The following is a 144,179-nucleotide window of genomic DNA, read 5'->3' as shown; positions in this document are numbered from 1 at the left end:
TTCGTTGCTTTTTGTACGTTCTCATATACTGCCTTCAGTCAACCAATTTAGCTAGACAACCTGAAATGTCAATTGTATTGAATGTAACAAAAGTAGATTCAAACGGAATGGTACCATACCATTTCTTTATAGAAATGTTCCGCTTCCTCGTTGGTTCTTCTCAAAACTCATCCAACAAAATAAACATGCTTAACTAAGAAAATGGGTTTCAATCTATAACACAAATAATGGATTTTATTCAGGCTCCCAATAGCTTTTAGGCATAGATTTTAAATCTTCAAGCAACCAACATTAATCAGGGTGCGGTCAAAAGTTTGAAGCCGGCACCGGTTTAGTAGTCGTTCTTGTATACCCTGTCATTGACGCTGTTGCTCAGTTCGAGAAAGGACATTTCCCTAATGTCACTTACTAAAGACACAAAGGCACATTTTCTTTACATTTAAACATAAAACATAAAATATTAAAAATATTTAGTTCGTATATATTTAAAACTTTCATTTCTATAAGAAGTGGTGTTTACCTTGAAAAACGATTTGCAAAATTAATTATGCGAGCAGCGTGTTTCTGATGCCGATAGAGAGATTTAAGTTTGGTTTTGTAAGCGCTTCCCCATATAATATTAGCATAGTTTATAAGGCAATGAATAAATGAATAATATAGTTGAGTTAGTAGGTGTTTATTTAGTATATATCTAACTTTATATAGAATCCCAATGATTTTAGCAACTTTCATGGAAATATTATCAATTTCTTGATTCCAAGATAAGTTTTCGTCTATCATGACTCCTATGTACTTTGTAACTTTTTCTCTTTTTATGATTGTATTACCAATTAATAAGTCAGGCAAGATATTTTGGATTCTCTTTTTTTTAGAGGTGAAAAAGTAAAAATTTTCTTTTATCCGCATTTAAAGACAATTTTTTTTTACTAAACCAATATGATATTCTTTTTAGTTCATTATTCATATTATTAAAAAGTAAATCTATGTCATCGTGCGACTGAAATAAATTCGTATCATCCGCAAAATTTACGGTCGTTAAGTTAGAAGCTTTGTAAAGATCATTTATGTATAATAAAAATAACAGTGGCTTAAGTATGGACCCTTGGGGGACACCATATATTAAATTCGTTATTATTTGCGATGAAGATTCTTTATTATAAACAAATTGTTTGCAATTACTTAGGTAGCTTTTGAACCAATTCAGGGTTTTATTATTTACACTATAGCTCTCCAGCTTTTTAATTAAAATATGATGATTAACAGTATCAAAAGCCTTTGACAAGTCAATGAATATGCCTAGTGTGAATTGAGAATTCTTAAATGAATCGGCAATACTGCGCGTTACTTGGAGAATAGCGTGTTCAGTAGAATTTTTTTTTGAAAACCAAATTGATTTTTATAGAGGAGTTTATTATCAATAAGATAAGTGTATATTCTGTTATACTTTATTCTTTCTAATATTTTATCTAATATAAGACTGGTAGAACTGAGACAGGACGATAGTTTGTTATATTGGTATGATCACCTGTTTTAAAGATTGGAGTTATTTTTGCTATTTTCGAACTATCTGGAAAAGATCCTTGAGTAATAGATGCTTCAAAGACTTTGTAGAGGGTATCTTTGATCACATTAAAAGAGTCAATTATAATATTTCCATTTATATCATCAGGCCCAATTGCTTTATTCCTTTTTAATGATTTAAATGCTATTTCAAATTCATAATAACTTAGATTTGAAAAACTTATAGTTGAATTTGGTGACGATATAAATTCATCAACAGAGTTGTTGTCTACATAAGGAATCTTATTTGATAGGTTATGTCCTATTGTTGAAAAAAACTTATTGAATTCGGCAGCGATTTCATTTGAATCGGTAACTAATTTATTTTCTACTTTTACAGCATTCGGCATCGAACTTGTGCTTGTTTATGTTTGCCAGTAATTTCTTTCATTATTTGCCAAACCCGCCTTGAATTATGTTTGTGTTTTATAAGCAAGTCAAAGTAGTAAATTTGTTTGGCTTTTTTGCGGAGTTTTTCAAATAGATTTTTATAAGCTGTGTAGTTACTTTTATGTTTGTCTGATTTATTTTTAAGATATTTAACATTGCGTTTTTGTTTTATTTTTGAGGATTTTTTTATTCCTTTAGTTATCCAAGGACAAGAAATGTCTTTGGCGTTAAGATTAATTTCTCGTTACGGAAAATTTGCTTCATAGATTTTATAAAATATATTAAAAAAAGATTTATAGATGATGTATAGATTTATATCCTCATTAAAGTTTATATAGCTCCAGTCTTAATGTAAAAGTTGCTGTTTAAATAAATTTAGGTTATTGTTGTTATAAATACGTTTTTTTATTGTTACTTTTCCGTGCGTCTTTGTTGTGAGGTCAGCGCCTAAGCAGAGAAAAATTGGAATATGATCCGAAACATCCGTTTTTACAATACCTTTTTTGAGCGTTATATTGAAAAAGTCATTGGTAAGAACGTTGTCAATTAAGGAGGATGAGAACTTTGTAATTCTGGTGGGTTTATTTATAATTGGTACTGTTCCCGGTTCAAATAAATGGTTATAAAACTTTGCAATGTTTTGTTTTTCATTTTACTCGAAACAGTCTTGGTTGAAATCCCCTAGTATATAATTTTTTTTCTTTTCTTTACAAGCTTTTTCTATTATATTATGAACAAGATAATTGCTTAGGTACTCAATTCTTCCAGTTGGTGGCCGATAGCAACAGCTTAGTAGAATATTTTTAAATTTTTTGCCTAATATTTCAACCGTTAAAATCTCAATATTTTCATCAGAAACACTTATTTCGCTTCTAATATTATATCCAATGTTTTCTTTTATGTGAAAAAGAACTCCTCCTCCACGCTTATTAATATTACACTCTAAAAACACTGTTTTAAAATCTGTAAGATGGAGATCAGAGTTTGATTTAAAATCTTCTTCCGTACACAAAGTTTCAGTTAAACAAATAGCGTTAAAAAAATATTCCGTTTGACAAATCATACTTAAAAAGTTATCAAAATTATTTTTTAAACTTCTGATATTAAGGTGGATTATATTAAAATAATCATGATTATCATTTTTTAATATGCTTTTAACTTTATCGGGATAAAAGTAAGAGAATTCGAATTTTGATCCATTAATCTCATTAAAATGATTAATACCTGGATCAGATTCATAGTCTAAATTAAAATTATTGGTTTGAAATAAATTCGATATTTTTTCAAAATCATTCTGATAAGTTGAATCCTTTTTGTATGTTTTTGTTATTTCAAAAATATTCAAAAGTTTTTATATGCATCAGTATATATATATGTATGCACACATAAATGTGTACATATTACATACATATATACTCATATACAAAAAAACGTCTAATTTTAATTTTTTTTTTTTTGATAATCAGGGGCCGTATTCTCACCTCTCCGTTAAGCTTAACGGAGCTTTTGTCTGAAATTTCATTACAATATATCTAAGTAAAGAAATTACGAAAATTTATATAAATTCTTTAAAATAAAACTTATACCAAAATAAAACATTTATGCTAAAAAATTTATTATTTTAAATAAATTTTTTATTAATAAAATTTAAAAGAAATTTTTGACTAACGCTCCGTTAAGCTTAACGGAGAGATGAGAATACGGCCCCGGATAGCCTTTTCGAAAGACTTGGTGATTAATTTAATATATACCACATTGGCAAAATTACCTGACGAACGTATTTCTTTGGCTTTAATAAATAATTGCTTACGAATGATGGTTGTTCGTTCACTAAAATTTTCATTGATGTATATCTTTTCGTTCCAAAGTTTTAGTTTTTTATAATTTTCTAGTATATTTTCACGATCTTTATAATCTAGAAATTTAACAACAACAGTTCTTCTCATTATTATTTTGCCGTCATCGTTTTCTTTCTTCCCCGTTCTGTGTGCGCGTTCTATTAGTATTTCTTCGTTCATATTTAGCTTTTCTTTTATTAGTTTTCTCACTTTCTCCTCGCTGTTTTTCCCCGTTTCCCCTTCAGTTTCCTGTTACCGAAGGTTGTTACAAAGATATTCGTTTTCCAGATTTGTTGCTTTTTGTTTAAAATTATCTTGAGATGATATTTTATTTTTATTGTTGTTTAATGTTTCTTTCATTGTTTCATATTTATCGCTACGGAGTTGAATAGTAGAATTAGTTTGATCTAGTTCTTTTTTTAACTGTTTGTTCTCATCTTTTATAATTAAAAAGTCATTTTCGACCTTTTGAAAGCGTTCATTGAATATTTTAAGTAAAGTGTTTTCGTGCATATCCAATAATTTTTTTACTTTAGATGGAGTAATATTTTTTATTTTAGTATATAATAATAATAATTGACTTAACAATAGTAGGTTTGAAAAAATAAATGTATTCAGACAATGTGCTGAATTTGGCCGCCCTCTTTTCTCGCCGTATAAACCGTTCTACAATCAGGGTTAGTCAGGGTTATACTTATATATGGTTATACTTATCTCAAATAAAGATGCTTTGCAAAAAATTGTGATGATTAGAGCTTGGGAACAAAAAAGTCCCAAAATTTTGTCCCCCTTTATTTAGAAACATTTATTCGTCATCTATAAACATTTTACAACGTTCTTGTTTTACAATTTTTATTAATAAAATTTAAATAATAAAAATTAATAACGACAGGAGGAAGTAGAAGACAGAAGTTTTGTCATCAAGCCTCTATATTGCAAAAATTAAATAAATACATACAGTAAGAAATGTTACAAGATTTTTTTTTTACTTAAAAATACAAAAATATGTTTGTGTCTGTTAATTCAAGTAAATACTGTTTAACTATATTCTTAAAACAATTTGTTGAAGTTATACTTTTCATATTTTTATTAAGAACTATGTTCTACAGATGAAGCCCTCTATATGAAATTGAGTAATCAGATGTTTTAAGAGTTGACGTTGATGGATAGAGCACCTCGTTAATTATTTATGATTTATTTATTTATTTATTTATTTATTTATTTCGTCATTAAAAAGAAATAAGCTTTTACAATGTTTTTACAACATAAAAATATAACATTAAAGTTTCGACCGGAGCCGGCAGAAGACATGGTCTTATCATCCAGCCCCGTTAATATAACTAAAAAATTCAGCCGATAAAAATGAAAAAGGAAAGTAGAAACTAAAGAGAAAACTGATTTAACAATCAATTTACTATTTGCAGAAAAAAAAGAAGAAGAAAAAAAAAAAAAAATTTTTTAATTATTTTTTAAAATTATTATTATTTTTAATTCTCTATTTTATTCTACTTTTATTTTTATTATACACGCACACACACACACACACACATACATGCAAATATAAGTCCGTTCATATATACATACAAAACCAAATAAATTCTGTTTTATATTCCATCTACAAATGGCGTAAGTTATAATAAATATTGCATTTACAAATTGCGTTATTATTATAATATAGAATAATATCAAACATGTTTTAAGTACCATACAATATAATTAACATGTTGCGTCAATTTATTAGATATTAATTAAATAACATTATCAAAATTTTTAATAAAAAGATAGTAATTGCTTTGTATCAAAATCAAATAAGTGTTGTTTTGTTGCACGTTTAAATTGTTGAGTTGAGGTTAAAGTTTTTATATTACTCGTTAAAACCAAGTTCCATAACCGCGGCCCTCGGCAAGATATCGAAAAATCAGCTTGTTTTAATAATGTTTTAGGTATAAAAAAGTTATTTATTGAGTATTTAGTTTCGTATTTGTGGTTTAAAGAAAAAAAGTAAGTTTGGAAAATGCTTGGTAGCATACCATTTTTAAACTTGAACATAAAAATAAGTATATTAAGAATATTTATTTCATAGACATTAGGCACTCCAATTTCTCTTAGTAGTGGTCTGGCACTAGCGTATTTATTTGCATTTAATATCAAGCGACTTGCTCGTTTTTGTATTTTGTAGATTGTATTTAACTTTGAAGGATAAGTACTTGCCCAGATAACGTTGCAGTAGCTGATGTAGCTATGAATAAATGCAAAATAAATATTTTTTAAACAATTTGCGTTCAGGAGATGTTTTGTTTTATACATAATACCAATAATTTTAGATATTTTATTTTCTATTACTTTGATATGATTACTCCAGCTAATATGTTCATTAAGAATTACGCCTAAAAACTTGATTGAGTATTCTCGTTTAAGTTTTGTTTTATCAATTAGTAAATCAGGTAGTTTTAAGGGGAGGGTTTCAGATTTTGATAATTTTGTAAAAAGAATATATTTACTTTTTTCGACATTTAAAGAGAGTTTGTTAGCCTTAAACCATTCGTTCAGGTTCTCAAGTTCTTGATTAACAGTGTTAAATAATAGGCTAATGTTTGTGTGGCTAAAGAATACTTGCGTATCATCAGCAAAAAGGACAAAGTTAAGTATGTTAGAAGATAAGTAGATATCGTTAATGTAAACGAGGAATAACAATGGACCAAGAATTGATCCTTGTGGGACCCCACAAGTAATGTTTTTAAGTCGTGTTACAGTGTTGTCATATGATAAAGCTTGTTTCCGATTATTAAGGTAAGAGCGAAACCATTTTAAATTGTTATTTCTTATTCCATAATTATACAGTTTATAAAGAAGAATCTCATGGTCAACTGTGTCAAACGCTTTTGAAAGATCGAGAAAAACCCCAAGAGTGTATTTATTGTTGTCAAACCCATTTAAAATTTCGTTGACAAGTTTGGCTATAGCGTGTTCTGTTGAATGGTGTTTTTGAAAACCATATTGGTTATTATTAAGCAGGTGGTGGTTTAACAGGTAGTTGTAAAGCCTATTGTGCATTATGCGCTCTAATATTTTTGAAATGCATGATAAAATAGAAATAGGCCTGTAGTTAGAAGCTATAGAATCATCTCCGCTTTTAAATATAGGAACAACTTTTGCTAGCTTTAGCTGATCAGGGAATACCCCATTTTTTAAAGACAGATTACAGATATGCAGAAGGGGATATTCAATAATATCGTAGACATTTTTTACAACGTTCACGCTAATGTCATCTAGACCTGGACTTTTGTTTTGTTGTAAGGTATTAAATGCTTTTTTAAGCTCATCCGGAATTATATCAAGCTCGTTCATAACTGACGTTTTTTTTTCTAAATACGATTTATAACATTTTTTTCCAGGAGTTATTTTATTAGCTAGTTTTTCCCCAATTTTTATGAAATAATTATTAAATTTCTCTGCAATATCTATTGCCTTATTGGCTACTGTATCATTCTCATCTGTTTTTAAGTATTGCGGGAATACTTTTGTGGCATCTTTTTTTTTCCCTGTTACCTCTTTAATTACGCCCCATGTTTTTTTTGTGTTACCGCTATAGTTTTCTAATAAATTACAATAATAGTTTTTTTTTGAATGCTTTTTTAATTTTTCAAATAGATTTTTGTATTGTTTATATATTTTTTCGTTTTTATAAGTCTTTTTTTTCAAAAACTTTTCATAAAGCTTTTGTTTTTTTTTTGAAGATTTGATAAGACCTTTTGTCATCCAAGGACTTTTAAGGTTTTTGAGTTTAGTTAACTGTTCAAGCTTCGGAAACGCTTTTTCGTACAAACTTGCAAAAGTGAGTTTAAAAATATTGTAAGCTGTGTTAGTATCTTTGCAATTAACAACCTGATCCCAGTTTTCCATTGCTAAGTTGCTTCGGAACTTTGTTAAATTTGTTTGATTTATTTGCCTTTTTGTTACAATCATTGTTTTGTTTTCTTTTTTGTTGTTGAAATTGTTAAGTAGAAAAAATATTGGAAAATGGTCACTTATGTCAGATTTTATTATTCCGCTTTGAATGTTAAATTTTATAGTATTATTTGTAAATATGTTATCGATGAGGGTAGCGGTTTGGAGAGTTACTCGAGTCGGCTTATTTATTAAGGGTACTACGCCGTGCTGTAAGAGATTATTTAAAAAGCATTTGACATTGCTATTAGTTTTTATTTTTAAAAGATCCAAATTAGTATCTCCCATTATATATAAGCGCTTATTTTTAGCCAGTTTTAGGTACAGATTTATATGTTTTTTAAAAGATTTTATATTGCCATCTGGCGGCCTATATAAGCCACTTATATACGCATTTGCTTTATTTTGGTTTGTTAATTCAACCGTGAAAAGTTCACAGTTTGCGTTCAGTATGCTGAGACTTTCTACTTTTTTAAAGTGTATTGTATTATGTATGTAGAAACATATTCCTCCGCCAGTACCTCTACTACGAGTTTGATGGAGAGCTTTATATCCTTGTAATTGAAAATTTGAGTTTATGGTATTTTCGTCTTTGCACCATGTTTCTAAAAGGCATATTACCGTAAATTCGTGACTTATGTATTTTAGCATATCTTTAAAGTTTTCAAAGTTTTTACTCATGCTGCGTATATTTAATGTCAGCGCTGAAAATGTATTTTGTGACGCATTTATAAAACAAGATAATTCTTCGATGCTGTAGTAATTAGACTTAAATGAGTTGTTTTCAAAAAAATTTTTGTCCGGGTCGTTGTTATTGTTCAGAAGAAGAGTGTTTTCTTTATCAAAAATTTCAAAATATTTTGTTTCCGTCATTGCCATAATTAAAAATTTAAGAGTTTAAAAACCTACACGCATACATATACATACACACACATATATACATATATATACACACATACACATATACACACACATATACATATATATATATACATATATATATATATATATACATATACATATATACACATACATATATACATATATACACACACACACACATACCCATACACATATACATATATATATATATATACGCTAAGATATAAATATCAGAAATAAGTGTTATTTTTTTTGGATATTATTTAATTTAATAATTTTGTCATACCTTAAACCAACATTTTCACCATTATTGCGTCTTTCTTTTACTTCAGCCAGGAGTCTTTTCCTAATATTGACAGTCTCATGGGAAAAATCTTCGTTTATATAAGTCTTTGTACCTTTTAGTCTATATGACTCTTTTAGAATTTTCGTTTTATCATTGTATCTTAACAACTTCATTATAACTGTTCTAGAGGATCCTTCTTTTCTGACTCCGTTTCGATGAGCTCGTTCGATTTCTATTTCATTTAGTCCCAATTTATTTACTAAAAATAATTTAACTTTCTCCTCAGTTTCATTCCATGTTTCTTTCACACTTTCTGGTAATCCGTCTATTCTTAAATTATTTCTTCTCGATCTATCTTCAAACTTTCTTAGCTTTTCATTTATATTTTGCGTTGTAATGTTTTCCTTTTCTACTCGTTCGTTGTTTTGCTTGTGGATAGTTGCGAGTTTTTTGTCAAAAACTTCATCATGAAAGTTTAAGCTCAATTTTATGTCTTCGATATCTTTTACCATTATCTTTATTTTGTTTGCATTTTCTTTAGAGTTTTCTTCTACTTTGTCAAGTCTCTCGTTAATTATTTTTGTATTTGCGCTTAAGATATCTATAAATATTTGTTGTTGTTGTTTGAGCATCGTTTCCATTTCTTTTCTATATTCTAAAAACATTTCCTTTAGCATTTTTTTAACTTCTACAAGCGTAACTGACATTTTAGATTTATCTTTTATTTTGATATTTGGTTGATAGATATTTGAAGAGCTGTTTAAAAGCGTCTGTTCACTGTAACTTTCGATTAAAAAATCTAAAAAAAATTAATTTTTATGATTAATTTTTTATGATTAATTTTTAGAAATCGGTTATTAAAGGATTTTGGAAGCATGTCATTTTGATATTTAAACATGAATAACAAGTTTTGGAACACGTTTAACTCATAGACATTTAGAGCTTTAATTTCCTGGAGTAACGGCTTGGAGTGGGCGTATTTATGCACATTACATATAATTCTACTAGCTTGATTTTGCTCAATATATATAATTTTAAATGCTGAAGGGCAAGTACTTGCCTAATCAATATTACAATAGCTTATGTAGCTATGGATAAAAGAGTAATATAAATCTATTAAACATTTTTTAATTATTAGTTGTTTTGTTTTATGCATAGTTTAAATATTTTGTTTTTAACTAGCGTAATATGATTTTTCCAATTAAAATGTTAATCAAATATTATTCCTATGATTTTAATTGATGAAACTCTGTTTACTACATTGTTATTTATTATTAGCTGAGGAAGCTGCAGAGGCAAGTCATCGGAGATTGGTGATGAAATAAAATGTATATAGTTTTACTGATATTCAAAGAGAGTTTGTTTGATTTAAACCAGTCATTAAGGTTTTCCAGCTCACAATTTACTGCAAAGAAAATTGTTTTTATATTAGAATAGGTATAAAAATTAATTAGTGTCATCAGCAAAAATAACAAAATTAAGTACGTGTGAAGATGGGTAGATATCATTTATAGAAATAGTAAGGGTCCAAGGATAGAGGCTTGAGGAACTCCGTAACTTATTATTTCTTACTTTGTATAAGTTAAATCATGAGATACTCCTTGTTTTCTATTTTAAGGAAACTTTGCAGCCATTTTAAGTTGCTGTTAATTACTCCATATGTTTCTAGTTTGTACAAGAAAATTTTATGACCAACAGTGTCAAAAGCTTTTGACAAGTCGATGAACAAGCCGAGAGTATAACTTTTTTTAGCAAACCCATCCAGAATTTGACTGGCTAAATCAGTTACTGCATGATGTGTTGAATGCCCTTTTCAGAAACCAAACTGCTTGCTGTATAAGAAACTTTAAAAAACAAGAAAGGATAGATATAGGTCCGTAGTTAGATGGTATAGAACTGTCGCCATCTTTCTGCCCCAAAAGTGAGAGTTTCATGTTGATGAAATATTTCTTGTACTTTTTTCAACTAGATTTTATATTCATCGATAAATTTGAAGTTTCATAGTATTATCTCTCAGCGTTCAAAAATTATGACAATATAAAATTTGCAACCCCCTCATATTGAGGAGGGTTTAAACTTTATATGGTTATAATTTTTGAACGCTAAAATATTTTACTATGAAATTTAAATTTTATTGATGAATATGTCTAATTGAATATAGTACAAAAAATATTTTATCAACTTGTTGCTTTCACGTTTGGGGCTAAAGCGGGACAAAATTATGGGGCTTTTTTGTTCCCAAGCTCCAATCATCGCAATTTTTTGCTAAGCGTGCTTATTTGACATAAGTATAGACATATAAATGTTTGGAGTTTGCTCCATCTCGAATAACAAAAATGCTGGTGGCGCCCCTGATAAGGAAGATTGTCTAAACATTAAAAAATTCAAATAATAGAAAAAATACTTCTCAGGAAGTTGGGAATTATTATAATTAATTATGTAATAATTCAAGTTATTTTGAATAATTGAAGCTTTATTAAAATTTCTTAAAACATTGAAAAGCTTTGAAAATTTCTAAAAACAAGATTACACCGTTAAAAATTTGTTGATCATGTCATGATAGAGATTCTCATGTTGTTAATGTGCTTAGTAATTAGTTAAGTTTACGCATTAAAGGGGCAACTTTCTTTCTTATGGAAAAAGATTTTACATGCAAACTTGATTTTTCTTTAAATATAACAGGGCAAGAGCCGCAGATCTGAAAAAAAAATTAATAGAAACTTATTAAAAATAAAAAAAACACAGTCCCCGTTTTTTTTAATTTTTTTATAGAAAATAGACGAAGTTATGAAGGATTGAACATTTATTAACTCGAAACAAAGATTTTAATTAACTCAAAACAAAGATTTTAATATTTATCACTTTTTTTAAAATTATTGAAATAAAGAGAAGTTTTTAAAATGGTCGGTGTGGAATAGACTTACCATGGCCTGTATTATACGAATCATGGTAAGTCCCATGTTCCACATATTTAAGTCATCTCATGTTTTTTGAAACTTTTTATACTGATGTTAATTAATTATCTCATTTCAAGCAGGAGTTCCAAATATTATTTAGACTGCTACTAATATTCAATCCTTTGAAAAAAGGCAAAACGGTTAAAGTTTTTTAAAATTATTTATAATAAAAATATTTTTTAATGTTTTAAAATGTAAACAAGTGTATTTCTATACAAGAGTTTTTCTTTTTTTTATTTAGTTATTTTTCTACCACTTACTCAAAAATATTGATCTAAGGATTAAGTATAGAAAAGGGCGGTTTGGAATTTTTAAAAGTTAACATCTTAGATAAGCTTTTATAAAATTTAATTAAGCTGAAACATCTGGTATAGTATGTAAACTTATCCTTATAAATTTCTTATAATTATAATATTAACCCCTAGAAATATTATAATTTATTATAAGAAATTTATAAGGATTAGTTTATATACTATACCAGATGTTTCAACTTAATTAAATTTTATAAAAGCTTATCTAAGATGTTAACTTTTAAAAATTCCCAAGACCCGTATTTTACGGGTCATGACAGCTAGTTATGTAATAGTTGCAGTTACTTTGCAACCAGGAAGTTGCATCAACTACATTAAAAAATAATCATAAAAAGATTTCTTTAGAATTATTTAGTTCTGGTTATTTGTTTTTATAATTTTTTAAAACTTGTTTTTATGTCGGCATTTAGAAATTGATTTAAGTTTTTTGTTTAGTAAATTTTCTTGTTCCATATGAGTAAAAATTTAACATTTTCTTGTAAACATAATATACATTTTTCAGAAATGTTATTGGAAGGTGCAGTTTTTAGAATAGACAAGCATAGTCTCTTCCGAGTATTTGCTATGTTTAAACAATTGTTTGTGGTTGGCATAACGTTTTTGCCATTCGCTCTTGGTTTAGCCAATATATTGTTTATCAGGGTTTTTTTGTGAAAAAACAATCTATTTGTAAATAATATTTTTTGATAAGCATTTTCCATTCATAAGGCAGTCATTTTTTTGCTTGCAATTTCAATTTTCAGTATATTTTTCTTTAAGAAATTCATTTTTATTAATCAATGCAAAATTGTGTGGAAGTTGGTTGATCGAAATTCCGCAGGACAATAATATTCCATTGGTGGGGTCCACGAAAAGCAATGCAAAATTGAATAAATTTTGTGTGACAAAACGGCTCATTTAAAAAAATTATGTTCCTCATATCGTATTTGTTGTTAGGTTTGAGTTTGAAAATATTATTAAAAGCGGTAGGGGATTATTTTGTCCATAAATATGCAAAATTTAAAACTTTAAAAACATTGAGTTCAAATAAATTTAATAATCTCATTTCAGTAAAAATAGGTTTTGTATGTGTCGAAAGCTTTTCATAGGTCAATGAAGATACTTAACAAGTACTGTGATTTTTCAAAAGATTTCGAGATTTCACGCACAAACTGGATTATTGCATATTCTGTTGAGTTACCTTTTTTAAAGCCGAGTTGTTTGTTATATAGTAAGTTATTTTGTTGAAATGTTTGTAAATTCTATTAGACATTATTCTTTCTAAAATTTTTAAAAATACCGAAAGAACAAAGATGGGACGATATTTGCTAATATTTGATCTGTCACTCTTTTTAAAGATAGGAGTAACTTTAACAACTTTAAATTGGTCTGGGAATATTCCTTGATTAATAGATGCTTTAAAAACTTTAAAAAGAACATGTTTTAATATACCGAGACTATAATTACATTTCCATTAATTTCATCTGCTCCTGTTGCTTTGTTTCTTTTCAAAGAATTCAGAGCTGCAACAAATTCCTCAAAAGATAATTTTGAGGTTAACTCATCAGAACAAATGCAATTATCTATCGGTACGAGGAAATCATTAAAGGAAGCCGTCGTATTTGGAAACTTATTTAATAAATAAAAATAAAAATTTTAAATCATATATTAAATAGAAATAAAAATTTAAATCATATATTAAAGAAGAGGACTGTGTGATGGATGAGCTTGAAGTATCTCTTGATGAGTTTCGGTTTGCTTTTAATATGTTAAAATCAAACAAAAGCTCAGGTCTTGATGACATAAGCCCAAGGGTTGTTAAAGAAGTTTTTGATAATATTAAAAAACCCTTACTAATTAATTTTTATCTTTTATTTAATAATAAAATTTTTCCTGACCTTTTCAAACTAGCAAGAGTATTTCCAATTTTTAAAGACGGTAATATTTCTAAATTATCTAACTATAGACCTATCTCAATACTTCCATATTTTTCTAAAATTCTAGAGAGAATAATGCATAATAGGCTATACAATTTAATAATAATCAGTACGGATTTAGAAAAGGGCACTCGACAGAACATGCATTAGTTAAATTAGTTAAAGAAATTTTAAACGGATTTGAAAACAACCACTATACTCTTGGGGTTTTTATTGACCTCTCAAAGGCCTTCAATTCTGTGGACCATAATATTCTTCTTTACAAACTTAGAAATTATGGAGTCAAAAATAATAACTATAAATGTTTTTTTTTCCTATCTTAATAATCGCAAACAATGTATATCTTATGTCAAAACCTGTACTAAACTAGAAAACATTTCTTGCGGTGTTCCACAGGGATCTATTCTAGGGCCTTTATTATTTATTATCTATATAAAAGGTATTTATTTATCTTCTAGTGTATTAAATTTCAATCTTTTTGCTGACAACACTCAGGTTTTTTATACCCACTCAAACATAAAGTCAATCTTTATCACTATGAATCGTGAGCTTAACAACCTCAATGAATGGTTAAAACCAACAAACTATCTCTAAATAAAACTAAAAGCAAATATCTCCTTTTTTCTAAATTCTCCAAATCTGAAACTTTGCCCCTTAAAGTCCTAAATATTTCAATAGAAAAAACTAATTTACAACGGACATTCAGCATTAAATTTTTAGGCGTTTTACTTGACGAACAAATAAGTTGGAAAGACCACATTAATTTATTAGAAAATAAAATTTCAAAGAGTATTGGAATTATGTACAAGACAAGACATATGTTGGATAAAAACTGCTTAAAACTTATCTACTTTTCATTTATCCATGGCTATATCAGTTATTGTAATTTTGCGTGGGCCGGTACTTATCCATCAAAATTAAAGCGTATCTTAAATAAACAAAAACAAGCAAGCCGCCTTATATTAAATTCTAATAAATACACCAGTGCCAATCCACTGCTTAGAAAGGTTGGAGTGCTTAATGTTTATAAGTTAAATATTTACAGTATTCTTTTATTCAAGTTTAGATTTAAATATCGTATGCTGCCAAATATTTTTGACAACCTTTTTGTTATTATAAATCATAAATATCAAACAAAGAATTCAGTGCATAACTATCAGGTACCAAAAACCTTATTAAAACAGTCTAATTTTTCAATAACATACCGAGGGCTACATTTGTGGAACTCGTTCCTTCCAATTGAAAGTAAAACTATAATTTCACTTCAAACTTTAGGAGTTATTTTAAAAAAACAGTTACTTGATTATGACATATCTCAAATTCTATTTTATTTTTAATATCTTCTTTTTTTTAATTCTTAACTTTCCTTTCGTTTGCTAAAAAGCAAAAATTTTTTTTTTTTGCTTATTTATCTAAATTTGTATTTATTTCCTTTTTTTTTTATACAGATATATTTATGTATGTAAAAATATTTCTTTTTTATGTATAAAAAAATATAAAATGTTTATTTAAAAGTATTCATATTATTTTATTGATATTGTAAAATTTTATGATAGATTTATGATAGTGTAAACGATACAACAGGGCTAGATGATAAGACTTTTGTCTTCTGCCTGCTCCGGTCATATCTTCACTCAAAATATTTTGCAAATAACTTATTATGAAAATGACGAAATAAATAAATTAAAAAAAAAAAAAATTGACTGGGAAGGACCTATCCCAATAAAAAATTTATTAAATTCATGGGATATGGCCCTTGGGTCATAAAAACTTATGATATCAACTTGAATCATCTGCGGCAGAAAACCTAAGCATGATTTTTGTTTTCCAGTAATTTCTTTCATAATTTGTCATGGGCGTTTAAAAAATTTTTTTTTTTTTTTTTTTTTTTTTTTTTTTAAATTTTTCGTTTTTGTTACAATTAATTTCCGTAATATAATACAAGATACTCTTATTCTTTCAAAAATAATCCAGTTATAAATATTAAAAAAAAATCAAAGACAAAATAATAAGAGATAGTTATACAAAAATATATAAAAACGCGGGAAACTTGCAGAAGACCATTAAGTCTTATCATCAAGAACCGTTGTACTAGTTATGTTTTTACAATATTAAATTCCTATAATATTGTTAAAAGCAAAACTTAATTAACTAAGGTAAATAGTGTTAACACCAAAAACATTCAATGTAAAAAGACAAGAACAAATAAAACAAACAGTCAAAGAAACAAAAACAAAACAAAGCAGTTTAAAAGAAATCATTAATAAGATTTTTATACTTTGAAATACTCTTTTTTATTAGTTTTTGAAAGCAATTTATATTGTTTACATCTTGTAAATTACTATATTTTGCTAAGATTTTATTCCAGATATGCGGAGCACGATGCGTAATTTTAAATTGTTCTTGTTTAGTTTTGCACAATGGCTCAATTAAGCCTGTTGTGCGTAAAGTATACTTAATGTTAGGTTTTATTTCATAAAGATCATTAAAAATTGAGGGGCATTGTTGAAATTTACTTTTGTACATGAGACATAAAATTTTATAAACGTTTATCTCGTATAACGTAAAGATGTTCATAATTTCGAACAGCGGTTTTGCATGTTCGTTTTTATTTTTAAAATTTATTATTCTTAAGGCATGTTTTTGTTTTCGATAGAGTGCTTCAAGCTTGCTTTTAGATGTACTACACCACGCAATATTCGCGTAATTCAAGTAACTTTGTATAAGACTGAAATAGATTTGTTTTAGATGATGCTTATTAAGTAAATCCCGTGACTGATATAGAACGCCAATACTTTTTGATATTTTGCTTCCAATATAGGCAATATGTTTATTCCAGGTAATATTTTCGTCAATGAGAACACCAAGAAATTTTGTGACTCGTTCGCGACTAACTTCTGTGTTTTCAATAACTAGTTTTGGAAAAGAAATAGGAATTTTTTTTTTTTTTTTTAAAGGGTGAAATAATGAGAACTTTGATTTACTTGAATTAATAGAAAGTTTATTTGCATTGAACCATAGTGAAATTTTATCTAACTCGTTGTTCATTTGTACAAAGAGTTGAGGTATATCTTTTCCTGAAATAAAAAAGTTACTGTCGTAATTACGTTTTTACGTTTTTACGTTACGTAAAATCGTTTTTACGTTTAATAATTAGTTTTGAATAGTAAGACTTTTTGAGCTTTTGTTTATTTTTATTATTTTTTCAACAATTGGAAAATTAGTGTCGAAAACAGAAAACAATGTTTTATAAAATGTTTCGTAGATGTTTTTTGCATTGTCATTAAAATCAATATGATTCCAATGGAGTAAAGATAGCTGATCTTTAAATAGTTCAAGATTTTTTTGTTTGAAAATATGTTTTTTTACAACTATTGGGGTGCTAATATTTTTTCTAAATTTGAGTTTAAAATAACTATTAAAGGAAAATGATCGGATATATCAATTTTTATGATACCTTTTTGAATATCTTTATTAAAAATGTCAGTCGTAATGATATTATCTATTAGGGTAGCCGAGTCGATAAGTCGATAACAACCGTCAGGTGGTCGATAACAACAGCTTAGAATAATATTTTTTATTTTTTCAAGTCAAAGTTCGGTTGTTAAAACTTCTTTATCGCCATCGGAGACGCTTAAATCATTTCTCATATTATAAAAGATATTTTCATGAACATAAATTAGAATTCCTCCACCCCGTTTATTCGTTTTTCTTTCTTGCGAGATAATTTTAAGTTGAGGAATATTAAAATCATTGTCGAAATCGTTTAATGTAACCCATGTTTCAGTTAAACAAATGATATTAAAAAGATTTTTTGTTTCTTCTAAAAAATCTAAAAGTTTTTCAAAATTCCGATTTAAACTTCTTATATTGAGGTGGAGAATTCTAATTCGATTTGAACTTTTTTTATTTGCATTCTGAAAAAGAAAACCTTTTAATTCTTTAGGATAAAAATAAGCACAATCCGTAAATGTATCGCAAAAAAAAAATTATTAGCCGGATCTATGTTTTCATCAGAGGAAAAGCGGTTTCCTTTGAAAAAATTAAAAGTAATAGACTCAAAATCATTCCATAAAGCCATGGTTGTTAAAATTAGGTTACGTAAGGTTTCTTTTTAAGAATGCGTAATTCGATTATTTGTTTAAAGCCTTTTTAAAAATATTATTTTTAAAAGAATAATTTTATCGTATGAAACCGAAACATTCTGACTGTTTACACTTTCTTTCACTTCCGCAAACAATTTTCTTCTGATTGCAACCGTTTAGCGAGACAAATCTTCATTTACATAAATGTTTGTTCCTCTGAGACGAGTTGATTCTTTTAAAATTTTAGCTTTGTCTTTGTATTGTTGAAGTTTTAAAACTATTACCCTCGGACGTCCAACTTTTTTTGGCCCGGTACGATGTGCACGTTCAATTTCAGCCCTTTAAACCCAGTTTCTGTAGAAAAAATGAATGAACCTTTTCTTCGGTTGCCTCCCAAGATTCGACTTTGCCTTCACATACTCCATCAATTCTTAAATTACCTCTTCGCGATCAACCTTCGAGGTTACGGATTTTTTCGTTTAAAAATTCATTATTAATTCTTTCTTATTCTAATTGTTTGTTATCGATTTTGTTAAATAAATGTTTGTTGTTATTTTCAATCTTTTTATCAATTACGTGTTCGTTGAAGTTTAAACTTTCTTTTATCTCTTCATACTCTTTTTCAATTTTTTTTAATCTTATTTGCATTTGCACAGATATTTGTCTCAAGTTTATCCAATCTTTATCCAATCAAATTTATCCAATCAAATTTATCCAATCTTTCGTTGGGTATTTTTGCGTTTGCACTAACGATAGCAATTACAGTTTTTTCTTGGTTTTTTAATATAACTTCAGTTTCCTTTTTAAAATCATCCAGCATTTCTTTCATCATTTTTTTTATTTCTTGGAGTGTAACCGCCATACTTAATATTGATAAGATCTTTTTAGTTAGTGGATTCGAAGGTTTTTTAAATGCTTCAACATTATCTTTAAAATTATTTGACTTTATTTATTCACTTTTTCTTTTCAAAAACTTTTATTTATTACAGAAGAACTTTTAATATTTTTGCGCAAATAAGCTCTCTCAAAAGTTCTCTTCAAAAGCTTGCGTCAAAAAAAAAAAAAAAAAAAAAAGTTGTGAAAGTCATTTAATTATATAAGATTTTTTTATAGGTAAAATAAAAAATGTATAAATTATAAAAAAAAATTAAATTTTATAAACGAAGACTTTAAACAGCAATGGTCTCTTTAACAAATTTTATATTAGAATCATCAAAGTTAATTATATGTTTTATACCTAATTACAAACTTATTTATATTTTTAGAGCTCTTGGATACCAAAAACTAGGAAGAAGTTTTCTTTTTGTGTATTTCAAATCGGGAGTCCTGTTTGGAACTCTGCATCCCTGAAATAAAGCAGCAAATTACTGCTAATGATTTTTTATAAAAATAATATAAACAAAATATATTTTTATATTTATATAAGTAAGCACAGGGCCGGCGCGTGTAGATGTAACTGGGGGAGGGGGTAATATTATAACTTTTGCCGACTAAGCGAAACAAAAACAAAAAAAGGTCCTCCTTTCTTATAATTTACCGACTGCCTAGTCGACATTTGCCAACTGAATGTCTAAATTTACCGACTAATTTGTCTAAAGGGTTTACGTTTGCCGACTCACTTGCCTAAAAGGGTCAAATTTGCCGACAAAATGAACGAAATATTCATTGATATGGGGGTGTTACACACAACAACGACTGATAAGTCAAACTTAACACATAATAAAGAGGCAATATTTGACTGCATTGAACTAGTATGTAAAAGAATGACAAAACTTGCACCACACTCGTATTTAATTAAGAGTCAAGCATCATACCTGAGATCAAGAAAGGAAGGTATAAACAAGGTAACAGCATTATTTCTGGATGACTTTCAAGAAAACTAAAAATTTGTAGTTCAGGACGAAGTACAAAGCTTTCATTATAAAAATTTACAATATACACTTTATCCTGTGATTATTTATTTCAAAAAAGAAGGTTTTCTTAAGTACATATCTTATTAAATTGTTTCAGATGAAATGTTCATGATGTGGACATGGTGTATAAAATTATTAATGTTGTTAGCAGTATTATTAAAACAAATCTACCTCAAACAAAAAATATTGAATAATGTTCAGATGTGTGTGCAGGTCAATAAGAATGGCAAAAAAATAAGAATTATAAAAAAATTTGAGTATTGCTTCCATCTTGAATATTTTGATCTTTCTGCTAAATGAAACTTTTTTGCAACTAGTCACTGTAAGCAACCTTGTGATGAAATAAGGTCCCGGCCCCTGCTAAAAATGAGACTTTTTGCAAACCCGGCCCCGTCCTTTAACAGGGATAATAGCCGGGGCTAGAAAAAAATTTATAATACTTAAAATATTATAATTTTATGCTCAAATTTACTATTTATCAAATACTGGCATACTTTTGTATATTTTTAAACACTAATTTACTTCCAACAAGTTATGAGTTACTTTAAAATAGAGAATAAGTTAAAATACTAGGAAAAGTATAACTGAAGGCTTAAAAAGCTGCGTGTTGTATAAAAAAGGAAAACATGAAGATGGGTAAGAGTTATAAGGTTTTTTTGATATTCAAGGTAAAAACAGGAATAATAAAAGTTTTTATAGCACGAAGGGACAGGTACAGTAAAAGGATGCAACTTGTTGAATAAAAAGTCTAGCTAAGATGAGTTTTGGTTTATTATTGAAGAGATGATTGCTCGTTTAAGCATTGACCATGACTGCTTTTGTAAAAAGAATAAAATTCGACCTTACAACAAAGGGAGAGTGCTCGAGCTTGGCAGATAAAGCAGGTCTAATTACATTTACAATGTGCTTTTAGACTTTGTCTGAGAGTAAGAGGTTTGTTATTCGTCAATATAGGAATGCCAATAATATTCCAATATTTTTTTGCAGTAAATAAATGAGTTTTGTAGTCTAACAAAAATTGTCAATTCTAAGTCCAGAATTTAAATCCATATGCAACTGCTAGCCATAGGTAGTTACAGAAGAGAGATCAGATTTAAAGTAGGCTACTTGTTCTAAGCAATTAAAAAATGAAGATTTTTTGTCAAGAAAAAAGTATAAAGTTGAGCTGTCAGCAAATACAGTCACTTTAGATTTCATGAAGATTATTATTTTTATATGCCATTTCGTTTTTATAAGTTTTTTTTTTTCAACTACTCATCATGTAACTTTTGTTTACTTTTTGAAGATTTTAGTAACCCGTTATACATCCATGGAGTTAAAACAATATTGGTTTTTACAGTAATTTTATTTTCAGGAAATGCTTGATTGTATGGCTTGCAGAATTGATTTAAAAATAGATCATATGCTTTTGAAGGATCAAGTTTCAGCAATCTGTTTTTGACTATTTCAAAAGTGATAAAATTAACTCCTTTATCGTAAGTGGCTAAAGATCGGTTGAAAAATTAGGTATTGGTCAAATTCAAATACAGTATATTTATTAGGGTTTCAAGCTATTTTTGCCGCCAGCGTTGGTAATTTAAAAAAATAGACAATTTTGTGTTTGAGGTAAAGTGTCACAAAGATAAAAGTACATAAAAACGGAGGAGAGCGTTTAATATTTATAAAGCGTCTTGATTTAGCTAACTTTTATTGTAAATAAAAAAAAACAAATATGCTAATTTTCAATGAGTTCAAATAATAACTGTGTTAAGCCCTCTCAGAGGTAAGACCAGAAAGGCAGTTTTACGACAGCTTTCATTACGTTTGTATGCCCAAAACCTTGAAGTGCAATAGTGTTAGAGAATAAAGTTAAAGACTATTTTATAATTTTAAGAAACAACTACTATTTATGTTACTAAAAAAATTTTTCAGGGTTAGGGTTAGGGTTACCCTCTTGAACCATAAAACACGAATTATTTTATTATTTTAAAAACTTAATAAAATTAAAATAAGCAAAATAAGAAATAAAATAATAATTGAAAAAGAAAAAAAAAAGCCAAACAAAGCAACTATTGCCGATTATTTTTTGCGACGGCCAGATTTACGAATTTGGCCACAATCTGGTAACCCTGAATACAATTTTAGAGCAGAATGTCTGTATTGATAGAAACTACTTGCAGAAAACTTTTGATACTGGTTGGTCTATTAAAATGTTATAGTTATTTTTACATGGTTTCCACTTCCTATGGCAGTGAATTTAAAAACACGCGCAAACTGGCAATTGGAAGCTTTTTGGACATAATTTTAACGCCGTGTGACCCTTTCGTTCTGTCAAAAAGAGTTGATTTTGCCACATTATAACATTTAGAAACTTGTGCATATGACAATTTTTGTTTTCGATATTAGCTTTTCTTTTTGTTTAAGTTTATCCATAATCTTTTTTTTTCTCTTTTTTTTTTTTTTTTTTTAGGTGCCCCAAGAAGTCCTTACGGTCTTGTCACAGAACACCGCGGAAGTGCATTTAACCGGAAGTTCACGCCTCCTTCCTTACCGTGACGCGAAAATTTGTCCAGAGCTCGTTTCGAACCTGGATCTCCTGCTTATAAGGCAAGCGCTCTAACCACTGCGCCACGGCCGCACTTATTCTATACGGCCTTATTCTATACGCACTTATTCTACACGGCCGCACTATTCTATAATGCAATAATACAATTAAAACGTGTGCATTAACTTTATGCGCATAAAATACCTGCATCAGGGTTTAAGTTTTTATTCTTTTTTTTTAACTGGTAGCTTATTTATTTTTAATTTTTTTTTTAATGAATATAAATTAATAAAAACCTATATCAGGATTTAAGCGTCTATTTTTTTTATTTTTTTATTTTGCTCGTGGCAAATTTACTTTTTATTTTATCCAAATAAAATAATAGTTACATCTATCCGGATTAAAGAGTTTTAATTTTGCTGGCGGATATATATATATATATTTTTTCAATCAATACGAATATTAATAATTGTATTGATATTGATATATTTGGTATACGTAATAATTAAAATAATCAACATCAAATTCTGCACAAATTAGTGTTTTTACTTTTTAATTTTTTCGTTGCAAATCGAAGTTATTTTTTTCCACTTTTTTTTTTTGTTAATGAAATCTTTTATGATTATTCAATTTATCTCGTTATGAAACAAGATAAATTAAACAATCATAAAAGATTTCAACTTGAAATCTATCATAGCTTTTATATATAACGTTTATAAACATCTAAACAAGACAAATTGGACAATCATATAAAATTATATAAAATATTGCAATCATAAAAGATTTCAATTTGAAATCTATCATAACCAAACTAACAAAAAAAAGAGGAAAAAAATAATTCAACAATTAATTACTAAAAAAAGTATTTAATAAATTTGATAATATAAGCGAGTTGTGAAACTTTTTATTTAAATCGTCCGGAATTTGGTAGTTTTACGGTATAAAAATTTTTCCAAATTAACGCTTTTTTATTTAATAAAAAAATAGAGGGAGACGGGGCATACTTCAAAAGAGTACGTACTTTTTAGCAAGGTGGGGGATTAAAAATAAGCATTACAACAAGAGGAGGGGGTCGAACTTCTGAATTTTACTTTGACTAGCCAATGGCTTATCCCAGTGTTTAACGGAGACCAATCAATGCAACTGCAGCGTTTTTGAATACATGTAATTTATATAACAAATTGTTATATAAATAGCGAATGTAGGACGGCAATTACTTCGTGTAAAAGGCCCAAAAAGATAAATAGTTAAACCAAACGGTGGCAGAACCTTTTTAGCAAGTATAGAAAAATTTAATAGTCGTTTTTTTTTAAGAAAAAAAAATTAGATAAAAATATAAGTGAATGTCAACAAAAAAAAACTTTTATTTTTTCTTATTTAATTAAGAAATCTTCGTTGTAAAAAATTTTATATCTTTAATTATAGAGAGTTCCCAAAATTTTATTTCACAGCACCGAATATTGTGCAATTGCTGTAAGTATATTGATAGGTTCCGTCTGGATCGGGAATGACAAATGGTATACGAATAGTTTCGTAAAGTTCTAATTCTGGTGACAGAATTTCTTTTAATCCATCAAGTGTAAAATAGTTCTCACCATTTTTTTTAATTCCTCCTATCCATTTGTTAATTGGTGTGTGTTCTTTCAACCATGTATATGGAGAAGAGATAACTAAAATCCCTTTTTTTTTTAACATTTTCTAAAAGTAAAAAACACAGAACAAATTTAAAAAATAATTAGAAAATAACAAAAAACAAGTTAAAAAATTACAATTTGTGAAAAAACGCAAACTGCAACACGCCAACCAGAAAAACTTTCTAGAACAGAAATCAAACAAACAACTTTTAATATTTATTGAGTGTAAAAAAGTAGATTTTGTTAGTTTTTATTTAACTGGTATTTTTTAAAAGATAATTCCTCCTTGTAGAAAATCAACTACTAAACATATATATATATATTTTTTTGATTTTGTGTAATGAAGATTTTAGTAATTATGAATAAGTAGAGATTAATTTTTTTTATTTTTTAAAGAATTTGATAAAATAAAACTAAATATGCATGTGTTTCTTAATAATTGTTAATGTGGATATTAATTAACTGTGTTTCCGCAAATGGCGGACATATTTTTTAACGAAAAGAAAAATAAACTTCTTATAAAAGAAGATGATAATATAAATGAATCAAATATTTTTTTCCTTAAAACATTTAAAAAATAGCTCTCTACAATGATTTAACAAAAATGCAAATCAAACTTTAATTTAAACCCTGGATACCATCTGGTATTCTTAACAAAAAACAAATCAAACTTTAATCTAAACCCTGGATAACTTCTGGTACTCTTAACAAAAAAAACTATCTGAAAATATTATTCCTTTTAAATATATTTTTAGCAACTTCCTTAAAATACCTAATACTAATTCTTTTTTCATTGATCCTGTCACTAAAGATGAGGTGTCGAATATCATAAAATGTACTCTTAAAAATGATAAAACTTCTTCTAAAACTTGTATCTCGCATTATCTCTCAACCTCTATATTCGATCCTGAATAATTTTTTCAAAAATTGTGTTCTTCTCTAGACTACTCCAACTATCAACCTATTTCTCTTCTTTCCAACCTAAGTAAGCTGTTTGAAAAAGCAATGCTCCAAAGACTCGAGCGTTTTATGGAGAAGTATAAATGTCTTTACAAACACCATTAAGGTTTTTGCAATTAACACTCAACAACTAACTATTAATAGAAATAACAGAGAAAGTAAAACAAGCCGTCGATAATAAACACTTTGTATGTGTAGTGTTTGCTGATATAAAAAAACCATTTGATACAGTTGAGCACACAATCCTCCTAGAAAAACTGCAACACAAATATAAATCACGATCTAGCTAATATTATTCAATTGCTCCGTTCAAATAAGTTTTCCATTAACTCTAAAAAATAGAAGTTATTGAATTAAAATTTGTTCAAGCAAAAATAAATAAGCAATTAAATTTCAGATTAAGTGGGAAGAAAATAAAATCGAGTTAACTCTATTAAATATCTGGAAATCAAAATAGACTCTAGTTTATCTTTTGCTTTGCATCTTCCAGACTTAGCATTAAAAGTAAGCAGATCGAACTGCACGTTAGCTAAAATCCGTCATTACGTTAATCATGAAACTTTGCTTAATATATATCATGCTATTTCTAACTCTCATCTCAGATATGCTTTTCAAGTTTGAGGACAATTGAAGCAGCTTGCAAGACCAACTCAACTTCAAAATAAGACTCTAAAGTTAATTTATTTCCAACATACTAGTTCAAACTGTATTTTTTATATAAAGTCCTTAAATTAATCTTATCTAGATACCAAATTGCCTATTTGTATAGAACCAAAATCATTAAAAGCTACCTCTTACAATTATCAATATTTTTTATTATAAAGAAAATTATTACTATATCCTACGAACTACTTGAAACTTAAAGTTTTTTGTACCTAAATATCGAACTGTTCATTACAGCTATTAATCAATACAACATAAAAGCATACAAACATGAAACAACCTCTTTTCCCAACTAAAACCTTTAAATCGTTCTCAGAAATTTGAACTGCTTTCTTCAGAGGCGTAGAAAGAATTTTTTGGTGTTCGAGATAGGTAACTTCCAGACATGGAGCAAACTCCAAACATTTATATGTTTATACTTATGTCAAATAATGAGTGTTTGCAAAAAATTGCGATGATTGGAGGCTGGGAACAAAAAAGCCCCAAAATTTTTGCCCCCCCTGCCCCAAACAAGAGAGCGACAAGTTGATGAAGTATTTTTTGTACTATTCTTAACTAGACTTATATTCATCGATAAATTTTAAGTTTCATAGTATTATCTATTAGCGTTTAAAAATTATTACTATATAAAATTTGCAACCCCCTCAAATTGAGGGGGGTTTAAACTTTATATGGTCATAATTTTTGAACGCTAAAATATTTTTAAATGAAATCTAAAATTTATCGATGAATATAAGTCTAGTTAAGAATAGTACAAAAAATACTTCATCAACTTGTTGCTCTCACGTTTGGGGCAGGGGGGGCAAAAATTTTGGGGCATTTTTGTTCCCAGCCTCCAATCATCGCAATTTTTTGCAAACACTCATTATTTGACATAAGTATAAACATATAAATGTTTGGAGTTTGCTCCATGTCTGGAAGTTACCTATCTCGAACACCAAAAAATTCTTTCTACGCCTCTGGCTTTCTTTAACTAATTTTTAGAAAAATATTGTTTATAAAGTTCATATCTTTCTACAATTTATTATTTATAACCCTAACTCTGAGCTTTTATCTATATAATGTTTTTTCTTTTTGTCTGTTGTGTTATGGGTTAATACTATTTTTATTATTTTGGGATAATACTATTTTTATTATTTTTTTAAATTTTGTGTATGCTTTTATAATCTTTACTATTGCTTTTAATCTTTGTTTTCATTACTATCATTTTTATTAACCCCTACACGCATTATAAATATTATTATCATTTTATTACTATTGAATTTGACAGGTGTTGATTTCATAATAGTACTTATTACTGTTTGTAAATAACCTTGGTGTAACAACCTTGGGCCGTATTCTCATCTCTCCGTTAAGCTTAACGATGCGTTAGTCAAAAATTTCTTTTAAATTACATTAATAAAAAATTTATTTAAAATTATAATTTTTTAAACATAAATGTTTTATTTTGGTATAAGTTTTATTTTAACGAATTTATATAAATTTTTGTCATTTCTTTACTAAGAAATATTGTAATGAAATTTCAGACAAAAGCTCCGTTAAGCTTAACGGAGAGATAAGAATACGGTCCCTTGTTGTTAAAACTTTATTCAAAATACAGATTTGATTTAATTTTATTTGTTTATTTGTCTTTTCACTCTAAAAAAGGTCGAAGTTTCTACTTTAAGGTAGGATATTTGATATACTCTTAGTAGTGTATAATTTTATACCTTCTGAGGTAGAAATTGTAATTGATAATATTTTTAAAAACCATAAAAGAGAAAATTTACTCTTTTCAATAATATAATACAACCAATTAATCTCTTGTTAATGTTGCCAAAATTTTCAATCAACAAAAATGAAATAACGCGCAAACATATTTTTGTATTTTGAAGTAAAAAAAAAAAATCTTGTAATATTTCTTACTGTATCTATTTATTTAAATTTTGCGGCTTATCATAATCTTGTTGTAATTATGTATTAACTTGTTTTATATAAAGAGTATTTGTAAACTTATATAATGAGAAACTTGTAAAAAATGCTTTACGCTTACTATAGGGGCTCGATGACAAGACTTCTGTCTTCTACTAGCTCCTGCCGTCATTAACTTTTATTTAAATTCTATTGATAAAAATTGTAAAACAAGATCGTTATAAAATGTTTAAAAATTTTATAATTTTACGTTGTAAAATCTTTATAAATTATTGTGGTGATACCAGTCATCCGTATCTTTCAGTGACGGTTTCAGGAATGTTTGGTGAGGAAGATGAGGTATGTTGAATTTTTTTTTTTTCGTACCACAATTGCGTCTCCTTAAAAAAAGTGGTCCTCCATTTCAATGATATTTTAGGAGTTTCAGATTCTGGGAGGGGGGAGATGCATACCTCACTCTTGGATCCGTCACTGGTATTTTTTTTGAGACCTTGTTTGTTATTATAAACCCTTTCTTATGTAACGTTAACAGTTTTTTTGTAATTTATTTTGTATTTTATTATAAGTACGACAAAATTTATTATGAAAAATGTGTAATGAAAAAAGGAGAGTTGGCTAAATTTGAATTTCAAATAAATAAATAAAAATTAATTAGTATTTAGTTGTTATCATATATTAGATAAATTATCAAGTACAACAAGAAGCCTCATTAAAACAATTAATCCTTTTATAAGTTTTTGAATGAATTGTTTAAACTGACATTATTGTTATAATAATAAAAATAATAATAATAATAATAATAACAATAATAATTATTATTATTATTATTATTATTATTATTATTATTATTATTATTTAATTACTATTATTTTATTAACCACCCTCAGTAAAATATATTTACAAGGTAAAAATACAAACTAAGTAAAAATCAGAGATAAAAAAGTATTATTTAGGAATGTTTTCTTCAAGTGTATTTTTTAAAAATTGTTCGCTTAAATTGTTTTTTAATTAAATAGTAAAAGTTGTAGAGTAAAACCATCTTTGGTTAAGGTATATTTATTCCTTTGGTGTTCAGGGTTCGGGCTAGGGTTAGGGTTCTCTTGTAAATTACTCTCTCCTAAGTAAAATGTGTAATAAATTTGGAGTAAGTACTCTTATTTGCACCTTTCTGAATATAAGTTTTAAACAGTTTAATTCCAAAATCAGCAAAGTGTGATAAAAAAATCTTATTGAATTTTTAGCTATTCTATTTACCATTTGGTTAATTTGTTTGATCAGAGTTAGCGGTCAGCGGTCAGAGTTAGTTTTAGGGAGAGTCTCTTTTCTCAATTATTCTAGCGGTCAGAGTTAGGGTTAAATTTTAGAGATAGAGAGTCTCTTTTCTCAATTGTAACTTTTTTTTAATTTCAGAAAAATTGCTGACAATGGTTTTTAATTTCTTTTTAATTTGGTCAGTTTATTAGTGAGTTTGTAAACACCTGATTTAAAGTCTGGCAAAATACATATAGCTTCATATGCTTTAATGTCAATTAAAAAATCTTTGCAACTTGCAAAGATTTTTTTTAACTTAACAATTGTTTATAATACAATTCCAAGGAATGTGTTACGCTAACCTCCTAAATATTAAAATGAGACAATTGAATTTAGCTGACTTAATAAGTGAAGAGGTGGTAAGCGAACTTAAGAATAAGACATGTACCAGAAACAATCTGCGCGTGTTCTGATGTGGTCTTTACGGAAACCGTGCATCATTTTAAATAGCTAATTGTTTTAAAATGTCATTGTATTAGAGTTATTCAAAATTTAAACAATTCTATTATCAAAACAGTTAGTTTTAATTGAAATGCCATCAAATCAAGATAAGAAGCGAGAAAATACTTTGCATTTTCTCGTTGAAAATTCTGGTGTATCAAACAAAACAATTTCTAAAGAGTTGCAGATTGCTTTGAGAACAGTGCAGAGCGTTGTGAAACGATTTTGGGACACTGGTGCAATCAAAAGGAAATCTGGAAGTGGAAGAAAAAAATGTTGTGTTAGACGAGATCATGTAAAAAAGTGAATGATGCCTAAGACAGAAAACAAGAGATTTCTATTTGAACTTTAGCGAATAAATTTAAGACAAGTGCTTCCACTATACAAAGAGTAAAGAGAAATTGTGGCTGTAAATTTTATAAAAAGAAAAAAGTTCCTCGTTGTGAAGAAAAGCAAGAAAATGTTGCAATTCGTTGTTCAAAGCATCTCTATAAAGAATTATGCACTAAAAAATCTTGTTTGATTATTGACGATGAAGCTTATTGTGTTTTATATTTCCGATCTCTTTCAGGACACCAATATTATTCAGCATTTCCAGGACACCAATATTTTATTTAGCAATTAATTGCAAGAAACTGAATTTCAATTATAAATGCATTAGAGTGCAAAAACTTGCTAAAAAATTCTTAGTTTGGCAAGCAATTTGTGAATGTGATGAAAGGAGCTCTTGTTTTGTGACTACGGGAAAATTAACACCAAAATATACATAAAATAATGCCTCAAGAAACGCTTTTTGCCGTTTTTAAGAACACACACGGGTAACCTGTTATTTTGGCCTAATTTATCATCATGTCACTACTCTATGGCAACTTTAAACTGGCTTAGAGAACTTAAAGTAGATTTCATTGAAAAACACTGCAATCCACCAAATTGTCCCGACTTACGTCCAATCGAAAGATATTGGGCTCTTGTCAAAAGAAAACTAAGGTTCAATGTAGAAGAAGCCAAAAATATTAAAGACTTCAAAAATAAATGGATTAGAGCTACCAAGAAAGTCCAGCCAAAGACTATGCAAAAGGTGAAGTCGAGTGTACAACGCAAAATGCGTTCTCACGTACAAAACTTCACAAACTTTCTTAAGTGAAATTCAAGTATATTAATATATGCACTTTCAAAAAAAATATATCATTCAATATCGAAATACAATAGTTAAATAAATATCTTTTAAAATGTCCGCGCAGATTTCTGGTACATGTCTTAACTAGTACACAATTTTGTGCGACAGCATGTGAGACACTGTTGACATTGAAATGACTCAACTATATATTGTAATTTGGATGCAAAGCTAATATTTTTGAGCATTTTATTGCACCATTTTTCAATATTTTCTTGCAACATTTTTCAATATTTTCTTGCAGTGTTTTAAATGTACTCGGCGGCCTACGATAGCAGCTTAATATACTGGTGCATCGCTAATGCAAATTTTTGACTTCAGCTGGAAAGGACATTTGGTAACAGCAAGCACTTTGCATTAATCAACCGCAGATATCATAAAATACTGTGAAGGCATTCAGGAAGAAGACAACAGGGAAGTTGAAACAATTTTTTTTGGGCCTTTGCGTCAAATGAAAAATAGACAATTCAAATTTCTAAAAAAAGTTTTGCATTGTTAAGATTTTCCATAGAAGATGCTACGAAGCAAGAAAGCGTTTTCTCAAGTTGTAGCAATCTTTGTATTGTAGCAACTTTAGTGTAAGGGTTAAAGGCTTGGCTTCAGAATTAAAGGTCTGTCTTTCGAAGCCAGCTCTAGTTATATATACAGCATTGTCATGAAAGGAGGCTGGTTAAATGATATACAGCGGTGCTCTGTGATAAGATCGTAAGAATATTTTGGAGCACCTAAATAACTTAAATAGAAAAAAAAAGTTGCATTGGGCATAACAAACAAAATAAAAATTGCAATTCAAGAGATGAACACAGTGGTATCATTTGATAAATTTGGAATAAAACTAACGCGGTTGCTGTGAGTGACTATCAGCAGTCACAAAAAAAGCGACCTCGTACTTTTAATAATCTTCTCATTGAATATGATATCTCTAAATTTGGTTTCACCAGAAATATTGCCCATACTAATGTTACTGAAAGCAAAGTCCTTAACAATGAGCAGTCAAAAGCTCTGAAAACTTATCAGCACCTGTTCACTACAATAGTTTCCAAACACAAAAGAAACATAAACCTTTTTAATGTGGCATAAGAAGTCACCTATCCTTCAACTTAAAACTTCATGGATAATCCAATTTTATAACCTTTAAAAGATTTTACTAATGATCTGCAACTTTTCAAAAAGTTTTAAGCTGTCGGAAAATGCTAATGACACAGCATTTTTTTAAAGGTCATCAGCAAGTGAGGCCATGCCGATATATATATACATATATATATATATATATATATATATATATATATATATATATATATATATATATATATATATATATATATATATATATATATATATATTATCGTCATAATAATAGTATCAAGGTATAGCAACTGGTGTAAACAGTTGTGAAGTGCAATAACAGTAGATATTGCCCTGTAAAAGCTAAGGGTTGCTTTTATTTTTTTTTTAACAAATAGTTTCTGCACAATTCAGATTTGTCTAGTTTATTTTTGAAGTTATTTATTGAAGCAGCTTCTATTATTTCAGATGGAAAGTTTTTTCATGCATTTACAATATTTTGTAAATACATGAAAAATTTATGTAATTTCTGCATGTTATTTTTCCAAAAAGGTTTTTTCAGCTTGAACTTTTGTTGCCATAAATACCTTATTTGATTATTTTGATAATTGTTTGTTACCCAATTCATTTACCATGTTAAATTTTAAAATGTTGAATAAGTACACCATGTAGTCTACGTTCTTCTAGTATCTTTAAATGCATAATATTTAACCTAGCTTTAAAAAATCATTTTTTAAATGTAGGTGCTAGTTTGGTTGCTCTATTTTTGATCAACTCAATTCTTTCTATGTCTTGTTATAGGAATAGAGACCATGTCTGGACCGCAAACTCAAGATGTGAGCGTTTGAATGTTGTATAGAGCTTTTTTACTATGCTTACGTCTAAATATTTAATGTTCTCTTTAAGATACCAAACATTCTGATCCCTGTGCCTAAAACTGATTGCTGTGGTACACCACTAATAACTGATAGCCAATCTGAGATAGTGTCGTCGAAGACCACTCTCTGTTTTCTGTAAGTCAAAAGTTTTCTATCCATCTTTCTCATGATATCATATGATTGAAGTTTAGTAATCAAACGAGAGCGTGGTATTTTATCAAAAGCCTTTCCAAAGTCTAGATAAAACATATCAACTGTGTAGTCATTTTCTAGTGCATCTGTTAAGATATCAAGAATTTCAAATTTATTGTGTATTTGTATTATTAAGGCTTATTGTGCATCATTTATTTTTTCTAAACCCATGCTGACTTTAATAAGCTGTTTTTTGTTAGATAATCCATAATTGTAATTAGATGCTTTGTTTGTATTACCTTTTTTAAAAATTGGGGTTATATTTGCTGATTTCCAGATTTCAGGTAATTATAAATAATATTTTATTTAATAATCAATATAATAATCAAAAATAAATATATCAATATTGTTTCAAAACAAATAACTTTACCGAAAATGCAATGCTTCAGTTTACACGTAGTATTAACGAGTCGTTTAATAAACCTAAATATACATTAGGAATTTTTATTGATTTATCAAAGGCTTTTGATACTATTGATCATCAAATTCTTATTAAAAAGCTCGAATTATATGGATTCACAGGAATCGTTTTAAAATGGGTAAAGAGTTATTTAAATAATCGTGCTCAATATGTACACATTGACAATAAATCACCAAAAACGTTACTAAACATTACTTGCGGCGTGCCACAAGGTTTTATACTCGAATCTCTTCTTTATCTTATATATGTCAATGATCTCCATAAAGCATCCAACCTGATGACAATAATGTTTGCCGACGACAGAAATTTATCTTTATCTCACAGCAACATTACTTTATTATTTGAAATTATGAACTTAGAACTTAAAAAAATTTCCGATCGGTTCAAAGTAAATAAACTTTCAGTAAATATTGAAAAAACTAACTGGACACTATTTCACCCACTTTCCAAAAAAAACTAATACCATACGAAACGCCATTTATACTCATTGATAATACTCAAGTAAAAAGAGTAAAAACTGCTCAGTTTTAGGAATATATATTGATAAAAATCTTACATGGAGACAGCATATTGAAAATTTAAGCAACAAAATTTCAAAAAAGTATCGGAATATTATACAAATCAAAAAGCTAATTAAACATGTGCACTTTAATGCAACTGTATTATTCACTTATTCACTGCCATATGTTAATATGGCAGTGAATAAGTGAATAATACAGTTGCAGATATTGTGTGGGACAGTACTAACAAAAGTAAACAAGAGCCTCTTTACTGTCATCAGATAGATATAGCACATTTAGTTAATTCTTGTGATCGACAAACTCGTTTAAAACCTTTCTTAAGAAAAGTGAATGTTTTAAACATACATCAACTTAACGTATATTATATTCTTTGATTTGTTACAAATGTAAAACGAAATTCCGTCTCCTTTTCATAATTTATTTATAACAAAACAAAAAAATAAATACGATCTAAGAAATGATGATTTTTTTGATGCAACTATTTTTGAAAACTAATCATTGTAAATTTTGCATATCATTTCGTGGACCGTATTTTTCTCGGTGTAGTTAAGGCGATTTACAAATTATTAGAATTCTTTTATTTGGAATTATCATGGTTTTATTGGCGTACTATGTCCAAACAAGAGCTTTAAATAATATAATTTTTTTTTTCTTCAGGTTTTTAAAGAAACTTTTCTTTTTTGTATACAATTTTCAAAACAATTTCACTACCCGTAATAATGAATCTAAAGAACACCATTTTGGAGTCTTTAGATCATTTCCGCTCATCGGTGTTCCTTAATTCACTATTGATCCTAGTTCTTATCGGCTCTGACGTATATTACGTATATATAGTTGTCAAAACACAATATTTCTATCAATTTTTACAAAAAATACTAGAGTCCCGACCAAGGAAAAGTTTATAATTAAGAAAAATTGCCAATAAATGATCAGAACAGATAGTATTGTTAAACTATAATGTTCATTTCACCTAAAAAACGTATTTATGTAAAATCTTATTCAAATTTGGACCAGCGATTGTGATTTTAAGAAAAGTTTTTTTTTAAAAAAATGAACCTTCGGTCTGGACTTTTTTGCTACAAACATTTTTATTATATGATACCGCAAAATTTATGATTTTAATTTTTTTCATCTTTTCGCAATTCACAGACCGAATCATTTAACGGAAATATGCCGTAGTCAACAAAATATCATACAGACGCTTTAATATTTTAAAATTGTTTTAACTACACTGAGTTGGAACAAAATTTTCTTAAACAACTTTGATTTTTTTTTTGAATGGAATGACAATTTTTTAAAAAAAAGTTGAAAGAAGTAGTTTTTGAAATTGACAATATGCATATGTACTTTTAAAACCTTTTAAAATTCTTTTCATCTGTTATTTGCATTGGTTTATATGATTTGTAATGTATGATTTTAATTGTATGATTTGTATTTCAATTATTTACGTCAGCAAGTCTGTATTGCTATTATATTGTCAGTCAATAATATCTACAAGAAATTTTTTCTAAATTTTTTTTAACTTTTTTTATTTTTATTTAAATCTCTTTTTTCTAGTTATGATTTGCAATTCAATAATTTACGATCTGCAAGCCTATGTTGCTGTTATATCATCTGTCAATTTATCTTAAGAAATTTTTGTGAACTTTTTAAGTTTTTGTAAATTTTTTTATTTAAGCCTTGTTATTCTTTTATTATTGCAAAACTTTTTTATTTACAACGTATTATATTTAACATGTAAAAATACAACAACGTCTTTTTATAGCGGTACTCGACGACAAGACCATACGGTCTTCTACGAGTTTCCGCGTTCTTTATATATATATATATATATATATATATATATATATATATATATATATATATATATATATATATATATATATATATATATATATATATATATATATATATATATATATATATAATATATATATATATATATATATATATATATATATACATATATATATATATATATATATATATATATATATATATATATATATATATATATATATATATATATATATATATATTTATATATACATATACACTAGCGGCAATTAATTTGAGACCAGCGGTTAAAAACGGTATTTACATTTCAAAAATAAATATATCTGATTATCAAATTTGCACTTCTTTATTTTTGGATCAAAGATAAATAGAGCACAATAAATAAGTGGATAGAATAGGATATGGGCATTTTTGTACTCAAAAATTTGCTTATGTACAAAAGTATACAAAAATGTATGTGCTGAGTTCTTCCAGCATAAAAGACAATACAAGTATTATTTTTAACTGTTACTTAATTTTGATTAATGACTTGTAATTGATATTGAAAATATAATTTTTCTCATTGGTAGCTTCTTGAAGATACTTTATGTAGATCCAATATAATATATAATGACTTGTAAATGAATATACAAATATTTTATTATTTGAACTGTTTATTTTTTTTTAGTTTCTATTTTGTCGTGCTAAAGTGGCTCCAGTTCGAGAATTAAGCTTTGAACAGAGAGTTCGCATTGTTTTACTTGATGAAGAAGTTGTTTCAGAAAGAAAAATTGCCGATAAAATGAAAATATCAAAGACTTCACAATACAACCAAGCGTTTCAAGGAAACTGGTCAATATCGTGACTTACCACGATCTGGACAGCCTAGAAAGATAGATGAATATGGTGATCGTCGTATTACGAGATTATCAATGTCAAACAGAAAATTAACAGCTCCACAAATAATGAGAGAATACAATGAAACTGCTGAAAAACTTGTTTGTGTCTGGACAATAAGAAACCGTTTGATGAAAGCTGGACTTAGAGGGCGTGTAGCTGCCAAAAAACCGTTGCTACGGAAAGCAAACAAGGTGAAACGAGTACAATGGGGCTCGCAAACATGCCAACTGGACAATAAGTTAATGGAAAACAGTAGCATGAAGCGATGAGTCTAACTTTGAATTATTTGGCAACAAGAGAAGAATATTTGTACGCCGGCACCAGGATGAACGTTACATTCCGCAGTGCATTGTGCCTACTGTTAAGCATGGAGGAGGTTCAATAATGGTATGGAGTTGTTTTTTAGGTCACAAAATAGGAGATTTAGTCAGAGTTCGTGGAATTATGAAAAAGGAGCAATACAGAGAAATTTTGGAGAATCATGCCGTTCCATCGGCTCATCGATTGGTGGTTCGACGCCAGCCTGTTTTTATGCAAGATAATGACCCAAAGCACAAATCTAAACTTTGTAAAAGTTATCTGAATCAACTAGTACAAGAAAAAGCCCTAACCTTAATGGACTGGCCTGCGCAGTCACCAGACCTCAATCCCATTGAGTTTTTATGGGATGAAATAGACCGGTATGTGAAGAAATTCCAAGTAAAATCTGAGGAACATTTATGGGAGTTACTGCAAAAGGCTTGAAAAGCTGTAACCATGGGAACTTTTAACAAATTAATCTTTCGTATGCCAAGAATATGTGAAGCAGTAATGAAGAAACGTGGTGGTTATTTTGATGAACGCAGAGTTTGAAACTTGTGCAAAATAATGTTTGTTAAGTTTTCTATTTGTTTAGAAATATTTGTGAAGAAAACTAAATAAAGTATATTTCATGAACTAAATTGTAGTTTCTTTATTCACTGAGATCGAAAAAAACATAAACGAATATATAACTGATAGATTTAGTTGATTTTTAATAGAATTATTGTTTTCTCATCACTGGTCTCAAATTAATTGCCGGTAGTGTATATATATATATTAAATATCTTCACTTGTAATTGTTTATATTATTTTACTTTGGCTAGTAAATTTTATAAAATATTAGCGTAATGTTTTAAAATGGTATAAAGAACAATAAAATATATATATATATATATATATATATATATATATATATATATATATATATATATATATATATATATATATATATATATATATAATATATATATATATATATATATATATATATATATATATATATATATATATATATATATAAATATATATATATATATATATATATATATATATATATATATATATATATATATATATATATATATATATATATAAACAATTTTAAAATGTATTCAATAAAATAGAGTGCTCAATGTTCTTAAAAGAACAAAGTAATAATAAATTGGCAAAAAACCACTTAACAAAAATTTTTCGTTTAACACTGTGTTTCATCAATAAAGACTCATTAGACAATCAGATTTTCCGATGAGTCTTTATTGATGAAACACAGTGTTGTTAAGTGATTTTCTACCAATTTATGTACATACACACATACATATATATATATATATATATATATATATATATATATATATATATATATATATATATATATATATATATATATATATATAAATTTATTATTGCTCTGTTCTTTAAGAACATTGAGCACTCTATTTGTAAAATGCACTAACATAATTTACATATATATATATATATATATATATATATATATATATATATATATATATATATATATATATATATATATATATATTTAAATATATTGAGCGTTCACAATAAGTTTGCACTGTACTGGTTTGCAGTTCATAGTTTTCGTTCAACATAGTACCGCAAAATTTACCTTAGATTGATTCAACCATTCCTGTGGGGAATGCAAACGATCAATGAGATTACAACCAAGAATTAAATCAAACATTTTATCGTTGCATATCTCTTTTTGGTTATGACTGTCACCTTGAAAAGTTACAAGATTCAAAATATTTTTCTCTTTTTTTTTTGCGTTCATAAGCTCAACAAACCCATTTGAATAGTCATATGCCATAACCTGAAATTAATACGTTAGAAAAATTAAAAAATAAAAAAAAAGGTTCCAATAAATAACCAAGACCAAAACACGTTTTCAAATTCTCATGTGTCGGGTATTTAGCATCAGTACTAAGTCTTTATTTATAAAAGAGGGTAGAAAACTTAAAAAAATTGATTTAAAATTGAAGATTGCTAGCCCAAACCAAAACCTTTTAGTAGTTGTATGTAAACTCACTGCATCTATCTTAAGTCAATGCATTTATAACTGCGAAAATTATTTATTTTGTGAAAAAAAAAAAAAAAAACTTTAATATAGACAATTCGGATAAACACTGAAAAATGTAAGTCATATTTTATAGAAACTTATGTGCAATAAATATATTGTTTACATATCTTGCAAATTTTTTAATGTAATAGAATTTTGTTCAACCTAAAACTTGAAAAACATTTATTAGATTAAGTTATATCATCTATTGTACAATTAAACATGTAACAAAATTTATTAAAACATTTAATATAAGAATTTTTCTCATTTTAACCTGTTTAAAAGTATCACTAAGTTCAATTGCAGTTCTCCCCGGTCCACAACCAGCGTCTAAGGCTGTATCTAAACCAGTCTTATATTTGAGTGCAGCTGTTATACACACTTCGGCAATATGCAACGGAAAGTTTTTAACAGACAAAAGCCCTAAAAAAACAAAAACAAAAAATTTTTATTCTTGACCGGTATTTCTAAAAATATAATAGTTATTACAATTTTGTTTATCTAAAAATAATATATTAAAATGCGTACAAAAAACATTAAATAACGAAGCGAAGGTTAATTGATCAACCAATCAAATTAAGTTTGAGTAAAGAAACTCTTGATTAATTGGGTTTTTGAGTAAATTAAACATTGAATAATTAAGGTGTTTAAGTAAATGATAATCTACAAATTAGTAAGGTATATAAGGGGTATACTCTGCATTTTTAAATACAGACATTATATAAAATCTTTTGACATAAAATGATTAACCATTAAGTTTTCTTTTTTTATCATAAAATGTATCATTTTTAAAAAAAAAATAGAAAATTAACAAACTTTTTTTGGCCAGTAGTTGCTGCAGTAAGGGAAATCCCAGTGAAAAATAAAACCGCGTCCCACATGGGTTCCGCGTGGGTTCCGTGTGGGATTGATGGGATTTACGTGGGACGGATTTTCCCATGTGGTATTCGTATGGAAATGTGTCACCTTAAACCCATGAGGGTAATCCCACATGGGTTACATGTGGGAACCATATGGTATTTACACACATGGGAAATCCCACGTGGGTTTACTGTGGGATTTGCATGGGAATTAATTTGAAAGCTGGAAACTCAAAAAAAAACTGTTTAAAAAAAACAAAAAAAAAATTTTAAATCGACATTGCATTGCGTTACGTTTATATTGTGTGAAAATATTTTATATTATATAGAGAATGGCAAGCAAGTATGTAAGTACCACGAATAATGTTTATCTTTCTTTATAGAAATAAGATTAAGATTTGTGCAAATAGACGTATTATTAGGATGATATAATAGTTATTTGAATATAGATCTTGAGTAAATTATTTGCAAACAATTAACTGATGCAAGTTGAAATGTTGTCAAAAACCAATCTTGCATCGTGGGACACTGCAGTGTCCCACAAAGAAATGCAGGTTTGAAAGTCAAAGAATTCCCAATTTTCTTTATTAAAAAAAGAAAAAAATAGGATGGAGATGGGTTTCTGTAACTTTTTTTATGCTCCAAAACTTTTAACTTTAGATATAATAAGGTCCTTAAGACTTAAGGGACTTACGAAGTACATTGAGGAACAAAAACAGGATATTTACCGAAACTTTTCAATTTTTAATCTGGAGTACCACAGTGTTATTGAGAATAAAGCCTCTGGGTCCAGTTATCAAAGTAATTTGATCTAAAGTAATGTTTAAATAAAATAATATGCTTTAAAATGCATATAGTTATACATATAACTCCTGATAGTTAACTATATGTATAACTAGTTATACATATAATTTGTTATAAAAACTTATTTTTTAAGGTTATTCTTGAACAAATTAGTACCAATTAATTCAAATTCAAGATTTAGTTCAAGTTCAAGTTAAAGTTCTTATTTATTCATTGTTTTTGTTAATTTTATATTTATTTGTTCAAATTTATCAGTTAGTACTATTTTATACTACAGTAAGAATGTTTATCATTGTTGAATGTGATTTTATTAGTAACTTAATTTTATTTTCAACATATTTTGACACACCCTTTATATTTTAAATGATGACAGCTTTACTTTTCTATTGATGTTAAATTTATTACGTTTCAATAACTCAGATTGAATTTTAACTGAATTATTGTAAGCTTTGTAGGGGTTTGTTGTATATCAAATCGTGTTGTAAATAAAGTAAAAATTATATAAATATATATATATATATATATATATATATATATATATATATATATACATATATATATATATATATATATATATATATATATATATTAGGGATATGACTTTTTTGCAACCTACTAGGCCTGTATCGTAATTCAATGAACTTTTATGTAAAAAGAACGAATAGATGTTTCATTTTGACATATTTTGAAAAAAGGTCACCCCAAAACCAAAAAATCGAATTTTCAATAGGTACACTTTTGTACAGTAAATGAATATTAAAGGCTGAAGATGTTGTAAGAGTCATACTCCTGTTGTTATTTTATTTATTTATGCAACATGTACTGTGATATAACAAAAAACATTATGTGATATATAATTATACAAGTATTACAAAATTAACAGTATCAAAGCGTCTAGTACAACAATATACATAACTGTCTGTGTCTATAGGCCTACTGTGTTTAGTACATGGGTCACATGATGCTCACGTCTCATAAAGAGTCTAGCGCTTATTACTTAGAATGAATCGAAGTTGCAGTTTGTCTTTCTTTCTGCAGGAAGCATACAGGTCTTGCATCACCTTGATTGCACGTTCAGCTATCTGATTACTTCGTGGTATGTCGATGACGGATGGCTCTTTCTTCCAGTGATTTTTGAATGACTGCAATGCCTTTTTGTAAGGCTTCAATACATCAGATAAATTCTTGAAGTCATTGTCATTGTACTTTTGACTACTAAACCAATGTTCTGCCCACTCATATGAAATGAACCTGCAAACCTTCTCCAAATTCTTTCTCGCTTCAGGCATAAGAATGAACGCCAGAATGGCGAGAATGGCTCTTGAGTTCCATCTGGCATTGCTCATATTAGGAATGTTCTGAAAGTGAATCAGAGGGAAGTTTCTTTGTTCTTCATAGAACCTAAACACTCTTGTTAAATGGTACAAAAACTTCATATCGTCTCTCAACCCTGATTTATCAAGAATTTCTACAGTTCCATTCACAAACTTATCCTTCAGTTCATCATACTTATTCAACAGATCAGACACAAATGGGTATTCAATGTTTGGAGATTTGGTATCACCCCCAAGTTCTTCGTCCATCACCAGACGGAGAATCCTGTCTAGTACGTGATGCTGACAACCGATAAATTGTGGTATTGTGACACCCTTTAATTTAAACATACGTTGCAACTTCACAACAACTCCATTTCTCTTCCCAGTATTGACGTTTGTTGTATCAGTAATGATCATCTTAATTGAATTCCACAAATTGTATTCATCAATAAGTTTGGCAATTTTTTCAGCAACAGTTTCAGCTTTGCCATCTTTTAAACGCAGTGCATCAAGTTTCACGTCAGTTCTTTCATTCTGAAGTACAACTACCTGATATTCCTTATCATCTATTCGTTTGCCGTCAAAGTGTAAGGACCACTGTTCCATTTTAAGTTGTTGTATCATTTCTTTTTTTAATTTACCTGCCTCTTTGAATATGGACTTGTAAATTGCTGATTGACTTGGAGTTGGAATATCAATACCTTGTTGTGATAAAACATTGCATATTTTAGCAGCTTTCTTTGTGGAAACTCCACTTGATGTAACCATACTTACAGCAAATTTACTTTTGTAGTGCTTTCTAGTTTTTTTCTGAGTGTCCTCATCATCGTCTTTATCACCGTCGTCGTCTTCATCATCTTCACTCTTACTTTTGCAGTTTTCAGATTCAGTACCACTGTCTGTGGTAGACAGGACTTGTGATGTGGAAGGTATTGCTGTTCCAGACTGGACTTTCCTTCTCTTGGAAGGGTGAATGGTTTCTTTACTTGCCACTTGTCCTGTTGAGTACCCCACCTGTCCTTTACTTTCTTTTTGTAGGTGGTATAGACGTTTATCTTCCGAGGATAACCACTGGCCATTCACTTTCGTGATGTCAAATAATGCATTGAGAACATCATATTTTCCACGCTTGACACATTCATCATAGACCTTCAGCACCATCATAAGCTTTGCTCTTATCACTTGATCAGACACACGTGGAAAATTCAGTTTATTGTCCCACAATTTTGTAATTTCCTTAGAAATTTGGTCTATTCGTTCTTTTCTTCCTTTAACATATGCTCCGAGAAACTGGTATCTTCCTACGATCTGCAATTGAAGTGGTATTCTGGATTTTTCATCGAGTGAATGTTCTTCTACAGCCACGCTTCCTCTTCTTCTATGTGACTCTTGAAATCTCACCAAATTTTTAGTCCAAGTCTTCTTGTTCTTTGTTACTGTGGTATGACTTGTGAGACATCATATAATATTGTTACGACTTTACGGATAGCTAAGCGTAAATATCCGTTTAATAAAGTCGTTCAATTAATAAAATACTTTAACTGTATAGTAATCCAATTATAGTTCGATAATCCAGTCAATGTTGATAACAGTTCGATAATCCAGTCCGTATCCTAACGATAATGCTACAACTACTTATACTTTGTACACTTACAGCGTCTTTAGTTCGCTACAGTAGTTCCTTATTAGCTCAGTTACACGCAGAGTACTTCATAGAACTATTCACATTATCAACACTGAGCTCTGACAGCAGCTCGCTTATATAATTATTTAGAGCTTCCAGAATGTTCTACTAAGTTCTATAATCTTCTACAGTCTGTTACAGTCGTCTATATCACCGTGGTAACACAATGACGTCATCACATAACAATTCCAAGTATTTGCCGGCACACGGCCGTTTCGTTGCCATGGTAACATGTGGCGTTATATTTATAAATTCATAACAAAATAATGAAATAAATAGAATTAAGCTGAGAATTAAGCTTAAGATTAAAACATCGGTCAAAAATGAATGTATAAAAATGGTAAATCAAATTTTTATTTTGGGGGTGACCTTTTTTTGTTGCAGAAAGCTATTTGGGCCTTTTTTCATGATTTTAGGTAAAAGTTCATCGATTTATGATACAGGTAACATTTTATTTGAAAAAAAATTAAAAAGTCATATCCCTAATATATATATATATATATATACATATATATATATATATATATATATATATATATATATATATATATATATATATATATACACACATATATATATATATATATATATATATATATATATATATATATATATATATATATATATATATACATATATATATATATATATATATATATATATATATATATATATATATATATATATATATATATATATATATATATATATATATATATATATATATATATATATATATAATATTAAAACAATAAAATTGATACAAAATTTCACTTTAAAATGAATACCATTAACATTGTGATGATAATAGCATTAGGAAACTAGTATTTATGTATTATTATTATACTATAAATAAATAGTTTTTTAATTCATTTTATAAAATAGAGACTGATAACTGATAATTAATGGAAATAAATACAAATTATAAAAATCATGTAAACTTCATTTATTATTTCTAAATACTATATTAATGTTAGTCTACAAAGTTAAAATCAATTTAGAGCATTGTTATTATTTCTTTTGCGATTCGCACTTCCACTTCTGTCTCTCAAATTTATAAAATAGGTGGTCAAAGCTTGCTCAATAGGTAGGTTCTCAGCATAACAATGCTTTTTTCCTACACTTTATAAAGAGAAATATGGCAAATTGATTACTTATTTTACCTAAATCATAGGGTCATCTATGCATAATGATGTTAGATGATGACCCGGTTTATTGAACACCTTCACCCTTTATCAAACTCAGTCAATTTTTTGCCATCTCCCATCGAAAATGATGTCAGTTTTTGTTATCATATTATGATGGTATATCTGAATTGTTAATATAATATAAAAAATGCATATACCATCAATTTTTTTCTGGTTCAATTATACATTTATTCTCAACAGTACTAAAAGTAAAAAAAACAAACATAAATTGTTCTTTCAGATAAGTAAGCTAATTTCTGAATTTAAATTGTTTTTCCTATGATCCTCTACAGTTTTAAGCAACAAAACCAAGAAGTTTTTAGACCACATTGTTGGTGTAAATACCTCTAAAACCTGCTCATAGCTAGCATAAATTGTTTTACTTTTTTTTTAAATAAAATATTTTACTTTTTTTTTTAATTCAATTTTTTAATTGACATTATTTTGGTTTCAACATCCCCTCCCCATTGTCAATTATTGTTAAACTCGCACTGCCCCTCTATCTACTGGCATCATTTATGGATGATCTCATAGCCTAAATACTATATATATATATATATATATATATATATATATATATATATATATATATATATATATATATATATATATATATATATATTCTTTTTACTTTATTTACAACACCATTTGATATACAACAAACCCTTACAAAGCTTGCAATAATTCAGTTAAAATTCAATCTGAGTTATTGAAACGTAATAAATTTAACATCAATAGATAAGTAAAGCTGTCATCATTTAAAATGTAAAAGGGTGTTGTCAAAATATGTTGAAAGTAAAATTAAGTTACTAATAAAATCACGTTTAACAATGATAAATATTCTTACTGTAGTAAGAATTAGTACTATTTAACAAATTTGAACAAATAAATATAAAATAGTGAAAAAACAATGAACAAATAAGAACTTGAACTTGAACTAAATCTTGAATTTGAATTAATTGGTACTAATTTGTTCAAGCATAACCTTAAAAAATAAGTTTATATAATAAATTTTATGTATAACTAGTTATACATATAGTTAACTATCAGGAGTTATATGTATAACTGCATGCATTTTAAAGCATTTTATTTAATTTATATATTACTTTAGATCATATTACTTTGAATACTGGACCCAGAGACTTTATTCCCAATTACACTGTGGTACTCCAGATTAAAAATTGAAAAGTTTCTGTAAATATCCTGTTTTTGTTCCTCAATGTACTTCGTAAGTCCCTTAAGTTTTATGAACCTTATTATATATAAAGTTAAAAGTTTTGAAGCCTAAAAAAAGTTACAAACCCCCCTATCTCCCCCCTATTTTAATATTTTTTTTTAATAAAGAAAATTTGACTTTCAAACCAGCATTTCTTTGTGGGACACTGCAGTGTCCCATGCATGCATGCTTAGTTTTTGACAACATTTGAACTTGCAATCCTGACTCCATAAATGTAAAATTTGAAATCTAACTATTTCGTCCAAGAAAATAATTTTGATTTTTAGTTTTTAGTACTTTGCACAATAGGGCAAAATGACAGCTTTTCAAATTTTGCATTTTTACAGCATTCAAAAACTCTCCAAAATTAGCATTTATTACTCTAAAACATAACAGTCTATATAGCAAGTATAATTTGTATTTATTTTAACTCAGAAGATAAAATTTTACCTACAATTTCATGGTTGAACAATATTATAAACATTTTGTTGCATCAAAATTGTAAATAAGCTAAAAATTCCGGGAATAGGCAGTGAATATGTTTGCATCAAAATTGTAAACAAGCCGAAAATTCCGGGAATAGGCAGTGAACATGTTTGTTTTAAGTTTTGCATCAAAATTGTAAACAAGCTAAAAATTCCAGGAATTGGCAGTGAATATGTTTATTTAAAGTGTTTCACTTATCAGTTGTGTGAGAAAAATTTCAAAATGCCAAATTTTTCAAAAAATCATGAAGATTGTCGGAAATCTGTCTGTGTCTTGTGTCTGAAGAAGTGCTCTCGAGAGTTGACACAGTTCCTTGTTGAAAAGATCCTCAAGCATTACCATACAAGTCTTGATTTGACTGATACCAGAGTGCCAAGAGGCATTTGTGACTCATGTCGAACAATTCTTCGGAGAAAAGATGAAGGAAAAGATGTTAACCTGCCACCTTTGTTTCCTTTCTCATCTATAAAAGTTAGACCACCAACAAGAGATCAAGGTTGCAACTGTCTTATTTGTCAAGTTGGACATTTGAAGTTGAATGAGAAGAGCCCAGTGGACTATTCTAAACCTGTGGAAGATTGTACCCCTCAAAGATGTGGTGATTGTTTGAGTCTAGTTGGAAGAGGTCTGCCACATCAGTGCACTCCATTCACTTTTAGAGAGAATCTCAAGCAGCTAGCTACAGCTGATCCACTCGCTGCAGAGCAAATAGCTACTCAAGTCATCTCTACTAAACCTTCCACACCTGGTGGTACTGTCAAAATATCGCATCCTAAAGGCGGCCCACCACTTAGAGTTAAAACAGGTGATACTTTTATATATACATATAAAGATGGCAGGTTCAGAGGGAATACCTTTAATTTTAAAACTTAAAATTACAAAAAGTGTTAATATAATTTCATTTTTAGGAAGCTCAAGTGCAAGAGCTCTTTTTCCTGAACCCAGCATCAAAACTGAAGATCTTGTACAAGTTCAGCTAAACACAGGACTGTCCAACCTTGGCATGAAGAAATTTACATCAACCATCAACAGAGTCAGTGACACCAAGATTGTGGAGACTAGTTTTCTTGCTAAGTTTGAAGCCATTGGCAAACAGTTGTCTGAGTTTTTTACTCAAACCAGCATCCAAGTTTTATCAGAGAGTAACTCCACTGACTTTGTGGTTGTGCATTGCAAGGATCTTGCCGAGCTTTTGAATGAAGTCCTGCTTTCTCGAAGAGTTTTCCAGAATCATATTGTCAAGTTGGGAATTGATGGAGGTGGAGGATTTCTGAAAGTTTCTCTTGGCATCATGGAGTTGGATTCTCACTGTGATTCAAGGTCACCACCACGGAAAAAACTTTTAACTCAGAGGACTGCCAAAGACAGTAGTGTAAAGCGTCAAATGCTTGTGGCTTTATCAGAAGGACTACCAGAAAACTTTGAAAATGTGAGGCAGATCTTGTCTTTAAGTTAGACAAAGTCAACTTTGTTGTCTCATGCGACATGAAACTTGCCAACATCCTTTGCCTTCAGAGCCATGCAAGTACTCACCCTTGCTCTTGGTGCAACACAGAATCAAAGCATCTTTCTCAATCAGGATCTTTGAGGACACTAGGCTCACTTGTTGCCTGTTATCAAGAGTTTGCTAAGTCTGGTGGTGATATCAAAAAGGCAAGATCTTTTGGCAATGTAGTGCATGAGCCTTTGCTATCTGGTTCTGAAAACAAACTCATCTTGGAGCTCATACCACCAATGGAACTCCATCTTCTCCTTGGTGTGGTCAATCACATGTACAAAGCCATGACAGAAGTTTGGCCTAATGTTGTCAAGTGGCCCTCAGTTCTCCACATTCAACAAGAACCATACCATGGTGGGCAGTTTGCAGGGAATGCCTGTCACAAGCTTCTCAGCAATCTTGACCTCCTTCAAAGAATTGCAGAGACTGAGTCTGCTTTTCAAGTCTTTGGAATCATTGATGCCCTTCGAAAGTTTAAGTCTGTGGTGACAGCATGTTTTGGTATGGTTCTGGAGGATGACTTTTCTGAAAAAATTGATCGCTTCAGAGACTCATATTTGGCAATCATGAACATCAGTGTGACTCCAAAAGTTCATGCTGTTTTCTTCCATGTGAAGCAATTCATTGAGATCAAAAGGGCTCCCTTGGGGATCTTTAGTGAGCAGGCAACAGAATCAATGCATCATAATTTCAGCTCACATTGGCAGAGATACAAAAGAGACCGCAATCATCCTGAGTATGCAAAGAGGCTTCTTTCATGTGTTGTGGACTACAACAGCAAGCATTTGTGAAGAATCAAATATTGAGAAGAATTTATTTTATGTACCATTTGCTCTTTATGTGTTTAGAATCAAGAGGTTGTTTTTGTGTTTTGGCTTAGAATAACTAAACGAATTATTTAAGAAAGTGTTTATTATTTCCATCTTGTTAATGAAAAACTATATCAGTTGTGTCAGAATAAACTATTATTCAAGTGAATTTTAGACAGTTATGTTTTGGAGTAATAAATGCTTATTTTGAAGAGTTTTTGAATGCTGTAAAAATGCAAAATTTGAAAAGCTGTCATTTCGCCCTATTGTGCAAAGTACTAAAAACTAAAAATCAAAATTATTTTCTCGGACGAAATAGTTAGATTTCAAATTTTACATTTTTGGAGTCAGGAAACATTGTAGTTTCACCCTGTCAAAGCGGTTTTCTCGGGTCAGCTCAAAGTAGTTTTTGGTCATTTTTTACAACAGTGTCATTATTGACTTCAACCTGTCTAATAATTAAAATTGTCTATAATAATTAAAAAAAAGTCTCTCTCTGTGTGTGTCTCTCTCTCTCTCTCTCTCTCTCTCTCTCTCTCTCTCTCTCTCTCTCTCTCTCTCTTATATATATATATATATATATATATATATATATATATATATATATATATATATATATATATATATATATATATATATATATATATATATATATATATATATATATTTATATTTATATTTATATTTATATTTATATATATTTGTATTTATATTTTTTTTTTAAAAAATGTTGGAAGAAAGTTAGAAGATACTAAAAACCTTGGTATTATGCAAGCCGAAGCGATTTAATTAATTCAATCGACAAAAAACGGCGTGTAAATTGCAAAAGAAAAAATAATATTTTTAATATTCATTTTGGATGTATTGATTAATAGCATTTATTTTAAAATAAATTCATTTTGCAACACGTTTTTAATTTTATAAAATTTCGTCATAATAGTTTAAGGTAAATCCCACATAAGTTATAGGTGGAAAACATCATATGTAAAAGATCAAAAATGCTGCACATTTTGAATACCAAATGGGATAAAGTAGCAAATACCAGATTAAGTTAAGCCTCTCTGAAAGCTTCGATGATTAATTTTAAATTACTATTAAAGTAATTTTTAAATTAAAAGATTTTTAAAAATTATCATAGAAGCATTCGGACTTTCATTTGTCTAGTATTGACTACTTTTATACCATTTGGATTAAAATATGTGGCATTTAAGATCTATAACATGTAGTATTTTCCACCTATATCTCATGTAGGATTTACCACATAAAACCCATGTGGGATTTACCATATGAAACCCACATGGGACAAAATAATAATCCCCATATAGGTAACATATGGTAAAAACCCACGCGTATCCCATATGGGATTTACCATATGGAATCCATGTGGGATTTACCATATGAAACCCACATGGGGCAAAATAATAATCCCCACATTGGTTACACATGGAAAAAATCCACGCGTATCCCATGTGCGCTTTTTTACTGGGAAGGCCCCTATGATGGCATACTTAACTTTGAAGCTTCATTGTTCAGTATCCTGAAGACTAATAATCAAAGTTTTGATATGGATACATTCCATGTTACATGTAGAACAATAATAACCCTCGGAATTTTCATCAGTTTTGTTTTTTTTATAAGTTATTTCTATTTTAAAAAAAAGCTCAAGTATACCATCTTAGGCAACCACTGCTCCTGCGATGGCATTGGGGAGGCTGGGGCTGGTTATGATCAAGGGTAACTTGCTGATTTCATTTAACCTTAGAGTTTTCTCTCAGAAAAGCCAGAAATTATCCGGAACCATCCTAGTTTACCATTTCATGCTACGCAACAGCATTGTAAAGATTCGCGCATGTGCATAGGATGTGTTGCGTTTTATGTATTTTTTGGACCAAAAAACATTTGGAGCATCGCTTTCTTTTTACTTTACTTTAAAATAAGTTTTTCTTTTAAAAAAAAAAGGTTTTTCCCAACTCGCCAATATTGCAATTCACCCAACTTGTCTGTATACCATCATAAGAAGAAGTCATTAAAACAAGCTTTGTCTCCCTAGTTGTGTCTCTCTAGTTAAAAAGATAAAGTTAAACTAAATGTACAAAACTTGGATACAAAATGAATGAAAATTCCTTTTCTGCACAATTAATAATAAATCACAAACTTAAATATATGAAGGTAATAAAACTACAACAGCACATCCCAAAATCGATTTTTGTTGATTATAAAAACAATATTTGTGCACAAGAAACGTATTTTCACTAAAACTAATGTAAAGTCAGTATAGTCATGTAGGTCTAATAACTTTTTCACCAAAACCAATTTTTATGGAAATATGACGGGTATGCCATCAATGGCCCCTAAAATAAGATTTGCGTTTACCAAATTTTAGCAAAAACTAATAAAAAAAGTATTTAAATTTTTGGAAGCACATTTGGAATAGTCTTATAGTTGTTTTAAATGGAACAGATTTTTTTTAATAGTTTTGGGTTTGAAGACTTGTGCGCTAAAGTTGATAATAGAGAAAAGTGCGATTTTTAAAATTAAATAGGCCGCACTTTTTTTACTTAAATATTTCAAAATTCTGTTCCACGTAAAAATCATTATTTAATAAAAGAAAAATTTGTCAGAAGTTTCAGAAAAAGCGTTTAAGCGGTTGTCATTGAATTTTGGTTGACATATATTGAAAAATCTCAAACTGAGAAAACGCTTAAAAACTGAAACTAAATGCTAAACTATCAACAAATTTATGTAACATTTTATATTCGACTACATTTAAAATAAAGAAACCTGTTGCTTCATTTGCAACATTTTTTTAGAGATTTTTTAAAAGATTCTTAAAAGGTTTTTGAACAGTTTCTTATCCTTTCTGTAATATCAGTAATTTTTAAAATAAGTTTGTTATAGTTTTTGCGTCATTGGCATTGGCATGGTCATTAGAATTATTAACTTTTCAATTTAAGAATATCCTTATCCAAGAGTCTATCCTAATCTAAGAGTTCTCATCGAGTATACAGTTAAAGTAATTATTCCTAGAAAAAGTTTTATAGAATTTCTGTAAGTTTTTGAAACATATAGACTATAGAAATTCTATATAATGTCTATTATTTTCTATAGAAATCGCTATAAACCCAGGAAAGAAAGTGTTATAGAATTTCTATAAACTTTTGGAACATATAGTCTATAGAAATTCTATAGAATTCTATAGAATTTCTATCGAATGTCTATTAATTTCTATAGAAATTGTTATAAAACTTTTTCTTTATATAGAAAAAAAATTAGAAAAAAAATTCTATCGGAATTTTTATAGAAATTAACAGAGATTCTATAGAAATTTTATAGAATTTCCATAGACCATATGTTCCAAATGTTTATAGAAATTATATAAAATTTTTTTCCTGGGAAACTTTTTTTTCTATAAAAAAAAAGTTCTATAGAAATTTATATAGAAATTAACAGATTCTATAGAATTCTATAGAATTTTTATAGGCCGTATGCTTCAAAAGTTTATAGAAATTCCATAGGATTTTTTTTCCGGGAACTTCCTTTTTGTTAATTTAAAACTTGTTAACAGGTATTAAAGTAATTTCGATATTTACTTTTTAAACAAACAAACAAAAAAATGTACATGCATGCCCTTGCTTTTTGCTTTTCCTTTCAATAATTGCGTAAGTCGTTCAGAGAGAAGTTAAACAATTTCATTTGATCAACTTGTACATTTGAGGAGAACGAAATTGTTCTCCCCAAATATAAAATAACGAAAACGAAATGGGAGAACGAATTGGGGAGAACGAAATTTGTTCTCCCCAAATATAAAAGGTTGATAAAAAGTATTCTTTTTTTTCTTATAATAAAATTTTTCAAAAAATGTTTGATTATATTTACATTTAAATGTTAAAATGTTAAAATTCTCTCAACTTGAAATAAAAATTTATTAAATTTACTCTAAAAGGAAAAAAATTACTAAAACTAACTATTTGAGCGCATTTTAAATTACCTTTTATTGAACAACGGTAAATTATTGAAGTGTTTAAACAAGTACTGAAATAAAAAATTCTACCGTTCTAGTAATGGTTAGGGTTAGGGTCAGGGTTATGGTCAGGGTTAGGGTCAGGGTTAGGGTCAGAGTTAGGGTCAGGGTTAGGATTAGTGTCATGTCTAGGGTTATTAAAGGTTTATTAAAAAACTTTCCAATTATTAATATTATGATAAAGCTAACCTAAAATTTAAAAAAATATTTTCTCTAAATAATTTATACCCTTCTATATTATTGTAGAAAATAATTTTGAAAAAAAAAACTTACACAATAATTAAGTCTTGTACAACATTTATAAAGTTCTTGCCCATCTCCAAAATAAAATCCTCATATGATTTTAAAATACTTTCATCTTCGTAGTATTGTGCAGTCGTCAATATATCTTCTTTGTCAACTGAAGAAACATGAGTACTCTTTAAAAAATCAATGTTTTTTCCAAATAGATAAGTAAGATATGGCATACTTATGCTTGTTTCTAGTTTCTCTGTACATGTGTGGATGCTCGCTAATATTTCCCAGACATTCAAAATTGTTTTTTAAAACGCTTAATGAGTGATTGGCATCAAATAATTCAGTACTCACGTCATCAATGCTACCTAATATCAACGATCCATTTATCTTTAATCTTTGGGTAATTTCGAGCAGTTCTTTATATGCATTTTTGTATCTAAAATCAACAACGATTAGATCATAACCTTTTAAGGTAGGTCTCATGTTTTTGTAATCAGCTTGAAAAAACGAAATTGTGTTGTTTTTTTCCTCTAAAAGTTTTTTTCCACATTCATTAGGTTCCAGGTGGTAAGATTTTGACTCTGTGATCTCTCCTTCTAGTTTCTGAAACCAGCTAATTGATGAGTCACGTAGAAGACTTTCTAAAAGTTGCAAGTTGTTTGCAGTTTTATCTGTAAAATCAATTTCAAGGTTGCTACAATTTCTCAAAATTTCTAATGTGGCTCGTCCAGCTCCTCCATAAGCTACTAATATTTTAAGTTTATTTTCTTGATGATATTTGCGAATATTCTGGTTAATAATCTCAGCAGTTTTACTTCCAAGGATATAAGGCCAATTTAAAACAGGTTTCTTTTCAACCAAACTTTCTCCATTAAAATCAGTATAGTGCTCAGTCAATTTTTCTCCAATTACCAAGTTATCAAACATTTTATTGACTCTAAATTATGTGTGAATATATATATATATATATATATATATATATATATATATATATATATATATATATATATATATATATTCATATACATTAATTTAAATACATAGTAATATAAACAACAACACTAACAAAATATTATAGATTATTTAGTAACTATGTTGCAAAATAAAAGTTTGAAAATATTTTTTATTATATTAGTTTCTTGAATCATTAAATTTTATTTTCTAAACAGATTTTAAAAAATCCTTCTGAATTCGAATTTATTGGAATTAAATTTAAACAACTTTATCGCATTTAAAATTTAAACGACTTTAACAAATATTGATTTTATCTTGACAATTGCATAATGTACTTCAATATTTGATTTATTCCTATATTTAATGTATTTCTATATTTATTTTCTCAAGTTAAAAAACGTTTATCGTGTATAACGTGATTCTAAATAGAAGTAAATAACTTCTAATCAATGGATTAACCATGAAATAGAATGGAAAAGAACGGAAGAAAGCAAAAAAAAAAAGTATTTTTATTATATAAAAACTTGATTTTCTGATATCATTTTACAATAGTCTTTTTATCATAACTGCGATTATACCGACGATAGGATCAAAATGTTATAAAAATATATGAAAATGCAACGCCGTTCGGGAGGTTTTTTGCCCCAGTTGACCTGTGAGATTAGCTTGTCATTCTGTGGTAGAAGTACTATTAGAGGTATACGATTAACATAGTTTTGTTTACACGATTTTTAATAATAAAAAAAAATTGATAAAAGTTTTGCTTTACTACTACATCTGAACTTGAAATCTTTTTATAGATAACATATATTTATAACATATATAGGTAACATATATATAAAACAGGCCCGTAGGAACAAAAATTATATTAGGGGGGGGGGGGGATAAATCTACCTGGTAGGTCAAATAGTAGTAGGTCAAAAATATATGTCAAACGAACTTAAGCCGAAAATAGAGATAACAAATTAGGTCTTTTCTATTCTTTTTTTTCTTTTATATCTTATATGTAATTGTTTGCTTTTTTCTAAAGCTGACTTCAAAATTATTTATTTGAAAAACTATTGGGGGGCAATGCCCCTGCTCCCCACCCCCGGTTGCTACGAGCCTGCAACATATATAGGTAACATATATAGTTAACATATATATATATATATATATATATATATATATATATAGATTAGTAAAAAACACTTATCTAACTTTTATCTTCGACTTGAAGTTTCACCATTGCTGGATCATCAGGAATATATATATATGTATATATATATATATATATATATATATATATATATATATATATATATATATATATATATATATATATATATATATATATACTTATAGCATATATAGGTAACTTATATATAACATAACTAGGTAACATGTATATATATAGCATATATAGGTAACATACATTAGTAACATATATATATATATAACATATATAGGCAACATATACATATAAAATGTATATCGAACATATAAATAACATACTTTTATGATCATTAAAATGTTAAAGAAAATGACTTCATTATTTATAATTTCAGAAATTTTATTAAAATGGAGCATACTACATTTCATTTTTACCAATATATATTTATTTAATTGTACCGGATTTTGCACTTAATTTAGCGGTTTTTTGCATTTAACCTAGCGGTTTTTTGCATTTAATCTAGCGGTTTTTTGCATTTAATCTAGAGGTTTTTTTTTATAATAACAAATAGTTTTGCTTTTATTGCTTTGCTTAATTTAACTTCTTTATATACAAAATTAAGCACGTATTTTCATTAGTTTTTAAAAACTCTAAAATGAATAACACACGAAGACAATGCACATAAATTAATATTGAAGTAAGAAATTTGATTAAGGCAAGAAGTATCGGAATATGTGCATATAAATAATACTTCGATAAGACTCCTGGCCCATCAATATTTGTTAAAAGGTAAAGTCAATCCTGGTGTTTGAGGTGATTTTTGACAGTCAGTTTGTACTGTGGAAATAAGAGATAAACTGTATGAGTTAATTAGAGATAACAGAAACTGTAATCTACAGGAGATAAAGGTATAATTGGGAATCGATGTCAATACAATTTGCAATGTATATTAAAATACAAAAACCGTATTTTAAGAACTAACAATAAATTAAATTTTGAGGCTGATATATTTTTGATATAAGTTTGTGTGTGAACAATTACATCGTTAGCCGATCCGTAGCGTCTTTGAATCATTGAGTCTAGTTCAGGTGCCGACATTGGACCGTCATAATTTTTGTACCTGTAAAGATGCGACAGACGGTTAGTTATCAACGTTTTAAACAATCAATTAGTCAATGTCGATTCAACTCAATTCCGAAGTAATAAACACGTTTGCATTCCGAAGTCGATACCTGAGTTAGGCACCATAATTCTAAAATGCTACGAACCTATAAAGGCTAGCTGACATAATACTATAGCATTTTGCTTTAATAAAAACGCCAAATTAAAAGAGAATGATATCTAAAACTTTAAAAATTTCCTAAATAAATTACCTGCTGTGAAAACTGTTTTCACTATCTACGTATCTAATTCCAGCATATTGGTAGAAATGCCTTCTAAAACCATATCGTGCATTAACATTTGCTAAATTGCCTAGTGAATCCAAGACCCACCTAAAATGTGATTGTGAAACCCATCAATTGTTGGCAGACTAAAGTCATCGTAAAGTGATGCGTTTAAATCCGTTCATTATAGTGAGAACGGAAACGCTATGACGCCATACATTCCCTGAGACGTCGTAAACCATTTTACCTGCTATGAGACCTCCATAAAGATTTACAGGAGTAGGCGAACCAAATTTATTCAGGTTCGTGTTTGACGTTTCGTTTTGTACCAATAATCTCATATGAAAAGATTCTTCGTGAGATATGAGTCGCACCTTAACTCCACTACTTTCACTTTTCCAATTACAGAACGCTTCTGCTTCTAAATTATTTACTTCAACAGGAAAATCCCATGGCATCGGAATCTCTTCTAAAAGCGATCTATAAGTAAACTTGTTTACCCAAAAGCGTGGCATTGTAACATTTAAGTCAGTGACATATCGCCAACCTTCTGTAACCACCATTTTTTACCAAATTCTGTATACCCACCAGCTTCAACAAACTCTAAGTATTCCGCATTAGAAACAAGCATCTGACTAGCTCTGAAAGGTTTCAAAATCTTTTCTTCTGACCCAAACTCATTATCCCATCCGAAAAAGTCACTTTCTAAGTTATCTTTACCCATTAAAACCTTTCCTCCAGGAATGTCAACTAAAACATTTTTACAAGAAGTATATAAATTTTCATAAGTTTTATTTGTTTTCAAGTTTCTTTTTTCTGATTTGTACACTGGAAAATTAAAATTGTGTTTCTTCTTTATTAGGCGGAGGGGTACTTGCGAAATTATAACAGCACTTGTTTCAAGGTGAATTTTTTCGTGCTCTATTCCCATTAATATTACCCAATGCAAACTACTAGGATTGATTGGTAAGATTACTGGGTGATTATCAAGTAGCTGCAATATTAATTTTTTAACCTGTTGTCGATAAATTTTAATTTTGTTAAGATACTCTGCCAGTTGCTCATCCGAATATTTAGACCAAACGTAGTTATCTTCAAGTAAATCGTCCCAAGACATTTCGTCTACACCTACAGACATTATTGATTCAACGAATGTATCGATTCTCATTTTCGAATCTAAATAACCGCTAACTACAAGTTTGTTTATATAAAGCACCGCAGTGTGTGCATAGTAAAAAATGAGATGATGGCGTAGTCGCTCGGCTCTTATAAAGAATGCTTTTGTTTTTAAAACAGAAAAGAGGTTTTCATAAAGATCATAGATGTGCAAAAATTGTCGGCGTAATCCTGCATCAGTTGTCTTTGACAAATAAAGATTGTTGTTGCATATGTTTGCAAAAAACTCAAAATCTTCGATAGTGTTGTAAGACCAACAAGATATTCGTAGATATTTATTGAAAGATCTTGTACATACAGGATTTTTGGTTTCTTGCTCTTCCTTAACAATATAACTGTTAATTTCGTTGCGAACATCGTTTTTAAGGTTCATTCGTTTCTCTTCTTTAGTCTCTTTAGTTGTCTCGTTAATATCTTTACTTACGACTTTGTTATTGAAACAGTCTTGGTCAGTTGATTTAACAGAAACAAACAATCCATATTCTTGAAATGCCTTTTGTATATCGTTTAAGTTTTTTATTGATGAAAACTGACAACTTTTTAACTCAAAAATGTTTATTACCCTTCTTTCATTTGTTTCAGGCAGTAACGGTTTAACTCCTAAACTGTTCAGTAACCCACGGTTTAATAAGCTTGCAGCGTATTGTAACTGAGCTCTGCCATACTTTTTGAATATTTTAATAGCTTTTGACAAAGTTATGTATGAAATATAAGTGTCTAACATACCCAGCCACATGTAGCCTGCTTTTATTTGAGAATATGATTTTCCTTCGAAACTATCCCAACCAAATGATATTGCAGGAGGTCTCGGACATGCTTCAATATTTTTAAAACGAATAATACCGCATGATTTAGTATTGCCAATCCATTTGTGCGTGCTCATCACAAAATAATCAACACGTTCAAGTACCTGGATGTTATCTTCTAACAGTAGCTCACAACATTGTGTTCCGTCAACAACAAAGGTTATGTTGTGCAAAGCACAAAAATTGCTAATCTCTTTTAGAGGCAATATTCTGCCACTTTGGCTTGCGATTGCATCGCAAAATAAAATTTCGAAATTGCATTCGTTGTATGCCTTCGTGAGAGAAGTTAAAATAACGCTAGGATTTTCCTCCAGCAATGCATACCAGGAGAAATATAAACAATTTCAGATAAAAAACCATCATACTCTAGAGTTTCTAGTTGTTTTCTTGTTGCACCGTATATTGGGTTCAAAATTGCTGCCGTTGAACATTTTTTTTCTTTTATCAAATAATCTTGAACAGCAATCATACCAAAGGTGCAATTTGAACGAGGAGAACATTTTCGATTTTGAAAAATTCATGCAAAACTTTATAGGTATAGTCTGTAAGTGGCAAACAAAGTTGGTCGTAAAACACATCAGGATTTTCATCAGCAAAACTTTTTAGAAGCAAGCTCAAACTAACCACATCGCGCGATATGCTCGCCCAAATGCAGCGTGGTTTAAGTAAGCATTTTCTTTGTTTACTTGAACAAGCTCACTCAGTTTCAAATCATCTTTTATTTCGTCAAATATCTGATTATAAATGTTACTAGGCAGATACTTTTTGGTGTCTTCTTCGCATCGAAAAGAACCAATTGGAATAAAAACTTGTTCTTTGTCTTTGGTAATCCGCATAACAAAATATTTTCTTAAAGCCAAATGTCTAAAAAATGAGAAAACGATTAATGGTATTGTGTTGCTGTTCTGAATTTAAGCAAAATTTTTAAAGATTTAAAAAAAAACATGGTTTGAAGTTTGTTTGTGTCAGTGTTAACACTGATGGAGTTAACGACAAAGAGTTATAGTGTTATAAACATAATATAGTGAATATTATGCAGAATTAAGGTTAAATTTTAAAAAAAGTGAAATAATTGACGTGGTTTTGAAGTTGTGAATTATTTTTTTAATATAAAATTGTTTATTGGCCTAAAGTATCCTGTCAATTTTGCAAACATTTTATTTAACGATACCGACATGAATGAGAGTTGGAGGTATATAGGTTGTAGAACATTTCTGCTGTTCTTAGCTTTTGCTCGTTTATTTTTGCCTAGTTTACCTCTGAAGTTGAAAATTAATTAACTATAATTCTGCCTTTCATTGTTTAAATGCTTTGTTATAAGGTTTACTGGTAATTGTCATCAATAATAATATCTTTTAAATGCAGGGTTCCCACATGCCCTGATTTTACGTATAAGACATCATAAAATCACGATATTAGGGAACCCTGTGAACTAATTCAAATAAATTTTTAATCAGTTGAACTATATAGTTCACAAACCTTTTATAGTGAAATTATACGTGTTAAGTGTTTAATTAATTTTGTAAGAGTTATTTAAGTTATATTATGTACAGAAGATATTGGAATCAGTATGTTTAACTGTACCATTCGGAGCACATTGATCGTTGACTACGCGGAACTAATTGGTTGGAAGATTAACGTAAGACCTAATGTCAGACTTTTTATACAGTTTTTTTAATACAGTTAAATAAATAGCATGTGTTTATGATGGATAAAAAATTTATATATGACAAACAATTTCTTTTAACATTTTATTTTATATTGACGGCATTTAGTCCAATAGTTTTAAGGACGTCAACATTTTTGATGACGGTCAAACTAAAATTAAAAAGAAGCCATATCGGCTTAGAAATTCGTAACAACAAGAATTTAATTCTTAATAAAACGGACGTTGTCAAAAATATCATAAATTTATTTTTTAGCAAAAATTTGTTTTTCAGTAAAGCACAAAAAAAAATATCTGCATTCCATATTTAAAATTGATGATGCGTAGTTGATGACTATCTCATTTGAAACAAATTAAATCTATTAACTAGGCAACTAAATAATTCGACTTATATATTCCTAAATATACCACTTTATTAAAGACGTATAATCAAAATAACACTTTAGACTATTAGTATAAATTAATGGTTTTGTACACTCTGTGTTTTTAAAAACAATAAGTAAAAAATTAGATTTAAATACTAAAACATCTTTTTATAACTATAACCCAACGGTGAACTCTAAAAAAACTCTTGACTTGAAGTAAAGTTAGTTTTGTTTGTTTAGAATGGCTAAAAAATAAATATAAATCTTCTAAAGTATACAATATATTACAGATATTACTACGATAAAAAAAAACATCGTTGGAAAGTACTTGTTCCGTAAAGTGATTTTTAGAGAGAACAGCATTGGACGTTGTAACACACCAAGTTTAGCATAGATGACATGAAAAAATGATTTAAAAAGATATCCTTAAAAAAAATGCTCAACCTTATCGAATCGTCTGACCACATCAATGAAAAGTCTGATTACAGCAATAAAAGTTTTTAACAAAAATAAACAAGTTTTAACAACATAAACAAGTTTTAACAGCATAAACAAGTTTTAACAACCATAAACAAGTTTTTAACAACAATAAACAAGTTTTTAACAACAATAAACAAGTTTTTTAACAACAATAAACAAGTTTTTAGTGAAAAAGATAAAACAGTCAAGTTCTTTACAACTTGCATTAGAATTTCAACACAATTATTGGCATACAAAAAAAATAAGCTCTGCCCACCATCAAAAATCAAAAATAAGTAGGGATCTATTGGTTGCAAGGTTTAACGAAAATACAACTAGAGTTGATCAAAAGAACTATTTTCAACCAACACACAGTAAGAGAATTCTTTTAAAGTTTCAAAATAGTAAGAACGTAATATAAATTTTATCTTACCATACCTTACTATCGTTGATCCTTACCCTGTTAATGAAACTGTTTTAATAAGCCTTCTGGAGCCTGAGGCTAGCAGGTAAAGGAAGTAAATAAATAAAAATAATTATCAGCCGAACAGAGAAATATTAGTAAACAGTGGTAAGCATGTTGTGCTTGCAATGTAATTGAAAAATTAAAAGCTTTTTCCATATCAAATATACAGACAGAGTTTTAAGTAGCGAATATTTAGTAATCCAGAAATTTTTAGAGATGATGAATATTTACCATCATCAGTTATAGGTTGTTCTGACCATATATATATAGTTAACACATTTTTATCAGCAACCTAAAACTTAAAATAAGTGTAGCACATGCTGATGACAAGGAACATGAAATGACTAATGCCCATGTTGAAACACGAACTTTAAATAAAGTGTAAGCTTGCGTCATTAATCTCACTTCTTAAATTCTGGTATTTCTCACCTCAGTAATCTTACAATTTGAAGTTTTAAAATCATACAAGAAATCATCTGCCAGAAAAAGCAATGTTAAAAGTAGGAATCTAAAAACAAGAATCCTTAGTAGGTACTCCAATCAAAATCTAAATTTTTTTGATAAAAAAAAACACTTTAACCAAATACATTTTTTAAACTGCTTTTAAATTTTTTTAAATATTTAAATATCTATAAATAAATCACATGATTTTCTTGTTGGTGTAAGGTAGAGCGGAGAATCCAAAATGATTTTAAATCAACATCTCCCTCTACTAACTTGCTGCAGCCAAAACAACTTTACTGTAAACATTTTTAAAATAATTTAATAAAGTTCAGATTAAACTTTGACGAATAAAATAATTATTTTAGTTTATAATTATTAAATAGTAACTAAGTTTGCATTAAACTCAATTTGATTAATTTTTTTTAGCGAAATCTACTAAATTTTTTGGATTTTGTCATCAATGTTACATAAACACTTTGCATTTATTCACATCAGAATAGTAAAAAAGAAGTTAGAAAATCAGTTATCAAAAGCAAATTATAAAGTAAATGTTGCTGGTAAATTTGCGCAATGCACATCAACTTTTATAATCAAGTCTTGACGTAACTCTTTTTTGATTATTTTTTGACATTGCTTGTTACAGTTCCCAGACAATGTCGCAACGAGGCCTTACCTGGTGATTATATTTATTTCTTAATAAGAAAATTAAAAAATTAATATTCATATTAGGAATATAAATTCTATAATATTATATTTATAATATTACTAATGTATGATCTACCATAAACAATTATTTATGTTTATTTTACGCTGTGAACTTTATGTTACGCAGTGAAGTTTATGTTACGCAGTGAACTTTATGTTAGATGCGAACTTTATGTTACGCAGTGAAGTTTATGTTACGCATGGTGAACTGTGAAACGGATTTGTGACTAGCTATTTTATTTTGCAAATTATCAAATAAACTATTAGCTAAAATTTAATCTTAATAGTTTCAGACAGAGCTCTGCTCAAAAGAATTGCCTTTATCTGACAGACAAAAGCAATATTTATATGAAAAAATTTGTCATTGATAAAAAAAAACTATGAAAGTTTTATTTATTTTCAAGATTTTCCAAGAGCAGAAAACTTTATTAACATCTTAGTTTTTAGCACACGGTGCGTGAACATGCATAAATTTTTGTTTGTTTGTTTGTTTATTATCAGATGACTCTTCCTTATTCCAAAAATGTAAAAAGCAACTTTTTTTACCGGGTTCTGGGGAGAAATTCAGTTTAGAAATTTAGGCGAGTGCCCAGTAATTTTATACAATTGTGCAGGTCTCCAAGAGCCATGTTGCATACTCAAATTTCTAGTCATATGATATTGGTTTTAAATGAGGATGACTTGCAAAAGTTAGAGTCGTGAACTTCAACCCAACCACGTCTTGACCCCTATTTGCCCCACCCTGTCTCCTAAGATTACCAATAAATAAAACATCGCAAATGGAGGAAGTGTTTGTTTAACGGTGAAAAGTAAAAAAAATATAAAGTTTTATGAAGAAAAAATAAATCAAAAAACATTTTGGTAATAAAATTTTAAAAGATAAGTATATAAACAAAAATAAAGGATTTAAATAAATAAATAAAAAAAACCGAAACAAATAAAAACAAAGTTAAAGAAAAAAGTCTTCGAAAATGGAAAATAATTAGAAAACGAGACAAAATTTTTTCTACCACCAATATTTTATGGAAAGAAAAGAAAACGAACAATTATAAATAATTTTGTTTCTTGTGAACTTATGTATATAAAACATGTTGAATTTATTTATTTTTTTATTTTTCTGTTTCAATTTAGTTGTTGTTGCTTTTTCTATATCTTGATATTTACTTTTGTTTAACTCATCTATGTAATGCGTAATATAGTCTTTAATATTGTATGTAGCAGTGTATGTATGTATTTTATTTTTTTAAGTTTGTTTTTATTTTGCTTTTTTATTTTTTTCTGCGAAAATTTTTTTCTCTCACTCTATCCTTCTGAACTTATGTGATTAAAATTTTTGTTTTCTCTTTTTTCTCACTCATCTTATCTCATCCGTTCTTTCTTTCTTTTTTTTCATTTTTCTCAGCCTTACTCATTTAAATTTTTGTACTGAATCCCACTTTTTTAATATTAATGCTCCTATTACTTCTTTTTTATTACTTGTAGTTAATGCAGTTTACTTTATTATTTCCTTGTTTTAATATTTTTTAAATTTTATTTGTTTATTTTATTAAGGTGTCATTCCATTGACTAACTTTTTAACTATATGAGTGATACCGAACCTAACTTTGTACAGGTAATTAAATTTGTAATGTTTGATTTTAAGGTTAAGTAAATAAACTTATGTTCTATCATGAATTAAATCAAAATTTATTGACAGATTTTAAAGTTCATCAAAAAATCTCGTTTCGTTTAAGATTTTCTGACTAGTAGTTTAAAATTCCGCCTATTTACCCTGAAATAGCTTTGAATGTTGGTGACTTTTTAAACGCGAATTTTTTTTTTTGATAAATTTAATATCTGTCAATGAATTCAAATATGAGTTTAATAAAACACAAAAAAAAATTTTGAAAAGCTTTCATGTTGATAAATTCGAAATATATTGCTTTACTGTCTATACTCAATCGTAGCCCTTAGATTTCTATAGCTCGCATAAAAAGAAAACTGCAATATTTTTTGTCATAAATAAAGCTTGAATGATTTTCAAAACAGCGATGGACTATTTTTTAAAAATCTCTAAGTACCTTAACGTACTTGGCAGCGAGATTTTTAAGACTGGACTTCTGAAAAAACATCTCAAAGCTCTCTATGTTTTTAAGCAACTTATTGCAAGCATTGCCTTTCAAACAATGCTGCCTTCTAAGATACTATTGCCATTTTTATTGTAGACAGACACACTCCTTGTTTTCAAAAAAAAAATTTTCGACCTCTTTTCAAGTTTTGTCTACAACACCTAACAGTATAGGTAGACCAGGAATATTTACTTTTTTATTTTTGTCCCCTGTTAATAAAAAGCGTTCGACTGACAAAAATTTGTCTACATTTTCAGTCTTTAATTTTGCACCATTAGATATCCATTTTTTATGTAATCTGCTGATTTTAAGAGATGAAGTTATTCAAAACGGACAAGGGTGCTTTGATGTTGCAGTTTGTTTTCCAACCATTTGAAGCAAAATCTGTAGATTTTCAGATACTGCGTAATCTAAGAAAGAAATGTTTAATAAATCCAAAATTATCCGCAGATTGTCGTATTTTTTGTTTATTGAAGGTATTATGGACAGTATAATAGTTTTGTGAACACTTGAATCTTTAAAATCTTTAAACGCGTATCCGTCACTTTTTCAATTTATTTTATTATTTTCTAACTTTGGTTTTTGGGTGATTGATAGAATAACTTTAAGGAATCCTTGCCCTACATCTACACCTAAATTGATTTCAATTTCATTTGTTTCCTGATGTCTGTGATGAAACGCAATTGCAACAAGCTCTTTAACGTCATGGAAATACACCATAGGAGTATCTTTTTCTACCAACTATACATGCATAAAAAATCAAAATAAATGATACCTCTTTGTTTTTATTTACTTCTAATAGCAATGGGAATTTATAATCATTGAATAATTTTCCAATCAGCTTGTTGACATCAGTCAGTTTAATATGGGAACCAGATTTTACACTTTCCCGTCCTCCAACACGTTCTCCTTCAAACTCTTCATCCTTCACCTTCACTCCACAGAAAGTGTGCAACTTTAATCATATTGCGATTACTTTGAAGTCATTACTAAATTATTTCAAAAATTAGCATTAAACTCTAAGTAAATTATATTTAAAAAATTTTTAAGCATCAAAACCTTAACTGGTATGTAATTTCAATTAAAATGTGTTTAACTTATCCAAAGAAAAAAGAAGATTTCTTAACTTCAGTCTTTACGACTAGAGCGACAAGTTGCTTTAAATCAAAGATTTTAAAGGCTAGTGTGTTCCCTGATGAAATTTGTGCTCAAACTTTTAAAAAAACTGGACAAAACTTTTCCTTACACTGCACAGTGAAGCGAAATTGTCAAAAAGCGGCCAAAACTCAAAATTTTGTAATAAACGTTTTTATTAAATTATTGTTCCAATTTAAAAACAAACTTAAAAAGTGGGTTATTAAAAACATTTCAAGTTGTAGACCCCTCCCCTTACCCCCTCTTCCCTCCCCCTCCTCCCTTAAATTTTCAATGCAATTTTTTTTAATTTTTAGATTCTAGAAATTATTCTAAAAATATTTTCTAAGTGAAAAAAATATTTACCTTATTTATTAAGCATTAATATGTAATCCCTGATTATATATACTGATAAGTGAATTTTTACATGAAAAAGTTTAAATTTGAAAAGATAACATTTATTAAGAAAAAAAATAGCTATTCATCTCCTCTGAGGAGGTCTTGTACGTCAGGATCAAGGTTAGGATCAGAAAATATCTTGGGGTTCCTGAAAGCAATCAAAGAGATGGCAGGGTCGCTTCTTATTAGTAAATAATGGAATTGGTTCTGCAACACATTAATTCTAGATATTTTGCATATGTGATTGAGCCTTGCATTTCGTATGGCCTTGTTTCGTGCTTCCTGTGCCTCCTCCAAATACGCTCCAATGGGAAGATCCAAATGCTCAGCAATTAAAAATCCATGTTCCAAGACTTATGAAGTGTAGGTGGCATAATGTACCAAGGATAGGTTTCCACTATCAGCTCTGAAGTTTTATAACAGTATGCTTTAAAAGCATCCAAGTTCAGGTGGAATTCACTGCCAACGGCATTCAAAATGTTTCTTAGTCTTAAAATGATGTCCAAACTAACTCCTGTATTTCAGAGAAAGGTATCTGTAATTAAGAAATGCCCTCCTTACTGTGTTTCCTGTATTAGTATTTCTAAATCCATGCTTAGATATAGGATACTAGTTTAACACCTCTCTAAACTTTCTTTTGATTTCTCTTTTTCGAGATTTTATTGATAATTTATCTTCTGAAGATGGGGCTAGTATATTTTAATATCCATTTTATATCCCAAGTGTAGAAGATCAAAAATTCGTATCCAACAGTGCAGTATGGATAATCCTAAAGCTATAGCTTGCTTATTGCAAAATTTTTCTCTAATTATATCCAGCTTGTTCATTTCACTAGGCTTGGCAGAACAAATATTGGGCAAAATTGGTTTAGTTTGTATCTGTTATAGCATTCACTGCCTTGCCGTCCAACATGGTCATCTCAATTTTTATTTTTATTGTTGCTTTCTGGTTAGAGAATGGGATTTCAAGTTCAAAGTATTGAAGACTTTCTATTTGCTTCCTAACATCTAATTCTTCAGTTCTTGTTGACTCTTTTGTTTCTTTTTGGTATTGCAGGTGAAGAGGCCTGCAAAAGAGGTGGCTTGAAGGCAGTGAGCTTGACCATACAGTGATGGCCCCTATTTCCAGTTTTAACGGAACAATTGCAGTTTGGAGCAAGGATTTTTCATTTTCAACTCCTGTTTAAAGATCTGTCATCAAACCTTTGATTGAATACACTTTGAGACGAGGCTCCATCCATTCCAGCTTTCATATAGAATTTTCCAGTTGTTTCCGATCCATCTAAACACTTCTGTCTCAGATAGGTTTATAATTCTTGATAAAGTGTAGTTCACCATTGACTGAACATAACATTTGGTAGATGTTTCTAAAATTTCCAAATTTTCTGGACAACATTTGGATTTTGCATCAAATATTAATTTGACTGAAGGGTATATCTCTGCATTCTGTTTCAGTAAAGAGTTTCTAATAACTAGATATTTTGAATAACTGAGATTTCAAATTATCTTTAATGCAAGGGCCTCTTCTGCTTTCATCATTATTGGATTCGTTTTATTCTCAATAATTTTCCTGGCTAAAGCTGGATTTTTAACAAAATGATTAATAACTTTTGAAAAGTCGGTCTTTCCTGGGCTTGATTCAGCACTCAACGCAATAGCACAGACAAGTTCTTTGGTACAATGGTCACCAATCAAACTAAAAAAATATTTTATATTTTTAGAAAAATGTACTCATTTAAATAAATTTTAGCAACCAAAAACGTAGCATATAGATTTTAATATACCTGAATACCTTTCTCCTTTTAGCAACATCTATATTCGAGATTCAAGAAATACGGATGAAACACTTTTCCAGGTATGATGTGAACTCCCAAATTTTTTATTTTAATACAATTGTCAAATGAGGATGTGTTACAAAATATTACGGTTATTAGAGCTTGGGAACATGAAGAACCCAAATCACGGTCCCATCCAAACCTTTGAGAGGGGCGGATGTTAAACATAATTGTTTTCAAAACTCGAAATAAATTTTAATTTTATCAATAGAATTCAAAGTTCAGAGAAAAATCTTTTGGCGTTCAGAAGTAATGACCACGTAGAGTTTACAACCCCCTCATTTAGGGGGGGGGGGAAATATTTTACACAGATTTTTTTATACTTCTGCCCATAAATCCATTTCGGGCAATTTTGGGGCAGCTGATTTTTTTCTGGTTATCCATCATAACATCCCCTAGGATAAAAAAGTCATTTTAGGGTGGAACTCTGCGGAACTTTTGAGATATATTATTTTCAAAAACAATATTTATCGGAAAACTTATATTTTCACCTAATATTTTAATTACTCATTTGGCCAAAGCTATATTCAATAAATTAAGCTTTTTACTTTTGAACAAATCTAAAAGAATGCCTAAATAAAGCTTTATGATAAAAAAAGAATAAAAAAATCATCTAAATGAGTAAAAAAAATAAAAATTAGAAAAGTATGAAGAGTTCGCGAATTTTAGCGAACTTTTTACCTTCTACTAGGTAGGAAAAAATGCTTCTATCTGACTCGGATCGTCGACATGAGAGAACCAAAATTCTTATCATTTGATATTTTTTTTAATAAGTTGTAAAAAAAAATTAATGAAAATGGAGTATTAAAAAAATTCCATTTATGGCCATTTTTTGAGCTTTTCGCTTCATAGTGCACTGAAGAGGGTGTTGACTTTACGATCGCCGTCAAATTCTTTCATCTTTTTTACTTCGTAAAGCGATGTGGAATTTGCTAATTAACAATTAGCAAAGGCTAGACGTTGATAATTGTTAAATTTTGAAATAGTAATTGTAGTAACTGAATTCTAAAAATAGTAACAACTGAAATAGCAATAGTCGTAAGCATTTAATAAAGTTAATACTTCCGTTTGTAATTTCGCTTTGAAACTTGAAATACATGCTCTCGGACATGATTTTTATAATGCAATTTGGTGGTGTTAGAGAAGATCGTCCAGGGGATAAATGATAGGAACTTTAAACTTCTTATGATCATAAATTTTAAACAAAAGGATATTTTTAAAACTATAAACAATTTTGATTTAATCATGATAGAACTTAAAAAAAAATTTAATGAGACGTAGTTCTAAAAATAGGGGAAAATAGGGGTTGGGACGGGGTTAAGTTAGCTCTAGTTACCTTAACTTTTTGCAAGTTATCCTTATTTGAAGCCAGTATTAAATTATTTGAAGCCAAATCAAACTCTCATTTTCGGTGCCATCCCAGTGAAAAATAAAACCGCGTCCCACATGGGTTACGCGTGGGTTCCGTGTGGGATTGATGGGATTTATGTGGGACGGATTTTTCCATGTGGTATCCGTATGGAAATTTGTCACCTTAAACCCATGTGGGTAATCCCACATGGGTTACATGTGGGAACCATATGGTATTTACACACATGGGAAATCCCACGTGGGTTTCCTGTGGGATTTGCATGGAAATTAATTTGAAAGCTGGAAACTAAAAAAAAAAACTAAAAAAAAATTTTTTTAATCGACATTGCATTGCGTTACGTTTATATTGTGTGAAAATATTTTATATTAATAAAGAGAATGGCAAGCAAGTATGTAAGTACCACGAATAATTTTTATCTTTCCTTATAGAAATAAGATTAAAATTTGTGCAAATAGACGTATTATTAGGATAATATAATAGTTATTTGAATATAGATCTTGAGTAAATTATTTGCAAACAATTAACTGGATGCAAGTTGAAATGTTGTCAAAAACCAATCTTGCATGCATGGGACACTGCAGTGTCCCACAAAGAAATGCAGGTTTGAAAGTCAAAGAATTCCCAATTTTCTTTATTAAAAAAAGAAAAAAATAGGATGGGTTTCTGTAACTTTTTTTATGCCCAAAACTTTTAACTTTAGATGTAATAAGGTCCTTAAGACTTAAGGGACTTACGAACTACATGGAGGAACAAAAACAGGATATTTACAGAAACTTTTCAATTTTTAATCTGGAGTACCACAGTGTTATTGATAATAAAGCCTCTGGGACCAGTTTTCAAAGTAATATGATCTAAGTAATGTTTAAATAAAATAATATGCTTTAGAATGCATATAGTTATACATATAACTCCTGATAGTTAACTATATGTATAACTAGTTATACATATAATTTGTTATAAAAACTTATTTTTTAAGGTTATGCTTCAATAAATTAGTACCAATTAATTCAAATTCAAGATTTAGTTAAAGTTCAAGTTAATGTTCTTATTTATTCATTATTTTTGTTAATATTATATTTATTTGTTCAAATTTATCAGTTAGTACTATATTTTACTACAGTAAGAATGTTTATCATTGTTGAACGTGATTTTATGTTGTTATTGATGTTAAATTTATTACGTTTCAATAACTCAGATTGAATCTTAACTGAATTATTGTAAGCTTTGTGGGTTTGTTGTATATCAAATGGTGTTGTAAATAAAGTAAAAATAATATATATATATATATATATATATATATATATATATATATATATATATATATATATATATATATATATATATATATATATATATATATATGTATATATACATACATATACATATATATACATATATATGCATATATATACATATATATACATAGATATATATATATATATATATATATATATATATATATATATATATATATATATATATATATATATAAATATAACATTAAAACAATAAAATTGATACAAAATTTTACTTTAAAACGAATACCATTAACATTGTGATGATAATAGCATTAGGAAACAGTATTTATGTATTATTATTATACTATAAATAAATAGTTTTTTAATTCATTTTATAAAATGGAGACTGACAACTGATAATTAATGGAAATAAATACAAATTATAAAAATCATGTATTATTACTAAATACTATATTAATGCTAGTCTACAAAGTTAAAATCAATTTAGAGCATTGTTTTTAGTTCTTTTGTGATTCACACTTCCACTTCTGTCTCTCAAATTTATAAAATAGGTGGTCAAAGCTTGCTCAATAGGTAGGTTCTCAGCATAACTATGCTTTTTTCTTACATTTTCAAGAGAAATATGGCAAATTGATTACTTATTTTACTTAAATCGTAGGGTCATATTGCATAATGATGTCAGATGATGACACGGTTAGTTGAACAACTTCACCCTTTATCAAACTCAGTCAATTTTTTGTCATCTCCCATTGAAAATGGTGTCAGTTTTTGTTATCGTATTATGATGGTATATCTGAATTGTTAATATAATATAAAAAATGCATATACCATCAAATTTTTTCTGGTTCAATTATACATTTATTCTCAACAGTAATAAAAGTAAAAAAAACAAAAACATAAATTGTTCTTTCAGATAAGCAAGCTAATTTCTGAATTTAAATTGTTTTTCCTATGATCCTTTACAGTTTTAAGCAACAAAAGCAAGAAGTTTTTAGACCACATTGTTGGTGTAAATACCTCAAAAACCTGCTCATAGCTAGCATAAATTGTTTTACTTTTTTTTAAAATAAAATATTTTACTTTTTTTTTTAATTCAATTTTTTAATTGACATTATTTTGGTCTCAACATCCCCTCCCCATTGTCAATTATTGTTAAACTCACACTGCCCCTCTATCTACTGGCATCATTTATGGATGATCCCATAGCCTAAATACTATATATATATATATATATATATATATATATATATATATATATATATATATATATATATATATATATATATATATATATATATATATATATATATATATATATATATATATATATATATTTATATATATATATTTTTTTTACTCTATTTACAACACCATTTGAGATACAACAAACCCTTACAAAAGCTAAATAATTCAGTTAAAATTCAATCTGAGTTATTGAAACGTAATAAATTTAACATCAATAGAAAAGTAAAGCTGTCATCATTTAAAATGTAAAGGGTGTTGTCAAAATATGTTTGATAGTAAAATTAAGTTACTAATAAAATCACGTTCAACAATGATAAATATTCTTACTGTAGTAAGAATTAATACTAGTTAACAAATTTGAACAAATAAATATAAAATAGTGAAAAAACAATAAAAAACAAAAATAACTTGAACTTGAACTAAATCTTGAATTTGAATTAATTGGTTCTAATTTGTTCAAGCATAACATTAAAAAATAAGTTTATATAATAAATTTTATGTATAACTAGTTATACATATAGTTAACTATCAGGAGTTATATGTATAACTGCATGCATTTTAAAGCATTTTATTTGATTCATATATTACTTTAGATCATATTACTTTGAATACTGGACCCCAGAGACTTTATTCCCAATTACACTTGGTACTCCAGATTAAAAATTTTAAAGTTTCTGTAAATATCCTGTTTTTGTTCCTCAATGTACTTTGTTAATCCCTTAAGTTTTATGAACCTTATTATATATAAAGTTAAAAGTTTTGGAGCCCTAAAAAAGTTACAGAAACATCCTTATCTCCCCCTATTTTTTTTTTTTTTTATAAAAAATAAAATTTGACTTACAAACCTGCATTACTTTGTGGGACACTGCAGTGACCCACAACATTATATTTGAACATCACAAATTTAATAAAATTGTTGTGATATGTGATATAAATAATTCCATAATAGATTATGATATGAAAATAAGATAGGATATGAAGGCAATGATCAAAGAATAAATTTACTTATAGAAATTTAGATGTTTGTTTATTAGTTTCAGAATATTATACTATGTGTGACCGCGGCCTTCTATAATAACAGGCTTTGACATCGCGCAACAAAGTTGTTAAACTGAAGGCCAATTCCTAATACTGTGTTTACATTTTCATCTTTTAACATTAGACGAAAGTTTGTGTCGCGCTTTTTTAATAAATCTTTTAAATGTGATGTGGTTTATAAATTAGATATCTTTAAAATGTGATGTGGTTTATAAATTAGATATCTTTAAAATGTGATTTGTTTTATAAATTAGATATACCAACATCAAGACGATAACGTTGTTATCGTCTTGATGTTGATGTAAGGTTCAAGGCGTTAACTTTGTAAGGTAATAATATTGTCAAACTAACGATAAGTTTTTTTAATAATTAAAATGCCTTAAAAATGCCTTTAAAATGCTGTGTACGGCATTTTGCGCGATGTCAAGGCCTGTTATTATTGAAGTCTACATCATTGAAAAAGTAGATTTTTACATTTTTGTTTTTGTTTTTTTTGTTTAACTACTTATCCTTATTGATCACTTTTTTTCAGGATTCTCCTCATGGGTTCAAGCTCATTACGCATAAACGTTAGTCATTGTAAGTAATAAATTAGGAAATAATTATTTGTGAAATATTGTAGTCATTAATGACTTCAAACTGGCTAATAATTAAAATTGCTCGACTAATAAGGTTCCTTATTAAAATTGCTCTCTTTCTCTGTCTCCCTCCCTCTCTCTCTCTCTCTCTTCCTCTCTCTCTCTCTCTCTCTCTCTCTCTCTTTCTTTTTTTCTCTCTCTCTCTGTCTCTCTGTCTCTCTCTCTATATATATATTTATATTTATATATATTTGTATTTATATTTTTTTTTTTTTTTAGAAAATGTTTGAAGAAAGTTAGAATACTAAAAACCTTGGTATTATACAAGCCGAAGCGATTTAATTAATTCAATTGACAAAAAACGGCGTGTTAACTCGCAAAAGAAAAAATAATATTTTTAATATTCGTTTTGGATGTATTGATTAATAGCATTTATTTTTAAATAAATTCATTTTGCACACGTTTTTTAATTTTATAAAATTTCGTCATAATAGTTTAAGGTAAATCCCACATAGGTTATAGGTGGAAAACATCACATGTAAAAGATCAAAAATGCTACACGTTTTGAATACCGAATGGGATAAAGTAACAAATACCAGATTAAGTTAAGCCTCTCTGAAAGCTTCGATGATTAATTTTAAATTACTATTTAAGTAATTTTTAAATTAAAAGAATTTTAAAAATTATGATGCAAAGCATTCGGACTTTCATTTGTCTAGTATTGACTACTTTTATACCATTTGGATTAAAATATGTGGCATTTAAGATCTATAACATGTCGTATTTTCCACCTATATCCCATGTAGGATTTTGCCCACATAAAACCCATGTGGGATTTACCAGATGAAACCCACATGGGACAAAATAATAATCTCCATATGGGTTACATATGGTAAAAACCCACGCGTATCCCATATGGGATTTACCATATGGAATCCATGTGGGATTTACCATATGAAACCCACATGGGACAAAATAATAATCCCCACATGGGTTACATGTGGAAAAAATCCACGCGTATCCCATGTGCGCTTTTTCACTGGGATAACACAGTAAATTTTCCATGCTTTTAGCTTTTTTGTCAAAAAATCATCTTTTTTTCCACCACAAAAAGATTTATACCTTTTAATCCGCTTAACTTCAAAAGTTAAGTTATCCTGCTACATGTCTGGTTATCCAGGTTAGGTTATCCTGCTATTGGTAACATGTAACCCAGTACAATCTTTTTCATGTCCGGCTGCCTTGTGGATAGCTTTTAGGCAAAGGCTAGGAGATGTCACCTCCAACTTAAAACACCCACTGCCTTGGGGTCTCTGGTTGAGTAAAGGCTAGAGATGGTGTCTCGATAAAAATACTCATCTTAGGCAGATGCTAAATGCATCCGGCTACTGTCTTGTTGAAGGCCTCCTAGGCAAAGACTTAAGGGGTAAGCGGATTCTATCGGTTGACCAGCCCCTCTCCCTCCCTTTCTTTTTCATCTATTAGGCTGGCACAGATGTATTTTTGATACGTTGTTTCCATTTTAGGATATTAAATGCTGGATCTTATTGACTCAATGCATAGGTTTTGCTTATATTATTTTTATGACTACGCAACTCCTTCTATAATCTCCTAACGAGGGTACAGCTCTAAAACTCAGTTTCATGGTTCTGAGGCCGGCTGGTGTTAGGATTCCCAAACTCTGTGGTAGCTCTTAGAGAGGCTGATTCCATCAACAGCTGAAAAATATCAAAGTATTACCAGTGCCAAGTTGCGCAAGGATGGTGTCCCTGTTTTTCTTTTGGTGTGCATTGCGGAGAGTCGATTGAAGCCCTTTGTTACGGCTTTGGGTTTATTAGTAGTAATGAGACAATTGCTTAGGCTATTAAACAGTGTTCTGGTTGCTATATTATGCTTTGATTCAAGTTCTTCAATCAAATTTAAAAAGGAATAAAGCACTAAAAACTATAAAACATAAAAACCATCATCATCACCAAGTTCTCTAAACCTATCATTCACTAAAATTCGTATATAATAAATATTAGGCCAAGCATGTGACAATAGTCACATGCTTAGCCTGGGCATTTACATTCGTAAGAATTCACCCATTTGTTGTGAAACTAGATTTGAATCTACAGACTATTCTTTTATGTCCTTTCGCTTAGCACCATTTCACTCTATCGCCTTTCACTTTGTTCTATATCGCTCTCCTTCATCTCAAGACTGCACTCTTTTTGATGTTATTTCTGATCATATCGACCAAGCCCTCTCTCTTTATCCATCAGCTAATATCGTTGTTGTCGGTAAATTTAATGCTCTGAATGGCTTGGCTCTAGTTTCAGTAACTCTGCAGGCATTAAAGCCCACCCACTTTTGCCTTTCTCAATTCCTAACTCAAATAGTCAACTCTCCAACTCGCTTTCCAGACAACCCTTATCATTTACCTTCTCTGCTCGACTTATGTCTTCTTTCTGATCCTAGTCAGTGCTCAGTTTCTTCACATTCACCCTTAGGTTCTTCTGATCACAGTTTGATTTCTCTAAAACTAATATCTCATTCTTCTTCATCACCTGAATCCCCCTATTATTGTACCTCTTACTACTACAGTAAAGCTGACTGGGATTCTTTCCATGATTTTCTTCGTGATGGCCCTTGGGTAGAAATATTTTGTCTTCCTGTCAACAAATGTGCTTCTTACATAACTTCATGGATTCAAGCTGGCATGGAATCTTTTGTTTCCTCTCGACAATTCCAGTTCAAGCCTCACTCTCCTCTATGGTTTTTCTCACACTGTGCTGCTGCGATTGCCAATCGTGGCCCTGACAACATACCTGTTATTGTCTTGCAGAAGTGTTCTCCGGAGTTGTCGTCTATACTCTCAAAACTATTCAACAAGTACTTTTTATCAGAGTCTTGTTTTTTAGCATGATGGAAAGCGGCATCTGCTATCCCTATCTTCAAAAATTCTGGAGAGCAATCTGTTTTGTCTAATTACCATCCCATTAGTCTTCTTACTATCATAAGCTAGGTTTTTGAATCTTTAACTAACAAACACTTAATTTCTCATCTTGAATCTAATAACTTACTTTCTGACCATCAATATGGATTTCGATCTTCTTGTTCTGCAGCTGATGTGCTAACAGTAACAACTGATAGGTTTTATCGTGCATTAGATTAAGGTAGAGAGGTTAAGGCCATCGCTCTTGACATTGCTAAAGCTTTTGATAAAGTTTGGCATGCTGGTCTTCTCCATAAGCTTTCTTCTTATGGTGTATCTAGCAACACCTTAAAGATTATTGAATCCTTCCTTTCCAATCTTAGCATAAAAGTTGTCCTCGATGGACAGCACTCTTCTTCTTATTCTGTAACTTCAAGGGTTCCTCAAGGTTCTATCCTTGGCCCTATACTCTTTTAATTTACATCAACGATCTTCCAGATATTCTCACATCTAAGGTGGCATTGTTTGCTGATGATACTACCATTTACTCTTGTCGTGATAAGAAAACAAAATTCTCTGATTGCTTAGAGGGGGCATTTGAGCTTGAAAAGGATCTCACTTCTGCTACAGCTTGGGGCTCATAGTGGCTGGTGAACTTTAATTTAGATAAAACTCAATTTTTTTCAGCCAATTGTTATTGCAATAATTTAGATCTTCCTATATTTATGAACGGTGATGTACTCAACGAGTCATCTATTTTCATCTTCTAGGATTAACTTTTACTTCCAATCTTTCTTGGAAACCATATATCAAATCAGTTGCAAAATAAGCATCTGCTAAGGTTGAACCTGCTCTTGCAGCCAACCTCAAACCATTGTCACATCGTCGTAATGTTGAATCTCTTTCTTTTTTCTACAAAATACTATAAAGGGCACTGCTCTAAAGAGTTAGCATCTCTTGTGCCATCTACTAAAATTCATTCTAGTGTGTTACTCGTCATTCAATTAAGTCTCCTCCTTTTTCTGTGACCGTTCCTCGGTGCTCCAAAAACGCTTATTTTTTTAGTTTTTTTCCTCGAACTTCAGCTCATTGGAATTCGCTTCCTTTATCTTGCTTTCCTGATTCATATAATTTGCAATCCTTTAAGTCGTCCGTCAATCGTTATCTTGCTCTACAATCTTCATCTTTTCTCTTCCAGTAACTTCCAACTTTAATTCATGAGAGCTCTTGCAGCCTTGTTGGAAGCAAAGATGTTTAAAAAAAAAAAAAAAAAAAATTACCAGAAATTTGAGTTTGTCCCATGGCACTTAGATACTTATCGCAAACAACAGGTTAGCATGGGCACTCGCCTAAAATGCATGGTTTCTCCCCAGGCCACAGCTAAAAAAGTTGTTTTTTTCATTTTTGGAATAAAGAAGAGTCTTTAAAGAAATAACACAAGTTTAAGAAATATTTTTACAAAAAGATATTATTATCATTCATTGCTAGATGAAACAGTGGTTTTTCAAAAACAAGACTTGTTTAGTAAATGACTTGACAGAAAAAATTGTTGTTCAAAATTTTTTATTCAAGAAAATACATTTTGGCATTATTTATCCTAATATTATTGAAAATATAACATCATCAACTAACATTGAAAGCATAAAGAAAACTTGATTCGTCTTCCCTAATGGTTTTGTCAAAACAATAAGTTTACACTGAGAAGTATAAGTATAAAAATTAGGGTTAAAAAAATGGAAAAAAAATATTCTATCATCACAGACAATTCAACCAATAAACATTTAAAGATTCATTAAAAAGTACAATTAAAGAGAGAATTTTTTTATTATTATAAGATTTAAATAAAAAATTTATCCATTATTTGATAGTGTACATATTTTAAAAAACATCAAAAAATATTTATTAAATTCAAAGAGGTTTCTTTTTTTTTTCCAACATTTAATTTTAATAAATTTGAGGATACAGTTAATGTTAAAGCTGGAGATATTCATTGACAGTTACTTTACCAAATTAATGAAAAAGATGAAACTTACTTCCGGCTAATTTAAAGTAAGCTTAAATACTTACTCAAACTGGCTTACATCCTGGTGAAAATGAACAAAGTATTAGGCTCAAAATTTTGTATAAGTCCACATATTCTGCCATTAAAAGTTATTTTCGAAAAGAAATAAGTGCTGCTAATTTTTTATATATGATAAGTACTTAATGGACAATTTTAAATTAATAAAATACATATAATACCAATAGTATCATAGAAAATGCTGTCCTTTCAAATCATAAAAAGCCTAAATTTTTAAATACTTTTACTTAATGCGTAATTGAATAATATAATACAACTTTATAAGGATGTCACAAGTTGTCACTTTCAGCTTAGACATCAAATACACTAATTGTCGCATAAAAAAGGAACTGCATTTATAATAAAACGTTTGCTTTCAGAAAAATATGATTACTTTTAACCAGCAGATTTTAAACTGACCTTCTTGAAAAACATTTGGGGAAACTTATGCACATGAGTGGTAGAAGGTTTGTAGTTAGTTTGCGTGAAGTCAACTTGTTTCTCCCCGCAGCAGCCTTGTTCGTGAAGGTTCATGTTGGAGTTGAGAGAGGGTTATAACCACAATTAAGTAGCCTCCTCATCTGTAGTGGCCTTCTTGGCTTTGGGGAGGTGAATTAACATTAACAAAAAGAAGTTAAAAATTCGGAAAAAAATGATCAGCATAAAATCTTTAAAAAATCTCTGGCTTTAAATACATGGTTTATTAATGAAATACCAGTAAATAATGAAGTAAATGAAGTACCAGTAAATAATAAAGTGAATGAAGTATCAGTAAATAATGAAGTGAATGAAGTACCAGTAAATAATGATGCAAGAAAAACTAGAAACAGCTTTAATTTTATTACAAAATGAAATATAAGAATATGATTTATGTGAAAGTTCAAAGGAAGTTGCTGTTCATATTGTTGGGTATATAACAAAAAAAATGAAATATAAACATCAAATCCTTTTTGTGTCAAGATCTTTATCAAACTAACAAAATATCTTCACATTATATGAAAATACTCTCAAGTGGAGGTTTAACGAAACCTAGTGAAAACATGGAAGAACATACTTGATCCTTATTTTGGATATTAGACATAGAAAAAGAGTTACTATTAATTACTATTAAGAAACTGAAAATGACAACTCTAAAACTTCAACTTTTCAAGAACAACACTTGTTTTGTGTGATCATTTTAAATGGGCATATTGCCTTTTTCTAAATAATTTAGAAACAGGAAACTAGTATAATCACACAACTGCTATTAGTATATTTTGTTACAACTCACAATCAATTTAAATTGGAAAGATTTGAAAAGATGAAGTAGAAGCCTTTAAAAATCAACAAAAAATAAACTTATTTTATTATATTATTTCTCTAGATGGAATATTGTTTGGATTCTGAGTATGTTATTTTTATTTGATTTTGCTTATCCATATCTGTCATCTTTTTCTAAAGCTATTTTAATTTTTTAATAAGTTATCTTATTTTATAACTAAATTTTTTTTGCTTATATATATTATATTCTTCTCAATTTATATATTTTTTTGAAATATATTTGTTGCTATAATATTTGAACAATTTGAAACAATTTGAACAACAAGTTTTCATCGTTACCATTATGAAATTAAATCGGACTTTATATATTATTACTATTTTTTTTATTATTATGATTATTTTTTTTGCCTTTTCTTTAAATGTTTTACAATATTAGTCGTTTTACAATTATAATAATTTCAATAATATAATAAGTATGATTACAAGATTAGATTAGTTAAGAGAAAGAACGCGGGATCTTGTAGAAGACCTAAAGGTTTTATCGTCAAGAACTGCTTTGTTTTTCAACTACATTGTTAAATTTATTATGTTAAATAGGTATATTCTCGTCGAAAGTAAAAATAAATAAATGCAAAAGATATATAACATTCATGTATGTTATTACTAAGAGTAAGTTGGCACTAGTAGAACGGATTCAAAGTTTATAAGACGTGCAATATGCTTTTGTTAACGATAAAGAAGTTCTAGTGTACTTTTGTTTACACCACCACATGCAGTATTAGCATAATTAATATGGCAATGAATAAATGAGTAATATAATTGAATCAAAGTATTTTTATTTGAAAGATTTCTTAATTTGTATAACATTACAATACTTCTAGCAATTTTATTGTTTAGATTATTAACATGATTTTTCCATGTAAGGTTTTCATCAATGTAAACACCCAAGAAATTAGTAACTTTAGCTCTTTATTTCAGTATTATCAATATACAAGGAAGGTATATTCGAAAGAAGATTTTTTTTTTTGAAGCTGGGTAAAAGAGAATCCATTTAGTTTTTTAGATATTTATTGATAGTTTGTTTGATTTAAACCAGTTAGAAATCTTAATGAGTTTAACTCCGATTTTGTTGAAAAGGTATATTATGCATATTTTGGTATAAAGTTAGGCAATCAAGATAAGTCTTTAGTGACGACTGTTATTTTTGTTCTTGCAAAGTACAAGGTTTCAATTTAAAAAACAAAAAGGATATTTCTACCCAAACATTCAATAAGCCATTCTCCCTATTCCTCATGGACCTGGAGTACCAAAACCCACTCCTCCAGATTCTTTGGATGATATTTTAGATGATCACAAGATATTGGCTCAGCAAGGTGATAGTGAAGAAGACAGTAATTGCTACGATCCTGGCACAACCGATCCTATTACATTCCTACAATCTGAACTGAACGATTTATTTGGAGACCTAGGTCTTCCGAAAAAGTCAGCAGAAGTTTTAGAATCTAGATTGAAAGATAAAAATATGTTGACTCTGGGAACACCCTTTTCTTGTAATCGATCACGGGAAAAGGAATTTGTATCTTTCTTCTCTTAAGAAGATGACCTGGTATTTATAGTGATGTTCCTGGACTTATGGCATGTTTTAAATTCTAATATGCTCTTGATGAGTGGAGACTTTTTATCGATTCATCAAGAAGGAGCCTTAAATCGATTCATCAAAAAGGAGCCTTAAAGCAGTACTTCTGCACAACGGCAATCAGTATGCTTCTATGTCAGTTGGAAACTCGGTGCACTTAAAAGAATGTTACAAAAACCTTGAATTGGTTTTAAACAAACTCAGCTACTCAGATCACAAATGGAAACTGTGTGGGATTTAAAAGTTATTTCAATGCTGCTTGGTCAACAAATCGGCTATACAAAGTTCCCTTGCTTTCTCTTTGAATGGGACAGTCGAGACAGAAAGCAGCACTACATAAAAAAAGTTTGGCCCATGAAAAAAACCTTAGAAATAGAGTTTAAAAACATTGAGAGAAAAAGCCTTGTGGATCCCAAAAAGGTGTTATTTCCACCACTTCACATTAAGTTGGGGCTGATGAAACAGTTTGTTATGGTTGTGCCAAAAGAAGGGGAGACTTACAAAATTTTTGTGGGCAGTTTCCTGGTTTATCCGAGGTAAAGCTAAAGGAAGGAATCTTTATCGGACCAGACATTAGAAAACTTATGAGAGATCCTAAATTTGTGGACAAAATGGAAACAAAAGAAAAGGCAGCATGGATATCCTTTAAATTAGTTGTTACCGGTTTCCTAGGAAACAACAAAGATTTCTCATCAAAAAAGATTGTATTTTTGAGCAAATGTTTTTGCTATATTTTATTTCATAAAAACTTCTTTCTTTAAAAATGCACGTCCGTACTCTGCGTTGCGCTTCGTCTTAAATTAAATATATAAACAGACTTTTTTTTGATTTTATATATATACAAGACCAACGATGCTCTCACAGCTTTTTTTTCTAATGGAGCTTTTTTTCTATTTTTTTAGAAATTTCTAGATAAGTCGACGATTATGCCCCTCCACTTTCAAACTCGTGTTGTTGGCCCGGATATAAATTTGTAGTTGTTAGTTTTTTCAGTTTTACTGTTGAATAAATTTTAATATTTATATTTTTTAACTGTACAAAAACCTTTATAATAATCTTTGAGATCTTTTACTGATGCAAAAAACTTCGTTTTTATGTTTATAGCATCGTCTTCTGAACTTAAAAATAATGATTTAAGTTGCAATTTATAAATTATATATTTAGCGCAACCATTTTTTGCAGTAAAAATAGGCCTTTTAATATCTCCCTCAAAAATGTATGATTACTGCCGTAAATATAGTAGGCCATGATATATACCAAAAAATGAAAGATAGACCTTGTAATACGTTTTCCAAAAACATATTTGCATCTTTTTAAAACTCCAAATAATGCAAAGAATAGAGATTACAAACTTGTTTAATCTCGTGTTCGATAAATTGTATTTATATCAAATCCAGAATAGAAAATTCGATGATGGTGATAAAGATGAGAAAATTAGTTCAGCAAAAATAAAGTACTATAGATCTCAGCAATACAATCGTAATTAAACTTGATTTAAAAAGAGGAAAAGGAAGTTATATTTTTTATACAGATGCTGGAGTTGACAATAAAGCAGCCTTAACCTTTACATGTGCAGGTTCTTATTTAGTCTATAGAGCTTTAAAGGAAAAATAATAAATTTAGACTTAATAAAGCAAATCTTTCACGTGTATATTGTAAAAAATGAAATACGAGTTTTTGTATAAAATTTTTTTTTTATTTTTTAAAATTAAAAAAATAATGGGAGGGGGGGGGACAGTATTTATATATATATATATATATATATATATATATATATATATATATATATATATATATATATAATTTTTGTTTTTCCTTTTTGAGATGTTTATTGATGGTAGCAAGTAAAAATTAGTAAACAGGGCGAAAAGGGTCTTAATAAGCTTGGAGTAGGTGGGAAAAAAGAAAAACGTAGGGAAAACGTCCCCTTAAGAAGTAAACAATTGTTTTGTTTTTTGTTTTAACATAAGATTTTAAAGAAATAATCTTTGATTTCATTATGTATGACTTTGAATAAATATCTAAACTATGTGATTAAGAGTTTTGAAAGAAATAAAAAATACAGTAAATTCCATATTTGTTTTTTTGTATTTGTTATTCTATTTGTAAAAGTGTCTTAAGGGTAAAGCGGGGCTAATTGAGCATAGCGGCAAGTTGGGTAGCGGCAAGTTGGGTAGCTAAAATAGCTCAAAAAAAGAAAAAAAGTTATTTCAATTTATTTTAATGTTAGTATAGATTTTTACTCTTAGCAACGCCCTTAGCAACTATATGAAATTATGACACTTCTATTGCAAGTTATTTCTAGTGCAATTCATTCCCAATTTGTTTTCAAGTATTCCTTATACACTTAGCATAACTGAAAAAAATTTCTTTTAGGAATTATCTTAAGACTCTTGCTAGAATAATGCCTCCATGACAAAATGCAAAATGTAAATGAGTGTTTAAATGGAACTATTTTAACACGCTGTCCCAAATCTACTTATTGTAGCAGAAAAGTACTTACAATTGGTATGTGTTCTGCCAACATAAAATTTAATGATGGTATTAACGGTATAGGTAAAGTTTTTGATTGCTTGAATATTCTATGTGAAAGATTTTTTGAAAAAATTCATTCAAAAGTGGCCTTAAAAGAGCTTTAATTCATTCTAAATAGTTATCTAATATAGCTTTAGTTCATAGTAAATAGTCATCTAATATTTTAAAAACAAAGACAAAAGTAAAAGTAGGTTTAAGAAAAGAGTTTTAAAAAAAAAGGATGCCAACCCCTCTGGATCCCTATGAGTTAGTCCTGTTTTGTTTTATGTTAATAAATACTATCTGATTTTTAAAACCGTTTTTTTATTGAACATGTTTTTTGTTGTTTTAGTTATACCCTTTGCATAATATCTTTACTAATACTTAATGGAACTTCTTGAAATTTTCCACAAATATTTGTTATTAATATAGCTAAAAAATGACCCTTATTAAAGTGTCTTGCCTATTCAGATTTGCACTTACGAAATTTTAAATAGGTGAGTAAATTTGTGAAAATCATCAGTTTTTATGAAAATGACTATTTTTTGCAAGTTTTGATAGTTTGAATGTGAAACTGGCACAGATTGTAGTTTGCATTGTTTTTAAAACAACTATGAAAATTCAAAGTTTAACAGTTACCCTATGTTAAATAATTGTGTAAAGGGTTTAGCTCCTTTTTGGGACTGAAACCAACTATTTTATTAGGATTAAACATATTTTATATATATATATATATATATATATATATATATATATATATATATATATATATATATATATATATATATATATTATTTTGGCTTCAATCGACCTGCATCTGTAATTTTTGTTAACTATATTTGTAATTAATGTTTTTTATGAAAAAAAGTTATCTAATTGCATAGAAGTACCTTTAGCAGGTTGGTAAAGTTAAGGCAATGTTATCTCAAACAAATCAAAAAACACAACTTTAATTAATTTCTAGGTTAATTTATCTTTGAAATAGTGACAAAGTTTTGAAAATTTAATGCACCGCTCACCGAGACTTGTTATAGTTCATCAAAAGTTATCCAACCCCTCCCCATGCCCCGCTCTACCCTACTATAGTCATTAACATACACATTAAAATATTCATCAAAATACTTTTTTAAAGAATAATTTCTTTTTATCCTTTAAAACATGTAATTTTTCTTCAGAAACGAAACTATTTAGAGAATGACGGTAAAATGTGAATAAATTTGTCTACTTATTTGGAAAGCAGTTGACTAAGATACACGGGCACTTTTTCTTTTTTTAACCAAAAAAGTAAAAAAAAAAATTTTTGCTGTTTTTGCTTAGATTCTTATAAAAATTTTTATTTGACATCACTTAAATGTTGAACTTTAACAATTTATCGGACTTTCGATTAAAACTACCGGTTTTTTCATAAGTCTTACTGCTCTCTTTAAAACCTAACTAGTGTATTACCTAGTCCAGTAAATGTAAGTTGAGCAGCTTTGACAAAAAAGACAAAAAAACTGAACTTTCAAACACAAAGTAACAATTTTAATAAAAAATAATTTATGGTACATTATTTATATATTTTTTTAAAATTAATAATTTTTAAATTGGTAATCAATGTTCAAGATAATTGTATAAAATAATATTTTTATATTTCATGACGCTTTTATACTGTTTAATTTTTTCTCTATTTTACGTCATTCAAGTGCATAAAATAAAAAGTTTATAAATAAAGTACACGCTTACTGTTAGTGAAGGTTTTATTGATGATTCACCCAAGCTTCGTACAATTCAATTGTTGATTGCTCAACTTACCTACGCTATTGCTCAACTTACCCCACTAGGGCAGGTTAAGCAGCTCCGCAAATTTCAGGCATTATCTTTTAAAAGAATTAAAAAGAATACTTTTTTCTTAAAAAAATTTTAGCAGGTTAAATTATTTTTCAAATAGTGAATAAATTATGTAAATCCGACGCACCGTTCATGAGATCTGTTTGATTTAGCAAAAATTGCTCAACTAGCCCGCTTTACCCTTTACATATATATATATGTTTTTAATGCCTTGTTTACATTTGACGTAATATATATGAATTACATATTTTTCAAATAAAACAAGGCTTCTAAAAGAATAATATGATTTATCTGATTCAAAAGTATTCAAATCAAAGTTATTTACGTACAGCTTCTAGGTGAAAGTGGTATTATGAGCCCCTATTTATTATAATCCTTCTTTCAATTTTTGCATTAAAATGTTTATTATTAACTTCTTTTTTTTTTAATATTACTCTAAATTTAACCTTTTATACTTTACAAATACTTTATAAAGTATACGTAAGTACACATGCTTTATACAACTCATTTAATATAAAACATAGGAGGCTGGTACGAGCTAGTAAACTGAGCCCTAAAAAACATAGGAAGCTGGTAAAATGAGTCCTAAAAAGAAGAGCCGTGGTGTAGTGATCAGAACACTCATTTTAAGAATAAGAAATTGAGCTTTGATGCTAGGTCTGGCTTTATTTGCAACAATGGTAATAATTGAGACGTAAAATTTTTAATTAAATTCACATTTTTAGTGCTCTGAGATCGCTAATTCCGCTTGGAACACTATAATAACTCTGTGGTCAATTTACGTAATTATGCTTGTGAATTTCCTGTGTGTTAATAACCCAATATAAACCAGTTAATCAACCACCTATGGAAGCTCACAAACAAATCCCAAAGGGAGTTATTTTAACTTAAAATTGATTGAAATTATGCATTCATAACTAGCAAACAACATTGCACTACGTCTTTCAATAACCTCAAAGCATATGCTAGCTTTGTGTATGAAGAAAAACAGATATAAAGATATTTTAAATGGTGTATATAAAAGTGAATTGCTTTCCATAAAAACCTTTATTTTACAATGAAACACAAAACGTTAATTTATTCACGAAGTTTAAGTAGATAAAAAAAAAAATTATTTGAAGCTCCAAATGTTCTACAAATAGGTCTGTCAGATAAGAGTACGCAAGTTCTTATAAAAAAGATAACAAAAAATTATAAAAACCTTAATCTAATAATCATAAATATTATATAATAAAAAGCTATAAAAAATTTAAATCTAAAAAATAATGTTATCTCAAAAAAAAAAAGTTTTACTTATGTGAACGGTATTTTAAATATCGAATTAAATTATATATATATATTTTTTTTTTTTTTTTTTTTTTTTTTTTTACAACAATCATTATTATATATTTCAAAAACAAATAATATTTACATGTCTCCAGTTTATATAAATGTCCACCACAAATATTTACAATATCTAAAGAGCGTTAACAATGCTGTTTAACACATGCGCGTTTGACATTTTAACTCATGCGAATTAAAATAATAAATTCGTGGTTTATAATATAATGTGCTGGCTATTAACCCATGCATTTAAAAAATATACGCAAGTCCGTCGCACCACAGGGCTACTAGGGACTTGCTTGTCGTTGTCGTTGAAAATATATGTTATTTGTTGAAAATATATATCAACATATATTAGTAGTACTATGTAGTTGTAAGGAAACTCGCAGAAGACTAAGAAAAGTCTTTTCATCGAGAACCTTTAAAATACAAAATAAACTAAAAATTTAAAGAGTAAAGACACACATTAATTTTTGAGGTCTACTGTTCAGAAAAAATTTAACTATGTATAGTTGCTAACATTTTTTATTTATTTATTTTTTTATATTTTATGTTTTATTTCTTTTTTATTTATTTTCATAGCTTAAATTGTTCTTTTTACATTTTATTATATTAATTGTTCTTTTATATTTAATACATATCGATAAAATTGGTTTTGTTAATTATGAGATCTTTTAGTTTTTTCTTCAGGGCAATAAGATTATCCAATTTAGTAAGTTCTATATTTTGAGGTATTGTTTTGTTGTATAAATAGGGGCCACGGGATACAATTGAAAATATAGAAAACTTTGTTTTTTTTATGGGCAATGTAAAGTTTCCGGTTCCTCGTGTGGTATATCTGTTGGCGTTGGTTTAAAAAAAAATTTATGAGTAAAATGAGTTGGGACAAGTCCGAGCTTATATTTGAGCATAAATAAAACATTTTGGTAGATGTTAATTTGATAGATATTTAAAGCATTCAAGTTTTTAAGTAAAGGATCGGCATGAGTGAATTTATTTTTATTATAAATCAATCTTGATGCGTGTTTTTGGTGTGTATATAGAGAACTTAATTTAGATTTATTTGTACTTCCCCAGGCAATATTAGCATATGTTAGATAACTTTGTATATAGGAAAAGTAGAGAACTTTCAGATTCTCCTGGGAAAGTATAGTTTTGACTTTGTAAAGTATGCCGATACTTTTTGATATTTTTGTATTTAATGTTTTTATATGGGGTTTCCAAGAAATCGTTTCGTCAATAATTATCCCAAAAAATTTAATGGTTTCAGTTCTTTCGATGTTTATGTTATCAATTTTTAGTAATGGTAGCATGCTTGGTATTTTGTTTTTTTGTTGGTTGGAATGAAACAAGATGTATTTTGTTTTTTCTTGATTTAAAGATAATTTATCTACTTTAAACCAAATGTTTAGACTCTCAAGGTCATCATTTGCAGATTCAAAGAGATTTTCAATTGATGATGATGAATAAAATAAATTTGTGTCATCAGCAAACATTATTGCATCAAGTTTTTTTAGTGATTGTGGAAGATCGTTAATATAAATTAAAAATAAAAGAGGACCAAGAATGGAACCTTGGGGAACTCCGCATTTTATTTTTAGTAAATTAGAATACTTATTATCGTTCGAAATAACACATTGTTGTCTGTTGCACAGATAACTTTTAAACCAATCTAGGCTAGTATTTTTTATTCCGTATTTTTCCATTTTTTTAGTAAGATATCATGATTAATTGTGTCAAATGCTTTGGATAGGTCTATAAAAGTTCCTAATACAAATTGCTTTTTATTAAAAGAATCACTTATGCTATTAACTAAATCTAAAATTGCATGTTCTGTTGAGTGCTGTGCTTGAAAGCCGAATTGTTTTTTATTTAAGAACTTGTTTTGAATTAGGTATTCATATAATCTATTATAGATTATTCTTTCAAGTATTTTAGAAAAGGTTGGAAGTATTGAGATTGGTCTGTAATTGTTTATTAGAAATGTTGCACCGGTTTTAAAAATAGGTACAATTTTAGCTACTTTTAATTTATACTGGTACAGTTCCTGTTATAATTGATGATTTAAATATTTCGAAAATAGTTTTCTTCACATCATAGTTTTCACTATGATGTGAAGAAAACCTTTAAAAATTATATTTATTTATAAGTTCTTACCTTACCAACAGTTATAAAAACCCTTGTTCCACAATATTAAATTGAGAATGGGCCAATTTATATGTTGTATTCGAGTGACGACGGCGGAGAGCAGGTAAAATAGTTTAACAAATCTTAAATTACGTAAGTAGCCAGAGTCTACAGCTTGTGTAAGTACCATTTGCGACTTAAAACATTTATATCCTAACATAAACTTTTATAGTCGTAATAATTTGGCTTATTATAAAAGTTTAACTTTATCTAATTTATGTTCCGGCATACTTATCTTGCCTATTGTCTTCTATTTTGTTAAACCATTTATGGTAACAGACAAAGATTAAGAGAAACCAATGTTTAGATATACTTTAAATGTACATTATGTAAGTTGTAAGTAAGTTACGCAACTTAATTAAAATCATTACTCAATGTATATTTGGCAAATCTATGTCTACATTTTTTTTAATGTTAATAATTTTGTTTTGAGAGTGCTGGTTAATACAATATTGGCGTACAAATGCTAACTATGTACGTCTGGTACATAGTTAGGTTTTATTAGCGAAGTAACCCAGTACCAAGCTTTTATAAAAGAATATTTTGTGATCAAGATTAGATCTCCAAGTATACAAAAACCAAAATGTAATTTAACAATGAAAAAAACAGCAACAAAAAACAATAAAGTTTATGAAAATATCTTTTAAACGATATATAAATCAATTACAATGTAAACTGACTTGTTTATGTTTACTACACGTCTGGTATAAAGGTACTCCAAACCCTTTATAACCCTGATGGTTTTGCTAAAATATGGCTTTTTTATAAATTTTTTTCAACAAAATTTCTTCTAGTCAAACTTTCTTTTAGTCTTCTATGCAAACCTCAGGGCCTCAAAGCAATATAGTATAAAGTTTTTTTTTAAGAATTTTTATATCATCACATAATAACTTTGCGTCAGTAACTATTGGAAAACAAAATAAGGAAATAACCATTTATTTTTCTTTCATTAGTACCTTTTTTTAAAAGAATTATTAAAAACATTGGTGGGTATAATGTTATCAATTAAAGAAGTTGACAACTGAGGTCTAGTTGGGTTGTTTATCGCAAAATTTCCATTTTCAAATAAGCCAATTAAACCAATTTATGTTTTCCTTATAAACCAATTTATGTTTTCCTTGACGTGATACTCAAAGCAACTTAAGATTAAATCTCCTAGGATTAATTTCTTTTCGTAATTTCTTTAATTAATAACGTCATCTCGTAAAAATGTACTAAAATTTTTAACTTTTCTAGAAGTTGGCTAATAAAAGCTTATCGCAGAGGTTTTATTTTATTGGTCAAAAGTTCAACCGTTAAAATAGGTTATTAATTCAAAAATAATTGAATATATTGAAATAACCTTTACTCGACATCCATATATTTATATTAAGAATTCGAATATTTTCAAAATTAGATTTTTTTCCTAACTCTAAAACAAAAAAGAATAACGGATAAAGTTGGATCTTTATAGAGTTTATAGATCTTTATAGTAGACTCTATAAAGTCGCATTTTTATAGAGTTGACACCCGTAAAGGTGAATTAAAGTATTTAACTAAAGAGACAGTCAGAATATTTTTTTATGTATTAAAAGTTCGGCTACCGGCAGTAGTATCATGATTCAACCCATTATTCTTTACCGACTGAATCAAGAAAAAACTATAAGGGTAAATACGCTAATTAACGGCCATTAACCATTTACTGGCCACTTTTAAAAGCTTTTCTTATAAAAATCTATGGCACAAGTTGCCCTATATTATTATTTGAACTCAATGACTTCATTAAAACTTTGAAAATATCGCAATTTCAGGAAAGTTCTAGAAAGTTTTAATCGCTAAAACTAAATGTTAAAAACATTATAATAATTGTAACAACTTTATGCTTTGTTTTCTTAAATTCATACTTTATAGTCTTTTTTTTGTGCGTTGCAAATATGCCAGTCCATTCAGGAAGAAAAAAAAAGATAAATATCTTATGTAAACTTTGAAACAAAAGTACTCAGTTGATGTTTCACATATAATGTTTTAACTGAATTAGATTAATATTTTTTCTAATAAACCATTTACTGGCCGGTTAATTAATCCATTTACTCACCATGACCAATAAATGGTATCAGGTATAAAATTTTTAATTTCATATTTTTATATAGGATTTTCTCACACTTAGTTATTATTCATGTATGAGAAAAGTTAAAGTATTAACAAAATAAACATTTTAAAATAATTTCTGATTTTCTGAGTTCATTCTACATTTAAAGTTACTTTCTGAGTTAATTCTACTTTTAAAGTTACTTTAAAAGTAAAATGCTAAATCATTTTAAAGTTACTAATTTTAAAGTTACTTTAAAAGTAGAATGAACTCAGAAAGTTTTAGTTAATTATAATTATAGTTAATTATGTTCTGATAATGTTGATTCAATAAAAATACACCATTAAAGTAAATATATGATTTTCCTAAAAGTATTTTATGAATATATGTTTTTATTTTTTTATTTTTAATAGATAATAATATTATATATGAAACCATGAAACCAGTTATTTCAACAAGAATAACAAAAAAACGCATGCTATGGACTGAGAATAACATGAAACTAACAGTACATGCAGTTGCATCAGGTATGTCTCAACGGAAAGCAAGTGTATCATATAAAGTTCCGCGATCGCCTCTGCAAACCATAATCTCTGGAAAGTCCAAAATAGGAGCGAAACCAATGAAAAGGTGACCTTGAAGAAAGACTAATTGATTATGCTGGCAATCGTGCCTAAATGGGAATGGGTTTTGGGAAAAAAACATTTATCACTTATGCTGCTAAGCTTGCTAAAACACATAACATAAGTTTTAAAAATGGTCGACCTAGTGAAAAGTGGTGGCAACTACTTAAAAAATAGACACTGTTGTGTTAGTCTTGGTTGTTTCCAGAAGCTACAGCTCTTAAATGACACATGTGTATGAATAGGATAAAGGTTTCCAAATATTTTACTTCTTTAGAAGTTCTGATACAAAGTAAGAACTTACAGGACAAGCAAAAATGCATGTGGAACATGGATGAAACAGGGATGCAACTAGAGAATAAACCAGTTGCCAGGAAAGGCTCAAAATATATTCAGAGTCAAACAAGTGGCAACAAGGAAACAATTACTTTTATATGTTGTATAAATGCAGCTGGTCAAGTTGTACCACCTCATATAATAGGGAAAGGAAAAATTGTAAGAACTCTTTATGGTTTTGATACCGAAAATGCTCCAAGAGGAGCAACATGGAATGTGTCTGAAAAGGGCTGGACAAAACGAGGTATTGCGGAGTTATGGTTTGAGAAAACATTCCATCCAAATAGTGGCTCAGCAAGACCACAGATTTTAATCCTTGATGGACATGACTCACACAATTTTGTTGAAATGATTGAGCTGGCTATCGTATCCCAAATTGAAATTGTTGAGCTTCCAGTTTACACCAGCAACTTGTTGCAGCCTTGTGACAAGAACAGTTTTTAAGTCACTGAAAACTGCCTATTCTGAGAATTGCCAAACAATGATGAATGACTACCCAGGTGTAGTAGTTTCGCATTCTAACTTTTGCGGTTTATTTTCAAAAGCCTTGAAATATGCTATGACTGACACAAACATACGCTCAGGATTTAGAGCTTGTGGAATTTATCCCTTTAATCCAGGTGCTATTTCTAAAGAAGCATACATCCCAAACATTTTATATAGTAAAATTTCAAATGCTGCCTCAGGTCAAAATGTGTTTAACATTTCAATAATAAGCAACCTTCCATTATTGTCTGATCTATCAAAAAACAGCTTTGCAATTAAATCGCTGTCTTCTACCTAACCAATAGAAGAAAATGAGTTTTATTGATTTTTAAATTTAAGACAATGCTGTGCAACATTCAAGTATTATTACAGAACAAGTATTATTGCAAGAAACGGGTACAAGACAATGAGTATATTGATTTTTCTGACAATACTCTGGGTTTGAATATTGATACTGATATACATCTTGAAGAAGTAGAAGTAACTGAATCAACATTAGATTCAAATGTTAAAAAAAAGTTTTTTGCAAAACAATAACAGATCATTCCCATTTCCATTTGCTAACTCATCTTGTCTATCAGACAAAGATTCAGATGTTCGTACATATTCTTCTCCACAAATTAAACAAACAAAAAAACACTCAAAAAACTCTAATTTAAAGTTTTTTGTTCTGACCTCAGAGGAGGCTTGTAATGCAAAGCTTGAAGATAGGGCTTCAAAGGTAGCTAGTGAAAACAGAAAAGTTGAAAAACAAAAGATTTTGAAAGAAAAAAAAGAAAACTCTGCAAAAACAAAGCTAGATCATATATCAAACTTGAAATTGACCAAGGTGAATGAAAAAAAACGATATTTTGTAAGAAATATTTTTTTAGGTATTTTTGTTCATTTAAATTCATCTTATTTGAGTGTATAAATAATTTAATTGAACAAGTTATTTTGATTTTATGGTTTGCTTTTTATTTTTTTTATTTTTTTTAATTTATGACAATAAATCAATTACAATGCCCTATTCAATCAAATACAGCCAACGGCCAATAAATGGTTAAGATGGCCAGTAATTGGTAAAATTGTTTACCTTTAATATATCTGGTTATATATAATTTTATGTTATTTATAATCACAATAGTCTACTTAAAATGTCAGAGCTTTTAATTCTCTAAAATTTTATATATGGTATGTAACATATACTCAAGTATTTTTCTGTAACGGGTGTTTCTTGTAAAAATGTGTCCAGTAATAGGCATAAGTACCCTATGTATAAACTCTTTTTTTGCCTTTTTGGTTTCTTCAATTAATTTAAAATCATTAAGTTAAAAAAATATAAGTATAATACAGAAACATTATTGTTATCATAAGCAATTAAAATTTATAAAAAATATTCGTTTTTTAACCTTGAAACTCCTCTTCGCAAAGAAGAAAAATTGATAAAAAATATTAGGTTTGTGGTTCTTAATTTAAAAAAAGTAGAATTTTTTTTAAATTCTCAACCACAAACCTAATTCCGTTTTAAATATTTAAAAAGTTAATATTAGAAAAATCTTTAAGAAACGTAAGTAAACTCCTATTTTCACTTAGTGGCGCATTGTGCACTGCAGCGTTTATTTGTTTTCTATTCTAATGAAAGTCATGTAGTTTAAAAATGTTTTCCATCAGAACTGCACCAAGTTTGCATATTACACTAAAAATAGTTAAAATTTTCTCAAGTATAAAATTCTAAATCTAATTCTAAATGAAAATTGAATTTTTGCATTTAAATTATCTATAATTCATTTTAGTGTTTTAAAAAGATATAAAAGTTAAAGAATTGATAAAGGTAACAGAATATAAATAATAACTAAAAGAAAACTAAAAAACAAAAGAGAAGAACACGTGTTTTTATTACTATTGATAATATTTTGATAAAGCACTCCATTTTTGAATAACTTAACATTTTATACCTAATATGAAAAGTTCAAAGAAACTTTAATAAAGTATCTTTCAGATTAATTAATAGTTTTAAAAGATTTAAAAAAAAAAGAAAAATAATAACTTAAAAAAAAATCTAAAAAAAAATTATAAAATTATTTATATTTAAATATTCAGGCAGCCTAAAATGTTGAAAAAAAATATCTCTTATTAGAGTTGCTCTTTAAGAAATCATAATCGTATGCATATTGCTCAAAGTCCCGGCTTCTCCGGGCGGCCGACTGGCGTCATGAAATGCTTATGGCGGCTTTGCAGCTTCTAATTATAAAAACAATGAAAAGTAAAAAATCCAGCCAGAAATGGAAATGCCCACCATTAATTTATTTTTTCATTTGGATGTAAACAACTTTGGTTGTTTCAAAAATATTTTTAGACGACCGACTTTTTTCTTTGAGTTAATTTAAAAATATATTTATTTTAATCTGTGTTTTTAGATTAATATGTTTAATCTGTGTTATCAGCGTGTATGAATACAAAAATTTTATGGGTTATAAAATAAATTAAATTTTCATGTTTTATCTCTTCTTTTTTTTTTATGTTTTACTTAATTTTAACTTATTTTCAATTTAAAATCCTAATAAAAATCCTTCTATATTTTTATCTATATATGTATTTCTTGCATATATTACGTAGTGATCTGATTTTATATTCTAATATTTATATGGTTCTGGCGACAAGATCGAATATTATCTTCATCCAGATTCCAAGTTTATATGTTTCTTCTTCCAGATTCCAAGTTTATATTACACGAGATTCAGAAATTCAAAACGAGTGAAATTCAGAAGAAATCGAGTTAAAAAATTAGTTATAAACAAAGCGGACAGATATTGCACTGGATGTTAAAATGTGTAAATATATAAATAATAAATAAATAAAATAAGAAATATATAAAACACAAATAAAGCTGTTAGTTTTTTGTAATTTTTTCCATTTTTTATGGTGAACTATTTGTATACATTATTTCAACGCTAAATAAATTAAATAATAAAACTTTCAATATTTTTTTCATTGAAGTAACAAAAATGGTCGTGCCAATTGCCATGCTTTGTGTTTGAAGACGTACATTTTTTTGTCAACCTTTGATTGATCTATGTTGCGTGGTTAAAATAATATTTAGAATACTATAGTTTAAAGTTCAATTAAATTATAATATGAAAATAATTTGGTAACTGACGTTTCTATAAACGCAAACAAGAGTAGCGTTAGATGAATAAAGAATAAATAATTCATAAATTATATCGCATAAATATAAAGTCATTTAATATATTTACTATTTTCAAAAGCTTTTAAATAAAATTCAACAAAAAACTGTTGACATGTAAGTTTTAAACTTATTTATTGTTATTTTTTATTATTATTATTTTTTTCTATTTTACCTTTTTTTTTTTTAAATTATAAAATAAAGTGTGCAATTTACAATAGTGTAGTTAACAAGGGGGCGAACAAGATTTTCATTCTGTTTACAAATATCCAATACAGTTTAATAAGTCGGATAAAAGAAGTGCAGGAAGTCATTTACGGAAAAAAAAAAACTTATAGAAACGATACCAGTATAAGTAAAAACAATATTATTACTAAATAAAAAAGTGTATACATAAATAAGATGATAAAATATTTTAGAAAAAATTACGAAAAAATCGATGATGAAAACATTGTAGGTTGTATGTTTTATTTATTTGAAATATATCTTTGTTTTGAATATTAATTTTGAGTTGTCAAAATCGTGCGTAGTATGCATTGCTAAGACTTATATAAATATATACATATATAAATATAAATATATATATATATATATATATATATATATATATATATATAAATATATACATATATAAATATAAATATATATATATATATATATATATATATACTAATTTAGTATCTATTATATACTAATTTAGAATTTTCAGGTTTAATTACGAACTATTAGCTATATTTATATTACAATCAAACTGTAACTTCACTTTTTAATGGCTTCTTTAAAGTTTAGCTGTTTGGAAAAAACAGGTCCATTGATACAGGTGCAATAGGACTTTTACACATGGTAATACTTGCGGAAGGTTTCCTGCAATTTTTCAAAAATAAAGCATTCCCATCCACCGTTAGGAATAAAATTGTTTTTGAGGTACGTAGATGATAGCCACAAAAGATTTTTAAGCTAAGACAATGCCAGCCGTTTTCAACACATATTAAACAGTCAACAGCATGCCATTAAATACACAATTGAATCGGAGGGTGAAAATAAATGAATAAATTTCTTAGAAATCTAATTAACCATCAGTCAAAAAGGTAATTATGATTTTAACATCAATCGAAAAAAAGCAATAACAAAAGTTCAGGTTATGCCCAAATTCGACCACAGACCCTAAAATCTTAGAAAGTATATTTAAGGGATTTTTTTATAGAGCTTTATCAGTTTGCTCTGAAAAACTTTTAAATTAAGAAATGGACTTCCCAGAGGACATGCGTTGTCCAAAGCACTTCCGCCAGGCGTCCCCCTTACGACGCGTGCCTGCTGATGTGTTTGCTGAAAATGGATACAAAAAAAAAAATCACCAAACCTTGCATATAAAAAAACGACACTCAAATAATGAAATAGTCATATCTAACAATGAACCAACCATACTAACTATATCACTACAATGGATCCCAATATTATCACCAGAACTTCGAAAAAGTTAAAATGGGAGCAAGCAAAAACGTTGAAAGGAACCTTAAAAATTTGAAAGAAAAGTTCGAAAATCGATTAAAATTCATTTTAACAAATGCGGACCTAAGAACGGAGGTATGAATTTAGATGATGGTCAATATATAAAAATGCAATTGTGAATAATCTGCAATTATAGTACATTATTCCATCCGTGTGTATATACATGTATATGCATATATATATATATATATATATATATATATATATATATATATATATATATATATATATATATATATATATATATATATATATATATATATATATATTACTTGATAGAGTGCCTGCCCCAACCAAACCCTAAGTCGATGTAGCAACACTCCCTTGCGAGTCAGGCTATAAGATAGTCGATGTAGCAGCACTCCATTGCGAGTCATGCTAATTGTCAGTCGATGTAGCAGCACTCCGAGTCAGGCTATAAGATAGTTGATGTAGCAACACTCCGCGCATGATTTACAGTAAAAAAATAAAAAAAAAAACATTGGAACATCCTACTATAATTGTAGATTATTCCATCCGCCTGAAATATTCCGTCCTAATGCGTAAAAATCAAAACAACTATTTTTGGAACAAATCTAACGGCTATAATTTAAAAGCGCATCCTCGTTTTGAGTTGTACGCAAGAACTTAAATAATTCAGACCGGTCACGGAGAAAGCTTCAGGTTTATTTGTATAAGTTACATGACGCATAATATTACTATATTAATTATAATAATATTATGCTTAGTATATAAAGTGTTAAAGTTTTCTTTATGTCGCAGAATAATGCGCGAGTTCTCAAACCAACGTTTAAACAAACGCTAAAACACATCGCTCGAGTGGTACGAAGTAAATAATCCGCAAAAAGGTAGGACAGTTTACTCCAACGTAAGACAGTTTGCTCCGGAGTAAAGTGTCCTAGACGGACGGATAGGAGAAACTCGGACGTTCTACTCCGGAGTAAAATGTCCGATCGGACAATTTACTCCGCGGACAGTTTTCTCCCTGACAGACTACTGGAATAATCTACCACAGAACGCCATATTTTTTATACTTGCGTAACATGAAAGAAGCCCAATTAAAGCGAACTTTAAAGAAGCCATTAAAATGTAAAGTTACCGTTTGATTGTATTTAAATATTATTAATAGTTTTGAACATATTTTAAAGAAAAACACGATATTTTTTAATCTTGACATGTTTCGTAGTTAACATACTACATTTTCAAAAGATAAAATTACAAATTTAAAACTCTGGATTTAAATATAAAATCAAAATTTGAAGACATTACAGAGAAATATTAGGAGACAAATAGAATTGTTATAAACCAATAAAAGTTATAATACAAATTATAATACTGTAAATAGCGAAAAAATAAAAATAAAATATAAATAAATAAAAAAAAAACAACAACAACAAAAAAAGACAACTAGATAGACAAATTTATATTATAATGAACAGTTTGTTTATTTAAAGATGGATTTTCCTATTTAATATGGAATGCTTCTTTAATTTTCAATTTGTTTTTGTTAGAAGCAGTATCCAAAATTTTAAAACAATTATGGTTACTTAGATTTTTACAACTAACAGATGAAATTTAATGCATGTAAACATTAAATTGTTTGTCACTAATAAGATGCTCATGAATCCGTGCTGTTAAGTGTCTGGAGGTTTCTCCAATATAACTGGCATCACATCCAGCACAAGAAAATTTGTAAACAACATTGGATTTGAGTAGCTTAGGAAGTGGATCTTTTATACATAAATTGTTTTGCAATTTGTTGGTAGTGAAAATTAAATTAATTGTAACATCTTTACAATAATTTTTAATGATTTTAATAACTTTAATTATTAAACAAACGAGCGTTTATTAGCATTAGGGATGCGCCGAACCCGGTTTTTGGCGGAACACGAGTCGAACGTTCGGCAATGAAATTTTACAGAACACCGAACTGTTCGTCAACCTAACCGTAAGGTGAAAAAAAATAGTTTCGAAAAATTGTGTTATTAAACATTTAATATTTTATTGTGTTATTAAAAATTTGTTAAAACATTAGTAAGGGTTTATAAATTATGTTTATAAAATTTATAAAGTAACTTTTAAAAGTTAATTTATTTTTGGATGATTGTTTGCGGTGTAAAGAAAATTAATGTTAACATTTTTATTTATAGTGTAAATAAAAATGATAACGATTTTGAAAAAAATAATTAATACAATTATTAAAGTTAGGTAATATAAATAAATGTATAATCTATAACGTATTGGATAAAATAACATAATATGTAACATGTTGGTTATATTTTAAGATATATTTACACAATTTAAATTTAAAATGCTTTATTTTTGGTTGAACTTCTTTTTTAATATCAGGCAACCAAAAAAGTTCTTGCGGTTTATCCTAATTGCCTATTTCTAAGAAATGTGTTAAGAAAACTGGTGGTGGTGGAGGGATGATTTTGCATATAAATTAAAGCTTGTGTTAAGGACAATCATTGTGTTTCATAAGTTTTATTAGTGCGTTTTTAATTTAAAAGTCTTAAGTGGAGTATGGCTGTGTCAGATGCGATAATTCGTGTCTGTTTATTTTATGAGTTCAAACTTGGAACCAAAGCTGCAGAAGCTTGTTGTAAGATATGCGCTGTTTTTGGGGAAGGTACTATAGCAGAACGTGTTGACGTGCGACGAAAAATGGATTATGTACTGCAACAAAAAACGAACATATCATTAACTGCTCCAGTAACAATCCAGTACCGATGACTCCTAAACCAAGCATTCACCAACAAAAGGTTTTACTGTATGTGTATGGTGGACTACAGCAGGTATCGTTCACTATGAGTGGCTACCAAATGGACAAATCATTACTGCTGAGATATACTCAGCGCAATTGGACAGAGTTTCGGTTGCTCTTCACCAAAAACAAGCAGCTTTGGCAAACAGAAAAGGTGTTGTATTCCACCAGGACAACGCCAGACCGCACACCGCAAAAATCACGTGGGGAAACTCTAGCACTTTTACAATAGGAGATTCTACCTCACCCTCCGTCTAGACCTTGCGCCAAGCGACTATCACCTGTTTTTGGCCCTGGATAATCATATGAGGAATCGACAGTTTCGAAATAGAGAAGATCTCGAAGATGAGTTAGTTCAACTTTTTAGCTACCAAACTCAAGACAAAAAAATGAAATATACCAGCTTGTTTCACGATAGGAGAAAATTCTTGCTGAAGGAGACTATTTTTTAGAATAAACTTTATTAAAACTGTTTTTATGTGTATTTATTTATGGATCTCCAAAACCGCACGAACTTTTTTTGTTGCCTGATAATTTAGAAAAATATCTTGTAAAAGTATAAAACAATGTCTTCTAAAAAAATGTTTTTCAAAATTATTGTGGAAATACTTTGAAGTTTCTAAGAAATACATTCGTCTTTGTACCTGCCTACTATCCAAAGCAATACTTTCTAGAGGTGGGAATTGTCTAAAGACGTTTACCACTAGTGTAATTAGGTGCCATTTAAAAAATTAGCACCTTGTGGAGTATGTATTGGCTGAAAAAGAGTCTGATAAAATAACACACTGGCTCAATAATGAATTTTCCCAACAGAGAGCAGTACTCAGAGTTATGCATTTTCTAGAAAGTCACACAGGAAAAAATATAAGTGAGTATTTACATAAAGGTTTGCTAAGTTTTGAAATTCCGCACACAAAAATTCACATTGTTTTACGAGATAATGCTGCAAACATGGTAGCTGGCATTAAAGACAGTGGTTTTAAGTTAATTCCATGTTTTATACATACAATACAGTTATGTATACATGACTCAATTTTGTCACAACAATCTGTGAAAGAAATTTTAGTTTGTTGCAGACGTCTGGCAACACATTTTCACCATTCACCAACAGCAGCAAAATTAGAAGCAATTTAGGAACGGCTTGGTACAAATAAGCATAGGTTAATGCAAGATGTTACTACAAGAATAGTTCCTACAATATGATTGAAAGGATGCTTGAACAAAGAGTTCTTATGGCAACTAATACAGCTGATCATGTTACCCAATCAACATTAAATTCATTTCAATCGGGCTTATTAGATAAAATTTTTCACATTTTAGAACCATTTAAAACTTTAACCGTTTATCTCAGCAATCGTGAGGCATTTTTATCAGATGTTATTCCTTCGATTATGACTCTTAAAGTACTTTTTAATCAAGCATTAGTTTGTGAGGCTTTTTAAAGTATAAATCCTTTAGTTGAACAATTGAAAGAGTCAGTAGACAAAAGACTGAGTATATTTTTACATGATAAGTATTTATGTCTTTCCACTTTTTGTGACCCTAGATATAAATTAATGTATCAAAAGGAAAATGGGTGAATGTAATAAAAAATTAGCTAAATGAGCAGATGCAAGAAATGCAGCAACATAATTTAAAACTTAAATCCTCTGATTCTGATTGTGAAGAATCCACAGTAAGTGACACAAATGAAATGTTTGTGAAACCAGCGTATCCAAAATTTAATGAATGTTTTCGGCTAGTTTCCAAACTGACTACTATAAATGAATGTGATTCCAATTTTTCAATTATTAAAGAGAGCAAAAGGAGTAAACGGAAAAAAAAAAGTGAACGGGTCAGCAATTTTGTTTCTTTTGCATTTATTGAAAGCTAAAATAAAAAATCTTTAAAAATGCAAGGCACCATTTTGTAGTGAAGTGTAGTGCACCATTTTGTAGAGAAGTGTAGTGCACCATTTTGTAGAGAAGTGTAGTGCACCATTTTGTAGAGAAGTGTAGTGCACCATTTTGTAGAGAAGTGTAGTGCTCTATCTAAAAATATAAAAATTATTTTAAAAAATTTAATTTTGCCTTCACAAATCTCAAAATTCTCACCTTCGTGAAAAGAAAATTAAAAAATCAACTTCAAAATTCCGAAAACTAAAATTAAATTTTACTAAATAAAAAATGCTGTTTTGTAGAAAATTTTATGACGATCAAGATTCTCTTTTCAACATTGAACTTGCTAGTTCCGGAAAAAGTTATGAGCAAAAAACCAATATAAATTTTTTTCGGGGAAGAGTAAATATGCTAATTGCTCACACTTATGCATAAAGATGAGCGCAGTTAAACTAATTAATAACTATTTTTTAAAACGTAAATAAATATGGCAGCCTTCGCTATTTATCTAAAAAATTACAAATTGCTCTAGCATTTCAAGTACCACCTCAGCATGTTTCATCATCTTCATCCAAACCTGCTTCATCATCCTCAACTGAGCCTGTTTCATCATCTTCATTCAAGTCTGTTTCATCATCCTCACCCGAGCCTGCCTCATAATCCTCATCCCAACCTATATCATCATCTAACATCAGTCAGTATCAAACTCCAACGATTCGCCAACTTCAAAATTTAACAACAACACTAGTGACTCCTGCTCAAATGTATCAAATGTTGTAACACTTCACAGAAAGACTCGAAGGCAATTTAAAAAATGTTTTGCAACATCACCATATTAACACGCAAAAAAAAACCAAAAGAGTCAGCATTCCGAGAGTTAAAGGCCAGTGTCTAAGTACATCTGTGGTACTCGAGAAACTTAGGCAAGATAACGAGGCCAAAAAGTCAAAGCAATTAAAGAAACGCAAAATTTACTTCAGTGAAGCTTCAGATGAAACTCAGCAAATGCAAATGTTTAAAAAAACCGAGACAAGACAAAGAAATCAAGAGGTGCAAAAGTGTCCCAGAGTTTGGGAAGAAGAATTGCCAATTCAAAACAAAATGTGGTACCAAAGTGAAGCTTTTAGTTGCAAGTCTTGGGTTTGTCGGTTGTGTTTACCCAAAAAATACAAAATCGGTGAAGAGTATTTTGCATAAAAAAATGCCGCGAACCTGCTTCTGCCAATGATACAAATATTTTTTAATAAAAAAATTTACTTTCTTAACACCCTTATTTAGTTTTGATTTTTAATATCTTAAAAAATTGTTATTAAAAATTAACTAGTTTATTTTTCCCTAATTATAAGGGGAAAAGTAAACGTTTTTTTTCTTCATAGAAATCGATTTTTTTAAGGGTTTCAAAATATTTTTTTTTAATTTTTATATATTTATATAATGTAAAAAAATCTCTTTAAAACAAAAAAAAAAAAAATAAACGTAAAATATTTTTTCTTTAAAAAAATGTTTGAATTTGAAGCTAAACCGTTTACTTTTACCCCAGTTTACTCTATGCAGTTTACTTATTCGAACATTACTATATACATTAGGCTCATCCATAAATAAGTTATTTGTAGACATACAATATCTGCTAAGCATATGCTAAGCATATGTGCATACTTTACGGAAGTACTCCACGCAAGGAAGTGAATTATGATTTGTGTCCCATTCGTTAAATTTCAATTTATACGGGTCTACTCTACTAACAAGCTTTAATTTCGTAAAATACTAAATTAGAGTAACAGCCTATAATGTTTGAGCATATTCCTCTATATTCACAACAATATAAACAGTTTAACACCTATCGTTGAAACAAAAATATATAAAATTATATATTAGGAAGTAAAATTTCAACGACTTGCTGAAGATCTTTTTTGTGAAGAACTTCATAAACATGTGAAGGATTTCATAGATATAGGCATACTACTAGTTTTTAAGTTTTTGGGGTTTATCGTCCCCAAGCCTGATATTTTATAGACTTATTGTTATTGTTATGTTATGTTATTGTTATAATCCTATAGGAAAAAAAAAACTACCTTTTTGTCGAGTTTTTGAAACAGATTTTTTAAATGGTTAGTGAAAAAAAATCTGTACATAATTAAACAATCCTAAAAAAATTTGATTATATATAATTTTTAATATGCTGATTTGGCATTTTTGTTTAAATTTGAGCATATTTTCAAGTACATGTACCTATTGAAGAACTTTGTTTTGAGAAAACACAAAAATGAAAGCAAGTATAACTAAGTCATAAAAATTCAAATTCCTTTTTTTGGGGGGAAGAATCTTCATCTTATTCAGCTGGCTTTATTCAACTAATCTTTTTTTGACTGCTTTTTTAATTTTCCCTCATTTTAAACTTTGAGTAAAAACTTAGCTTGAGCTGTTTTTGTTTACATCAAAAATAGTTTAAGATGTATCATTAAATACAATGAAATAAGGCAAAACTGCACAGGCTCTAACTTCAGTGTTGTATATTAATCCATGTAGTAAATGTAACTAATTCATAAAGTAAAATCAATTTTTTAAATGATAATCAATATTTTCATCTACATTGCACAATTTACAACATACTTGAACTGTACATAAAAGTCCTCGAAATGCTACAACTTATATTATAAGTTTTTTGATTTGATTCCTATTTTTTACATCTTACATATTTTAAAACCAATGAAGACCTTTATATCAAACTTTCATCAAATGCGTATACCTTTCTTAACTGAAGGGTTCAATGTAAAGAGCAGCTACCTTTAAACACACAGCTTTTAACTTTAAAGTTAAATTTATGAACATCAACCCATGCAAGGAGTTAAATTGTAAATAAAAAGCCTATGTTTTAAAAAAAAAAACATTCTGGAATTTCAGCTAAAGGTAAACACAAATTTTCAACAATTTGAGGTTATTAGTATTAGTATTTTAGTTTATAGTAAAATCGTAATCATATGGATCATCTACAACTTTTTTGTACGAGTGTTATTACCTCTAAAATCACACACATAAGTTTGCGGTTTTGCTTGTTTGTGTTGTGTTATTGTTCATTTACATTTTACTTATTTATTTAATATTGAGTTTTAGTTTAAACAAAAAAAAAATAATTATATCATGAGAAAGAGAATTAAGTTCTACATATATTTATTCAAAATAATAAACTTTTTAACTGTCTTTTTGATAGAAACCACTTTAACAGATACCAGTAACTGGCCTTGCGTTAAACTTAAGCGCATTTGTTTGACCTTTAAGATGGCGTCGAGTAACAATGTTTACATCATGACGTCAATCGAACACCATTGGCAACTAATTGAATAAAAAATATGAGGTTTTTTTTTTTTTTTTTTTTTCTTTCTATTTATTTCGTCATTTTACACATTTTACAATGTTATCTATAAATTTAAACAAATATATATAATTACAAGCTGACTGGGGCAAGTAGAAGTCAAAATGACTTATCATCAAGCCCCTTTGTGAAATACAAAAAAAAAAAAAAAAAAAATACAATTAAATTTTACATTTTCCAATATTACATAAAAGAGTGTAATTATTAAGTTTTAAAAAAAAAAAAATGGTTAGAAATTTTAGAAGGTTAAAGAAGAACTTAAAGTTAAAAAAAGAACTTAAAGTTAAAAAAAGAAGAAATTTAAGATAAAGTTAAAATATGAAATAACAAATAAAAAATTACAAATCTGTACATATTCGTATACATATTAAAGACAATAAACAAAAAAAAAAATTTAATTCGCTTCATATGCATATACATATTCAATACAATATTAAAATTAAATAAAGTACATAAAAAATTAAAAATACAAAACTATTTCGATTTTTTTTCAAAAAAATGAGAGAATGTACGTAATGTTTAAATTTAGTAAGTGTTTTTTTATAGTTCTTTTAAATGTAGCAATAGATTTTATTTTTTTCATATTTTCGTCAAGAACCGAATTCCACAAGCGTGGTCCCCGGCATATAGTCGAGAAGTCAGATTTTTTGAGTGATGTTAGTGGGATGTAGTAATTACTTATTGAATGTCTTGTTTCATATTTATGATTAATTCGAGTGAAACTTTTAAAAAAATATTTTGGAATCATTTCATTTTGAAGTTTAAACATAAATAACAAGTTATGGTATATATTTAGTTTGTATACATTTAGAGCATTTATTTCCTTGAGTAACGGCTCGGCACTTTCGTATCTACTTGCGCCCAAAACTAATCTACTTGCTTGCTTTTGTTTTGTATAAATAATTTTTAGGAAGGATAAATGATTGTTTGCCCAGGCAATATTACAATAGTTAATATGACTATGTATAAATGAAAAGTATAAATTTTTTAAACATAAATTATTTAAAAGATGTTTTGTCTTGTACATAATCCCCAGGGTCTTTGAAACTTTGTTCTCGAATAGCTTTATTTGGCTTTTCCAATTTAAATTCTCATCGAAAATTATTCCTAGTATTTTCATTGAAAAAACTCTTTTTATTTTGATATTGTTAATTGTTAGTTCAGGTAATTTGAGTGGAAGGTTCTCGGATTTAGATGACTTAGCAAACAAAATATATTTCGTTTTTTCAATATTTAATGAAAGTTTATTTGCTTCAAACCACTCATTAAGATATATTAATTCTGTGTTTACAATATAAAAAATATTTTTTAAATTTGAGTCAGAAAAGAAAACATTTGTGTCATCAGCAAAAATAATATAATTAAGTATTTTTGAAGACAAATAAATATCATTAATATAAATTAAAAACAGCAGGGGTCCAAGTATTGATCCTTGGGGAACTCCGGGATTTATTGATTCAAATGGGGAACATGTTAAGTCATATGGTACTCCTTGTTTACGATTTTGTAAATAACATTGCAGCCACTTTAAATTGGAGTGAACTACTCCATAATTGTGTAGTTAATAAATTAGAATCTTGTGGTTGACAGTATCAAATGACAGCATCAAATGCTAGATCTAGAAAAATTCCGAGTGTGTAACTGTCGTTATCAAAACCATTTAAAATTTGGTTGGCAAGATCAATTACTGCATGTTCCGTGGAATGGTTGCTGCGAAATCCAAACTGTTTATGATAAAGAATGTTGTTTTTTTCAAGATAATTGTACAGTCTGTTGTGCATAATACGCTCTAGTATTTTGGAAAAACAAGAAAGTATGGAAATTGGTCTGTAGTTAGATTTTATTGAGTCATCACCGCCTTTGTATATCGGAATTATTTTTGCTAATTTTAGTTGGTCAGGAAAAATGCCGTTTTTTAGGGAAAGATTAAAAATTTTAAAAAGAGGTTTCTCTATAATATCTGAGACCGCTTTTACAACATCAGGGTTAACCTTGTTAGCACATTTTGATCAAATTAGATCCGATTTTTTAAAAATTATCACACAATTATAGTCATCTAGGCTCACTTGTCTCATATTAAAGTAAACTTAATGCATTTTTTTATCGTATTTGGCTCATCTTACACGTTTCCGAATTAAAAGCTAATTACATTGCACGTTTTTGCAATTTGAAATTAACTGCCTCATTTGTCTTGTATCACCACCTTACACATCTTATATATTTCGTGTAAACTCGTCAGTTATACATACGAAGCAATCATGTCACAGTAGCGTTCGAGTTTTTCAAAGATAAAAGGTAACTTTATCTGATTTTTGTATTTGTTTCTCCGAATGTATACATACACAAATGCCAAATATTTTTTAGGGAACTTATCTTTAAGTATCCCTAGAAATTGAAGGCTAAAATACAATACAAGTTTAACATACCTCCTTGTGGATAAGTGTGTTTTAAACAAGTATTATTTCCATACACAGGATACATATTGGATACAACTTCTAATGTATAGTCTTTGTTTCCATTGTATCATGGGCTTGCTATCCTTTTTTCTATATGTTTAACGACTGTTTGTGTTAGTTTATAAAAGCATTATTCTTGCGTCTATTTTTTCTGCGTTGCTTTTTTGTTTCTTAAAAGTAGATTAGTGTTTACATTTTAATGGGTTTAATTTTAAGGAGTTTGGCTCCGAGTAGTGTGTCCTTTTAGTGTTGCAACATGAGCGAGGCTTGGCGTCGGAATGGGTTTTTTATACTGATTTCGATGATAAGACTCCGACGGGAGTTTTTAGGAGTTGGTGAATTAAACATTCGAAACGTCAAAATACCAGGGTAGAGACCCCCTCAAAAGGGTCAATACCATAACCATTTCCTGATGAGAATCTGGTATTTACACTACCTAATTCGTTTGCTTTTTTCTCAAACACTAATGTATTTTTTATGCGTATCTTTTTTGAGTTTTTTACGCGCGAGTTCTAATATTTTTTGGTAGAATAGCTTAATTGTTTCATTTGTCCGGTTATTGGCTTTATATGTTGTTTTTGTACTGTGTTTTTGATTACTATGTTTTTGTCCGTCTATTGTCTCCACATTCATACTGTTTTTATATGTGATCCCATGACGTTGTGTTTAATTATAAGGCTATGATAAGCAATTTTCTAAGTAAGACATCTCATGCACGCACGCGCACCCCTACCACTAGGTCTATTTTTTATTTTTTGTTTTGTCTAGTGTTTAATAATATAAAATTATTCTCAATTACCCGTTTTTATACAAAGGCAGAGCAGCAAGCTTTTTTATACTAAGATTAATAAATTAATTTTTTGGATTGCTCGCCCTCACCAAAAACCCTTTTGCGCGGGCAATTTAGCTCCACTGCGCCTGTCCCTATTTTAGTCAGTCGATGTAGCAACACTCCGCTGCGCCTATCCCTATTTAAGTCAGTCGATGTATGCACACTCCGCTGCGTCTATCCCTATTTTCAGTCGATGTATGCGCACTCCACTGCACCTATCCCTATTTTTTGAATTAATTTAAGCGCGAGTTAACCACAGCGCCAGCACCTATTTTTAAGCAGTAGATACTCCATTACACATGCGCACGCCCATATCTATGTTTTTTACATACATATTAAGAACAATTTAAGGCTCGCATTAGCGTTCATGGACTACTTTGTACATAGGAATTCCTTTCTACAAATCTTATTTAATATAGCTTCTAAATCTTTACAATTTGAATATATTAAATTCTTACTAAGTATATGAACGTTTAGCTCATTCGGTTAAGACATTAAATATGGCCGCGGAGACCCGGGTTCGCATCCCGCGTCGGCAAACTTTTCTTTCTCTTTGTACTTTTTTTCACCTGATTTCTTTTAGAGCCTTATGAGATTTACTCATTTATTGATCCATATCAATGTTCGCATACCTGTTAATTAGTTCATAGTTTTTTTAAAAAAATTATTTCTCAGTATAAAAGGCATAAACACACATGCGTTTGTTTAGTAGGCCTCGATTACCATATGTCGTTCACATACTCTCGATGTTATAGCGCATATTGGATCATATCACCTTTTTTCTGTTGAATATATGTGATTCTTTGCTAACTTTAAATATAAGATAAATTAATACATAGCATAATCAATTAAGTAAATAAATAATTTAACAATGATAAGAGGTTAAAATGGCTTTTTGGAAATATGTAAAAATAAGATAGGATAACATTATAGTCCAATAAAATTTTTAAGAAATATAAAAAAATCTAATGGTTTGTATAACTTCTTCTAATAATATAACTTTAAACAATTAAAACATAACTTTAAACAATAAAATATAAACGTATACTTCATTAACCAGAATAATAATTTTTGAAATATATTCTCATCCTTACCAGTCTACGCCCTGAGCAGTATACATATGGTCTATCGCTATGGTGATTTATCTTGAGGTGGTATTCGGCCGCTGTTCAAACGCACTCCTTCTGATGTGAACTGTTGGTTAAAGTTCTGCCGCGAGTAAGATCAACTGACTGAGGAACAGCTGCTGACCCAGCATTGATTGAAGCTGGTTAAAAGATCATTTAAGGTTTTTGCCGCAAGTAAATCAACTGATTGAGGGAGCTACTGCTGACCCAGCATTGATTGAAGCTGGTTGAAAAAATCATTTAAGGTGTTGCCGCGAGTAGATCAACTGATTGAGGGAGCAACTGCTGACCCAGCATTGATTAAAGCTGGTTAAAAAGATCATTCCGCTTATGTACCTCGCTTGAATTGGATCAGTGTGGTTTGGATAGTGGCAAGTACACTTTCTACTAATACCATGAATCGATACTCCTAGATCTACAATATCGTTTGGTGATTCGTTTTGGGGCGGTTTTAGCTGCACTAACCTGATAGACTGGCTTTAATCATATGATTTCAATAATAAGTAATCTAAGTTTTTTATAACTTCTTTTTAAAATATAACTTTAAACAATTAAAACATGAGTTTAAACAATTAAATAATAATTTAAGCAATAAAAAAATTTTTTAAATAAGCTACAAGCACTCAATAACTTTAAAATAATATAATAATATGATAGTATAATTTATTAAAAAGTTACCATTTAAATAATAATATAAGTATATAACATTGCGATAGTTAAAAGTTATTGGAGAGTCACCATATAGTTAATAGAGATATATATATATATATATATATATATATATATATATATATATATATATATATATATATATATATATATATATATATATATATATATATATACTTTTTCAGACACCCGTAATCTATAATCTTTAAAATTCTTTTTAGACACCCGTCTAACTTTGCATAAATCGATTACTTATCATATATTTTAGTATTTGTTTCCTTAGGCTGACAGGTCCAGTTTACATATCGAGTAAGCAGACCTTGTCCGATCGTTTCGGATAAATATGATACCTATCTTCTATTATCTCTCAGGTCGGGGGTAAACGTCAGACATTTATAGGCAAGATATATATAAATACACATGTTTTTAAATCTGTACTGGACATCTGTCCTATTTCTATATTTAATTCTTTACTAATACTAACTCTTATATAATCTTATCTTAGCTACTTTCTGAGGCTTCCACGGCCACACGTGTTCCATTATAGTGATTACACTTTATTGTGTAATTGCGAATTATAACCTAACCCTAACCCTAACCCACCTTTTTTCTATTAAATATATGTAATTCTATACTAATTTTTGAAATATATTTATACATAGCATAATTAATTAAATAAATAATTAAACAATAATAGAAGGAAAAATACTTTTAATATGTCATCATTCAATAATAAAAAATCTAAGTTTTTGTATAACTTCTTTAAAATATATAACTTTAAACAATTAAAACGTCACTTTAAACAATAAAAAATGAAATATAAATTTAAACTTCATTAACCGGAATAATTGTTTTTGTATTATTTCCTCACCCTTTCGAGTCAACGCCCTTAGCATCATATAACTGGTTTATCGCTATGGTGATTGATCTTGAGGTGGTATTCGGCCGCTGTTCAAACGCACTCCTCCTGATGTGAACTGTTGGTTATAGTTTTGCCGCGAGTGGATCAACTGACTGAGGGAGCTACTGCTGACCCAGCATTGATTGAAGCTGGTTAAAAAGATCATTCCGCTTAGGTACCTCGCTGGAATTGGATCAGTGTGATTTGGATAGTGGGGAGTACACTTTCTACTAGCACCATGAATCGATACGCCTACATCTACGATATCGCTTAGTTATTCGTTTTGGGGTGGTTTTAACTGCGCTAACCTGATAAACTGGTTTTAACCATATGAGTTCAATAATAAATAATCTAAGTTTTTTGTATAACTTTTTTTAAAATATTACTTTTTAAAAAAACAATTAAAACATAACTTTAAACAATAAAATATAAAAATAAATTTAAGCAACTAAACTTTAAATAAGCTACAAGCACCCAATAACTTTAAAATAATACAAGAATGTGATAGTAAAATTTTATTTTAAAAAAATCACCATGTAATTAATAAAGAAATAAATAAACTTGTTTATGACCCCGTAAATCTATAATTTTTAAAAGTTCTCTCTAGACACCTGTCTAATATTGCGTAAATCTATTTCTTATCATATATTTTAGTCTTTGTCTTCTTGAAACACGCTCCCTTGTTTTTTGATTTCTCTAATTTAACTAGTGGGATATATGTAAACAATTCTTTAAATAAATTTATAATATTTTGTTTTAATTTTGTGCTTGCATACTGGACATCGGTCCAACATCTTTTAATTTTATCTGTGATGCTTACTCTAATATAATCTTTTCTCCTTCTTCCCTGAGGCTCCTACGGCCGGGTGTGTTCCATAAAGTAACTGGTTTTCGAGTCCAGTTGCGAATTATAAATAACCCTAACCCTAACCCTGACCAAACCCTAACCCTACCCCTAACCCTGACCCCCAACCCTAACCCCCTAACCCTAACCCTCACCATAACCCTAACCCTAACCCTAACGGCTTACCTGACATAGTCCAAGATGGGTTAAAGATCATTTTGCTTGTTTGCTTCGCTGGAATCGTATCAGTGTATGTTACAAGAGTGAAAAGCTACTACCAGCATATAACGAGAATCGATACTTAGATCTCTTGCACTAACCTGATAAACTAATTTTAACCATACAAAAAAATATAAATTTAAACAATTAAACTTTAAATAAGCTAATAACCTTAAAAACTCAATAACCTTAAAATAATACATATAAATATGATAGTAAAATTTATTAAAAAAGTCACCACTTAGTTAATAAACATATGTTTATAATAATATGATAGTTGAATTCATTAAAAAGTCACCATATAATTAATAAAGAAATCTAAGAAAAAACTTTTTCTTGCCCTTGTAATCTATAATCTTTAAAATTCTCTCTAGACACCTGTCTAACTTTGCATAAATCTATTACTTATCATATATTTGAGTATTTGCTTTTATTTTTTCCCTTGGGCTGACAGGTCCAGATTGCATATTGAGTAAACAGACTTTGTCTGATTATTCATGAAATAACACTGACCTCTAACCCCTAACCCTAACCCTGACAAAAATTGATTGCAAGATTTGATGCTCACAGACAAACAAAGAAACAAACAGAGACGACGAGTTAATAAAAGCATTGGTAAAAACTACTTTTGATGCGACTATATCAAATAGAAAATATATATTATATGAATTTCAACATCAAGTTAAAACTTACTTCTTTTTTATCTTTAGGTGCCCTAAAAAACCTAACGATTTTATCACAGAGCACCGCGGATAAGGCTTTAATCGGAAGTTCACGCCTCCTTTCAAACCGATGTCGCAAAACTTGCCCAGAGGTGGGTTTTGAACTAGAGATCATTTGTTTCTGAGGCAAGTGCGATATCACTGAGCCACGGCTGACAGCTACTTGCTGTCTTAATTAATCAAACAAAACAAAAAAACAGTTGAAAGACTGTTTTAACTTTTTAAAAAAATTTTTACAATTTTTTGTTTCTGTTTTTTACTATACTTTTTGCTTTTTATACATTAAAACTTTTTTCGTTTACGAAATTATCTTGTTTAAAAAAAGGAAACCAAAAAATAGTAAGGAAAGCAATAAGAAATAAACCTATGCTGAAAAACGCTACCAAAATGCCATCTCCATACTTGGAACAATACAATCGAGATTCATGTGAGTTCATAAGACAAAACACGAATTGTAAACCTAAAATTTAATTAAAATGAGTTAATAAGTTTTCTTTAAAAACAGTTTTAAATTTAAATAAACTTTAATTAGTCAATAGATTTTTGTTAAAAACATTAGTTTTAGGCAGTTAGGTAACTAAAAGAAATATCGGAGTTTAAATACAAAAAAAAAATAAAAATAAAAATTATTCTACTAATATAAAGTAATTTGATTATTTTACATATATTAAAAATAACTTAGGTTGAACATTTTACATATTTTGGGTTATTGTCTTTTTTATAACAAAGTTGCAACTATATTGTTTATAAAAATTATATAATCTCAAATTATAAAAGCTCATAACAAAAAAAGTTTTTTAAGAGAAAAAAATTTAAAACAAAACCCAAGCAAAATTATACGTACTAAATTAGTATTTGCGCAAAATAATACGTAAGATACCTAAACTTACGTATATATGACGTATTAAATAGTACGTATCTTTTAATCCGTATGTTTACGTATTAATACGAATTTAAACTAAAAATAATATCCAAAAGGTTAAAATACGTACTTTTACGTATTTTAAAATACTTTACAAAATTTATTCGCGGTTAATCATGGTAGCAAAACATTTCAAAGGTTTTTTTTTTATAAATGAGATAAATGACTCGAGGCGTGTGATTTTTTTTCAGCAATCACCACTATATTACATCAGTTATATAAACTAAAATATACAGTGATAAGTATACTATATTATTGATTATTTAATCAAGTAATGTTTAATTTTTATTAATTTAATTTAATATTTAACTTAAATATTTAATATTTTAAATTAATATTTAACTGAAATTTTAAGGCAATTTTTAATAGAAAACGAACCGTGTCATTAGAGGTTTTGATTTAGTTCAACTAGTATTACGTATAATTATAATTTTAATTTTCATCATTGTAATAATAACCATAGTATTATATGATATATAGAGTAAAGAAGGGTAATAAGATCTGCGGGGCATTAGGATCTTATAGCTATATAATATATATACTATACTATTATCTATTATATTATTATATTATCAATTATATTATTTATTATATTATCTATTTTATTATCTTATAGCTATATAATGTATAGTTACAGTATTATATATATATATATATATATATATATATATATATATATATATATATATATATATATATATATATATATATATATATATATATATATATATATATATATATTATCATATGTTTTATATCCTATATTATATATATATATATATATATATATATATATATATATATATATATTATATATATATATATATATATATATATATATATATATATATATATATATATATATATATGTATATATATATAGATATATATATATATAGATATATATATATATATATATATAGATATATATATATATATATATAGATATATATAGATAGATATTCAAATTTGTCCTGGATAATCTATATTTTACGTATGAAAGCACAGTTCTCCTACGTAAATACCTGCACAAATGTCAACCCTAATGTAGATGTTTTATTTGCAGATTCTTATTTTACTATAATTCTATATCAAATGTCTTCCTCAAGAAATAAACGTAGAAAAGTTGCCATTGCAGTTAGTAATTTCTTGAATATCAAAAACGGTTTGTTTTATCATAAATTTTATGTTTTCACAAAATCCTTTTTATTTATCAATTATAATATTTATATTAGTCATTGCCTATGTTGTTTATATTATCTATTACATTATATATTCTGTTTAGTTATGATTTGAATTGTTGTTTAATTTTAATTTTAGGATATCAAGATGACAATTTACATTTGGAGAAATCCGAAAACTTAAATGTACATTCTGATTGTTTTGATTTTGAACCTGTTTCATTGCACGAAGAATATAATGGAGATTATGAATCTCCATTATATTCTTCGTGCAATGAAGTTTCTACCAGCAGTGATTCTTGTGGCGAAAACCCAAGTGAATTTGAGTTGCAAATTAAGTTACGCGATTGTGCGATTGAAAACAATATACCTTATGCAACAATGGACAAACTGTTATGTATTTTAAAACCTTATCATCCTCACCTACCAAAGTGTTCAAAAACATTATTAAATTCAAAACCTGCAACAATTAGAATTGTAACTAATGGTGAATTTTTTTATATTGGTGTTGAACCTTTTCTTCAAACATTGAGTGTGTCTAACCCATCAATTATCTGTTTGCAATTTAATATTGATGGTCATCCAATCTATCACAATTCGGAAATATCATTTTGGCCAATTCTGGTAAAAAAAGTTAACGATTCATTGTCACCAAAAGTTGTTGCTATTTTTAGTGGAAGGGGAAAACCAAATTTACAAGAGTTTTTTTCCGAATTTGTGACTGAGATAAATCATCTTAAAAGCAATGGTGTTATAATTAACTCACACTTGTGCAATATTGATAAACTAATATTGTATGTGATGCCCCTGCACGTGCATTTATTAAGTGCATAAAGTATAATTCAGGATATTCCAGCTGTGACAAGTGCACTGTAGAGGGTGAATGGCTAAACAAGGTTGTATTTGTAGAAACAGATGCACCCCTGAGAACATTAGAAAGTTTTGTTTCTAGAGAAGACGATAGTCATCATAACGGTGTGACACCTTTGTTAGGAATTCCTATTCATCCAATTAATAGTTTTCCAAATGACTATATGCATTCTGTCTGTCTGGGGGTAGTACGAAAACTTCTAAGTTTTTTGTCTTCTGGACCATTCAGTGTTAAGCTATCTTCGCAATCACTAAAAACAATATCAGCTCGATTAATTCATGTTTCATCGTTCTTTCCATCAGATTTTAACAGAAGGCCTCGTTCATTGGAGAGTATGAATAAGTGGAAGGCAACAGAATTTCGATCATTTCTCCTTTATTCAGGGCCTATTGTTTTGTGTGATATTCTTAGTAAACCAGTTTATGAACATTTTCTTATTTTACATAGTTCCATATTTCTATTATGTAGATCACAAGAGCATGAAGTTATTAAATATTGTGGCGAGTTGCTAAAAATATTTGTTACAAAGGCTGTTGCCTTGTATGGCAAATCATTTATGTCATATAATGTGCATTCTCTTATACATCTGCATAATGATTGTTTACAATTTGGACCTCTTGGCAATTTTTGTGCTTTTCCCTTTGAAAATGCTCTTGGTCATTTAAAACGAAGAATTCGAAGTGGATATTTGCCGCTTCAGCAAGTAGCTTCTAATCTTTCTGATAACAAATCTGAACATTCTAGGAAAGTTCACACTGATGGAGTTTCCCTTCAATACTGTAGTGGGCCTTTACCAAATCTTGGTAATTTTTTGTAATATAAAGTGTGCCATTACAAAAATCAAAGGTTTTCAAGCGGTTTGCGTGATAGTTCCGTAATAGTAGGACAAAAGTGCTATCAAATAGTTAACATCTTACAAGAAGACTTAAAAAGCCCATTATTCTTAGCCAGGTGTTTTACTGTGCAAACAAACTTTTATGACGTGCCACTTGCAAGTTCAAAATTATCTATTTTCAAAGTTAGTTGTCTTAGTGACACTTTGCATACAATTCCGTTTTCTGATATTGTTATAAAATGTTGTTGTCTCCCATACTCTTCTTCCTTTGTTGTAATCCCATTATCAGAGTTTTAAGTTCTTATTATATTTAAGAATTCTATATCCTTTTTCAATAAGATAATAAATTTATATTATACTGTATTTGTAGTTTGTTCTGTCTGTATTTATGATATACAGCATGTATTTTTGATTGTTATATTTATTTATACATTTCTTACAATTGCTATAATTTATTTGGACAGCTTTTTAAATATATATTGTAAAATTATGAACTACATTTACACATTTTATTGTTTCTTTGTTTTGAAGTTTAAATTTGCATAATGTTAGTTCTTGAAGTATATTTGAACGCTGTTTAGCAGCATGAATTTGTATTACTCTTATATGGTAAATAATAGGTAAACAATAATAGGTCTTATATGGTAATTAACTATTTTTTTATATTTATTTATTTAAATTAAGCAATTTTTTTTTTGAATATTATGTATTTGAAATTTTTGTTTATTACAGATGTCTTATTCAGTAGTTATTTTTAATATTGATAATGAAGTGGCAACAGTGTCCAGTAAATGGTTTAAAGATTCAGGATGCGTTTTGTGGCCCAACTGTAGAGTAGGGAAGAAATTGCAAAATATGTTACTAAACCATGAAGTGCCAGGTGCTGACTGGATTTCCTATGAAGTACGAGTATTGTCCAGTAACATTTGTAGGTATTTTTACTGAGAGTATGCATTTCAACTGACATTTCAAGGAGAAAAGTTTTCTTTTTTTTTTAATTATTAAACAGTTTAATTTAATATCTTTATAATTTTATTTTTGTAGTAATTCTCAAATCAGCAAGGAAAAAGGAGCGACTAGCTGAGGAAAATTCTGACCTTAGTTCGGCTGAAGATGGTAGCAGAATTATATATGCCCCTAGCAGATTTAACAGTCAGGAATATTGTCAACCACCATCCAAAATTAGCAAAATAACTTCAAATAGCCATACCACTTCCTAATTAAACAACCCTTTGATTACTCATACACCGTCATTAGTTTCTCATCCATCCTTAAATCAAACTTCAGTATCGTTTTCTAGTAAGCTAATTGTTTTATTTTGTTAAACAAAATTGACTGATTAATCAGCATATAGCATTTTTTATATCTGCATATAGCATTTTTTATATCTACATATAGGAATATGTTTGATTTGCATATAGGAATATGTTTGATTTGTATAACTTTTATGTAACTTATCAATACTGACAAAAGTTTTTTTTAGATGATGATAATGGCATATTTGATACGCAGGAGTTTTTACGACCCTTAGCCAAAGTTAGAAAATTTAGTTCTAACTGCCAAACCACTTCATCTAATAACTATCCTTCATTTCCAGATAACTCAGCACTAGTTCCTGATTTTTCAATTTCAAACTTTGTTCAAACTCCAACACCAATCTCTTGTGAGTTACTTAATTTTATTCTGTTGAAGATTATTCTTTAAAATATATTGAGTAATGGCTTTTTGCTATAATTCCTAATTATACTGAAGATTTTTGTGATTATTAAATATTTTTGTTTTATGGCTTGTTTTATAACATATAAGACAGTTTAATCTTTTATCATTATTAATCACAATCTTAATTTAGTTCTCGTTAATTATAATAAGTAAAATCTAATATTTTACATAATAAAATACAAACTATTTCTCCATCTGCATTTACCGGTTCAGGAATGGTTTTATAATTTGCTCTGGATCTGATGTTACGTTACCGGACTGTTTTAATTTTTTTTAGATTATATTCCTTGTGCCTATCATTGTACGCATGTTGTTACGTGGTTTGAGAAATTATTTAAAGAAATACAACAAATGCGTGCAGAACAAAATGTGATAAATCATCATGTCAAAATGAGCATCAGCATGCAGATAGCAATTTTTTGAATTGTCTTCCACTTGGGAGTGAAGTTGATTTTGAACGGTTCGGTATAGAGATAGATGGTGACAATGGAATAAGAACTACTCTGGTAAGTAAACTCTTGTGATATTTCCATTAGGTATTCTATAGATGAAATATTTATTTTCATTATATATTTTGTCATTATATTTTTTATTTTCATTATATATTTATTTTGGATTTGTATAAAATTATCTTTTTAAATGTTAATGTAAAGCAAAATGTACAAATGGATAATTTCTAATTGTTGTTCCTGTTTAGATACGTTACTTGCGGAAGAGGTCGGACTCAAATGTCAACAAGACCATACTAAATTTATTGAGAAGTTTACTAAAAGACAATGTTCTCAGTTGTTATTCTAGAGATGGAAAACGCAATAAAAAAAGTTTTTCTTCAATAAAGGGAAACTTTGTTTCCATAATTCAAGGTCAATATATTTAATATATATGAAAATTACAATTATTACTATGTATAAATTATATATTATCTTATTTATAATTATATATTACCTTATATGAATCATTAAATGTATGTATATATATATATATATATATATATATATATATATATATATATATATATATATATATATATATATATATATATATATATATATATATATATATATATATATATATATATATATATATATATATATATACATCTGCATGTATAGGTAAGCAAAATGGGATAAAATTGCTTACCTTTCTTTTAGTAACATTTAGTAGATGAAGAAGAGGGAAAAAGAAGAATAATAAAATAAATTGATCCCTGGGATCAATTAAAGATACTTTTTTGAGACCCTATTTAATGTCTTTTGAATATGATTAGCCCAAAAAAATTTAATACATGTAATTTAGATGTTGTTATGAAAGTTCATGAAGGTGTGTCGTTGGTCCAAATAAATGTTGCGATTACGGAACAATTAAAGAGACTCAATCAAAGAAATCGAAATTCTAAGTCTACAACAGCTGAGAAACTACACAAGAAATTCTTGAGTTTGATTAAAAACCAATTATTTTATTAATTTGAAAATAAATTGTTAAAATATAAAGTCTTTTTTATTGTTAAGAAGACTTATAAGTTCAAAAAATATTAGCGTATGATATGTTTATTTATGGGAATATGTTTGATTTTTGTCATGGCTACTAACATAATTTGTTAATATTTATTTCAGATGATGTTCATAACATATTTAACAATCAAGAGTTTTTGCAACAAACCATGTTTTAATAAAACATGTCACATAACAAAACAGTTACATTTTAGTTCATTAAAATAATAACATTTATTTTTTTTTCATTTATTTTATATTTATCATAATAAGTATTTTTAATATAAAATATAAAATTTTATTCTTTATTTTACAGGTGGGTAAGATTTTTGTTTTATTTTAAAACGAGAACATCATGTGCTCTGCATATGATGTTCTCGTTTTAACAAAAAGTGTACAATTTTTTAGATGTTTCTTATTAACATCATTGTAAGAAGTTGTTTTTTCACAGTTGTTTAGTTTGTTTGCTTAAGTTCATTAAATAATTTATTTTATTATGACTGCAAAATTATTTAAAAAAATACAGCAATGAAAATCAACATCTAGTAGCACTTCTTTGAACTATCTTTACATTGGAATAATGTTAATTATGATTGGTACGGAGATAGGATGCATACAATGGAAAACGAACTGTTGTTATGTAAGTTTTTATAAAATTTAGTCTTTCTGAGGGCCTAATTAAAAAAAAGATATTTAACCTGCTTGGTTCAGGACAATTTTTTTTATATAGGTATATATATTTAAAAAATTAGTTAAAAGTAGTAAATAAACAGCTTTAAAAAAATTATTTTACTACAATAATGAACAGACACTAAACAAACATATGGTTATATACTTAGCTGTAGGTAGTATGTTTAACTGTACATAGTATGTTTTTGTTTTGTTATTTATGTCTAGATTTGTGTAAGAGGTTAAACAACAAGATGTAATTCAAGATAAAAACATTTAGTTTATGATATTTTTATATTTACTTATGTATTAGTTTGTGTATTTGACGTATTATTGCCACACAAGACATATCTTTTGTTGGGTAGTAATATACGTTTGGGATGAGAACATTCTTGAGACCCTGTAATAGTTCTTTAAATATTATTGCTTATTTTTGTTGTTGGCACATTTAGATACTGTTTGGTATGTTTTTTAGAAACTATTTGTACGTTTAGATATTGTTTCAAAAGTTCTTAAAGACGTGTTAATCGTGCAAGTAAACGATGCTGTTAAAGCAGTTTATCTGAGCTGTTAAAGAAACTTAATCAAATGACTCGAAATTCTTTTCTTAGAGCAGCCGAAGCAACGATACTCGAAATAAAGTAATAAACTTTGAAATAAAATTTAAAAAAAAAAAATTGTCTTATTTGTTATATATAGCTTATAAATTTAATTGTCGAAGTTACGTTAATAATGGTTAAAAAAAGATCTATTAAGATAGGTATTTAAAACAACCTATAGTACAGTAAATAATACGAAAAAAATAAATAAATACGTATTAATACGTTCAAAAGATACGTATTTAAAACACCCAATCAGCGGCCAAAAGTACCCTAAATGATACGAAAATAAAATACGAATAAATACGTATTAATACGTTCAAAAGATACGTATTTAAAAATCCCAATCAGCGGCCATAAGTACCGTAAATAATACGAAAAAAAAATACGAAAAAATATGTATTAAATACGTATAATTTTGCTTGGGAATGGTTATTCACTGGGCACAGAACGTCGATAAAATTATAATATGTTTATGCAAAACATGAGGTCACGTTAATAGTCCAGTGATATGTTGTTTAAAAAAGGCTACTTCTTATTTTAAAGTCTTTGCAAGATAAACTTCATAAATTTTGTTCAAATAATGATTCACTTTTTATCATTAGTCGAATGAAAAATAAATATATTATTTTAATAACGATAAAAAAACTAATAATTGATTTATAAACCATATTAAGTTTAAACTTAATGTGAATTATAAACCACATTAACAATAACTTTTTGATCTTTCAGTTAGTTATGAGATATTTCTCCTAAATTAAATTAATTATCAAGATTTATTATGCGAAACAAATTCTAATTTTTTATTATTCAAATAAGGCAACAGGTTCTCATTATTTTTGGAACCTTTACCGTACTGTTTTATTTTTCAATTATTTTTTTTTTAAACCACCTCTTACAAGTGTTACTTATGTTATGTTATAGTGTATTAATGGCAAGTTGTGCAATGACAACCCTGTTGCAGTTGCAACAAAAAGTTTATTAGCCATTTCAACACTTTGCGATCTATTGCAATCTCAGTTAAACAGTTACTTAAACTGTAAAGCAATATCCCTCTACCTCCACAAATCTTTTTTTCTTCTCTGAATGGAATACTGTAATTATATTTAGACTGGTTCTTCTGATGATGCATTAAGACATCTAGACAAGCACAAAAAATGGGTTGTAAACGTTGTTAAACCTCCTCTAGCTCTCAAGCTTGAGTTGTTCGCCAAACTTCGTAAGGTTTTATCCCTTTCTCAATAGAGAAATTTATACAAATACTATTATGGTCACTGCTCAATAGGGCTATTATCTTTAATTCATTCAAGGAAAACCTATTCAGTACTGAACCATTTGAAAAAATATATATAAATTACTAATAAATTTACTGATAAAAGACCTTTTTAATATAGCAGTATAGCCAACAATATAAACTAAAGAATTGCATTCAAAACCAGAAACATGTATATTTTCTAATCTTGTTACTGTTTCAGATAAGTCTTCTTAAAAACATCTAGAGTAAAATGGGGCACTGTGGTAAGCCGGCACAGTTAAGTTTATTCAAAAACTAAGACTAATTAGATTCATTAAGGCATTAAAGCATTTAAGCTAAAGATCAAGTAAATCGCTAATAGTAATGAGTAATGAGCGGGAAATTATTAGTAATTCAACTCTATTTTAAAAAAAAATATCATACTTGTCAGATCATATTTTCATGTGTTTAAACTTACATATCAATTAAATTTGCATATATAAAAATTTAATACTTTATACCTATTTACACATTCCGAGATAATAATTATGAGTATTTTAATATTATATTTAAAATGTAACTTTGTATATATTGAAGTAAACAGAATTTATAATATAAAATATTATTCTACATTCGTTTCCAAAAATTGTTCTGATTTCATTTTTTTGTTACAAAATACTATTTCGATTTGATAGTATTACTGATTTTGACCAGAAGAAAATAAGTACAATTAATAAATAATATTTAATAAAAAATAATTATTATTAAAATCACCTTATTAAAAAAAATATATTTATTTAAAACTTCTATGCGTAAATGCTTATAAAACAACAGTCTTAAGGTAGACTGCTGAGGGAAAAACTTATTTTAAGAACAATATATAGCTACACATGCGAATATATGAAAAAATAGTGTTTTAAATCAAAATTCAATAGTATTTATTGCTGTAAAAATTCAAAGGGCTTTTATAATACACTTTGCTTAACTAAAAAAGAAATTGGCATGTTTTCTTGATTTTTATTACATTTTTAATTTTGTTACACAAAAAACAAAAATTAAAAAGTTTTTAATTTTTCAAACTTTTTATTTATTTATAACAAATTGGAACAGTTTTTGAAACGAATCTTTTTGTTTAAAAGACAACAACATCATACTACTGCATTTAAAAAAAAAAAAAGATTTTATGTAATAGAGTTGTTTTGATTTTAATCGATTGATTTAAATCAGACAAATTAAAATCATGATTTAAAATGAATTTTTTTATTTTAATTATCTTTAATGATTATTTATTGATTAATCAAATTAAGGTAAATTGCACTGGCTAAATATAGCTACTGCATAAACTAGTATTAGTTATAATATTCAGATAACGAATCATAAAATATATATTATGTAGATTATGCTTAATCAAGAAAGATACCCAGCTGTTGACTATAATTTATCATTTCCAAATCATCAATTTTCAAGAGCATATAGAGATGCATCTGTATTTAGTGAAAAAATTTTATGGAATAAACGAATAACTCCTTCAGACTATAAATATTTATACCCTCTTATGGTTTTTGATGTTAGTAAACAATCAGAAAGATTAAAATCATCAGTAGTGGATGTACAAATTAAAGCAACATTTATTTCAGCTGTTCCAGCAGATACTGAAGCGTTTGCTGTTGTAATACCTGATAAATTTTTACACTTTCAATCAGACGGAAATAAAATGAATATTGTATATTAGTTATTATTAAAAAATTATTGAAAATTATTTAAAAAAAAAATTTTCTTTATATAATAAAATACACAAAGAAAAGTTTAAAAAGCCTATTAGAAGAAAGTAATATTTCAAAGACAATATTGCCACATTACTAATGGTTGCTATAGATAATTGGTTATTATATAAATAATCTATTATGACTGAGATGAAAGAAGTAAAATAGAATAAACCAGTTGGAAGACCTAAAGTATATAAAAAAGAAAAAAAGTAAAAAAAAGTTGGAAGACCTAGATTGCATCCAGTAAAAGAAGCAGAAGAAACCAAAGAAATAGATCCAAAATATGAAAGATTAAAAACAATTAGGAAAAACCCAATATCTGTTAAATTAACAAATATGGAAACAGGAGAAGTAACAATACATAATTCTTTATATAGAGCTATGCGGGAAACTGGACATGGATGGAGATATCTTGAATTACGTGATGGAAAAGTTGATAATAGAGTTAAGATTGAAATATTAAATTCGGAAAAAAAAATTGAAATATTAAATTCGGAAAAAAAGGGAGAATGCTTATAAAATATTTACATGTGCTTTGTAAATATTTTAAAATATAATGACAAGATTTTTTATTATTTGAAAAATTATTTAAGGAAAATGAAAATTAGAAAAAAATAATCTTGTTATATAAAAATGGAAAATAAAAATATTAGAGAATTAAAACAAATCGCTAAAGTGCGAAGAATTAAATATTAATATAATATGAAAAAAAGTGATATCATAAGATCACTAGCGAGTACACTAGTACAAACTACATCAGCTGAACCTATAAATCTAATAGACAAATCGATTTAAGTAAAAGAATTGAGACAAATCGCTAAAGAGAGAAGAATTAAATACTATTATAGATTGCAAAAAAGTGATCTATTAAAAGCGTTAGTGAGCACACCAGTACAATCTACATCAGTTGAACCTAGAAAAAATAAGAGTTATAAAACCAGAATTTAAATTAACACAAGCAGCTGTTAAGAATGTGATGAAACAATTTACAGCTAAAAAAATAGGTTATGATGCTTTATCATTTAGTAAGTTATGATGCTTTATCATTTATGAATGCTGCTAAAAATACCGAATAATGAAGAAAAGTATATTAGTTTTTCGAAAGAAATTAAACTTGGTGAGTTTAATAATAAAGAGGGTAAGAAAGTTGAAATTAAACGTGAAATCCATTTCTTAAATTTAAATTTATTATTATGTCTGATAGTTTATGCGCTTCGATAAAGCGCATAAACTATCAGATTTAAATTTAGTTTTAAATTTATGTCTGATAGTTTATGCGCATAATCATGTTGATAAATTCGGACATACAACAATTAATTCAACTACAAGTCGAGTAGTTTCAAATGGATTAACAGCATCTCAAGCTAATAGTTTGTTTATTAGAAGAGATGGGCAAAAAATGCAACAAGTGATATTGATATAAATACAAATAAATTAATAAATGTAGCAGAACCTACAAATCCAAATGATGCTGCTACAAAGTATTATGTTGACACAATAATACCTAATCCTAGCAGTTTAGAAATAGTACCAAATTCAAGTTTAACATGCATGGGAAAATCACAGACTCCTGAACCAAATACAGGTACTGATGGAACAGCAATTTTTACTCAAAATAGCGGTCCTGGTATTCTCAGAAAACTATGGTTAGCATTTATTAGGTAGTATTGTGTCAACATAATACTTTGAGCAGCCGTGGCGCAGTGGTTAGAGTTCAGGCTCAGAACCCAGAGGTCCGTGGTTCGACGCCGACTCTAGCTAAAAGCGACATTGGTAAAGAAGGAGGCATGAACTTCTAGTTATATGCTCTCCTGCGGTGCTCCGTGATAAAGCCGCAAGGACTTCTGGGAGCACCTAAATAACCTAAAAAAAAACATTTAAAGGAACATATCCTAATGGAAGTGTACCAGGTAACGTATTTATTAGAATATACACAGATAATACACTTTGCATAGAAAGTATTGGTATAAATACTGTAGATTAAGCTTGTGATTTATTATTTGCTCTACTTGGTGGATCATTTTATAACAACTCTTTAGGAGAATACTTTACACTTGATTTACCATTTAGAACTAATCTATCAATTAAATTATACAATAAAACTGGAAATCCAATTACATATTGGTTGCAACCTTATGCTACAATAAGTTTAACACAACAAACAAATATTATTTCATTAATACCCCCATTTATTTCAGATCTTAAAACTATACTCACCAACATTTAGATATTTGAACACAAGTTATGGTAGTGAATATATATTATTGAACACTACAGGTAATAGAAATGGTGCTTATCTAAAATATATTAGAGTGCATATTATCGGTAGATCTGGAAGTTGGTGGGAATCAAGAGTACGCATGTATGACACAATCAATCTTCTTGTAAACAATAACTCAGTTATTCAACCGTGGACACCCTATAACTATAGTAGTTATACAAAATTCCTGGATATGACAATAATAGCAGATGTACATTCTGTTCATCTGGTTTAGAAGATCTTTATCTTTCTTTGTGGAATAGCTCTCATATTACCTCATTTAAAAATAGATCATCTGGACTATTGCATCAATTAAAACCAAAAATTGATTCAACTACTATCTCTTTTTACAGAAATTTTGGTAAAAAAGATTCCACGCCCAGCGTTACTAACAGTAAAAGATTAGTAGTGACATTAAACTCTAGTGATGCACAAGTTGGACAATCTGGAAGTTTTGCTGCTCTAATAGGTGTAGCATACTATTATGCATAGATTTCACTTGTGAAATCAATGAGCTATAACTTAGATAGATTACATTTATGCGTAAATTTCAGTTGTAATAAGTGACTTTAAAAAAATCTTACTATATAAAAATAGAAAACGCGCAACTTTATTTACACAAAATTTTTATGATCTAGTTATAATGTAAAGTTAGCAAATAAAAATTATAAAATTAATTTTATAATTTTGAAATTGTTTTCTTTAAATTTTTTTTTTTTTATATTATTTTTCTTTATGTTATTAGCTCAAAAATTATGGATAGTATAATGGTTTAAATAGATGAAGAGATTATGGTTAGGGATATGGTTGAAATGAGTTAAAAGATTATGGATGGGTTTATGGTTAAAATGAGTTAGGAAATTATGGTTAGGTTTATGGTTGAAATATGATATAAGATTATGGTAGGGTTTATGGTTGAAATGGATAACAAGATGGTTGGCTTAATGGTTGAAATTGATGACGAGATGATGATGAGATGATGATGAGATGATGGATGGCATAATGGTTGAAATAAATGATAAAATGATGACGAGATGATGGTTGGCTCAATGGTTGGAATCGATGACGAGATGATGACAAGATGATGATTGGCTTAAAGGTTGGAATGGATAACGAGATAATGGTTAGCTTAATGGTTGAAATGGATGATGAGATGATGGATGGCTTAATGGTAGGAATGGATGACGAGATGATGACGAGATGATGGTTGGCTTAATGGTTGGAATGGATAAAAAGATGATGGTTAAAAAAGGACTTGGCGCAGAGCTTCCATTTTATACTACTTCTGAAAGATATTCAAGATGGCGAAAACATTATTATTTGTCAGGAAACCTTAGAAAATATCAACCAAACAACTGAAGAACCACAAACTAGTGAATGTTCTGTTAAAACTGAATCTAGTCAAACTGCTGTAGATAAAACAAGTTTTTTGTGTTCAAATAAAAAGGCAGTGACAAGACCAAGCAGTGGCAAGACAGTGGCAACTAAATTGGATTCATTCATCATCTCCCAAGCTCTGACAGCCACGTTTGCATTCAGCTGCCCAAAATTTCACTGTGGTTAATAATGGTGCAGAATCCCCATACACAGAATCCATCTCACCTTTGATTTGCATAGGCGTATTGCCTTTCGAAAACAAATATTTAATGACATAATATAATATATGTATATATATACATATATGCATATATATACGTATATATGTATATATATATATATATATATATATATATATATATATATATATATATATATATATAATATATATATACGTATATATATATATATATATATATATATATATATATATATATATATATATATATATATATATATATATATATATATATATTGTGGCGTTAGAATAAAAGGGTTCTATCTTCATTTTTTATTGTTGTGAGAAATTAACTCTGGACTTTTAATTATTTAAATGTTTTACAGTTGTTGTGGTTTATATTGATAAAATATATGTTTTTTATGTTATTTATGTTTAATAATTAATCTTACATTATTATTTCATAATTTTTAAAATTGCTTGACTAGAAACTAATTGTTAATTCCAACTTTATTTAAAAAGGTTGAAATTGACAATGAAAAAAGAAAAACTAACAATTTTCAAAGTTATATAAATAATAATAAAAAGAAATATATTATATAAAATTATATGTTTTATCTTCAAAAAGTATTAAATTGTTATTGTAAAAACCAATAAAACAAAAAGAAAATAATACTGTGAGTGTTGTTTTGTCAATATGAAGAGCTTTTTTTAATATAAAACAATTTTGTGACGTTGTTTTATTGCTGTTTTTTTCAGTTTACAACAATAATAACATTAAACACGCTTAAAATAAAACTAAGTTAATAAATAAAATTGTTATAATTAATAAATTAAAACATTGTCATTATATAACTTTAATTTTTGAGCAAAAGCATGATATCCATAGACTAAACATGCTATATCCAAAGACTAAACATACTATATCCATAGACTAAACATGCTATACCCTCAGACTAAACAAGTAAGATCAAAGCAAAAAATATTAGATACTACATTTTTTACTGGTTTAATATTTGCAATAGAATGCTTCTGTTTTTAACCGTTTTCGAAAAAAACAAAAAAAAGACACCTTTACAAAAAATTATTTAGCTTTTCAAAATCTTTACGATTTAAATAAAACTTTCTTTCTCACTTGCACTATCTTCTAAATCTAAAATTCTAAATATTGATGCTGTAGCTAGATCTATGTTTGAATTTCAGGAATGATCCTTGCTATGCCACAGAGTATTATGGATGTTGCTGCAATTAAGTTTATAAATAATTTTCGTCGAGCGTTACAATTCTTTATAATTTTTGAACTTTTTTAATAACTTTAAATTTCATTTTTAAAATAATTTGAATAAGAGAGTTTTAGATGACAAAAAATCACTTCATAAAATGTTTTTTTAAAAAAATTCCTAAAAAACAACTAGCATATTTATAACAAATTTTTAATCTTTAAATAATTGAAACTATAATTAAAAGTATTGCGTTTATTATATTCTATTTGAAATTTCTTATTAAAAAAAATTTTAGTTAAAGGCTAATACAAAATAAAAGGCCTTGACAAAATAAAATACATAAAAAGAAACATTTGGTTTTCCTTAATAAAAATCTTAAACAAAAAACAATTTATGATTTAAAGGATGACAGAAAATAAAAAAATAGAAAAAAGCTAAATTGGAAACCAAATATTTAAAAAAAATCTAATCACCAAGATGTGAAAAGCAATCGTGATACGCCTAATTTGAGCCCTGTATATATATAATACTATAGTACTTGTAAAAATACATGCATTCAAGAAATAACACTTATTTAAAAAAATCTAAACAATTAAATGAAAGATACATTATTTTTAAAACTATCATCAAGATTGGTCAAAAAAAGTTGCACTAATAAAATCTAAAAACTTTGTTTTAATATTATTACAGTAATATCACAAATATTAGTCAAATAAGTCTAAATATAGCCAAATGTTAGCTTGAAATATTAAAATAATACTCTTGCTGTTGAATGTTTTTTAAATGTCATTTTTTTTCATGTCTTTTCAGATTTTTAAAGTGCTAACTAGGCTTGTGGAGCTAAGCCAGAGTTCTTTGAAAATGCATGGATAAAATGCATGATTATGTTAATCATATAAGTAGACCAGTAAGATTTTATATACTTAATATATTTACTAGTAGAGTTTGCTGATTCCCAAATTATTGATAAAAAAGGTCCAACAAATTAACTAAAGGCTGGTAAGAGACAGATTTATGTAGATAGAGACCACTGCTGTTTGCCAAATGGTATTTGCATACTTAGTTTATTTTAGTATCAGACACACTGCATAGTCGCTGCATTGAAAAGCATATTTATTTAAAGAGTATTTTTATGTTGCATCCAAGAAATACTTGTAAAAAGCATCAGCTAATAATAATCAAATAAGTATATTTAAAGTTATTTTAAACCTTTATTTTATTATACTATTAAATACTTTATTATACAATGATTAGGCTTAACTTAAAAAAACAAGAAAAGGATTATGTTATTAAATTAGATTAACAATCTCTATCATTAACTTGAAAGTAACATTTAAAATTTAAAGCAAGCATTTAGAATAAATATAATAATAAAAACCTTTATAAGCATAAGAAATGTTATTGGCTAAAATTTCTTTTTCTTACTTGAAACTTCTGATTGAACCTCTTCAATGTCATTCTTGTTTTGAAAAAAAAAATGCATATTTATAATTCTACAATATTTTTATTATACTTATACAACATAAAAATTCAATATGTATTTTACAAAAAAGAGTGCTAAATGTTCTAAAAAGAACATAGCCATAATAAATGAGTAGAAAATCACTTTTCAAACTTTTTTCATTTTAATTTGTCAATTTAGACTCATTGTAAATGAATTTATTTCTGATGTGGCTTAATTGATGGAAGTTACTGCATATATTTATTAAACCTCATGTAACTTTATATTTTTCTTTTAACTGTTTTTCTTTTTTCACTCATGATACAAAATTTACCTGCGGTTTAAAAAAACCTGTGTTAGAGAAAATTTTAAAATACTTGTTAAAATGTAATTAATAAATATATTTTACTCATATTAGTTTGAATAGTTTTTCTTTTGTTACCTGGAACTATATATATAAATATATATATATATATATATATATATATATATATATATATATATATATATATATGTATATATATATATATGTATATATATATATATATATATATATATATATATATATATATATATATATATATATATATATATATATATATATATATATATATATAATTAGTAAAAAACACTTATCTAACTTTTATCTTCGACTTGGAGTTTCACCATTGCTGGATCATCAGGAAGAGTTCCTGATGGAAAGGACTCTTCCTGATGATCCAGCAATGGTGAAACTCCAAGTCGAAGATAAAAGTTAGATAAGTGTTTTTTACTAATTAATGTATTTTACAAATAGAGTGCTCTGTTCTTTAAGAACATTGAGCACTCTATTTGTAAAATACACTAACATAATTTACATATATATATATATATATATATATATATATATATATATATATATATATATATATATATATATATATATATATATATATATATATATATATATATATGTATATATATATATATATATATGTATATATATATATATATATATATATGTATATATATATATATATATGTATATATATATATATAGATATTTTGTATAGTAGAAAATCATTTATATATATATAATTGGTCGATAAGCATTTCCAGCCCTCTAATAAATTACATAAAATATTTAATCGAAATACAATTAAAGTTAGCTACAGTTGCACAAAAAATATGGAAAGAATTATAAAAGGTCACAATAAGGCTTTGTTAAACAAAAAAGAAATCCTAAATGAAAAATCTACAGAAAATCGTAATTGTAAACAAAAAATTAATTGTCCAATAAGTGGAAGTTGTTTATCAAAAAATGTGGTATATAAATGTTTTGTTTCCTCTAAGAATGTACCTGATAAACAATATATTGGCATAACAGAGGGTGAATGGAAGAAACGTTTTGCCAATCATAAACAATCTTTCAAAAATAAAAAGTATTCAAAAGACACCATGCTGTCAAAATATATATGAGAATTGAAAGAAAAAAATATTGATGATTTTATAGTGAATTGGTCTATCCTTAAAACAGCGCCTGCATATAACAATATTTCCAAAAATTGCATACTATGCCTACAAGAAAAATTTGAAATAATTACACATTCCAATCAAGAATGCTTATTAAACAAAAGAAAAATTATAACCACTACCTTGATATTATAGAGAAGCATGAAGGTTATATTAAACATAATATTGAGAAAATTATAGATAATGCTGGAATTTTCAGAGAAGCTAAAAATCTTCTAATTCAACTGGAGAAATGTGAGAATAAATTAAAATATTTTAAACTGTGGCTTCAATGTACTGTTAAAATATTTGCAAAGATATTTAAAAAAAGAAGTTATATTTATAGCTTCAAAGTGACTCAACATCATTGTCAGATGCATGTGAAATTTGGTTCTCTCCTGAAGGATGAAGACATGAAGCCATATTATATGGAAATTAAGTTAAAATTTGATGAAGCAACGGAACCTTTTCATTTTTTGGCAAATTTGACTGATATTAAATACCAAGGTATGGCAACCAAATCTAACCCAAAAATTGAAAGAACAATTTTAAAACTACATTATTTTAACTTATATAACTTACATAAGACATTAGCTGATTCTAGACTACAGACACAATTTATGACATAATATATTTACATTTCTCATTTTTAATATATAAAGCAGGAATGCAGTATTCTTTAATTTTAGGAAAATCTTTAAGCATTGAACAAGAAGCTGCTGTAGAAGCTTGGCTAAGTGATAGGCACAATGAATATGTGGCTGGATACTATGATTTCAGGCTAAAAGTTACAACTTCCTTTCCACCGCACATGTTCAACGATAACTTTATTTCTACAATTTCAAGTGAAAGATGGTGGGGTATAATAGATTTGAAGCAAAGGCTGCATCAAAAATCTTTACCACTGCCAGAAGGGTTTGAAAAATTTTTTCAATCTCTTCATAGTTATCCTGCAAGCACTGGCTCCATAAAAAGAGTGTTTTCTACTTTTGGTATTGTGTGGAGCAAGTTAAGAAATAGGTTTGGGAGCGATAGAGCTGAAAAGCTTGTTCGGATATACAGACATTTGAGAGGTGAAGAATTTGATTGTTAAACAACAATGGCCAATCATTTTGTTAAGCTTTTGAAACTTAATGAAATATAGATTGTAATCTTCATTGATTTTTCTTTTTCTTTTTAGGCGTTAAACTAATTTCCCTAATAATTTTTTCTGTATAACCCCAACCAGCTATACAAATGATTAGTCATATTATGGATTGTTCTGTAAGGAATTTTAACTAAAAAGTATAATATACATATATATTTCATAATAATAAATCCAATATTATTTACAATATAGGGTTTATAAAAGCTAAGAATCTGTTGTAAAAAAAGATATTTTTAAAAAAACCCAAATATCTTTGGGTTTTTTTAAGCTGGGTTTTTTTGGATTGGGTTTTATTGGGTTGGGTTTTTTTGCCAACCTTGATATATATGTATATATATATATAACTCCTAACTGGTTGTCAGAATGTTTTTCCAAATCTTGTTGATAAAAAAAAATTAAAACGCAAAGCCAGAACTTTTTTTTTATTACTTGATAGGCATCCTGCCCCAACCAAACCCTAAGTCGATGTAGCAGCACTCCGCTGCCAGTCAGGCTATTTGACAGTCGATGTAGCAGCACTCTGTTGCGAGTCAGGCCTTTTTCAGTCGATGTAGCAACACTACCTTGTAACAGAAGGCTATAATGTAGTCGATATAGCAGCACTCTGCTTATGATTTACAGTAAAAAAAAAATATATATACATATATATGTAAATTATGTTAGCGTATTTTACAAATAGAGTGCTCAATGCCCTTAAAGAACAGAGCAATAATAAATTAAATTAGTAAAAAACACTTATCTAACTTTTTCTTCAACTTGAAGTTTCACCATTGCTAAATCATCCCTGCCTATAATCATTATAGGCAGGGATAATCCAGCAATGGTAAAACTTATACTATATATATATATATATATATATATATATATATATATATATATATATATATATATATATATATATATATATATATATATATATATATATATATATATATATATATATATATATATATATATATATATATATATATATATATATATATATATATATATACATAATATATATATATATATATATAATATATATATATATATATATATATATATATTATATATATATATACATAATATATATATATATATATATATATATATATATATATATATATATATATATATATTATATATAAATATTATATATATATATATATATATATATATAATATATATATATAATATATATATATATATATTATATATAAATATTATATATATATATATATATATATATATATATATATATATATATATATATATATATATATTTAAACAACTTTAAAAAGTATTCTTCACAATAGAGTGCTAAATGTTCTTAAAAGAACAGAGCAATTATATATTAATAGAAAATCACTTAACAAATTTTTTTTTCCATTTTACACTGTGTTTCATCAACAAAGATTTATCAGAAAAATTTTCTGATGAATCTTTGTTGATGAAACACAGTGTAAAATGGAAAAGTATTTTTGTTAAGTGATTTTCTACTAATATATATATATATATATATATATATATATATATATATATATATATATATATATATATATATATATATATATATATATTATAGTACATTCACATTTGTTAACTCATTTAAATAAACAAACATAGACATTAAACACAAGTATAAGTGAATGAATTTAAATATGATACCTTTTTAACAACTCTTTTAATATCCACTTCTCTAATATTCGAAACATTTATGCCTAAAGATATGATACTGTTATATTTATATTTATCAAATATTTTATAATATTTTGTACTTTGATTGATGGCTTCTTCTGCAGAATGTTTATACTTTATTTCTATTACCATTCCAGTATCCATTTTATCACTTATTAAAATAATATCTGCCCGGGCCTGGTTTGAATACCATACTTCTGTTCCATATTTATCTATTGATTTCATTTGAATGACAGTAAGAAAAATTAATGAATTTAAAAAAGCTTCATTGGCATGCACTCCACTTTCTTTTGTATTATCTTTGATGTTAACAAACTTAGGGCAGGCATTGATTAGTTCTTGTAAAGACTCTTTTAATTTAGATGTATCTTCATTGCTAAACAGATTAAGAATCTCTTCTGTTACATTATTGAACAATTTCATGTCAATTTTATAAATAATGGAGTAATAATCTATTAATTTATTTTCCAATGCAGACAACACTTCTTTGTTAGGTAATCTTATTTGTGTCTTCCTAGATTCTTGTTTCTGGTCATTGCAAATAGTCAAATAACCAGCTGCAAAAATAAAATTGAAAAATAAGCTAGCAACACTATCATTTACTTCATAGGCATCACCTTTTTCTATTAAATTTTGTAATGTCAAATGATCCTCTTTGCTAAGCTTTAATCCTTTTAAATTTACTTCAATACCACTGCCTCTCTGACCATTGATATCTTCATGATTGCATATTAATTCTTCAATTTTTGTTTTAATTTTATCAACTTTGAATAATTTTTTAATAAAATCAATACTGCCACTCTCTTCCCAATAATTACGTATTTCTTTAAATGATAAAAAATTTGCTATAGACCATGGATTATAAAGATTTAAAGATAAATTAAAAACTTTATAGCCATTATACCAATTTTTAGCTTTAATTTTTAAAACTGTTGATAGTTCAAACTCATTTATTAAACTTTCAACATCTTCCTCAGAAAAACCATAGTATTGTGCAAAATTGTTGTTTAGAAAATTGTACTCAATTATGTTATTTATATCAGAAAACAAAGCGGACTTGGCAATTCTGAAAATGCCAGTAATTAATCCCTTTTCTAAATAGTTATTTCCTTTAAATGTTTGGCCTAGCATTAAACTTAAAAGCCTAAAAGTGTTGTCAACATCTTCTTTAGAAAAACTTGGATTCATTAATATATTATTATATGGTGTATCATACTCGTCTAACAACAAGAACACTTTGCTATCAAAATGATTATGCAATAATTTGGATAAAAAAAATAAACTATTGCAAACATCGGTATCTGTAGCTTGTCCATTATTGTCATATAGCATGTTAAACTTTTCTAAATGAGTTTTTGCCCTTTTTTTAATAAAACTATTTGGCTGATTGTCTGCAGAATATGCATATAGTGGATTTAGCAAATACATATGTTCATAAAAAACCTCACTTATAACAGCTTTTAAATTGCTTTTAATTTCAAGAAAACTGTTTCCTTTCAGAGATTTAAAACTAACAAAGATAACAGGGTATTTTCCTTGGTACTCTTTCATTATGTCACAATACTGAGTTATATTTAATGGTTTTTCTAAGTACTCTGTTTTGCCATGCGAATTGATTTCACCTTGAAAAAGTCGATAATTAGAAGTTAGAGCTTTGTCTGATTGTCTATTTCCATTTTCATCGACTTGAATCTCTAGAAACGTTTTTACCATACTCAAGTTTAAAGTTTTACCCCACCTCCTGGGACAGGTAACTAATACAGTTTCACTATTGCTTTCTAAAAATTCTTTGATGAACACACTTTTATCAACAAATACTGAACTATCTTCTAACAAATTTCTGAATGTAGAAACTCCTAATCCAATTTTAGCAATTTTGTAATCAATTTTTTTGGAAAGAGAAGTTTTTTTTAAATTACTAGAACTTTCTTTATATGATTTTTGTAACGACGCAGTAGACATTTTATTCCTTTAATAAACTGATAGCAAATTTGTATTGTTTTTTAGGGCGATCTAAAGGGCTTGGGTTCTTTAGTTTGGAGTCGTCCATAAAATACGGCAGGCAGTTTTTGCCGTATTTTATGGACGTAACAATATTCGTAACAAATCCGTAACACTTTATTTGACCCCCTACCCCCCAATATTACGCTACAATTTTGTACCCATCTCCCTACAAAATTTTACAAAATACAAAACTATTTTAAGGTGGTAGACTTCTAAAAAATACTGATTTTGAAGTAAAATGTCAAAATTTAGTTTTTGGACTAATTTTTTTTCAAATTTTATCCTTTTTCATTTGATAACAATATAACAATACATAAACTTGGTATCTGAAAGAAGATCCAAAAGATCTTGTCGTCAGAACCATATAAAATATATCAAACATGTATATATAATATAATAAAAATACAATTGATTTAATAATTATTAACAATGTAGAATAAACAAAAACAGAAAATAATTTTACATTTCAAAAATATTTATATATATTGTTAGTAGAAAGAATAAAGTTTTTTAATTTAGTTTTAAAAACAGAAAACAAAATTGACAAATCAAAATTTGGAACAACAACTTTGTTCCATAAATACGGTGCTCGATAGGTTATGCAAAATTGATTAAACTTTGTTTGACAAAAGGGTTCAATTGATAAATTTTTATTTCGTAAAGTATATTTGTTTATAGCTTTATGGGTAAAAAGATCTTTAAAAACGAACAATGGTTGTTCACTTTTACAACGAAACATAAAACATAAAATATTATAGACATTGAGTTCGTAAACGTTAAGTGCTTTAACGTTTTTAAACAAAATATTAGAATGAGAAAAACGATTTTTAAAACATATTAAACGCATTGCGTGTTTCTGACGATGGTAGAGATTTCGTAACTTACTTTTAGAGGTACTTCCCCAAACAATATTTGCATAATTTATATAGCTATGTATAAATGAGTAGTAGAGTTGAATTAAATTTTGTTTATTTAGATAGTATCTGACCTTATATAGAATTCCAATACTTTTGGCCAATTTAGTAGAAATAAAGTCGATATGATACTTCCATGTAATATTTTCATCAATGTAAATGCCTAAAAATCTTGTGACCGACTCCTTTTTTATTTCAATTTTATCAATGAAAAGTTTAGGTAAATTATTTGGAAAAAAACGCTTTTTTGCGAGGGAGTGGAAAAGGATCCATTTTGTTTTGTCAATGTTTAAAGTTAACTTGTTGCACTTAAACCAGTTGGAGATGTGATTGAGTTCTTTATTCATATTTGAAAAAAGCTCATAAATGTCACTGTTTGACAAAAATAAATTAGTATCGTCCGCAAAAATTATACTCATAAGGTTAGAAGCTTTATTTAAATCATTTATATAGACTAAAAACAAAAGTGGGCCTAGAATAGAACCCTGTGGAACACCACATTTTATGTCAATTAATTTTCATTTTGAAAATAATCTCCATAGAAAACAAATTGTTTTCTATTTGTCAAATAACTTTTATACCATTTTATTAATTTGCCATTAATTCTATAAAATTTGATTTTCTTAAGTAGAATTTTGTGATCGACCGTGTCGAATGTTTTTGATAGGTCAATGAAAATACCTAGTGTATATTGTGATCTACCAAATGAATGGGAAATTTCACGAATGAACTGTGTAATTGCTTGTTCAGTTGAACAATTTTTTTAAAAACCGAATTGATTTTTATATAGAAGTTTATTTAGAATAAGGTAATTGTATGTTCTATTGTATATAATTCTTTCTAACATTTTCGAGAAGGTTGAAAGAACTGAGATAGGGGGATAATTACTAATATTTGATTTTTTTCCGTCTTTGTAAATTGGAGTAACTTTAGCTATTTTTAATTGGTCGGGGAATACACCTTGCTGTATAGATGCCCTGAACACTTTATAAAGAATACATTTAAAATTTTCAAAGCAATCTATGATTATGTTGCCATTTATTTCGTCCGCACCTGTAGCTTTGTTTCTTTTAAGAGATTTGTATGCTCTCTCAAACTCATCAAAAGATAAGTCAGAATATAAATTATCTATAAAAAGCGAATTATTTATAGGCTCTAGGAAATCACTAAAAGTTTTGGATGGACTATTCAAGGTTTTTTTTTTGTTATTTGTTCACAAAGTTTTTTTTTTGTTATTTGTTCACAAAGTGGAAAGTTTGCATTGTATATTGAGAAGAAAGTATCAAAGAACTTATTATATATTGTATTTGCGTCATCAGTAAGTTAATATGTTTCCAATGCAGAAGTGATAATTGATATTGAAAGGATTTTATATTGTTTTCGTTGAAGACACGTTTTTTTATTATATTTTGTCTTTCGGGTTTATTAGAGGATACAGTATGAATTGTAAGAAAAAAGGGGAAATGATCGGATATGTCGGTTTTTATAATACCTTTTTGTAATTTCTTATTACAAATATCTGTTGTAAAAATATTATCAATCAACGTCGTTGAAGTTTTAGTTATTCTAGTAGGGCGATTAATTAAAGGAAGAGCTCCTGCCATAAATATTTCATCATAAAAACTTTTTACTTTTTTATCTTTACTATAAATTAGACAGTTCATGTTGAAATCTACAATTATAAAAGTAATTTTGTTTTCTTTGCTACCTTTGTGAATGATATTACGCTGTAAAAAGAAACTAAGATTTTCAGACGCACCAACTGGTGGTCTATAACAGCAGCTTAATAGAATACTTTTTTTTTTATTGTTTAAAATTTCAATAGTTACGATTTCTTTATCGCCGTCAGAAACGCACATATCATTCCTAATGTGATATACAATGTGTTCCTTAACGTAAATCAAAACTCCTCCTCCCCGTTTATTTGTTTGTCTTTCTAACAAAATTGTTTCAAAACCTGGAAGATGGAAAATAGAGTTATTTTTAAACTCATTCGAAGAATTCCATGTTTCTGTTAAGCAAATTATATTAAAAAAATTTTCAGTTTCATCTAAAAAATCACAAAACTTTTTAAAATTTTTATTTAGACTTCTAATATTAATGTAAAATAAAAGGATTCTGATTTTTTGATTTTCAGTGCCGTTTTTATTAAGAAATTCTTTTAACTTATTGGGATAAATATAAGAACAACGTGTGTTCACATCATTAAAAAAGTTGACATCTGGATCTGAATTAAGATCTGATTTTAAGAATTTATCATGAAAATTAAAAATAAAGGATTCGTAGTCATCCATTTTTGTTTTTAAATTTGATTATAGAATATTAAAAGAATTCCTTTATAATTATACGTCACGCGTAATTAATGTATTGTAAGTTACTTTAGCAAACTTACCTTTCGCTCGCAATTCCTTCGCTTCTTCGAAAAGCTTTCTTTGTTAATTTATTGTAAAATCGCTAAAGTCTTCGTTAACGTACAAGCGCTCATTCCAAAGCTTCATCGTCGTATATTTGTTTAACACTAGGGCCTTGTCTTTGTAGTTTTGAAATCGAACAACTATTGATCTGTTTTTTCCTGTTTCTTTTCCAACTCGATGGGCTCTATCTGATATAACCATCTTGTGTTTTTTAATTACATTAAACATTAACCAGAGTTAATAAAAATTATTGACTTTAGCAACGCCTTAGCAACACAAAAAAAAACATAATTTAAGCCCTAAAATATATGCTTAAGCTTTGCTAGGCTTATTTTTTATATTCGTAAACTGTTGAGCTATACTTTAGAAGCACATTTGTTGTAAAGTGTGCTATAAAAGCACATTTGTTGTATAAAAAATAAAAGAGTTGAGCTACATTTTTAAAGCACATTGTTGAAAACGAAGTTTAGTAAAATTATACAGTGGCACTAAAACATCATTGTCTGGTAGAAATAAACTGACATATAAGATAATAAATTCGATGCAGAACTACTATGGCATCGCTATTAGAAGGAACATTGATAATATTTATGCTATGAAGAAGTCTATATTTGCCGTTCTTTTCCACTTTACCAATATTCCAAATCAAGATGAGCGACATCAGTTTCACGGTAAGACACAAAATCTGAATGAGCCCTTGAATGCCATTATATGGTCCAGAGTTCCAAAGAGCACTTTTGTCAGTAGAGATATGATTGAAATAGGAACTTAATCTGCTGATATTCATTTTAATGATGGAAGTAAAGGCATTTTGAATGTTTTAAAAGAGTTTTATTTGACTGGGTATATAACAGTGATGACATCTATTCAGTTTGACAATTCTCGTTTGAACCAAATGAAGCGAAAGTCAACAAAAGAGTGTTTAAAGCGAAGAAAAAAGTTAAGATAGCCAAATGGTTCAGTGATAAACTAAAATCAAATGAAACTAATTAGTCATATATTTCTGGTGGACACTAGACAAGATTTTACTTGAAAAAAACTTTAAATGTGTTTTTTACAAATTTTGATTTTTGTAATACTATGGTAACTTTGAAACGTAATATCTTTGTATTGGCTAATGATTTTTGCATGAAATTTTCTGGGTATACTCAGCATACTCAATAAATTTGGTTAACAGATGGAATTTTTAAAATTTGTGTTTAATATCTTTAAATAAAAAAATTAGTTCACATTTTAAGTGAAACTACTTAGAATTTCAAGCATGTTTTAAATAATTTGTAAAAAATTTAAAATAAGTCCTTAAATAAAAAATCCATCTGTCAGCCGGAATAAAAAATAATAATGCATCATTCTACAAAGTTTAAACCAGAGAAAATTTATATAACGGAAGATATCACGTCACAAAGTTATTCAATTTTAGGCATTTTTTAGGCAGTTTATCTGCCATTATGGATGTCAAAAAAGTATAAAAAAAATTTCATTTCAAATATTATTTTTTATAAATTTCTTATCAGAAAAATATTAGTATTTGGTTTTATTTCAATTTTACACAAAAAAAGCGTTTTTTAGTAGGGTTCCACCTTAAATATAATAATGTCTATAATTCTCTGAGCTTCTTTGAGTTTATAAAATTAGTACTTTTCAATCTATTTCATGTTTTTTTTTTCACCCTAATAGTTCCGTGTAAAATTGTATAAATTAACATCGCTATCCTTAACATGATACCAATTTTAAAAACGTATTACCTACTAAATGCTTTACGTTTAAAAATATTTAGCGCCATTAATAGCAAAATGTTGGGAAACGACTGATTAACTTTAACGTGTTGAGAATTCGGTGGCGTGCAAAAAGATGGTTTGCATTGTTGGCATATTTGACAGCTGCCTATAACAGATATCACAACATTTACTAGTGGAAGGTTGCAAGAACGAACAAAAGCAATAACTCTGGTAATACCAGGGTGGCATTACGAATTTTGTTAAGACAATAGAGTAGAAAAGCTCATTGCTGACGGTGCAATATTGTCTATTACTTTTCAGTAAACAATGTCAAAGCTGAAACACGAAAGCTTCGACGCAATCGATATATTTTATCATTCTTGCTTTTACTCATATTATTCAAGCATAAATGATACAAGTTGTTGATCAGTTAAAAGCTTGAAATGCTTCCCAATTAGTAGATGGCGCCATTGCCGAACAGATTCTATAATAGCACATGCCTTATTTTCAATAAAGGGATGTTTTAGCTCAGATGGATGTAAAGATGGCAAAAAAAAACTGCCATTTCGATTAAAAACTACAGCATTAGCTGTATCAAACGCATCGGTTTCTAACTTGAACGGTTCATTCTTATTAATTGAACACAACAGATCATTCAATTTCTTTTTTGAGAGTAATAAATGCTTCAATACATGAAGTGACTAGAGGAAACGATTTAACTTTGACTAATGGGGCAATCTTCTTAGAGAAGTGAGGGATACAACTTGAATTGTGGGAAAATAGACATGATGTTTGTTTTAGGGCTTTTGTGTCAACAAGTTCCGGTAGTTCACGAAGTGGTCGGAGTTGCTTAGTGCCTAGCTTAATTTGTTGATAACAAACATTGTAGCTGAGTAGGTTCAGAGATGTTATAGAGAAAACACATTTTTTGTTGTTGTTAGTTAAATTTTTTGCTTTAGCAGCTAAAAGGAAGCGATTGAGGTTGTAGTAATGTTCCTCTTGCATCTGTCTGTCGATTGTCAAATCACTTTAACTTTTTTTTTTCTTTCAGAATAGCAATTTGTGCACGCCGGCCAATATATTTGAAAACCGTAAGATATTTTTCAATGAAATTTTGCGAAAGTGTTTACTTTATTAAACTCTAGGATACGAATGAAGTAAATTTTATTTAAATTATAGAAATAATTTTTTTTTTGATTTTAAGATTAACCCTGAACTTTGTATGTAGCAAGCAATGTTTTCCTTAAGTCTTGTAATGTTTATGTTTGTTTGGCACACTTTATTACTGGTGGGTTACTTTTAATTTGTATCTTGATTTAGTCTGGTAAATAAATATCAATATATAAGTACTTTCTATACCTTAAAATAACAAAAATAATATGTAGACAGCGATAGGGATGGCACTTTTACTTTTTTTGATGTAAAAACGCGAATTACTTTTACGCGTAAATTATTTTACATAACTCATATAAAAATATATAATTTACTTACATTTAAAAGCAATTCGTTTTTTTTTTTACATAAATTATATAACGCGTAAAACTTAATCACTTAAGTTAAGTTTTTTAAATGAGTAACTGTTACTTGAAAAAGTAATTTACTTTTACAAGTAAAAGTTATTTACATTTTTGCTTTTACTTGTAAATGTAACTTACTTTTAATGGTAAGTTATGTAAAGTAAACTACTTTGAAAAGTAATTTTGGTTATAATTATGTAATACATACGGTAATACTCTGATGTATGTAGGCAATGTTTGTGGTGGGGCATCGGAAAAAGATTTTTTTTCATTATAATTAGGGGCAAACATAGCTAACACGCAGCTATACTAGTAGTATAGAGACGGGCTCCCTTT

General features: G+C 28.1%; 6 protein-coding genes and 1 long non-coding RNA gene across 9 annotated transcripts; 3 read left to right on the top strand and 4 right to left on the bottom strand.

Moving 5' to 3' along the window:
* Positions 1-5,296: 5,296 nt before the first annotated feature.
* Positions 5,297-9,678, bottom strand: LOC136084939 (uncharacterized). Its single transcript, XM_065806340.1, has 2 exons — positions 8,905-9,678; positions 5,297-6,027 (listed from the first exon to the last, which is right to left on the bottom strand). The coding sequence occupies exons 1-2, from the start codon at positions 9,609-9,611 to the stop codon at positions 5,559-5,561; spliced, it is 1,176 nt and encodes a 391-aa protein (XP_065662412.1). The 5' UTR covers positions 9,612-9,678; the 3' UTR covers positions 5,297-5,558.
* Positions 9,679-46,478: 36,800 nt separating this feature from the next.
* Positions 46,479-47,898, top strand: LOC136084937 (uncharacterized). The gene is made up of 2 exons (XM_065806338.1): positions 46,479-47,189; positions 47,293-47,898. The coding sequence occupies exons 1-2, from the start codon at positions 46,607-46,609 to the stop codon at positions 47,838-47,840; spliced, it is 1,131 nt and encodes a 376-aa protein (XP_065662410.1). The 5' UTR covers positions 46,479-46,606; the 3' UTR covers positions 47,841-47,898.
* A 5,243-nt stretch (positions 47,899-53,141) lies between these two features.
* LOC136085655 (uncharacterized) lies at positions 53,142-56,524 on the bottom strand. The gene is made up of 2 exons (XM_065806979.1): positions 56,430-56,524; positions 53,142-53,886 (listed from the first exon to the last, which is right to left on the bottom strand). Exon 2 carries the CDS (start codon positions 53,874-53,876, stop codon positions 53,142-53,144), a length of 735 nt encoding a protein of 244 aa, XP_065663051.1. The 5' UTR covers positions 53,877-53,886; positions 56,430-56,524.
* Positions 56,434-89,262, bottom strand: LOC136084938 (uncharacterized). The gene is made up of 2 exons (XM_065806339.1): positions 89,192-89,262; positions 56,434-59,287 (listed from the first exon to the last, which is right to left on the bottom strand). Exon 2 carries the CDS (start codon positions 58,498-58,500, stop codon positions 56,965-56,967), a length of 1,536 nt encoding a protein of 511 aa, XP_065662411.1. The 5' UTR covers positions 58,501-59,287; positions 89,192-89,262; the 3' UTR covers positions 56,434-56,964.
* Positions 89,263-109,687: 20,425 nt separating this feature from the next.
* On the bottom strand, positions 109,688-137,320 carry LOC136084933 (uncharacterized protein in vnfD 5'region-like). Of its 3 annotated transcripts, none has more exons than XM_065806329.1 (5): positions 135,247-137,320; positions 130,896-130,976; positions 113,558-113,653; positions 111,661-112,580; positions 109,688-110,247 (listed from the first exon to the last, which is right to left on the bottom strand). In XM_065806329.1, the coding sequence occupies exons 1-2, from the start codon at positions 137,236-137,238 to the stop codon at positions 130,923-130,925; spliced, it is 2,046 nt and encodes a 681-aa protein (XP_065662401.1). In that variant the 5' UTR covers positions 137,239-137,320; the 3' UTR covers positions 109,688-110,247; positions 111,661-112,580; positions 113,558-113,653; positions 130,896-130,922. The 3 variants fall into 3 exon arrangements, with proteins under 3 accessions (XP_065662401.1, XP_065662399.1, XP_065662400.1); XM_065806327.1 differs by having other exon boundaries at positions 130,943-130,976; positions 135,247-137,297; XM_065806328.1 differs by lacking the exon at positions 109,688-110,247 and having other exon boundaries at positions 111,637-111,724; positions 112,439-112,580; positions 130,943-130,976; positions 135,247-137,275.
* Positions 115,054-116,130, top strand: LOC136084932 (uncharacterized). The gene is made up of 2 exons (XM_065806326.1): positions 115,054-115,280; positions 115,436-116,130. The coding sequence occupies exons 1-2, from the start codon at positions 115,112-115,114 to the stop codon at positions 116,128-116,130; spliced, it is 864 nt and encodes a 287-aa protein (XP_065662398.1). The 5' UTR covers positions 115,054-115,111.
* On the top strand, positions 118,422-119,645 carry LOC136084931 (uncharacterized). Its single transcript, XR_010640952.1, has 3 exons — positions 118,422-118,665; positions 118,999-119,227; positions 119,419-119,645. It is a non-coding gene; the product is annotated as an uncharacterized LOC136084931 (long non-coding RNA).
* Positions 137,321-144,179: the final 6,859 nt, after the last annotated feature.

The sequence above is a fragment of the Hydra vulgaris genome, chromosome 09, assembly GCF_038396675.1.
Source record: "Hydra vulgaris chromosome 09, alternate assembly HydraT2T_AEP".
Taxonomy (NCBI): domain Eukaryota; kingdom Metazoa; phylum Cnidaria; class Hydrozoa; order Anthoathecata; family Hydridae; genus Hydra; species Hydra vulgaris.
This window is presented reverse-complemented; position numbering and strand designations above follow the sequence as displayed.

Excerpts from the sequence above, each read along its gene's own strand:
- LOC136084937 (XM_065806338.1), top strand. The coding sequence starts at position 46,607 with ATGCCAAATTTTTCAAAAAATCATGAAGATTGTCGGAAATCTGTCTGT. Across the intron at positions 47,190-47,292 it reads ACCACTTAGAGTTAAAACAG|GAAGCTCAAGTGCAAGAGCT; the intron begins GTGATACTTTTA and ends TTTCATTTTTAG.
- LOC136084938 (XM_065806339.1), bottom strand. The coding sequence starts at position 58,500 with ATGAGCACGCACAAATGGATTGGCAATACTAAATCATGCGGTATTATT.
- LOC136084939 (XM_065806340.1), bottom strand. The coding sequence starts at position 9,611 with ATGTCAGTTACGCTTGTAGAAGTTAAAAAAATGCTAAAGGAAATGTTT. Across the intron at positions 6,028-8,904 it reads GGTGAAAATGTTGGTTTAAG|CTACATCAGCTACTGCAACG; the intron begins GTATGACAAAAT and ends ATTTATTCATAG.
- LOC136084933 (XM_065806327.1), bottom strand. The coding sequence starts at position 137,238 with ATGTCTACTGCGTCGTTACAAAAATCATATAAAGAAAGTTCTAGTAAT. Across the intron at positions 130,977-135,246 it reads TTAAAAGAGTTGTTAAAAAG|AATGACATTGAAGAGGTTCA; the intron begins GTATCATATTTA and ends TTTCAAAACAAG. Across the intron at positions 113,654-130,942 it reads GGTTCAATCAGAAGTTTCAA|GTTTACAATTCGTGTTTTGT; the intron begins GTAAGAAAAAGA and ends ATTAAATTTTAG.
- LOC136084932 (XM_065806326.1), top strand. The coding sequence starts at position 115,112 with ATGAAAGCACAGTTCTCCTACGTAAATACCTGCACAAATGTCAACCCT. Across the intron at positions 115,281-115,435 it reads TTTCTTGAATATCAAAAACG|GATATCAAGATGACAATTTA; the intron begins GTTTGTTTTATC and ends TTTTAATTTTAG.
- LOC136085655 (XM_065806979.1), bottom strand. The coding sequence starts at position 53,876 with ATGTTTGATAACTTGGTAATTGGAGAAAAATTGACTGAGCACTATACT.